The sequence below is a fragment of the Molossus molossus genome, unplaced genomic scaffold, assembly GCF_014108415.1.
Source record: "Molossus molossus isolate mMolMol1 unplaced genomic scaffold, mMolMol1.p scaffold_m16_p_1, whole genome shotgun sequence".
Taxonomy (NCBI): domain Eukaryota; kingdom Metazoa; phylum Chordata; class Mammalia; order Chiroptera; family Molossidae; genus Molossus; species Molossus molossus.
Window position 1 is genome coordinate 206,689,011 of NW_023425344.1, and position 124,922 is coordinate 206,813,932.

Genomic DNA, 124,922 nt, shown 5'->3' on the forward strand with positions numbered 1-124,922 from the left:
TGTATCTTTGATCTGCCATGAGTACCATAGCTTCATTTGTTTCAGGAATAGTCTAAAAATAGTCTGTACATAGTAGGTGCCTAATTAAAATTTATTCAATAAAAATGCCAGTTCTGCCCTGGCTGGTTTGGCTCAGCAGTTAGAGCGGCAGCCTGGGGACCAGTCTCAGGTTCAATTCCAGTCAGGGGCACGTACCTCTCTCGCTCCCTCCCACTCTATCTGAAGATAAATGGGGAAAAAGTATGCTCGGATAAGGATTTAAAAAAAAAAAAAAAAGCCAGTTCTGGCACTAGGAGAGGCCTGTAGTGTGCTATTCACTCCCTGGTATCCATTTCCCAGTTCAGTCCAAATAATGTTCAGAAATGAAAAGAATAGGTGCTTTATACAGTACCTATTGGGACATTGGTCTAAAAAATCCTGCAAGTCAGGTGTAAATTCACAGGAAAAAGATACTTTCTCCCTGTTTGTACTCAATGATCATGAAAGTAGTGTAAATTATTCATTGAGGAATGACTTCTATCACATACTGTAGACACCAATTTAAACAAACACAGTCCTTTCCTCAGGCATTAATTCCAGAGAGGAAGACAGAAAAATGATTAGAATACAGTTTTACAATTCTTAATACAAGCAAGTACAAAGTGTGGTATTCTTTTACATTATTTGCATTTTGGAGTTATATATGGAAAAGCCAACAATTTAAAATTTTTCTTCAAATTGTCTGCAGTTTGGTTCCATTCCTCTTTTAATATCAAGTATACCGACCTTGATAAAAGCAGATTGCATGTGTGTAAATCTAATGTGAGTGCACAGGCACACTCACTGCATTCTTTCAAGTTGGGAAGACAAGATCTAGCTTTTAGTGTAATGTGAATCAGCCCTGGCCGGGTTGCTCAGTTGGTCACATCATCCTGTACACCAAAAGGTTGCGGGTTTGATTCCCAGTCATGGCATATACATAGGTTGTAGGTTTGATTTTCCGGTTGTACTGGAGGCAACCGGTGTCTCTCTCTCTCCCTTCCTCTGAAAATTAGTAAAAACATACCTGGGGGGTGAGGAATAAAAACACTCACCAAAACTGCCAGACTATCTTTCAAAGTGTTGAACTATTTTCTATTTCTACGAGCAATGTGCAAACACTGGTTTCTTTAGTCTCACAGGTTTGTCCTGATTTCATTTTAGCCATTTTGGTAGGTGTATAAAGTATTGCATTGTTGAATTTGAATTTCTAAGATAACCAAGAAAGATGAAATCATATTTATTGACTACTCGAATGTTAGTTACCTTCTGTGGAGTGCCTGTTCAAAATGTGGCCATTTTTCTATTGGGTTGTTTTCCTTTTCCCTAAGTTCTCTTTATCTTCTGGGTAACTCTTTTGCGGATATATGCAATGCAAGACTTCCATTCTGCAGCTTATTTTCTCATTCTTGTAAAGGTGTCCTTAAATGAACAGAGCATGTTAATTTCAATTAAGTCCATCTTACCAACCTTTTCTTTTTTTTTTTTTTTATCCTCACCTGAGGACATTTTTGCATTTTTTGTTCAGACAGAGCGGGAGGGAGAGAGAGAAACATCGATGTGAAGGGACACATCGAGTGGTTGCCACCCACACGACCAACCAGGGCCGGGGACAAACTGCAACCGAGGTACGTGCCCTTAGCAGGAACCAAACCCGGGTCTCTCTGTACCGCAGGCCAACGCTCTAACCGCTGAGCCAAACCGGCCAGGGCCCAACCTTTTCTTTTATCATCAAAGGCTTAATTTTCTATTTAGGAAATCTTTGCTTACACCAACTTCATGAAGATGTTCTTTTTAAAAGCTTTATAGTTTTATATATTTTAGATTTACAATCTATTGGGTATTTATATTTGTGTGAGGTAGTAGGTAAGATTCATTTGATTTTCTATTATTTTCAATAAAATGTATTGAAGACATTCTTTTCCTTCATCTAGTGCAGTGTATGTCATATATAAGAATGTGGGTCTGTTTCAGGACTCTGGATTGTATTTGTGTTAATGGCACACTATCTTAAGCGCTGTAGCAGTTTTATCGTAACTCTTGAAATCTGGTGGCCTAAGACTCCCAAGTTTTCTCTTAAAGTTGCCTTGCTATTCCTGGCCCTGAACATTTTATATGATTTTAGAATCAAGTTACCAATTTCCATAAAATATCTGCTGGGATCACACTGAATCTTTAAATCAACTGACATCTTTATAATACTAAATCTTCAAACTAATTGACATGGCATAATTTGACATTAAGTCTTCTTTAGTTTCTTTTAGTGATGTCTTGTAGTTTAAATGTACAGATTTTGCATTTCACTTTCTTAGGTAGTTGATGGTTTTCTATATTGTAAATGGTATATTTACATTTTCTTATTAGTTATATGTATTTATAATTTTTATGTTGACTGTGCATCCAGCTGCTTTTCCAAATCCACTTATACTTTCTAATAGTTTATTTGCAAATAATGGTATTTTTATTTCTTTCCAAATCTTCAATCTTTTTTCTTAGTTTTCTTGAACTGACTTGAACCTCCAGTACAATGAATAACAATGGTGAGACTGAGGTTAGACTCATTCCTTTGGTCTGCAGGCTGATGTTCTACTCACTGAACCAAACCAGCCAAGGCTGTTTAATCATTAATAGCATAGGACTAAAAGACTAACAGTAAGCTCTGGATGCATGGGGTGGTGAGGGCTTGTCAACTGTGATGTTCACTGTAGAATTATCTAGCTGCGTAGTTTAGCCGGGAAACCTCTGATACCAGGATCTATGTAGGTCTTTCCACTTGCAGTGGCCGGATCGCACAGAGAAGAATCTTCCAATATTGTTAGGATGGGAATATCTGGCTGCCAGGATTCAGTGAAAAGAAGGTTACTGGTCTTTGTATCCAGTATGTAAATATTTCCTGTTTTGAATATGGTCCCCTGCCCATCTATTATATCTATCCTGTGTCCTTCAGTCCAGAGGCCCCATTTAACATACCCCAAATAAATAGCCACACACATTTACTGAAATCACACATGCATTTTTAAAGGACAATACTTTATTTGCGTAACATTTTATTGTTTGCATATTGCATAGTGAAAAGAACAGAGTCACAAGACTCATGGTCGGGCTCAACCACTAAAATGCTGTGTGAATTGGGTCTATTAACCTTGCTAACCTTGTATTTCCTCATCTGAAAAATAGAGATAATAATATCTATTTTACAGAATTGCTAAAGACCAAATGAGATAGTTCTACTGTTTTCCTCTCAATCGTTCAAAATAAAGCTACAGTTTACTACTGCTGACTCCTTGTTCATCATCTCAATGCTAACTGCCTTCAATAAATGGATTAAGATACCAGGTACCCATGTAACACTTTAATTTCAAATACTAATAATAACCAAAGAGAAGTAAACTCAAAAATGGCATTATTTCCTATTTTTAGAATATTGGTTTTTATAATACTTATTTGTACTATTCCATTAGGAATTCAATTTCACTTAAAAAGTTTTTTCTTAAACCTACTCAAAATGAATGCCTACATATGTGAAAAACCCAAGATTACATGTGTAGTTGCTTTACAGTTTCCCCTCTGGTATAGTATATGTAAATTATATATCATGGACAGTTAAATACTCCCCCCCCCACACACACATTAGGGAATGATAATATATATGAAGATTAATTTCTTATGCATTATTCCTAATTTTAAAAAAATCACAGGTATATTATACTGCTTGTCAAGAATACATACACATGGTAGTCACATCTACATACACACCTCTTCTAACAATATTTCAACCATCATCAAGATCTTCTATACGATCCCTTATAGCTATTTGTAGTTGAAAACACAAAACTTCTTTGAATGGCAATTCTGGATAATATTGCTTCATAAAATACTTCTGTTAAAAAAAATTGCATGGATGTATGAAACCTCCAAACACACTATCTTTAACCCCTCTTACTACTCTTAATAGGTAAACAAAATTTTTATACATTATAAAAAATTTAAGCTGCTCTGCAACCCTCCTTTGCTAAAAGTTAGATACATTACACCACTCCAGCAAGAGATTAATAAATAAAGATTAAATATTCTATTTTACAAAAACATACAGAATGGCCAATGTAAAAGTGAAAGGCTTATTTGATAATTTGTTTATAAAATTATGTTCATTAAGAAGGAATAAAACATGGTATAAAATGAGTAAATTGTCACTAAATTTATCATTTTGAAGATAAATCACATGAGTTGTTATCTAAAAATACCATGGCACCCTTGTTACAAACGTTATTTTTTAAAAAAAAGACTGGGCTTCCTGGAACTATAGGACTATTTATCTCATAGCTTTTATTAAGCAAACTTGATATAACCACCACACAGTGGCAAGAGATAAAACAGCTGTTTCCAGCTACAGAAAGTATTGAATTCTACCTTAAAGTACAGATCATTTGAGATATAACCCATAACAGTTAAAGCAAATCATAGTGCAGTTTGTACTGAATTTCCTCAAGATATTTTTGCTTTCAGTGGAATATATTCATTTTCCTGTCATTTGAGATCAGTTTTTGTTGCTTAGTAACTATTTTCATGTCCAGCCAAGATGTAAAGATTGCTGTGTGCAGTAGGATTTTCTGTTGGCCTACTTTCCAAGACGACAACCCTGCAATTAAACCAAAACAAAAGGTTTGTGTAAGAGTAAAGAAAGAAATTCCATGCTTCAAATACTAACATCAAACCAGGAAAGAATATCATTGTTTACATTCTCATAAGATTGCATAAAGATCATAGATGTACAGTTAAGTTCAGCTTTACATTTTATAACTTAAAAGCAAAACTGATTAAGAATTGATGAATTTATGAGTATAAAATATTGAAAACATTTCAGGACAGTCTCATTCTCTTATTCCAACTAAAAACAAATTAGCTGATTCATATGCCAATGAAAGGTATTAAATAGCTTTAGAAAATACACTAAGAAGAGGGTGGAAGAAGGACTGACAGAATAAAACAGGGTTCTAAGAGACATCTATTCAAACTGTTCTTCAAGGTATTTGAAAAAAATAAGTTGCCCTGGCAGGTGGTGCTCAGTGGTTAGACCATCAGCCCACACACGGAAGAGTCTTGGGTTTGATTCCCAGTAAAGGGCATGTACCACAGTTGCGGTTTGATCCCCAGCCCTGGTCAGGGTTGTGTGGGAGGCAACCAATCAATGTGTCCCTCCCATATCAATGTTTCTTCCTCCCTCCCTCCCTCCCTCCCTCCCTCCCTCCCTCCCTCCTCCCTCCCTCCCTCCCTCCCACTCTATCTGAAAATCAATGAAAAAATATCCTCAGGTGAGGATTAAATAATAATAATGATGATGATGATGATGATGATGATGCACCCATGCAGAGAAAAAAGTCTTGGAGGGAAAACTGCATAAACACTTCTTATTTTTCTAATGTATGAGTTTTTTACAACTAGCATATTATTATTTTGTAATGAAAACAATAAAAAATAAATATATACCTTATTTTATGTATTACAGAAAAGTAGAAGGGGAAAATAAAATTATCTATAATCCAACTACCCAGTTAACCTTAATATTTCGACATACTTAGAGCTTTTTTTCTAGACACAAATATCTATATTTAAACAATACAATTTTAAAAACCACTTTAAAAATTTGAGAAAATACAAGAATATATATCTTAAGATCAAAAAGATGCCCAAGGAAGATAATGAGGACAAGGCAATGATCTAAAAAAAAAAAATAGCTTTTTAGGGCAAATTATGACAGAATGGAGAAAGACAAAACAGCTGAAAGAGGGAAGGAAGGAAACAAGTAACTAAGAGAAATGGCTTATGATGACTACCTTCTCTTAAGCAGAATTCTCTTACTATGTCTTGTTAAAATGCTATTTGCGCCAGGATCATTGGATGATCCACAATTCTTTAGTCAGCCCTTCTTGGAGAAGCGAAGGACCTCTCATTTCAGTCTTTAACCAGGTGGTCCTCACAGTCTTTCTTTGGTTTTTGTAGAACTAATTACTAAGCTGCCATGTTCTGTAGGTTTATCTTTTCTACTCACTGGTTACCATTTTTCAAAAAAATCTTTTTTCTCCTTACAGAAGTCTCCTAAAAATTTTTATGGGGTCATACCTTTTCCCCCTTAAGTGTCTAATATTTAAGCAATTATTTTGTGACTACACTACACTTGAAGACCAGAAGTTCTCAATCTTTGTCTTAGGACTAATGCATACTACTATTCAATTTCGCTGTAGTAACAATTTTTGGTGAGAAAATAGAAAGGAATGGGTGTTTTATTAGTTGTAGAAGTAGATAATATAGACTTAGGGGAACAAAAACTACTAAATTTTTTCATGAGATGGCAAAGTTTTGGAATTCGTCTTTCATTTTGATCACAGAGACCACATAATTCCTAATTTAGACTGACTTCAGAAACTGAGTCGAATAGTTTCTGATACAAAAGCAAGTGACAGGGGGTACATATTCTGTTGGATTTACATAGTAATAGTTAATAGAAGGTAACAGGAAGAAATGATGAAAACAAAGGAGCCTGAAATATGTCATGGTACTAGGAACATAAACACCTGTATTTTTTTTTTTTAATCCTCACCCGAGGATATTTTTCCACTTACGTTCAGATACAGTGGGAGGGAGAGAGAGAGAGAAACATTAATGTGAGAGGGACACATCAACTGGTTGCCTCCCGCAGGACCCCGACCAGAGCCAGGGATGAACCACAACTGAGGTATAGGCCCTTGGCCGGAATTGAACCTGCAACTCACTAGTCCATGGGCCGATGCTCTATCGCTGAGCCAAACCGGCCAGGGCTAAATACCTGTATTAACACATTTGGTCTTGGTTGAGTATAACTTTCTCTAGAATCAAGATCCTCACACAGCCCTGGCCGGTTTGGCTCAGTGGTTAGAGCGTTGGCCTATGGTCCTGAGAGACCCGGGTTCGGTTCCCGCTAAGGGCATGTACCTCAGTTGCAGTTTGTCCCAGGCCCTGGTTGGGTCGTGCGGGTGGCAACTACTCGATGTGTCCCTTTCACATCGATGTTTCTCTCTCTCTCTCTCTCTCTCTCTCTCTCTCTCTCTCCCCCCTCCCACTCTATCTGAACAAAATATCAAAAAATGTCTTCGGGTGAGTAAAAAAAAAAAAGAAGATCCTCACACTGACAAAAGACAGCTTAATCAACTAATTAAAATACTATTCTCTCTTTCAATAAAGTTGCTGAAAAATCCTAAGAGTTTTGTCTGACTATGTAATTAAGAACACAACCACCAAACTCTTTTGATAATTAAAATAACCACATTATTTACCTGTCTGATCCTAATAAGCGGAAAACTCTTGTTTCATCTGAAATCTCCTGGGTAACCTATGAGAGAAAATACCTGTTAGTAATAAATACCTTGGTTCACATATTATTTAAATAATTTAAAAATCATTTAAATAGAGCAATTATTAAACAATCATAATTTCTGATAGACAATTCCTTAAATAAAATAAATTTCAAGAAGTATTTTTTGACACTAGTAGTAGAAATAAAACAACATTTTTGAAATATCTGTTATGAATCAGGCACTTTCCCTAGAATAACTTTTTGTGTTATAATTCCCATATTACTGGGGGAAAAAAACGAAAACTTGAAGAGGTTAAGTAACTTGCTTAAGGTTATGTAACGTAGACCTAAGATTTGAACACAGGTGTGCTGGACTGCAGAGCCCCAGTGGACACTTCCCATGGCTAGTGTCTTACACCAACATACCTGTGGTCCTCTGCTCTGTCTTCTCCAAAGCTGTAGAAGGCAGTCAAACAAGCACAGGTACTATATCAAAATGTGGGGAGTTTATACCCCCAAGGGCAACCCTTAACCAAGAGGGATAGCATTTGGTTTATAAAGGCACCACATTCCCCACCTTCAAATAAGTTAATTCTGAGGTGCATTCTACACTGTTCCTCAGTGGTCGGTATGGGATTAAGCCCTGGTTACTCATAGTGGGAACCAGTTTATTATTATACTCTTTATTGGCTTTTTGCCCCTTTTTATTTTACATTTCTCACTCCATCACTCGTTTTTTGGGATCTACTCCCAAATAAACTACCAGCACTTGAGTTCTTGTCTTAAGGTCAGCTTTTGGAGGAACCCAAACTACAACAATGCGGATAGAAAATAAGTATAAAAATAGTCTGTTATCAATGAGTTTGTAGTCTAGCTAGGAAGACAGAATTAATTAAACTTGAATCAGAAAATAAATTAGGTGCTATATTAGATGGAGCTCATTTTCAGATATTAAGTTCAGAAATGTTCTAATCATTATGGACTGAAATGGATAAATATTACTTTACTAATATTATAGCAAGGCCCAAACTGAAGTGTGAGAACATAAGCAGAAAGAAAGGTCAGCAAGATGAGTTAAAAATAGGAAATAAAGGACTATGAGGTATCACCTCACACCTGTCAGAATGGCCGCCATCAACAAATCATCAAACAAGTGCTGGCGACGGTGTGGAGAAAAGGGGACTCTAGTGCACTGCTGGTGGGAATGCAGACTGGTGCAGCCACTATGGAAAACAATATGGTGTTTCCTCAAAAAATTAAAAACTGAACTGCCATTTGACCCAGTGATCCCATTTCTAGAACTATACCCTAAGAAGCCTGAAACACCAATCAGAAAGAATATATGTACCCCTATGTTCATAGCAGCACTATTTACAATTACTAAGATCTGGAAACAGTCCAAGTGTTCATCAATAGATGAGTGGACAAAAAAGCTGTGGTACATATACACAACGGAATACTATGCAGCTGTAAGAAAGAAAGATCTCTCATCCTTCGAGACGACATGGAAGGAACCTGAAGAGTATTATGCTAAGCAAAATAAGCCAGTCAGGGAAAGACAAATATCATATGATCTCCCTTATTTGTGGAATATAATAAACAATACAAGCTGATGAACAAAACAGACCCAGAGACATAGAAGTAGGGTACAGACTGACAAAACTCGGAAGAGGGGGATGAGGGAAGGAAAGAGATAAACCACAGAACTTATATGCGTGTATGCATAACCAATGGACATACACGACAATGCTGGGGAGGGGGAAGGGATAGGAAGGAGGCTGTCAATGGGGGGGAAAGGAGAAACATCTGTAACAAAAATAAATTAAAAAAAAAAATTAAAGGAAATAAAATTTGTACTTGATATGGTGAAAAACAGTTATCTTCTATAGATTCCTAACTAAATAGATACAATGAAAGTAGCATCTAAGAACAATTAATCTTATGGCAGTAAATAAGGCTATAGGCTTCATTAATGCAGGGACCCGGTGACATTTAGTGACATGGATCAGTAACTAGATAAACTGACATATTCAAAGACAGCAAATTTATGTCATTTTTCTCTTAGAAGCATTCTAATTGCTCATTCATATAAGAGGTGAAAATACTCAATTACATATTGAATAAGAGTATGGATAAAACTATATAGGTCATTCAAATAAAAGACTTTAAGCTTTAAAATAAGTCCACATATTTGTGAGGCCATGGTATACAAGAATTACACAGGTACTCACACAAATGAAAAATGTCTCTGTTAGTACTGTCTCAACTATTAGGATTTATCTCTCAATGTGGGAGCCCAAGTTCCCTGTCACTTACATGAAATTTATCCTGATTATCTCAGCTAAAGTGATTTTTGGAGACCCTTCAACTTCAGGCTATGTAAATCTAGGCAAGTTACTTAACCACTCTGTGCCTGTAAAAACTGGAATATGAATAGTACCTAACCCCACTGAATTATAAACCTTAAATAGCTAATGTTTGTAAAGTGCCTATATCATAGATGTTAAAAGTTTGAAATTATTTATAATTATACTTTCCCATGCCTCACAGTGCCATAATAATAGCATCTTGTATGTAGTTGGTACTCAATAAATATTTACTAAATGAGTTAATTTTCTTAGTCCTGTGAAGAAATACATATCAACTTAGAATTTTAAAAATAACATTAAAAAAGAAGCTATACACTTCTAGATTATGGAAAAGGCTTATTAAATTTAGAAATGCTTAGCAAGCTTAATAACCATATTTAAAAATTACAAAGTAACAGACTGAAATGTGGCCACTGAGAATTTTATGATACAAAACTGAACATTTGAAGGAATAATACTGGCAATTTTGCTCTGCTAGTTCACAGCATTAAAGGGACTATACATAGCCTTAGCCAGTTTGGCTTAGTTGGGTGGGCATTGTCCCATGCACCAAAAGGTCGCCAGTTAGATTCCTGGTCAGGGCACATGCCCAGGTTTCGAGCTTGATCCCCTGTAGGGGGCAGCAGATTAATGTTTCGCTCTCTCTCTCAAATCAATTAAAAAAAAATAAAGGCACTAAACATAGTAATGTGGGTTCAGAAAGAAATGTATAAAATGAACATTTTAATATTTAAAATCTTGAGTGGAAATCACTGGAGGTAATCTGAGAAACTTTACCTCATCTGACTTGAAGCTTTTACCCTGCATTCCATGTTTCCAGAAAGCCAACACACTGTCTTGAAGGCATACTAAAAAAGATAAGAGAGAACTGAAACTGAAATACAGCACAAGTAATTCATTATACATTTTCCTTAACTGTTTTTAATAAGTGATAATGTAAGGCTATCCAAGTGCTTGGTGCAAAATTCCACTGTTTAGGCCATCAATTCCAATATTTTTGTGGCTAGGCCATGCCTAAACTCAAATAATTTATTGAGTTTATATATAACCAGGCATTTGTTTAAACATAGGTTAACTTTTTAAAAAAAATTTATTTTTCAATTACAGTTGACATACAATATTATATTAGCTTCAGTTGTATAACACAGTGATTAGACATTGATATAACTTTCGAAGAAACATGAGTTGATTATCAGTATATTAATTTTTCTTTAATATACTATCTTTTTTCTTAGGTGAATAAAATAATACCATAACTGTTTTTGAATTAAAAACATCATTATTTAAACACCATCATATAATTAGAAGTAGCTATTAATGAAGCAAGCATCTTTTATTTATGTTCACATTTTCCCTATTACAACATTACTTAAAAAAAAACAAACCTGTTTCACAATCCAAAATTTAACTACACACTAAATATTTATGATCTTTGTGCCACTTCCTATTTAAAGGGGCTCTCAGTTACAACTCTCACTGTTGTGGTCTCAGCTCCAGCCTCCTCAGGCCTCTGGAGCATCCTGCGTCTTTGCTCTGGCCTTGCAGGCCCCAAAGCCCACCTGTGGGTTCACAGATTTGAGCCAAGCTTGCCAGCCTTCTTGATGGCTTTGTATTCAGGAGGGATCCTGACCCCACTGCACCATCCTACCCCCCCCCACCCATCTCTCATGCCCGAAGGTCTCAGAGGGAAACCTATTCTTGCTAGGGCCATGCCCATCTCTGTGTCTTGCATGGTGCCAACCACAGGCCTGGGCCAATGAGGCCCCCATGTGGGGTCACTTAGTAGTTCAGAAACAGAGTGAGCAGGTCCCCCAATTGGAGGAGGCAGTGGAGTCTCTGGGCCCTTCCTGGCAGGGGGCTGGAGTCATTAAGGTGCATCGGAGGAGGGAAAAATACTGAGGAAGAGAATCCATTTGAGCTATATGTCCTACACTAGTAAAGGTGATGGGAAAAATTGACTGAAACTTACTATTTTTTTATTAGAATAATGACTCTGTAAAAAGTTAACGTAAGGCCCTGGCCAGTTTGGCTCAGCGGTTAGAGCGTTGGCCTGCGGTCCGGAGAGACCCGGGTTCGGTTCCCGCTAAAGACATGTACCTTGGTTGCAGTTTGTCCCCGGCCCTGGTTGGTCGTGCGGGTGGCAGCCACTCGATGTGTCCCTTTCACATCGATGTTTCTCTCTCTCTCTCTCTCTTCCTCTCTCTCCCTCCCACTCTATCTGTACAAAAAATGGAAAAATGTCCTCGGGTGAGGATAAAAAAAAAAAAAAAAGTTAACGTAAGAATGTCTTGGAGAGGACTTCCAGTCAAGATAGCGGTGTAGGTAAACGCGGTATCGCGTCCTCCCACAACCACATCAAAGTTACAACTAAACTACAGAACCATCATTCAAAACCGCCTGAAATCAAGCTGAATGGAAGTCCTACAACTACGGAATTTAAAAAAGCAGCTACATCCAGACTGGTAGGAGGGGCGGCGGCGGCGCGAGGGGTGGCGGCGGCGGCAGCACGGCGGCGAGAAGGGCTGGTCCCACACCCAAGTGTGGCAGATAAAAATCAGGAGGCTCCCACGGCTGGGAAGGTCCTTCCTGAGGACTGAGGGGTCCCCGTCCCACACCAGGTGTCCCGCTCAGGGTTCCAGTGCCAGGAAGAAAAATCCCCATAACTTCTGGCTGGAAAAACCAGCGGAAACTGAGGCTCAGGGAAGCTGAAGCGGCTGGAGCCCCAGGCAGCTCCCTAAAAGGCTCGCGCACGGACTTATCGGACACTCTCCCTCTAAGTTTGGAGGGGAGGCAGCTTGAGGGGCACCAGAGACATACAGGGAAGAACTGAGCTGTTTGGCACTGGAGCGAGGGCTGGAGAGGGGGCTTTCTCAGGGACAAACGTGCTGTAAGAGGCCTTTCTTCCTTTGGTGAGCCCTTCCCGGGGCGGCAGACAGAAGCCTATCTGGGACTCCAGCAACCTGGCTCACACTGGTAGCCCCGCCCTGGTGACTCCCAGAGGTCCCGCCCCGCTGACTCCCGGAGGCCCCGCCCCGCCCCGCCCCGCCCCACACAACTTTCAAGCCCACCCAAGCTGTTGCCACTTGCTTAACCATAGGATTGGCAGGTCTTGGATCCTGCTTCAGGTTTTCCCTAAATTCTTTCAAACGAGCAGCATCTGGTCTCAGCTAGCCCCATACCTCTCATTAAGTAATACACAGAAACAAACAGAGGGAGGCAGCCAAAATGAGGAGACAAAGAAACAGGTCCCAAATGAAAGAACAGAACAAAACCCCAATAAAAGAACTAAGCGAAAGGGAGATAAGCAATCTAACAGATACTGAGTTCAAAATACTGCTTATAAGGATGCTCAATGAACTTAGTGAGAACCTCAGTGAACTTAAGGAGGGCCTCAAGAGCATAAAAAAGGACCAGTTAGAAATCATGGATACACAGTTAGAATTGAAGGAGGCATTAACTGAAATAAAGAATTTACACAGCTTCAATAATAGAGTATGTAAATCCAAGGAGCAAACCATCGATTTGGAATATAAGGAAGCAAAAAATGCCCAATCAGAACAGCAAAAAGAAAAAAGAATCCAAAAAAAATGAGGATAGTGTAAGGAGCCTCTGGGACAACTTCAAGCGTGCCAACATTCACATCTTGGGGGTGCTGGAAGGAGAAGAGAGAGAACAAGAAATCGAAAACCTGTTTGAAACAATAATGGCAGAAAACTTTCCTAACTTGGTGAAGGAAACAGACATACAAGTCCAGGAAGCACAGAGAGCCTCAAACAAGATGAACCCCAAGAGGCCCACACCAAGACACATCATCATCAAAATGCAAAAGGTTCAAGACAAAGACAGAATCTTAAAAGCAGCAAGAGAAAGGCAGCTAGTTACCTACAAGGGAGTTCCCATTAGGCTGTCAGCTGATTTCTCAAAAGAAACTTTGCAGGCCAGAAGGGAGTGGCAAGAAATATTCAGAGTGATGAAAAGCAAGAACCTACAACCAAGATTACTCTATCCTGCAAAGCTGTCATTTAGAATCGATGGACATATAAAAACTTTCTTAGACAAGAAAAAGTTAAAGGAGTTCATCACTACCAAACCGTTATTATATGAAATGATGAAGGGTCTTTTTGAAGAAAAAGATAAAATGTATGAACAAACAAAATGGCAATGAATACATATCTACCAACAATGGAATCTACAAACAAAATGAACAGGAAGAACAAAAACATTCTCATAGATATAGAGAACATTTTGTTGGTTGCCAGTTGGGAAGGGGGTTGGGGGAATGGGTGAAAAAGGTGAAGGGATTAAAAAGCACAAATTCATTGCTAGACTGACAAACCTCAAAGGGAAAGGGGTTGGTGGGGTGGGAAGAAATAAACCAAAGAACTTATATACATAACCAATGGACACAGACAATAGTGTGGAAAAAGGTGGGAGGGGGGCGGGAGTGGGGAGGAGGGGGTCAATGGGGGAAAAATGTGAAACATCTGTAATACATTTTACATCCAACAATAAAGATTTAAAAAAAATAATAATAAAAATAAAACATGAATGTTGACAATTCAAAAAAAAAAAAAAGAATGTCTTGGAAACATAATTGTGCTCAATAAAAATACAACTATTTTACAATTACAAATCACACAAGTTGTAATGAATATGAAACCCAGTTACTGGCTTATTTTAAAAAAGATTTAAAGGGACTGTTTTTACCCAGGAGGACCCCTGAAATTATCCTAAGGTTCACTAGCAGGGAGAGATGGTAGCCTATGAGGAACAAACTTTTTTGTAACAATTAAAGTTCCCTAAAAAATTTGGCACATAGCCCTGGCTGGTTTGGCTCAGCAGTTAGAGTGTTGACCTGCGGTCCAGAGAGACCCGGGTTTGGTTCCCACTAAGGGCACGTATCTCGGATGCAGTTTGTTCCCAGCCCTGGTTGGGTCGTGCAGGAGGCAGCCACTCGACGTGTCCCTTTCACGTCTATGTTTCTCTTTCTTTCTCTCTTTTCCTCTTTCTCCCTCCCACTCTATCTGAACAAAAAAATGGAAAAATGCCCTCAGGTGAGGATTAAAAAAAAATTTAGCACATATAAAAAAGATGAGGTACCAGTGTGTTTCAGATAACATGAAGATCCTGTCAGGATCTCTACTGAAAACACTAACTCTTAGAAACTGGCATGCAATATCCAGGACATAAAGAAGTAAAGGAAGAAACTAGTTCCAAGATTTCTTTTGTCCTGATATCTACAGAAAGTTTAGGCTTTCTGCTTCAATAGATTAGATTTTTCAATCATAAGCAAATTATACTTATGTAAGATATTTACACAGAGGGATGAACATACTTTGCGACATGGCAAAACTCCAGTTAAGAAACCATTAACATATTCTTTTTTAAAAAACCTTTTTAAATAATGAGAAACACATTTTTAAAAGTATATATACATGTAACTATAAAATACATATGTTTTTCAAGGCCCAAATGAAAATTGCCAACTTTGTTTTAACTATTTTTGACTTATGGTAGAATTATATCATAAATTGTTCAGTGTTTCCAGCCACAGTATTTTTTTTTCATAAATTCTATCATCCCTGGGGAAAATATTTACTGACATATAATCAACACTCACTGACAAGGAAGCAAATTAAAATGGCATATTAGTTTCCAAGTCCTGTGGGGAAGTAGTTATTTATATAGAAAATACACCTAAAAGGACTAACAGCACACACCAAGCAGAATCTTACACGACAAAGAATTACAGCATATCTAATACCATTAATCATATCACACAAATACCTTCATGATTTGGAAAGAATTGGGAGAAGTATAATTCACTTGATGTAAAGGGAACAAACAAAAATTAAAAAATGATTTCAAGTTTTAAATATTTAGGAAAAAAACCAACATTATTTATTATCGTTTATACCCACATCGTTCAGTACAATAGCTATCAGCCATATGTGACTATTTACATTAAAATTTAAATTAATTAAAATTAAAACGAATTAATTAAAAAATTAAAATGTGGCACTAGCTGTGTTTCAAGTACTCAACAGGTATGGTTAATGACTATACTACATTTAAGAGCACAGAGAACATTTCTGTATCACAGAAACTTCTATGAAACAGTGCTGGTCTAGACAACCCTAGAAACAGATTGAAGGAAAAAAACCCAAGTATTCTAATAGCATTATTTAAAAAAAAAAAGAAAAAGACTTACCTACAGATTCAATGCGAAAATCAAAAGTTAACTCAGAGGCCAGTTTCTTACTTGATTTTAGTTTTCCTTGTAGATTTACAATTTTTACAAATTCTTTAAAAAAGAAAAAACAAGACTGAAAATCCAAATCTGTTAAAATAAACTTAACTTGATATGTGGATTTTACATGGATACAGAACAATATTTTTAATGAGGTTCAACTATTTTTCTTGATTCAAGCATGCCCACTGAAAAATTGTCATTAATATGTTTTATAATGTAACTATAAGAGTACCTCCTTTGGTAAATGAAAATTCCACTACTTTTTCTTTAGATGGTATATATATATTGAACACTTATACTCTCATTTTTTAAAAAAGTACAATGTTTCTTTTAAAGTGGCTGCCTTGATGCCTATGTATTTAGAAATAAGAATTGATTTTTTGCCCCTTACAAATTACAAAATATATGATAAGTATATCTGTAGTCATTATTTTAGTACCCAGCACTACTGTAACAAAGGGGCTACAAGTAGTATTCTCGAGGGTCACAATTTCTTTATAAGAAAACTATGTGGTGGGCACTATACATAATTTTATTTCACTTTCATCTATAGTTTTTTAATTTTTAACCATCTCAGCTCTACTTGGAAGACACCTTTCTCGGTATTGCATTCTTATCTGCCTAACATGATTTGTGATTTCAGGCCTATCTCCACTGGTGCTTACTAAAACGGATTTATACTGCATAGCTGATACTTAATTTTTGAAGCCTTACACTGCTCCTTAAAAAAAAAAATCTCAAGAAAGTCAACATTCCATTTACCTTGAATAACTGGAAAATGGAAGGCTTAATCAAAGGTTTAAAAAAATTATTTTTAAATACATAAATCAACAAAATGAAACTAAGCATAACTTATGTTCCTTGGATGTCTCACAAGGTATTAGAGATTTAACATTAAAGGTTCAATATTATTATAATTACATTCTAATCAGAATGGTTAATTAATACAGAACTCTCTACTTGTTTAGGTAAAAAAAATTTATCAAATAGACTTAAAGGAAATTGAATAATACTCCAATCTTATCAGTATTCAAAGAATGAAAAGTACTTAAAAAAGAAATGATGGGTGAATGAAACACTTTGAGTTTTGGGTTATTTATCTCTAATATCAGGCGATCTTTATGAATCTATAAGGTAAATCCACAAGGGAACTCTTCAGAGAATAGAAATTAGGACAGAAACATTGGCAAATTCTGCAGTACAAAAATTTAAAAAATAACCCTGAACACCCATGGGCAGATTCAGTAATTTAAATAATAATGAAATGGATCAAATATAGCAAATATACCAAGTTTCAAATATATTTCCAAGTCTAGGTGAATTTCACCTTGCAGGATTTACCACATAAAAATAAGGTGGGTTTGTCTGCAATACTAAATACCTGTTGTTAAAAGTTTTTCTGTTTCTCTGATTACATTTCTATCAATAACTCTTACATCAAAAGAATCACAACTAGGAGATGAAGATGTCAAATCTATCTGTTTATTAAAATCTCACTGACACAACTCCAAGTCATGTTACATGACTATAAGTGACCATAGTTATGCACATATATGATGGTGGTTTTATAAGATTATAACGGAGCTTAAAATTTTCCATTTCCTAGAGATGCAGCCATTGTAGTACAACACATTCATTACTCACATGTTTGTGGTGATGGTATTGCAAATAAACCTATTGCACTGCCAGTCATATAACAGTGTAGCACATACAATTATGTACAGTACATAATGCTTGATAATGATAATAAATGGCTATGTTACTGGTTTATATATTTACTGTTCTATACTTTTTACTGTTATTTTAGTGTAAGCTTTCTACTTACAGAAAAAAACATTTTCTGTAAAACAGTACACTGTGTTATGCTGGCAGCAGCCACATATATCTAAAGTTTACAGAGTCTGTTGATTACATAATTTTCTCTTGTGCTTGATTTAATCTCATGCTGTACAGTACACACTGTACAGGTTTGTAGCCTAGGAGCAGTAGGCTGGCTATACTATATAACCTAGGTATTGTAGGAGGCTATATCATCTAGGTTTGTGTAAGTGCACTCTTACGATATTCCCACAATAACAAAAAAAATCACCTAACAATGCATTTCTTAGAAATGAGTATCCCCGTTAAGTGGCACATGACTATATACTTTCTATTTTTTCATTAATTATAAGGTATGAAAAACACTCTCAGAATAGTTTTACAAAGAATTTTATAGATTAGTTTTATATAGAATTTTACCCCAAAGTTATGGCAAACTGTTCTGTTTCCAAGTATGCCAAACAAAGAAAAAAGTCAATGAATAGTAACGACAAACAGATCAATTAATTACTGTTTACCATATCTGTAGCCAATTTAGGTTTTGTATCAATAGAACAAGGTCATTTAAGTTGAAAAAAGTGAAAATCTTGATTATAGTTTAATAGAATCACTTTCATGAAATGATTTGTTATATCAAGTAGTATACTCAGAGTAAACTTTAAAATAATACTTACTATCTAAACACACTAAGACGGTATCTCTTTCCAACTGTGTTACATGAATGGAATCTAACTGTTGGCTGCCTTGGAGGGAAAAAAACAATGTTACAGTTATACAACATACTGTAAAAACTAGAGCGTAGAAAAGAACACAAATTCTGACTTTTTCTGTGACTTAAAACTAGTCTTGGAAATGTAACACAAATTGTTTTGTAATGATATGTTCTTTATTTTTTTGTTAATTCTCACCCAAGGATATTTTTTCCATTGATTTTTTGAGAGAGTAGAAGGGAGGGAAGGAGAAAGAGAGAGAGAAATATTGATGTGAGAGAGACACATCAATTGGTTGCCTCCCGCACGACCCTGGCTGGGGCCAGGGATAGAACTGCAACCCAGGTACCTTCCCTTAACCAGGAATTGAAGCCATGACCCTTTGGTTCTAGGGCCGACGCTCTAACCACTGAGCCATATCAGCCAGGGTATATGTTATTTTCTTTAAAAATGTATGTAGGTCGCCCTGGCCGGTTTGGCTCAGCAGTTAGAGCATCAATCAGCCTGTGGACCAGAGAGTCCCAGATTCGGTTCCTGCTGGGGGCACGTACCTCAGTTGCAGTTTGTCCCCGGCCCCAGTTGGGGTCGTGTGGGTGGCAACCACTCGATGTGTCTCTGTCACATCAATATTGCTCTCTCTTGCTTCCCCATCTCTCCCTCCCACTCTATCTGAAGATAACTGCAAAAAAATATATATGTAGGTCAACTTAGGAGAACAAAATTTAAGTCCTAAGCATGGCTAAGTGAGTTGAGAAAAGCTCGATATAACAGTTAATTAACACCTCAGCTAGTTCTAGAAAGATAAGTTACAAAAATAAAATGAAGCAAAGGGTAATACAGATAAGAAAGTAAGGTGCATGCTATACAATGACTAGGTTTTGCTCTGCATTTTATAGTAACTAATGGGAAGATGGAAACAAGATCAGTTAAGGTGAATCACACAGCATCGCTGAGATAAAAACCAGCCAGTAATTCAGAAAAAGCAAAAAAAAAAAAAAAAAAAATTAAAAGTATAATCAGACATTTTCCTACTGTGGGTGTGTGTGTGAGAGTTCCTTTTTGAAGAGGACACTGAGTAATATAATGAACAATTCTGTCAACAATATCTTTGCAGGATGCAATTTTCATCACTTTGCTGACATTCGCAGGGCTGCTGCTTTTAACATCTGCTGATAGAGGTGACAGCATTTTGGTGTGTGTGAGCATTTTTGTAAAACATTTTCGGTAAGACAATTCATTTTAGGCACTCAGAATGCCTGAATGGTCTAGCTAAATCTAAGTTTAGAGCAGTCATTCTTAACTGCATTCCTTTGGGAAGCCCATGGAACTATCTCCTTTAAAAACTGCACATCTAAATGTAAACACTAAGTTTTATATATTATTTTTGGGGTGTTTTCAGACCTTCTAAAGCTCATATGTAGAGGAGAATTCAGGTTGACAGAACTGATAAACTGCTGGTCCCTTGGGAAACATTCCAAAAATAGTTTTTCTCAGTAATCTATGTTTATGCATTTATTCAACAAATATTTATGGAGTGCTGACAATATGCTTGGAACAGAAGTTCATTTTAACTGTTACAACTGTTGCCCACTCAAGGCAGTGGAGGTGCTCAACAATTAGAGTAGATGGGAGATGGATTAACAAACATTTGTGAAAATGAAGAAGCTTAGTAAGGACAACCTCCACTTGAGGGTGACTGGATGATTACTCTCAAAGTCTTGGCTCTCCTCAGGAAGTAATTTTGGTTCAAAAAACACGAGGGGCCCTGGCCTGTTTGGCTCAGCGGTTAGAGCATCGGCCCACAGACCTGAGAGTCCCGGGTTCAGTTTCCGCTAGGGGCACGTACCTCGGTTGCAGTTTGTCCCCAGCCCCAGTTGGGGTCATGTGGGTGGCAGCCAATCGATATGTCTCTCTCACATTGATGTTTCTCTATCTCTTTTCCTCCTTTAAAAACAAAACAAGCCCTGGCTGGTTTGGCTCAGAGGTTAGAGCGTCCGCCTGCGGTCCGGAGAGACCCGGGTTCGGTTCCCGCTAAGGGCATGTACCTCGGTTGCAGTTTGTCCCCGGCCCTGATTGGTCGTGCGGGTGGCAGCCACTCGATGTGTCCCTTTCACGTCGATGTTTCCCTCTCTCTCTCTTCCTCTCTCTCCCTCCCACTCTGTCTGTGCAAAAAATGGAAAAATGTCCTCGGGTGAGGATTAAAAAAAAAAAAAAAAAAAAAAAAAAAAAAACACAAGGGTCCAGGCTGGTGTGGCTAAGATGGTTGGGCATCGTCCCATGCACTGAAAGGTTGAGGGTTCGATTCCTGGTCAGCACACATGCCCGGGGTTGCAGGTTCAATCCCCAGTAGGGGGTATACAGGAGGCAGCCGATCAATGTATCACTCTCACATTGATGTTTCTCTCTCTCTCTAAAAATCAATTAAAAAAAAAGGATTCAATTTCTAGTCTTGAGCAATGTAACCTAATATATCATAGAGAAGAAAGTTGTATGCACATATTAGATAACTGTATAAAATGACTTGCTCTATATTACTATTACATACTAACCAATAAAAACAAGTTGGGGCTACCTGCCAAAAAATAATTTTGGTTTTTAAATAAACTGATCTATATATAAGCCTTCTTTTTGGCAGTAACTACATAATAGGAATATATTTCTATTTGGGCTGCTTATATTTCATGATACTAACACAATGTCATTTGTACCTTTCTGTTAGCTATGCTAGGAGGGTATGCATCTAACTCAACCAAATATATTAAATATAAATTCAAAAGAAATGTGGGGTACAGGTGAAGGTGGGAGGGTATAGAATACATTCCTATTTTATTCCACTGGAAATTATGACTTGGTCCATAAAGAGACTGATAAAGTCCAGTGCATGCTGTAACTAGCTTATACTGGGTTGTTCAATTTTCAGAAATTTTGTGAGCCAGATGACATCAGGTTGGTAGTTTGAAACTGGCCATGGTGGACTTATACCACAGAAATAGGTAACTGCTATTCCGGCTAGTGTGGCTCAGTGGTTGAGTGCTGACCCATGCACCAAGAGGTTGCCGGTTCGATTCCCAGTCAAGACACATGCCCAGGTTGTGGGTCCAATCTCCAGTAGGGGGCATGCAGGAGGCGGCCAGTCAATGTTAACTCTCATTGATATTTCTATCTCTCTCTCCCTCTCACTTCCTCTCTCTCTCTCTAAAGTCAATAAAGGGGAAAAAAAAAAATAGGCAACTGCTACAAATCAGGATTCTCTGCATCCCAAGAGCCTGTTGTTAAATTTTACCAGTATATACCACTAGTTCACACTGATTCTTATGCTGAAAGTGACATTAGTGGTTCCACATTAACTTCAATAGCTGAATTGTATACACAGTTCTTGTACTTCAGCCTATAAATAATCATAAGCTGAAGATATTTAATAAGAAACATCAAACTTAGATATTTATAACGAACTTCTTTACAAGATGAGTCAGTAATGAAACAGCTATAACTAAAGCTTGCTTTACTTATGTAAAAATGCCTTCATAAACCTGGGGTTACAAACGATCAAATCATACACTAGCGCAACAAACAGTAAATGGGCAAAATGAAGACCCCCTTCATTTCACTTACTATGTAGATTTCAAGAACAAATCGATTGATTTGTTCCAATTTTAAAGTTTTAATATAAACTTCCCAACCTTTTCTGAACTTTCAACCAAGACATGTTAGATAAAATCCTAAGCTAATGAACAAATGCAAGAGATATGTCCCTGTATCTTTAAATGGTCAAGTTTGGAGGCCACACACGAAAAACACTTGAACTCAATGATTCTAAGAAGTGTTGAGGGAAAAACTGATAGGGAAAAAAAAAAAGTAAATCTCTTTGCTTGAGAAACTGATAAACTTTTGGCAAAAGCACGTTTACAGTTGTTCGTATGAAAAAATACAAATTAATAAATAATATACAAGAATAAACACTGTTTTACATATTCACAACTGTAAACCTACTTTTCCCCACCTTTGTATCTTAGAAAACTTAAACCATTAAACTTTTTCCTTGGTAAAATAATTTGTATCAAACTGCCTCAGGCAAACAGATCATAAACTGTAAGTATATGATCCTCTGGGCTTACTTGGGAAACTATGATCTGAGGGTTGGTTTATTTGACTGAGCCCATATTTGTTGAAACCATTCTGCTTCTTTCACATTCAAAATCATCAATATTTTAACATGAGGTAAAAAAAACACTTACCAGCACCAATTTCTGTAAACCATGAAGATGCAGAATTCAAATTGATTGTCTCAAACTGAACTACCTGATTTGATTCGGTGCCCTTGCTAATAGCTACACAGACCATAGGATATTCCTGTTCTGGTATTACCAGCATTTCAAAAACATTCAATGGACTTGGTAGAGGAAAATCAAAGTGCTGTAAAAATAAACAAGAAAACTATAATTTAGAAACAATCTCTATTTATACTGCTGCTGAATAAATTCAATGGAAAAGCTTTCATTTTCTTAATTGATGTAATTCTAAAAATAATCATGATAAGGATAATAAAAAACTATAAAATATATTTCAGAGAATTGGCCACATTCATCTTTATGGCTGTGATATCTCTGAAAGTTTATTAACATAAGTTAAAGAAAAAATCATAAGAACAAAAGACCCCTAAACCAAATAAAGACCTATATAAATAACTATAAACATGCCAACCCTACATAGTAGCAATGGAATCTTAAGATTTTAACTTCAGTTGCAGACTAGTGTTTTCTGAAGAAGAAAAATGTAAACAAAGTAATATATACCTTTATCAACATGAATTTCTGCATTGGCTCATACCACTGAAGTAAAACAATTCCAGACTGTAAAGCTCCACAGAGGTATTTATGTCCTGTGTAAGGGTTTCTGACTGGAAAGAAGCAAAACAGACATATCTAAAATACTGAATACCTTTATATGAAAACATAATTGTCTATGTCTAACCACTAAACTATACACCTGAATCTAATACAAAATAATATTGAATGTGAACTGCAAATAAAAAATAAATAAAAATATTAAAAAATAATAATTAGTTTAACTAGACTCACCTAAAAGCTAATTCATCTTTCTTTATAAAGGCAATGGTAATATGCATGGGGAACAAACAAGGAAATGTGGTCTTCCATGGAAGGAAGAACTATTTGAAGCAATTATTTAGCTGATAAAGGAAAATTATTGTACCTGTTCACTAGGATAATAAAAGTGGGTTGAAAGTAAAGATGTCCTTTTTTTTTTTTTTTGGCTTTGTTTCGCTTTCTTTTTCACTTTCTTATTTAATTTTAAAATTATATACATTTACTTCTCAACATCTTTAATAGACTGTGTCCTTGAGCATAGGAACTTTTTACAAGAACAGTATTTTAAGCACTAAAACACCTAAACTAGTATGCAAGAGCTGCTTCTTAAGTAAATTGACCAAAAGACAGAATTCAGACAAGAAGGTCTAGGAGGCAGCTGAAATCTATAGTTTTATTTTTGGTATAGTTCATAGCTGTGAAAATAACTATTTTACATCTTACTAATGATGTAACTTCCTTGACTCAAATCTACAAAAACTTACTGGTTTTTCCTTCTCTGCCATTTGACTCCCTTCAATAATGATTATAAAAGTAGTTATTTGCAATAAGCTCTAAATATATTTATGAGTTTATATCTTAGATTGTAAGCTTCTAGACCTTTCTTGAGTCATAGATCTGATAACAGATATAAACCTGAATCGCCCCTAGAAAAATGCTCACAAAATTTGCTTACAACTAGAAAGTATGCTGTGGAACCAGGCTCACTGATTAAACAACAAGAATAAACAGGAAGTCAGGAACTCTGGATCTGAAGTCACGGACTGGGTATGATTCCAGGTTCTGTTACTTAATTGGTAACATAACAAGAATCACAGGATGGTTTTAGGGTTAAGTGAGATAAGTATATAGTACAGAATTTAACCTTCCCCCAAAAGAGGTCTGCATTTTGTTGTTCTTTATTTGCCTGGGACCATGGGTTACTGGATAGTCTAACAATATGATTTAGAGTGGGGGCTGGCAACACTGGAGAGTTTAGGGGAAACTGCTCATCCTAGAAAGACCAATGACATGATTTAAGATAGGGACTTTGAGTCATACAGTATCAGTTGACCCCCAGAGGGGCTGGACAATGAGATCAGCCTTATGACAATCAATCATGCCTATGTGATGGAGCCCTAATAAAAGCTCTGGACAATGAGGTTTGAGTAAGCTTCCCTGGTTGGCAATGTTCTATGTGTATTGTCACACATCACTGCCAGGAAAGTAATGCTGTCCATAACTCCATAGGGAAAGGTGAACAGAAGCTCTACATTTAATGCTTTTCCTAGACTCTGCCCTATATACTTCCTTCCTTCAGCTGATTTTAATTCATATCCTTTCCCTGTAATAAACCATAACCATGAGTATAACCACTTTCAGTGAGTTCTGTGAGTCCTAGAGAATTTTTGAGCATGACAGTAATTTGGGGAAGCCCCCAAATTTGTGATTAGAATCAGAAGTGAAGGTGTGTGTGTGGGGGGGCTGTTTTCTCTGACTTCATAGTTGGCTCATCTCCAGCAATAATAATGTTCATAAAGCACTAAGCAGTAGCTGTTAAATAAATAAAAGTATTAATAAAAGTAGAGATATAGCAACAGGGACCAGCGTTAGAAAACTCTAGGAACACTATGCTCTGAGAAAGCATTAGGACTATTATCTCCATTTTTATGCCATGTCCCACTGTACATTCTTGTGCATCAGTGACCCCTTAATTCCTCATTCAAACAAATATAAAGCCTAACTTCCCTTCTCTTTGCTATTATAAATCTCTTCAGATAACTTTAAAGATGTTAAAAGTTCTAACCATCAGTTTGAGGAATGGCACTTACTCACCTATGCAACATTTGTGGCAGCCTTTTGTATCAGGAATCTTTGTAGTTAAAGCAAACTTTCTGAAAACGTAAGACAATATAAATGTCCTCTATTGTAATGGTTTCCAAACAGTGATCTGTGAATCAGTTTGCATGAGAACCAATCAAGGAGCTTTAAATAAAACTGACTTGGACTCTGACCCCAAAGTATGATTTTATAAGACTGAGACAGGGCCTGGGAATCTGTATTATAAAACGTCTATAGAAACAGACTCAGAGACACAGAGAGCATACTGGTGGTTACCAGAAGGGAACGGGGGTTGGGAGACTGAATAAAAGAGGTGAAGAGATTAAGATGTACAAATTATTAGTTACAAAATAGTCATGGGTTTGTAAAGTACAGCTTAGGAAATATAGTCAACAATATTGCCATAACTATGTATGGTGCCAGGTGGATAGTGACAATATCGGGGGAAACACTTTATAAAGTATATGACTGTCTAACCAGTATGCTGTATACCTGAAACCAATATAAAAATAATATTAAAAGTAAACTGTAATTGAAAAATTAAAATAATAATAAGCACTAAAAAACTCATATAGGGTGATTCTCATGGAAACAGTGATTTTTCAAATTTTAGATCACATATACTTTAGTGTAAACTACCTTTCAACATTAAGACAAAAAAAGTTCTTTAGTGGGCAAAGAATAATGGTTATTTAAAAAATAAACACTAATTTCCTTCTCTTCCAGAAGAATCAAAATATTTTGTACCTTGGGAGTATGCGGTCTGGAAACCTATGAGTTTGAATATGAGCAGCTAATCCTGGTTTTTTGGCTTGTTCAAACAAAGCTATAAGATTATGAGAATAGAGCTGAAAGCTTTTTCCTATAAAAAAAAAACATGTTATTTTTGTTAGAATCATTTACAGAAGAAAAAATATAATTTTCAAGCAAAAGAAAACATAATTACCTTCTAAAATGAGGAGTCCAGAAATGTTCAAAAAGCCAAGCAATATAGGAAAACACATACAAACAAACAAATAAAAAACCCAGTTAATACTATTTTGAAAGATAATAGGTAAAATGAGTTTTAAGAAAGTAGACAATTGTGTTTCTTAATACACAAAGTAGGTATATTCTGACTAATAGGTGATCTGTGTAGAATATACAAAAACCTTAATGAAGCCAGCATGGAAAGAGTAATCGTTCAACACTGCTGTACAATGGATTGAGTTACAATGATGTGTGATTATTTTAGTATAACATGGAAAATTCTAGCCCTGGCCGGTTTGGCTCAGCGGTTAGAGCATCAGCCTGCAGTCCGGAGAGACCCGGGTTCGGTTCCCGCTAAGGGCATGTACTTCGGTTGCAGTTTGTCCCCGGCCCTGGTTGGTCGTGCGGGTGGCAGCCACTCAATGTGTCCCTTTCATGTCGATGTTTCTCTCTCTCTCTCTTCCTCTCTCTCCCTCCCACTCTGTCTGTACAAAAAATGGAAAAATGTCCTTGGGTGAGGATAAAAAAAACAACAAAAAAAAACCCATGGAAAATTCTATAAAACTATATTACATTATTTTTTGGGATAGAGCTATTTATTAATAATTTATCAAAATACCTTGGATTGGCCCTGGCCAGTTTGGCTCGGCAGTTAGAGCATTGGCCCATGAATGGAAGGGTCTTGGGTTCAATTCCCAGCCCCGGTCGAGTTGTGTGGGAGGGCAACCAGTCGATGTGTCTCTCTCATATCAGTGTTTCTCTCTCTTCCTTTCTCTCTTCCACTCTTTCTAAAAATCAATGGAAAAATATCCTTGGGAGAGGATTAACAAAAAATAAAATAAATAAATAATAGCTCTGGCCGGTTTGGCTCAGCAGTTAGAGCGTCAGCCCAAGGACCAATGAGTCATCACAGGTTCCATTCCAGTCAAGGGCACATACCTGGGTTGTGGTTTGTCCCCAGCCCTGGTCAGAGTTGTGTGGGAGGCAACCAGTAGATGTGGCACTATCACATCGATGTTTCTCTCTCTCTCTCTCTCTCTCTCTCTCTCTCTCTCTCTCTCTCTCTCCCCCCCTCCCTTCCTCCCTCCCATTCTATCTGATATTAAGTAGAAAAATATCCTTAGGTGAAGAGTAAAAAATAAAAATAATAAATATTAACAGCCCTGGCCAGTTTGGCTCAGTGGTTAGAATGCTGGCCCTTGGACCAGAGTCGCAGGTTTGATTCCAGACAAGGGCATGTACCTCAGTTGCAGTTTGGTCCCCAGACCTGGCTGGGGTCGTTTAGGAGGCAACCAATCGATGTGTCTCTCTTATGTCAATGTTTCTCTTTCTCTCTCTTTCCCTCTGCACCCCTTCCCACTCTTTCTGAAGATGAATGAAAAAATATCCTTGGGTAAGGATTAAAAAAATATATATATTTTGGATTAAAACTGATTGTGAATGACATCTTTATAACAGATTGAAATACTAAAAAAAGTAAAGCATACTAATATTATATGCCATAAAACAAAGATAACAGCAAGTACTACATGAAAATAATAGGAAATAATAGGATTAGTTCCATATAATCAAAACCATAGCTGTGTTAAGGACGGGGGCATATGGTAAACAGCTTCTCATTCCTTGTTATATATGGCATGGTACTATAACAATACAAAACAGTATTTATCATTTTAGTATTTAGTGTGTGTATTTATACATACACACACACACACTGGGGCAAAAATAGGTTTACAGCTGTGAGTACATAACAGTTTATTCTTGTATCAGCATTTATTAATTATTGTATTATTTTCCATACTAACAACTGAAAATCTACTTTTGCCCCACCCTGTGTGTGTGTGTGTGTGTGTGGAGAGGGGGAGGGAGCGCGCGCATGCGCACATCAGTCTTAGCCTCAACAAAATTCTCAATGTTTTTCAAACATTCCTCTCTCCATTACCCCTATACACATAACTAGCTATGTAGTTAGCTACGCAGCTAAACACAGAAGTGCATGTATGTGTGCACATCCACACAAAGGCAGACCTTTAAGCAGAACAATATTTTCTCCTATTAATTCATTCAGTTTTATGAATCATTTTAACTGGAGTATGCAAAGTACCAATTTATAGGCTAACTTTTCCCTATTTTCCATAGTTATTTTATAAATATGTAAGTTGTACTCTGTATGGTTTTTAAGCTTATTTCCAGAGAGAGGTATGAGTAGATATAAAAGCAGTAAGTGTTAGAGGAAAGTGATCTTATATGTACATAATTCATAATCATTAACAGAATTGGGTTTAAGTTTATTTTTGTAATACTACTACTACTACTACCACTAAATACTTTGTTAAATAAAATTAATTTAAATAAAAGCGATTAAATACTCTTTTGAGGAATCCAGCTTCTTAGAAGTCATTTGTGCAGAAATAATATGTCTTTGTAAATACTGTCATTAGCTCAAATATATAAATTCGTGAAGAATCTCTAATCAGGTGATGGTTAGTGGAAGAGTTAAAGTTATACACACACACTTAAAATTATAAAAATAACATTTCTTAAATTAGGCTACAATTCATATAGATCTACTATCAACATGTAAGAAGGTATATTAGCACTGATGCTTTAAAGCATAAGTTGCTGAAAGGTACACTTAATACTGACAAGCCTGACAGTACAGCAAATAGAGCAGAGATATAATCCTTACATGACTTACTGAGATACAGAGCACGACAGAGTATTAAACAAAAAGAATTAAAAAATATTTTAAAAACACTATAATTGTTAAATTATTCAAAGTAGAGAAAGGGGTGGGTGCTATTTTAATAGTTAATAGTATTAGGATTAAATTAAAAACAGAGACAATGAGATGATATCCAGGGGTTGAGGAGGACGGTATCAAGGGGGGAGAAACGAGGAAACATCTGTTATACTTTCAACAATAAAGATAAATGAAAAACAAAAAACAAAAAACTGGCCTCTGAAATAAAATAGCATCATGAGATAAAAAAAAGAAAAAAAAAAGAAAACTAAGGCCGAGAGAGACTTGCTTAAGAACGAAAGCAGCCAGATCATCTCCATTCTCAATGGAAGACAGGTATAATAGTGACAGTGGAGGCAGATAAGTGGAAGGACATGGACTCAGGTGACTATCACTGTGATATTCCTCAGGTACTGAGATCCTGGGCAGATTTTGGAAATGCTAACTTAACTGAAGTCAGGGTCCCTTCTCAAAGTTTCTGCCCATGCTAAATTGGTAAAAAATATGTTCAAGTCTTAAAGTTACTATACTAAGACTATAATTACCCAGAATAACAAATACAATTTTAAAATAATGCATATTAAAATTATCTTTCTCTGCTTGTCTATGATTTATTTTTCACAATATGTTCATCATATACATACCTGATAAAGACATTAAAGTATTATTGATAACATAAAGCCAAGTACATTTTCTTGGAAATAACTATAAAGAAAAAGAAAGGAAGATAATTAAAACTCTCCAATTTTCATCTCTTTACCTCTTAATCTTGAAATTCCAACAGTCTGAAATAGTATAAAAATAACTATTTTCTATTTTTCAATAATTACCAAAAAAACCTTACAGAAAAAGTTTTCAATATGAACATGTAAAATGTACAATTTCACTTCTTTAAATATTTAAATCATAAAAATTAAAACTGAGGCTCATATATATTGATTTAAAATTAAGACAGTTCTTTTACTCAATTTGCCCAAATTACTTTCTTGAATTAAAACTCTTGAATTACCTGTTCCATCGTTGCCTCATGCAGCTCATTGAGATTCAATGTGTAAATACCATCTTCAGTTCCAAAGATAATGTACTGATCTAATACAGTTGAGAAAAACCACCACAATTTACTATCATTTTCTGAAATCACTCATTAAAGTAATGACTCTATTCTTTAACAGATAGACAGTCACCCACCCAGCCAAAGAAAAAGTATTTTTTTAAATCCATGCAACCTTCCTTAACTCTTTCCCCAACTCTTTTCTTATTTTTAAAAGCAGATGTATTATCTTTTACTCTCACCCTGGATTTATCTTACTATTAATAATCCTTCCTTTCAATATAATAATTTTCATATCTTAAGATTTTTATTATAGGTATATATTTTTTACCTGATATCTCATATACTCTTTGAACAAGGAAACTATAAATTAAACAGAAATTAGAAATTATGACACCCCAGAAATTATGAGTACACCCAGTATACAGACCTTGATTTCTAAGTATAAGTTTCCACTACAAAAAAACAAAAACAACTGGGCTTCTTGGAGGAAAGACGGATTCTAATTCTGGGGCAAGAAAAGTACAAGATTTCTAGTCTAGAAATCTTGCTGTGCCAGAAAGTAAGAAAGTGCTCAAAAAGTGATGAGGAGATATCAAACAAAAGAACATAGGTGCTGACTTCCGGTAAAGATAGCGGTGTAGGTAAACGCGGTATCGCGTCCTCCCACAACCACATCAAAGTTACAACTAAACTACAAAACAACCATCATTCAAAACCGCCTGAAATCAAGCTGAATGGAAGTCCTACAACCACGGAATTAAAGCAGCAGCCACATCCAGACTGGTAGGAGGGGCGGAATGGCGGAGACGGGAGGGCCGGTGGCGAGACTGGCTGGTCCCACACCCACGTGTGGCGGATAAAAATCAGGAGGATACCTCGGCTGGGAAGGTCCTTCCTAAGGACTGAGGGATCCCTGTCCCACACCAGGGGCCCCGCTCAGGGTTCCAGTGCCAGGAAGAGAAGTCCTCATAACTTCTGGCTGGAAAAACCAGCGGGAACTGAGGCTCAGGGAAGCTGAAGCGGCTGGAGACCCAGGCAGCTCCTTAAAGGGCCCGCACACGGAATTACCGGACTCTCTCCCTCTAAGTTTGGAGGGGAGGCAGCTCGAGGGGCGCCAGAGACATACAGGGAAGAACTGAGCTGTTTGGCACTGGAGCAAGGGCTGGAGAGGGGGCTTTCTCCAGGATGAACGTGCTGTCAGAGGCCTTTGTTCCTTTGGTGAGCCCTCCCCTGGGGCGGCAGACAGCCACCATATCTGGGACTCCAGCAACCTGGCTCACACTGGTAGCCCCGCCCTGGTGACTCCCTGAGGCCCTGCCCCACCCAACTTTCAAGCCCACCCAAGCTGTTGCCACTTGCTTAACCATAGGATTGGCTTGTCTTGGATCCTGCTTCAGGTTTTTCCTAAATTCTTTAAAAGGAGCAGCATCTGGTCTCAGCTAGCCCCATACCTCTCATTAAGTAATACACAGAAACAAACACAGGGAGGCAGCCAAAATGAGGAGATAAAGAAACAGGTCCCAAATGAAAGAACAGAACAAAACCCCAAGAAAAGAACTAAGCGAAATGGAGATAAGCAACCTAACAGATGCTGAGTTCAAAATACTGCTTATAAGGATGCTCAATGAACTTAGTGAGGGCCTCAAGAGCATTAAAAAGGACCAGTCAGAAATTATGGATGCACAGTCAGAATTAAAGGAGGCATTAACTGAAATAAAGAATAATTTACACAGATTCAATAGTAGAGTACGTAAATATAAGAAGCAAACCATCGATTTGGAATATAAGGAAGCAAAAAATGCCCAATCAGAACAGCAAAAAGAAAAAAGAATCCAAAAAAATGAGGATAGTGTATGGAGCCTCTGGGACAACTTCAAGCGTGCCAACATTCACATCTTGGCGGTGCCAGAAGGAGAAGAGCGAGAACAAGAAATTGAAAACCTGTTTGAAACAATAATGGCAGAAAACTTTCCTAACTTGGTGAAGGAAACAGACATACAAGTCCAGGAAGCACAGAGAGCCTCAAACAAGAGGAACCCCAAGAGGCCCACACCAAGACACATCATCATCAAAATGCAAAAGGTTCAAGACAAAGAGAGAATCTTAAAAGCAGCAAGAGAAAGGCAGCTAGTTACCTACAATGGAGTTCCCATAAGGCTGTCAGCTGATTTCTCAAAAGAAACTTTGCAGGCCAGAAGAGAGTGGCAAGAAATATTCAGAGTGATGAAAAGCAAGAACCTACAACCCAGATTACTCTATCCTGCAAAGCTGTCATTTAGAATCGATGGCCATATAAAGAGTTTCCCAGACAAGGAAAAGCTAAAGGAGTTCATCACCACCAAACCATTATATGAAATGTTGAAGGGTCTTCTTGAAGAAAAAGATAAAATATACGAACAAACAAAATGGCAATGAATACATATCTGTCAACAATGGAATCTACAAACAAAATGAACAGGTAGAACAGAAACATTCTCATAGATACAGAGAACATTTTGTTGGTTGCCAGATGGAAGTGGGGTTGGGGGAATGGGTGAAAAAGGTGAAGAGATTAAGAAGTACAAATTCATTGCTAGACTGACAAACCTCAAAGGGAAAGGGGTTGGGGGGGGGGTGGGAAGAAATAAACCAAAGAACTTATATGCATAACCAATGGTCAAAGACAATAGTGTAGGAAAAGGCGGGAGGGGGGCGGGTGGGGGGAGGAGGGGGTCAATGGTGGAAAAATGTGGAACATATGTAATACATTTTACATTCAACAATAAAGATTTTTTAAAAAGAAGAAGAACATAGGTGCTCCCCTTGCTCAAAAATTATAATTTAAGTGTTAAAATAAATATTGAGTGATAGATCATATCTCACTGAATAAAAAAATAATTCTTAAGCAAATAATGGGAAAGAAGGAAATTATTGTGTAAACAGACATCAATGGATTGTCGCCAATGGATGTTAAAACTAACTGGTGAAAGTCTGATGAGCAAGAGGGTATTTATATAGTTTTAATGTATCTCCATACTTATAATTTATCAATTAGTTTGGGAAATTAATGAATTACTTATTAATTACAAAGAGAAAAAAACAGTAACTTGACAGTCAGAAAGCTGGAGAACACTGCCTTAAACAACTGGTCAATATTAATATTACAAGAATATTCTGTGATATTCTTGCCAAAAATGCATAACCTGATCTAAGCATGAAGATTCATCATGCTTAGGGATATGAATTAAGGGATATTCTACAAAATAAGTAGCTTCAAAATGTCAAGATCAAGAGAGAGATGGAAAGGTTAATAAACTATTCCAGACTAACAGAGACTAAAGAGATATGGTAGCTAAATGTTACATGTGGCCTTGAATTTTGAACTAGGGGAAAAAAGAGAGGAGAAATAATAAAAGATATTATGGGATAAATAACAAAATTTAAAGATGGTCTGTGGATTAAAATACAGTATTATATTGCCCTCGCTGGTGTGGCTCAGTTGGTTGAGCGTCATTCCATGCACCAGGAGGTTGCTGGTTCGATTTACACTCAAGGGCACTAACCTGGGTTGTGGGCTGGAACCCTGGTAGGAGCCATGCAGGAGGCAGCCAATCGATGTTGTGCTCTCACATCAATGTTGCTCTCTTTCTCTCCTTCTCCCTTTCTCTCTCAAAATCAATAAACTATTAAAAAACAGTATTATATTACTGACAAATTTCCTGATCTTTACAATTGTATTGTGGTTATGGAAGAGATGATTCTTGATCCTAGGAAATACAAATTGAAGTATTAGGGGAAGAGGAGCATAATGTCTTCAATTCATTCTCAAGTGATGTAGAAGAGAAAAAATGCACATATAGAGTATAGTAAAACAAATGTAGCAAAATTGAAACAATAAATGATTCTGAGTTTCTTGCGCTATTTTTCTAACTTTCTGTAAGTTTAAAATTGCATCAAAATGATGCCCGGCTAGTGTGGCTCAGTGGATTGAGCACTGTCCCATGGACTGAGAGGTCCCCGTTCAATTCCTGGTCAGGGCACATGCCCGGGTTGTGGGCTCAATCCCCAATAGGGGGCATGCAGGAGGCAGCCAAACGACATTTCTCTTACATCAATGTTTCCATCTCTCTCTCCCTTCCTCTCTCTCTAAAAAAAAAAAATCGATAAAAACATATTTTCAAAAATTTATATCTAAATAAAAATTAACAAAATATATTTCCTTACTGTTAAAAATATTTCCTTCTGTTATACTTTGTAATAGTGGCATTTAAAGCAGATAATTATATAAGACCTATCTTTATTACTGTATTGAAGTGGAAACACTTCCTGAATACCCTCTACTGCCTAACTTCTGTTTCCTAATTGCCAGATACCAAGGTAAGCTCTTTGCTTCCTTGCAACAAGGTGAGTGGTATTAAGAGTTTTTTGTTATAATAAGAACCACATGATCATATCAATAGATGCTGAAAAGCATTCGACAAAATCCAGCATCCATTTCTGATAAAAATGCTCAGCAATGTGAGAAGAGGGATCATATCTCGACATAATAAAGGCCATATATGAAAGACCTACAGTCAACATCATACTTAATGGGCAGAAACTAAAAGCATTTCCCTTAAGAACAAAAACAAGACAGGGATGCCCACTTTTGCCACTCTTATAGTACTGGAACTCTTAGCCACAGCAATCAGACAGGAAGGAAAAATAAAAGGGATCCAAATTGGAAAGGAGGAATTGAAACTGTCATTATTTGCAGATGACATGATATTATACACAGAAAACCCTAAAGACTCCATCAAAAATCTACTAGACTTAATGAATGAATTTGGCAAAGTAGCAGGATACAAAATTAATGTCAAGAAATTGACAGCATTCTTATACACCAATGATGAACTCACAGAAAGAGAAACTGAAAAAACAATCCCATTTACCATTGCGGCAAAAAAATTAAGATACCTACGAATAAACTTAACCAAAGAAGTAAAGGACCTATTTGCAGGAAACTACAGGACACTGAAAAAAGAAATAGAGGAAGATATAAAAAAGTGGAAGCACAAACCTGTTCATGGATTGGAAGAATTAACATCATTAAAATGTCCGTATTACCCAAAGCAATCTATAGGTTCAATGCAATCCCCATCAAAATACCAACGACATATTTCACAGAACTAGAAAAAATACTTCAAAAGTTCATATGGAACCAAAAAAGACCCCGAATAGCCACAGCAATCTTCAAAAAGAAGGAGAAAGTAGGTGGGATCACAATACCAGATATCAGGTTATACTACAAAGCGACTGTAATCAAAATAGCCTGGTACTGGCACAAGAACAGGCATATAGACCAGTGGAACAGAAGAGAGAACCCAGAAATGGACCCAAGACATTATGCTCAACTAATATTTGACAAAGGAGGCAAGAGCATACAATGGGGTAAAGACAGCCTGTTTAATAAATGGTGTTGGGAAAATTGGAAAACTACATGCAAAAAAATGAAACTAGACCATCATACATAAAAATAAACTCAAAATGGATAAAAGACTTAAATGTGATCCGTGAATCCATAAAAATTCTAGAAGAAAATATAGGCAACAAAATTTCGGACATCATACGCAGCAGAATTTTCACTGATACATCACCTAAGGCAACAGAAACAAAGAAAAAAAATGAACACATGGGACTACATGAAACTAGAAAGCTTCTGCACAGCAAAAAAAATACAACCATCAAAATGGAAAGGCAACCCACTCACTGTATGGGAGAACATCATTGCCAATGATACATCAGATAAGGGGTTAATTTCCAAAATATATAGAGTACTCATACAACTCAACAAAAGGAGGACAAAGAACCCAATTAAAAAATGGGCAGAGGAGCTGAATAGACACCTCTCCAAACAGTACATACAAATGGCCAAGAGACACATGAAGAAATGCTCAACATCACTAATCATCAGAGAGATGCAAATTAAAACAACAATAAGGTTATCACCTCACACCTGTCAGAATGGCCACCATCAACAAATCATCAAACAACAAGTGTTGGTGAAGGTGTGGAGAAAAGGGGACTCTAGTACACTGCTGGTGGGAATGCAGACTGGTGCAGCCACTATGTAAAACAATATGGTGTTACCTCAAAAAATTAAAAATTGAACTGCCATTTGACCCAGTGATCCCATTTCTAGGAATCTACCCTAAGAAGCCTGAAACACAAATCAGAAAGAATATGTGTACCCCCATGTTCATAGCAGCACTATTTACAAAAGCTAAGATCTGGAAACAGCCCAAATGTCCATCAGTAGACGAATGGATAAAAAAGCTGTGGTACATATACAGAATGGAGTACTATGCAGCTGTAAGAAGGAAAGATCTCTTATCCTTTGAGACGACATGGAGGGACCTGGAAAGTATTATCCTAAGTGAAACAAGCCAAGCAGTAAAAGACAAATACCACATGATCTCACTTATTTGTGGAATATAATGAACATAACAGTCTGAGGAATAGGGTAGACCCAGAGACATGGAAGTAGGGTACAGACTGACAACCCTCAGAAGACAAGGTGGTGGGGGGAGGGAAGAGATAAACCACAGAATGTATATGCATGTAGGCATAATTAATGGACATGATCAACAGAGCCGGGGACGGGGTGGGGGGGATGAGGAGGAGGGTGCCAATGGGGTAAAAAAGGAGAAACATCTGTAACAAAAATAAAATTTAAAAAATTAAAAGAGTTTTCTATTATAAATGACATTGAGAACCAAAGGTGTTAAGTATCTTTCTCAAGTTATACAGTAGTGACAGAGCAGCAATGCAAACCCAGATCTGTTTGATTTCAAATTTTTGCCTGTACGTATTATGCTTTCTCACTTTAAAAATATAGTCTAAATTTTTTTTTTATTATCTTCACCCAAGGACATTTTTCCAATTTTTGTTCAGATAGAGTGGGAGGGAGAGAGAAGAAGAGAGAGACAGAGAGAAAAACATTGATGTGAAAGGGACACATTGAGTGGAACTGCACAACCCAACCAGGGCCGGGGACAAACTGCAACCAAGGTATTTGACCTTAGCGGGAACTGAACCCAGGTCTCTCTGGACTGCAGGCCGACATTCTAACCGCTGAGCCAAACCGGCCAGGGTTAGTGTAAATTTTTTTAAATAAATTTTATTTGCCATTATTTCACACTTGCAGAAAAGTTGTAATAGTATAAAGAATTCCTGAATATCCTTCACACAGATCCCACATTTGTTAACATTTACTACTTTGGCTTTATCCTTCTCTCTCTCCATACAAACATTGTTTTGCTGAACTTTTTTGTTTTTCTGTATCAGATAAATTACAAACACAATGCCCTTTTGCTCCTAAATACTTTGGTGTGCATTTCTTAAAGAAAAAAAAACTTATATAACTACAGCACAATGATCACAATCAGGAAATTAACACTGAAATGATGCTATTATCTAATCCATTGACTTTATTTATTGAGATTATCAATTGTCCCAATACTGTTGTTTTACATAAAAGAAAATCCCACAGTTGTGATGTCTCTTTGGTCTCCTTTGATCAGGTACAGATTCTGTGTACTCTTAAATTGTATTTTATATTCTAATGCTTTAAACCAAAACCCTATTTATTATCTACTTAGGTTGTTGTAGATACCTACACTATTTAGTATCTAAGTCATATTTTTTTTTTTTTATGAATTTTTATTTATTTTTTTGTTACAGATATTTTACCTTTTTACCCCATTGGCACCCCCCACACCCCCCTCCACCCTGTCCCCGGCTTAGTTGTCCATGTCCATTGGTCATGCATACATGCATATAAGTTCTGTGGTTTATCTCCTCCCACCCCCCCACCCCCCATCGCCTCTTCTGAGGGATGTCAGTCTGTGCCCTACTTCCATGTGTCTGGGTCTACTGTATTCCTCAGACTGTTATGTTCATTATATTCCGTATATAAGTGAGATCATGTGGTATTTGTCTTTTTCTGCTTGGCTTCTTTCACTTAGGATAATACTTTCCAGGTCCCTCTATGTCATCTCAAAGGATAAGAGATCTTTCTTTCTTACCGCTGCATAGTACTCCATTGTGTATATGTACCACAGCTTTTTTATCCATTCGTCTCTAAGTCATATTTTTAAAGTAAACAACCTCAGTTCACTGATCATAAAGATTCTTTCCCATAACAAATATTTTATTGGCGATATATATGAAAGTTCAGAAACTTTACCTTTTGTATCAGGATGTATCCAAGACGTTGCACAATTAATTTTCAACGGGCAGCCATCAAAAACTTTGGAAAAACATGCTCCCATCTTATTTAAAGAAAAAAAATGTTGATTTACTTAATTAAATAATTTTATATATTCTTAGAAAATAGCTACGATTATTATGAAATGTTAAACTGATTTTATTTACATATACTTATGGCTTCATTATAAAACAAATTCAATTTCAATATAATTTAACCCTTCTACCAACAGATCCTCATATTCTTTCCTTGTATAATCCATATTTTAGGGCGCAAATATAAAAGTTATCAAAATATCTACTTATGTCAATGATATTCTAGAAATTTTAAGCTTTGCTTATCTTTAGAACTAACGTTTAATAATGTGAAATAGATGATTTTACTGATTAACACTATCATGGTTAAAATGGTAGTGATAACAGACAAAAAGACTAATATTTATACTATAGGTTAGACTTCTACTGAATAAAAAGTACAACTTATAAAGCATCCTATTCATATGATTGGCTATACCACCTTACAGATAGGTTCTACTGATGGGCCCAAGAACAAGCGTTAACAGAAGCTTCCCTGTTCCTTTTCATTGTGTATAGTTCAGTGTGAAATGGCTTCAAATATAGAAAACTATTTAGCCCATATAATGAAGACGACACAGTACCATTAATATCATCCCATTAAAATTAAACTGGCCTTTGTAGGCTAATCTGAGAACCTAATTGCTGGTATTTACAAAAAGTTAAACCCTCCAAATTCTATCCAACCCACTCAAATCAGGGTATATTCTATATCCAAATGCATTTAATGCCTTTGTATTTTATAAACCTTTCCAATCAATGGCTCAAGATACTTGATAGCACATAAAGCATCTTCTGCTGCTGCTAAAGAGATAAAAATTGGTGAGTCCCATAAAAATATTCCTTACCAGCACTTTAGGGGTGGGTGGGAGGCCATTGATGACTGGTTTCTGTGGGAAAAATAATTATTAATACTGAAAGACCTCTTAAACCTTAAAAAAAATTTATACATTTAGAAATTCAGTTATTCAATTTAACAGACTATGCTTCTTATATGACAAATACAGCATTAGATACAACTAATAACCAAGTGCCTATTATACCTACAGGAAAATCTCGCTTGTCCTTTTTTCGTGGCAACTGTGGTGCTTGTGCTGATCCTTCTGTATTTTCGCTAATCAGTTTTGAAATACCATCACCATTTCCTAAAGAGAATCATGGTTAAAAGTTGAATAACCATACAAATAAGTACTTTCCTTGAAAAACAACTTTTCCTTTTCCCCAGTACTTTTCCACTTGGGTAATCTTTTTTTAAAATTTTATTTTTCAGTTACAGTTTACATTCAGGTGGACGGCATAGTGGTTAAACAATTATATACTTTACAAAGTGACCCCCCCCCATATCTCAAGTACCCCGACACCAAACTTAGTTATTACAGTATTACTGACTATATTCGCTAGGCTATACTTTACATCCCCATGACTATTTTGTAACTACCAATCGGCACTTCTCAATCCCTTCACCTTTTTCACTCAGCCTCCCAACTCCCTTGCCCTCTGGCAAGCATCAGTCTGTTCTCGGTACCTATGAGTCTGTTTCTATTGTGTTTGTTCATTTGTTTTGTTCTTTAGATTACACATGTAAGTGAAATAAAGATATTTGTCTTTTTCTGACTTATTTCACTTAGCATATTGGGTAATACTTAATTAGGAAATATTCTCTGTCAGACGAGTTAAAGTATCTTTCATGACTTTCTCTGGATTCTACAGAGATAGCATTGCATCTTTAGCAGTGGTCTCAATGCATGAAAACAACAAATGTCTTTTCATATTGTGAGAAAAATGAAATCTGCCCTGTTGATGTTGATATTCAAGGCCTTTCATAAATGAACTTCAATCTATCCTATTTCCCAGTATATACACTTTATAAGCTCATACTTTTACCATACTAGACTGTATTTCCAACACATTCAAATTTTCCTGCTTCAGCATACTTATTCTTTCTTGTTCTCCAAGAATGCCTGTCAGCACTGGCTCCACTTACTGAAGGCTCATCAAGCCCTGAAATACTTTGCAAGAGCCCATCTCCTCTCTCTTCCCTATCCTTATTGCTCTCAAATATCTCTTGTCCTCTATTACATATAGTTAATTACTGCAGGAGACACTTATACAAACTGTCTTGTCTAATGTTATGTGTACATGGATATAACTTCTGCTACAGACCCTGAACTTCTGGAGGGCAGAACATTCATTCATCTTTCTAGATCCTACAATATTTAGTAAGGGTTCAAATTAGGGTTGAATTGAACTGAATCTATTTATAGCCCACCCATGTGGAATTTTAAAGACATTTTACAAAGATTTAAACATGAATAAAACTGAGTAAAGAAAAAAGACATTCTTTAAAACATGAACAAAATGGCCTTCTTTACATTTTTCACTTTCATTTATTTACCCAGATCACAGTATCTAGCTGTATGTACTCCAGAGCTGCTAATACTGCAAGCCATACCGATAGAGGAAGTCTCAGCTACAGGAACACAACTTGGGCTACTCTGTCTTCTGAGAACTTGGGGAGCTCTGTTCTCTGGATCAGGGCAACGTTTTATAGTTGATGATTTTTCTTCATCCAGGAGGTTGTCTTCAGGGTAACTGTTTATCCTTGGCTAGTGATAAAAGACACAAAAGTACTTTAATAAATCTGAATATAAAACAGTAACACTTCATTATCATTATGCATCAAAGACTTTAGGGGGAGAAGGATATGACTTTTTTCTTCTATAGAGTTCATTCAATTCTCTAGGCTAAGTAATAAGCAAAGTAAGCAGAGTTGAGTTACTGTCCCAACAAAGCCATAAATTTGCCATGTGATTTTTAATCAGGTGCAACCTAAAACTGATAAAATTTTTATAACCAATAAAATTATGTAAATAAATCATAAAATATTAATACCTACAAATAAGCAAGAAAATGACTTAATAAAGTATCACTCTATTGAAATGTCAAATTACAGTAATGTAGCAGGATTGTAAATATAAACTCTTTATCACCTCTCCATGCAAACACGTATTTTCTCAAATGAGTGTTAACCTATTTTTGCCTTTTTCTAATAGCTATTAAAATATTACAATTCTTATAAAATCTTTAATATATTTTTACATCTCCATAATCCCCTCTCAAACAAAACTGTATCTAAAATGTAGTTAGCCCTGGCCGGTTTGGCTCAGCAGTTAGAGCATTGGCCTGCAGACCAGAGAGTCCCGGGTTCGATTCCAGCCAAGGGCACGTATGGCAGTTGCAGTTCATCCTCAGTCCCGGTTGGGGTCGTGCAGGTGGCAACCAATCGATGTCTCTCTCTCACATCGATGTTTCTCTCTCTCTCTCCCTCCCACTCTGTCTGAAGATAAATGTAAAAATAGCCTTGGGTGAGAATTAAAAAAAATACACACACATATTTAAAAGAGTTTTGAACAAATTCAGTAACATTATTTTAAAATTTTATTTTATTATTTAAACAAGGATTTATTGTTTAAAATCTATCAATAGCTCACCTTAGGAGGAAGTGGAGGTGGTATTGCTCGTTTTGAGGTTGATCTAATAATACAAAAAGAAAAATGCAATTTAGATGGTGATACACTATTAAATGTGCATGGTACACAGTACTTTAAAAATCTACAGAAAAACCTAAGACCTTTATTCTGTCAAACTGTATAGTGTAACTATAATATAGTGATTTTTATACACTGAATAAAAGGCTTTTTAATTGTATGGTTACGCTCTGCAACATTTAATATATAATAAAAACTGAAATAAACTTAGTAAAACACAGAGTCAGAATTTTAGAGTTGGAAGCCACAGTGAATCACAGGTTCAAATGGCCACATCACCCAGTCCTTTGTTGCTCTAAGTGGGGTTCACAGATCAGCAACATTGGCATCACCTGAAAAGTTTTATAAATGCACCTTCTAGACCCACTGAATCATAATCTGCATTTTAAGATCTCCAGGTGAGCATCGAGGCACATCAAAGATTGAGAATCACTGATCTAACCCATTGGTTCTATACACTTATCCACAGTCACTGCAATCAATTGGAGACCTTTTAGGATTCTTAGATTCCAGTCCCAAAGACTATATTCTATAGAAGGAGTTGGTAAACATTTTCTGTAAAGGGCCAGATAGTAAATACTATAGGCTTTCCAAACCATACAGTGGTCACAACTACTTGACTCTTTTGTTGTATTGTGAAAGCAGCTATAGATAAAATATAAACTAATGAGCATGGTTATGTTCCAATAAACGTTCATCTATGGACACTGAAATTTAAACTTCACATAATTTCCAAGTATAACAAAATATCACTGTTCTTTTATCTTTTTCAATCATTAAACTATGTTTATACCACTCTAGTTTGTGGGCTGTACAAAAAATTAGGCAGTGGGTCAGATGTGGATTATAAGCCAGTTTACCAACCCTATATCCATAGGCCTAATGTGGGGGCCCAGGAATCTGTATTTCCAAAAAGCTTTGTAGGTACTGCAATGCACAAACAGGTTTGGAACAATTCATCTAGGCTATCCCTGTCAACTGCAAGAGAAGACAGGTCTAGAATATGAAGTAACTATACTGCAAAAATGAAACTGAGATTTTTTTGACACCCACTGTAGTATTTTTTTCCCATGACAGAGTGTGGCTCATCTTTCCGTATATTAACATTACACATACTATATTCTAATTTAAAGAACAAAACCCAAAAATCTTAAGGATCAATACATATGCATTTTGGGAATAAAAATAAGAGTCAAACTTTACAATTACAATAAGCATAGCACAAATTTTTAAAGAATGAAAATGAAAGCTTACTAGGTTAAATCACAGTGCTCCCCATATTGCTCTTATATAATCAAGTAAAACAAAGTTTTTATATTAGGAAACAACTCACTTTCCAGTATTTGCACCGTCAACAAAAGGATTCCACTGTAATACAAAGTTTGTGTCTGACGATACTCCCTGTGAAGGTAAAAAAATAGACTTAAAAATATTACCTTAAAACATATTCATCATTTTATTTATTTATTTTTTAATCCTCACCTGAGGACACTTTTTGCATTCATAGAGTGAGAGGGAGACAGGGAGGAAGAGAGAGAGAGAAAAACATTGATGTAACATTGACTGGCTGCCACCCACACAACCCCAGCTGGGGCCAGGGACAAACTGCAACTGAGATACGTGCCCTTAGCGGGAACTGAACCCAGGTCTCTCTGGACTGTAGACTGACACTCTAACCGCTGAGCCAAACCAACCAGGGCTTAATCATTTTATTTAAAGATTCAAAAAAATGTTCAGTGTCATGATTGTTAATGGCTTTCAATTTTTTTTTTATCCTCACTCGACATTTTTTCATTTTTTGTTCTGACAGCGTGGGAAGGAGGGAGGGAGGGAGTGAGGGAGAGAGGGAGAGAGGGAGAGAGAGAGAGAGTGTGAGAGAGAGAGAGAAACACTGACGTGAAAGGAACACGAGTGGCTGCCACTCGCATGACCCAACCAGGGCTGGGAACAAACTGCAACCAAGGCACGTGTCCCCAGTGGGAACCGAACCCAGGTCTCTCTGGACCGCAGGCTGATGCTCTAACTGCTGAGCCAAACCAGCCATGGCTAATGGCTTTCATTTTTTTAATCTCCAGCTAGATTAGCTGTCATTTGACATATTTAGGTCAATGACTCATCAGTTGACTAAAATTTAAGACATTCCATAAACATATTATATATAGCTTCAAGTGTAACACACCCTCTTTACCAGTAAGCTAATATATTCCAAAGTAAAACAGACAAACCTAACTTTGAATTATCTGCATCACTACTCCATTAGCATGGAGAACTACACATCATATTATCATTAATTTATTGGTGTTATTTTTTTCCTACTATTATAGACATTGAGTTTATTTTATGGGGAAAAAGTTGGTTTACAGTTGTTCATATGGAAAATAATAATTAAGAAACAATAATACAAAAATAAACAGTTTCAAGTACTCACAACTGTAAATCTACTTTTGCCACATCTTGTATAAAGTAAGAAGAGCACCACTTCCAAAGGTTAAGATGAAGAGATTCATTAACAGAAGAGAATTACTCTAGAAACTATACTTTTACTAATATAAAGTAGGTTAAGATAGCATCTAGGCTGACTCTAATAATATCTTGTTCTATCTCTTCTTTCCTTTCAGATAAGGAAAGGGGTAACTAAATAGTAATTGCAGAATAACACAGTGGTTTAAAAAGAACCTCTAATGCCCTGGCTGGTTTGGCTCAGCAGTTAGATTGTTGGCCCTTGGACCAAAGGGTGGAGGGTTTGATTCCTAGTCAAGGGCACATACCTGGAAAGCAGGTTTGATCCCCAGCCTGGGTCAGGGTTGTGCGGGAGGCAACCCATCAATGTGTCTCTCATACGTTGATGTTTCTCTCTCACCCTCCCTCCTTCCCACTCTCTCTAAAAATCCATGGAAAAATATCTTTGGGTGAGGATCAACAACAACAAAGAACCGATATTAATAAATAACTATTAAATATAGTAAGGCAATGCAACTATGTGCTACAAACCAAAAAGTATCAAGAAGAAAAAAGATGCTAAGCATCAAAATCCATATACACGCCCTGGCTGGTTTGGCTCAGCGGTTGGAGCGTCGGCCTGCGGTCCGGAGAGACCCGGGTTTGGTTCCCGCTGGGGACGCGTGCCTTGGTTGCAGTTTGTCCCTGGCCCTGGTTGGGTCATGTGGGTGGCAACCACTCGATGTGTCGCTCTCGCGTCAATGTTTCTCTCTCTCTCTCCCTCTCACTCTATCTGAACAACAACAAAAAAATCCTTATACACTACTTAATAACTTCATGTAAGTTCTTCAAAAGTCTCAGAAGGGTCAAAATAAATGGTTAAAATGGCATATTACACACTTTACCCTAGAAAAAATATACCCAACTGTAGATTATTTCAAATTTTAATGTGTGAAATATATTATCAAAATTAACGCTGTAGAGTATATTGCTTTGTTTCCCAGCCAGAGTACACGACCTCACTATAAGTTTTCTCAAATTTTAATGTGTAAAATACTTTAAAGTCATAATTCCTACCATTTCATCCCGTGCTTCCGTTTCTTTTCTCAGAGGAGGTTCAAACTGTAATTTGTCAACTGCAAAATATATAACAGATATTCACAAACTCTATATATCTCACAGGGTTAATCTCAGAAATGTAATAAGAAACGTGTGTACTGGGGTAGGGGGAAGTAGGAGAGGAATTGAGAGAAAAAAAAGACAAAATCTCATTTTTTTACTATAAGAGTACCCCCCCCCTTTTTTTTTGGTACATGCCCCTAGCAGGAACTGAACCCAGGACTCTCTCGTCCGCAGGCCAATGCTCCAACTGCTGAGCCAAACCGGCCAGGGCAGTACTCCTTTCTTAATGCTTACCAAAGGAAAGTAACAATTTGGTATCTTCCTAACAACTCTACTTAATTCTTGGTTCGAGTCTGGAAATTAATAGCATTTTTTATATATAAGAGACTTTAAAAGCTAAAAGTAGATGACTTAAAGGATTTTAAAGAATTTAAAAGCAGGTTAAGGATTTTCTCTAGGCTGCAGACTGTTCTGAGACTAATTTAAGCTATAATTTCATGGCAGGAATGCACCCCCTTCCCCCAAATTACTTATAATTATCTTTAAAAAATGATACCTATAAAATTAAATGTTACAATAGCTTTCAGGAATTTAATATTATATTTTGCTAAACGTGTATTTTATTTGGCTTAGTCAGACTAATTTTAGAATTGTTACAAATTTTCAAAGAGTACTTCTTTTATATGAAATGTTTTAAAACAGCAAAAAGGATGGCTTATTATCTACTCATCAAGTATGCAGAATTTTAAAACTCTTAAATCTAATGTGACTAAAAGACAAAAAAACAAAAAACAAAAACAAAAATGAAAATAAACTTGTATCATAGAGATGAAGATTCCTAAATACAATCTTGGCAAACAAAATACATTAAGAAAGTACTTTAAAAAAGGATCCAGTTGTCCTTACCTCTAAAAAGATTTGTAAAGCAATACAAAGTATGTACATAATTCATTACATTAAACAAAAATGTCATAAAATTTATAATAAAAGACTAGAAGACATTCCATTACATACAGTATCTACTTTTCAAAAATAACCGAGAATAAAAGGCCCTGTACATTAATGACTTATTTCTTAACACAATTAAAAAACATCTTTATTCAAGAACCACTACTATAATTCACAAAGGACCACTTCACTCATTTGAGACAGAGATGAGCTAAAGTTTTATGTGCGTTTTTGTCACAACTAGAAATACTGACAAACAGGTCTAGAGTTGAATTATAAATATGGAAAAATAAGAAAATACAATTTTTTTCTTAAAAAGAGTAATTATCGCCCTGGCCGGTTTTGCTCAGTGGTTAGAGCGTCGGCCTGCGGTCCAGAGGTCCAGAGAGAACCAGGTTCGGTTCCTGCTAAGGGCACGTACCTCGGTTGCAGTTTGTCCCTGGCCCTTGTTTGGTTGTGCGGGTGGCAACCACTCGACGTGTCCCTTTCAAGTCGATGTTTCTCTCTCTCTCCCTCCCACTCTATCTGAACAGAAAATAGAAAAATGTCCTCAGGTGAGGATAAAAAAAAAAGGAATTATCTCCTATCTCTCCCTTCCTTTCTCTCTAAAATCAATAAAGGGGGAGGGTTCTCTCTCTATAGCAAATTTCAAGACAAAAAAGTTCCTAGAGAAAATTAGTTTCATAAATTTGGATTAAAGATATAGTAAAATATCAAATGCATCCCAATACCAATTTCAGTGACTAAAAATAAAACAAGATTTCATTTATAATAGCAAATATTTAAGATGTTTAATTTTAACATGTAATAAAAATATTCCTTAAAGAAATAAAATTCTTGGGATCAGTTGATGTACTCCCCATTTCTGTCTACGAGCTGCTTCCTTCCTCCCTCCGCTTGGGAAATATGTGGAATAGAAAATGAAAGTCTCGAGGGACTTCTGGTCAAGATGATGGCGTAGGTAATCACAGTATCATCTCCTCCCACAACCACATAAAAATCACACCTAAACTACAATACAACCATCATTCAGAACTGCCTGAAATCGAGCTGGAGGTTCTACAGCTACGAAATTAAAATAGCCACGACACCAAGTTTGGTAAAAGGGGCAGAGGTGCAGACTGGCTGGTCCCACACACATGTGTGGCAAATAAAAATCAGGAGGACACCTTGGCTAGGAAGGTCCCCCCTAAGGAGTGAGGGGTCCCCGTCCCACAACAGGTGTTCAGCTCAGGGTTCCAGTGCCAGGAAGAGAAGTCCCCATAACTTCTGGCTGTAAAAACCAGCGGTAACTGAGGCAGAGGGAGACTTTGGCTGCAGGACAGGCAGTTTTTTTTTTTTTTTATCTTCACCTGAGGACATTTTTTGCATTTACCTTCAGATAGAGCGGGAAGGAGAGAGGGAAAAGAGAGCGAGAGAAACATCTATGTGAGAGAGACACATTGACTGGTTGCCACCCACATAACTCCAACTGGGGCCAGGAACAAACTGCAACGGATATACATGCCCTTAGTGGGAACAGAACCCAGGACTCTCTGGTCCACGGGCAAACGTTCTAACTGCTGAGCAAACCGGCCAGGGCCCAAGCACGGACTTACTGGGACTTGCTCCCTCTAAGCTCCAAGGGGAGGCAGCTTGAGGGGTTCTAGAGACATACAGGGAAGAACTGAATTGTTTGGTCTCGGGATGTGAGCTGGAGAGGCGGTTTTCTCCTGGACAGACTGCTGGTGGAGACTGATATTGCTTTGGTGAGCACTTCCCTGGGGCAGCAGACTGCAGCCATATCTGGGACTCGAGCAACCTGGCTCTCACTGTTTGCCCCACCCTTGGTGATTCCCTGAGGCCCTGCCCTACCCAACTTTCGGGCCCACCCAAGCTGTTTCCAAAGGCTTTACCATAGGATTGGCCTGTCTTGGATTCTGCTTTAGAATTTCCTAAAATCTCTCAAACAAGCAGCATCTGGTCTCAGCAAGCCCCATACCTCTTGTTAAGTGGCCCCAGGCCTGGCACTAGAAGTAGCTTGCCTTGCTTCACAAGATGGCGTTTCCTGGGCACCTCCAAGCCCAGCACAAGCAGCAGCCGTGGGCAGATCACTTTGTAGCTTATGCTGGGTGGCCCCAGATAGAACACAGGCAGTGGCTGACCTAGTTCCAGGGCCAGCACACCCAGTGGACAGCTTCAGACCACATCAAAACACCACCACCCAACCACCTCCACGAGTGACACACTCAAGGAGTGGACTCAGAGGGTACCAGAGCCCTGCTGAACTAAGTCTTGCTCATTGTGTTGGTCCCTTATACCGCTGATCCTCCAAGGAAGTCAGAGGCCAGTGGTCAGTGGGCCCAGCCAGTCCTTGCAGCTGATCAGCCTGAGTAAATCCCTCCCACTGACTTCAAGACTCAATTACAACAGAAAGATGTACAATCCACACTAGGGGTGCACCTCGAGGGCCCAGCTGGGGTGATCAGGAAGGCTGTACCTCTGGATCCTACAGGACACCTACAACAATAGACCACCCTATGAAGCCTAGGAGACATAGCAACTCTACCTAATATATAGAAACAATCACAGGAAAGTAGCCAAAATGAGGAGACAAAGAAACATGTCCCAAATGAAAGAAAACAACAAAACTCCAGGAAAAGAATTAAACAAAATGGAGATAAACAATCAGATGCAGAGTTCAAAACACAGGTTATAAAGTTGGTCAAAAAACTTGGTGAGACATTCAAGGAACTTAGTGGACTCCAAGGAACTCAGTGAGAACATCAACAACATAAAAAAAGACCAGTCAGAAATGAAGGATGCACTAACTCAGTGAGAACATCAACAACATAAAAAAGGACCAGTCAGAAATGAAGGATGCACTAACTGAAATAAAGAATAATTTACACAGATTCAATAGTAGAGTAGGTAAAACCAAGAAGCAAACCATCGATTTGGAATATAAGGAAGCAAAAAACACCCAATCAGAACAGCAAAAAGAAAAAAGAATCCAAAAAAAGGAGGATAGTGTAAGGTGCCTCCTGGACAACTTCAAGAGTGACAACATTCACATCATAGGGGTGCCAGAAGGAGAAGAGAAAGAACAAGAAATTGAAAACCTATTTGAAATAATAATGACAGAAAAATTCCTTAACTTGGTGAAGGAAACAGACATACAAGTCCAGGAAGCACAGAGAGTCCTAAACAAGATGGACCCAAAGAGGTCCACACCAAGACACATCATCAAAATGCCAAAGGTTAAATACAAAGAGAGAATCTTAAAAGCAGCAAGAGAAAGGCATTTTGTAACCTACAAAGGAGCTGCCATTAAGACTGTCAACTGATTTCTCAAAAGAAACTTTGCAGGCCAGAAAGGAGTGGCAAGTGATATTCAAGATGATGAAAAGCAACAACCTACAACGAAGATTACTCTGTCCTGCAAAGCTATCATTTAGAATCAATGGACATACCAAGAGTTTCCCAGACAAGAAAAAGCTAAAGGAGTTCATCACCACCAAACCGTTATTATATGAAATGTTGAAGGGTCTTCTTGAAGACGAACAAAAATATGAACAATAAAGTGGCAATTAATATATATCTATCAACAATTGAATCTATAAACAAAATGAGCAAGCAGAACAAAAACAGACAAGTTTTACAGAGAACTAGATACAGAGAACTTTTTGTTGCTTCCCAGATGGGTGGGGGCTTGGGGTATGGGTGAAAAAGATGAAGGAATTAAGAAGTACAAACTGGTCTTTAGACTGATGAACCTCAAAGGGAAGGGGAGAGAGGGCGGGATGAGATAAACCAAAAAACTTCTATGCATATATGCATACCCAGTGGACACTGACAATAGTGTGGGGAAGGCAGGAGGGGGGGTGGGATTGGGGAGAAGGGGGGGAATCTGTAACACATTCAACAATAAAGATGAGTTATAAATAAATAAATGAATAAATAAATAAATAAATAAAATTCTTTCTGACTAGCCTAACATTACTGCAGCTATGATTTATGGCACAGAATGCCATAATATCATTGTTCTGTGATGGACCCCAAGTTGTTTAGTTTTATTTTAAAGAAACTCCTGGCAGAACCTTTGGATGCATCTTTGGCCTAAGAAAATACAAAGGTGAGAGATTTTCTATTATAGTTCCTCATTTATCTCCAAAAGATAATGCAGTCTTCAGCCATAATGAAGTAACAGGAATTGGACTTACCCTTCTGCTAGAAACAACTAGATACATATAACACAAATTTATGTGTGTGTACAAAATATATGAAGCAACTATTTGAGGCAAAGGATAACTGATACCACAAGGTTTAAGAGAAGGGAACTACATGATGGTAAGATCCACATTCACCCTTTCTGCCTGAAGGCATTTTCCAAACTAGGGCACAAGACAGTGGAACCCAAAGAGAGAGTAAGCCTCACTGGGTGCAGGAAACAAAGACTGGAGTTTGGAGCTGCTTAGACAGTGGGAATTTGAAGGATAGAGTACCAGAAATGAGAATGCTGCATAAGAAGGAGATCTAGAAATATGCCAAAAGGTCTCTTAAGGATTTAGCTGAATACTAAATTGCCCACAAGCAAAGCAAGATTATGCAAGGTATGTCAGAAAAGAGCTAACAGAATGTGGTGAGCTAAATGTAAATCCTGGTGATCAAACAGTAGCAGGAAAGATATCTGAGTTTCTAGTACAGGAAAGACCTCTAGTGAAATCTGGCACAAGCCTTGAAAAGACCAAGGTGACCTACCAATTAATTAACTCTGTAAATACTCTTTAAAATAAAGGGGACAGCCCAGCCGTTGTGGCTCAGTGGTTGAGCGTGGACCCATTCACCAAGAGGTCACTGGTTTGATTCCCAGTCAGGGCACATGCCCAGGTTGTGGGTCAGATCCCCAGTAGGAGGCATGCTGGAGGCGGCCAATCGATGTTCTCTCTCATCAATGTTTCTATCTCTCTCCCCCTCTCCCTTCCCCTCTCAATAAAAGTCAATAAAGGAAAAAAAAATTTTTTTTAAATAAAAAGGACAAAATCTAGGACACTCAATGTTGTACCACAACATCCAAGATACAATATAAAACAACTAGAGAAGAAAACAGGAATCATAACCAGTTGTAAAATAGAAATAGATTTAGAGATGACACGGATGTTGAAATTAGTACACAAGGACTTTAAAACAGCCATTATATGTTCAAGAATTTAAAAGATGTACACAATAAGTGAGTAAATAAAAATTCTCAGAAAAATAGAAACCACACACACACATATATATACACACACATACATACATCAATGGAAATCTAGATTTGAAAAACACAATATCTGAAATAAAATGGGCTTAAAGAGGAGACAACACCACAGAAGAAACATCACAGAACTTGACAGAACAATAGAAACAAAACTGAAGTATAGAGAACAAAAACAACACATGGAGGTATGTGAGGGACAGAGAGAACAGAGTCTCAGTAACCCGAGAAACATCAAATGGTCTAACAGTTAACTGGAGTTCCAAAAGGAGAAGAGAGAACCTGGAGTAGAAATTTTGAAGAAATATTGACCCCAAAATTTTCAAATTTGATGAAAAAAAACCCCACAAAAAAACAAATTCATAGACCTAAGCTCAATAACCCCAAATAACACAAACAAAAATTACACCTAGGCACATGACAAATTGCTAACAAAACAAACAAACCAAAATCTGACAAAAGTTTCATGGTAAGTACCCTATTAAGGATCCAAGAGATGCACCTGGATATTTTCTATTTTGTGTCTTTAAAATTTTTTTTTGATTAATGTCTTCGATTGGGTAGCAATATGCAGTTTAAAAATACTGATGTAGAGGGACACATGGGTATGTCATATCTCCGATAATTTTTCATAAATAGTTTTTCTGTTAACAAAGCCTTTATTTTGGGTTATCATTATGTTTATTTCTAAGATGGATCAAAGGTTGTTTAAAAGTCTCAACTTTAACAATGGCAAAGAAAAGTTGCTGTAGTTTTTTGTTTCCTACCTGGGAAAACTCTTACCTCTTCAGTGATGTAAACACTTTCCTAGAACTGTTACTAAGAAGCTTTGTACGACAATACATTTTACTCAAAATCTTCACTGCCTTTGTGCTCAGGTAAGATAAAAGAGACAAATGGAATTTTCAAACTGAAGTTGGGCCAACTTTTAGAAATTATTAGACTTCCTCAGCCTAAAATGTTTGTTTTGACTTGAATGACAGTGAGGTTGATTCCTTCAGGAGTTCATTAACTCTCCCAATGTACCAAAAAGTGAACATCTTATACATCTGGGAGTACTGCCCCCAACTCTAGTTTCTACATTACAGACTAATATAGCTGAGACTTGTACCTACACACAGTTTTATATTCAAACATGTCCAAAAAGCATTTCCTCTGAAACAACCTTTTAATGATTAAAACTCAGATTGCCTTATAGAAAACTGCCCTCTAACCTCAAGAAATAGAATCTTGCCAGGTACTGTTAACAACTAACACAATGGTAAAACAGAATTATGATCCTTGTATTCCAGTCTCTCAATTTTAGATTGGCAAAGGCCAATCTTAAATTGATGCAAGTTCTCTCAGCAGGACACCTCAAACTTGAGATGACAAAGAATCTTCAGAAACTGCAAAACGATGAGTTTCCACACTAGTCAGTTGGATCAAGCTGATGATGACATGAAATGGATTATTTGCCCAAGACACATGGAACAAGATGACTGGAGACACTACATACTACAGTTCTTTATTTTCTTTCCTCTTTTTTCTCTATATTTTTTCCACTTTGCCAGCTGAAGATTTTGGATTGTTGATAGACACTGTTTATCTCTTTAAAATGATACCTGTAGAGTCTCTATTCTTAATATTGCTCTTTGCAACCCTAGTCAGTTCTTTGTATGAGTTCAATACCTGGCTAAAACTCACTTGTGAATCAGCTAAAAACCATACAATGTTTTAAACTGACTGCGGGGCTTGCATTCCTTGTGGATTATTCTCACCTTTCTTTGGTGCTAATTCCTTGTAATTACTTGGTTTCCTAAGTAACTGGACTAAAACTACTAGGTGACTTTTCAGATGACAAAACAATTTTTAAAAATAGGTAATTTGCCTTGGCCAGTTTGGCTCAGCGGTTGGAGCATCAGCTCTCGACCAAAGAGCTGCGGGTTCGATTCTCTGGTCAAGGGCACGTGCCTTGGTTGCGGTACAGTCCCCAGCCCTGGTTGGGTCTTGTGGGAGGCAACCAGTCGATGTGTCTTTCACACATCAATGTTTCTCTCTCTCTCCCTCTCTCCTACTCTATCTGAAGATAAACGGAAAAATATCCTCAGGTGGGGATTAAAAAAAATAGGTAATTTAGCTAATACACCCATACATAAAGTAATCTGCCTTGCCATTCATAAGGCAGGGAGAACAGACACAAATCCAAATGCAAAGTCACTAAGAAACAATGTTTTTCCTAAGGATGTCCTGCATACATCAAGTATCACATGATGATCCCCTCCCTGAATTACTACTGCTTTCTTACTGAGAAATACCATTCTCTGAAATCACAGACTGTCAGAGATTTTGCTGTATGAAATCATATTCATTAGAGTGAATCATTCTGTTCTTGCCTGGAAGATCTAAGTCACTGACAAAGAGAAGACGCCTCAATATCTAACCTAGATATGGAGTTTCAAATAAAAGAGTTTCAGAATACAACATTCCAAGTTTCCAACGAAACAGACCTCTAGGTCTATTTTTGTAGTATAAACTTAACATTCACCCTTTCATACACATTGCTACTTCTTGTAGTCACTTAAATTTCACTTGACCTCCACTTTTCCAGAACCCTCTACACTTATTTTCCTTTGTTTGATGAGATGTGTCATGGTTCCTCTGGTTTGTGTTCTTCCTTACTGCAAGGCCAGAACCATAATAATTATTTATGGCTGCTCAAAATACATAGTAAGAATGCTTACAGTAGTCACAATAGGCAAAAACTAGAAACAAATCAAACACCCATAAACTGAAGAATGGATACATTTTGGTATAATCATACTATGAAATATAACATTACAATGAAAACAGTGAACCAATGCTACATGACATGAATGACTCACAGACATAATGTTGAGCAAAAGAAACTAAGTACATCTAGTATGATCCCATTTATTTAAAGATCAAGATCAGGTAAAAACCAATCTATGGTGATAGATCAGATTAATGACTAGCCTGGGCAGGGGGAGGGCAGGGAAATATAGGAAGATGGAAGGGTGCTGATTGTAAAGGAGCACTGAGGGAGCCTTCAGAGAGTCTGTTAATATTCTGTATCTTGATCTGGGCGGTAGTTTCATTTTAAAAAACTGAATTTCAATTAAAAAAACTAAAACAAAAGACTATGTATAAAATCAATTAAACAAACAAAAAGCTATAAAACACTCCAGAATAATAATACTGGAGAAAGTTTAAAAATACATCACTAATAAAATGAATTTTAATTCCACCATTTGTCTAGTACTTGAAGCACAAAGAGCTCACTCGATGAAGATAGTAATACACTGGGCACTCATGAAAGAACTGAATTTTGAACTTATCTCTGAAAAGGCCTATTTTGGTTAAGAAGATGAAATGTCATAAGGATGTCAACTCTCCTGGAGTTAATATATAAATTTATGAGACCTCAGTAAAAACACCAACAGTTTTCAAAACTAGTTAAACTGATTCTTTTTTTTTAATCCTCACCCAAGGACATTTTTCCATTTTTTATTCAGGTAGAGGGGGAGGGAGGGAGGGAGGAAGGGAGGGAGACAGAGAGAGAGAGAGACAGAGAGAGAAACATTGATGTGAAAGGGACACATTGAGTGGCTGCCACCTGCACGACCAATCAGGGCCAGGGACAAACTGCAACCGAGATACGTGCCCTTAGCGGGAACTGAACCCGGGTCTCTCGGGACTGCAGGCCGACGCTCTAACCACTGAGCAAACCCGGCCAGGGCTAGTTAAACTGATTCTTAAGTTCATGCTGGGAAAATACAATAGCCAAATATCATTAATAAAAAAGAACAGCAACTAGGTATGTATGTGTGTGGGGAGGTTGGGGGGAAGTAGGAGAAGGATTAGTCCTAACAGATTTTAATAGGTATTATAAAGACATAATAATCAAAAGTATGCTACTGGCACATGACTAGATATATTAATGCAACAGAACAGAATTTCTGGAATGAGGCTTAAAATGCATGTGGTAATTTAGTACATAATAAAGGTGGCATAATTAGACCCATTAATGAAAATGTAAAGTTTTTAATAAACAGCAATGAGACAAATAGGTAGTCATTTGAAAAGAAACTGAACTTGAATCAGTATTTCATACCTTCTACCAAATAAATTAATATCTTAAAGATTTAAATATTAAAAAATGAAACTGTAAAAATATAAAAAGAGCCTGGTTGGTGTGGCTCAGTGGATTGAGCATCATCCTATGGACTGAGAAGTCCCAGTTCAATTCCTGGTCAGGGCACATGGCCAGGTTGCAGGCTCCATCCCCGGTGAGGGGCATGCAAGAGACAGCTGATCAACGTTTCTCTCTCTCTCTCCCTTCCTCTCTCTCTAAAATATCAATAAAAACATATTTTAAAAAAATACAAGGAGAAATAATAGGAAAATTATAACTTTAACATCAGGAAGGCCTTGGTAAACATAACAAAAACCCAAAAGTTATACAAGATGGATAAATTAGATTACATTAATTGAATACTATACAGCTGCATAAAAGAGAGAGCTTTATAATGGAATATCAACTTTGCTACTTTTCTGTCTAGTATTTGAAACCCAGAGATTTCACTTGGGATTATGTAAAAAGATAGCATAAGAACATTAGCAATCTGGGACTAACAAAGAGATAAAATCTTGAATTACTGGTTTAACTATAAATAGACATGATTGAAACAACTGATAGGAAAGGATATCTCTAACTCTCCATTGACCTACATTTCCGATGCTGTATCCAGAAAGCTAGAAATATTTGGGCTCAAGAAAACTCAGACTTAAAATATTCATTTGCAATGATTCTAATTAGCCTAAATATTTAATAAATTATCTTCTTCCATTATAGTTTATAATTTTTATTTATATCTTATTTTACTGTAAACTACTTTAAATCTCTTTGAAACAAGTATAAATTGAAATCAATATACACATACTTAAAACTTCTTGCAAATCTATCCTTCTAAATTACTAAGGCTAAAATGACAAATATTGGATAAAACTTTTATCTGTCAATGATTAATTTAGTAAATAAAAGTCAATTTCCCTTTTAAAATATGTATTTTAGAAAAGACTCATCTTAGCTGACTAAAAAAACTAAAACCAACCCAAATGTCCAACAATAAGAAACTGTTCAACTATAACATATCAGCTCAATGAATAGGAAGCAACCATCAAACATAATGATTACAAACGCTAGGTTAATATGTAGAAAATACCTAAGTAAAATTTAATGTAAATTATAAATATAGCCATCAAAAAATATACATGGAAAAGCATGAAGGAAATTCAACAAAATAGTATTTGTGTGTTGGCACTGTGTGATGTGATTGTAGGCAATGTTGATTTTCTAGTTTTTTCCTCTTGCAAATTTTCTGCAATGGACATATATTTATTGTAATTAGAAAATAAAAAAAACTATTTTATTGTAAACCAAGGGAATTCCATTATAAACTAGAAAAACAACCTCTATTTTAGAGGTATTCTGATGTTAAAGAACAGAGCCTCAGTTAGTTTGAGATTTTATTATTCCATAAACTAGAAGAACACCTAGGTCAACCCTCCAAAACCACCAATTGAAAATGTATACCAAACACATACAATTTATTTCTGAAGCTGTGCGTTCAGCTCTGGCATTCCTGTTTGTAGATCTAATGGTATGACGAATGATTGCATGGGGCTGTGGATATAAGCATAACATACACAGTTAAAAGTTTTTTATTTTATTTTATTTTTCAATTAGTTTACATTCAATATTATTTTGTATTAGGTGTACAATATAGTGGTTAGACAATCATATACTGTACAAAGTGGTCCCCCCCAATATCTCAAATACCACCTGGCACCATATGATTTTACTGACTATATTCCCTATGCTGTATTTGACATCTTCAGGACTATTTTGTCACTACTAATTTGTAGTACTTAATCCCTTGATCTTTTTTAAAAAAAATTTCAAGGATAAAGTTAAAAATTCAAAGTTTCTTTTTTCTTTCTTTTTTAAATTCTTTTCTTTATTGATTTTAGAGAGAGGAAGGGAGAGAGAGAGAGAAACATCAATGAGAGAGAACATCGATTGGCCACCTCCTGCATGCCTAGCACTGGGGATTTGGCCCACAACCTGGGCACGTGCCCTGACCAGAAATCGAACTGGCAACCTCTTGGTGCATGGGTCGATAATCAACCAGTGGACCACAATGACTGGGCAAAGTTTCTCTTTTTCAATTAAATGTTCACTTACTGACAAACATGACTACATCTTAATAAATTATAGTAGAAAAATTAAAAAATACAATGAACACTAAGGTACTTTAAAAGTTTATTCACTTAGCCCTGGATGAGTAGCTTAGTTGGTTAGAGTATCATTCTGATATGCCAAGGATGCGGGTTTGATCCCGGTCAGGGCACATACAAGAAGCAACAAATGAATGCATAAATAAGTGGAACAACAAATTGATGTTTCTCTCTCTTTCCCTTATTCCATGTCTATACTATATAAAATATTTAACAGATTCAAAGCAAGCCAGAGATCTTCAAAGAGCTTACAGTCTAGGAAGATAAGGCACAAAATATTTGTAAGATTAGAAAACGGTAAATGCCACTCATTAAGAAGATTACTATTAATGCCCAGAGGAAAGAGAAATGACTTCCACCTGAAGGAGTACAGTCGGCCCTCACTTATCGCGGTTAATCAGTTCCAGACTCTACCGCGATAAATGAATTTCCGTTAAGTGGGATTCTTTATTTCTATACAGTTGTCCCTCGGCCACTTCTCGCTTCGATGCTATTGTGAAGCCGCAAATGTTGAAGCGAGAAGTGGCTGAGGGACGACTGTATTAGATCAGAAATACTCCTTACCTCAAAGTCATCGTCATCTCCTTCAGTGTAATGTGCATGGTTGTCCGGATTGTTCACTTTGTCCAAGAGTTCAACTGCCAGGGCCCTAGAGAGACCTGGCTGCCCTACAAAAGTATGCTAAGTGAAAACAAAACAAAACAATTTCATGAGTATGCTTTTATATCTATGGCTTATAAAAATGTTATTTGTACTTTTCTATTCAGTAAATATCAAAGACTAGCATATGGGAACCTACTAATACAAATAAACTAGAGAATGTATTAGCAAAAATATTAATCAGGGAATCCATAACTATATGTTAATAAAACTAAAGAATCTTTGGGGGGTAAGTTTATAACATGAATATATTAGATTGTAAAATTGAAACCTTGGCTTTGACAATGACATTTATTACTCTTCGCATTATACTGATAAAATTGTTAATATACCAAGACATACGGTAAAATGATTACATTCAAATAAAGTTTTCATAGACAGCTATAATTATTGATTTTTTGTACTATAAAAGTATTTAACAAACACATATACACACATGGTATTCTATAAACTTATAGAAAAAATCTAGAAAAGCAATTAATTTTAGATGACAGCAACATTTTTGACAGTTTTCTCTAAGGCAGGGGTTGGCAAACTACATACAGCCTGTCCGCAAAACTGGTGCACTGTCTCTTTTTGTAAATAAAATTTAATTGGGTATTAAAGCCACACCCATTTGTGTGTACTATCTATGGCTGCTTTTGTGTTACAAGAACAAAACTGAGTAGTTGCAACAGATGCTATATGGCCCACAAAGCCTAAAATATTTACTATCTGGCTCTTTACAGAAAGTTTGCTGACCCCTGCTGTAAGAGATCACTAACATTTTTATATTAAAAAACCTAAATACTTTTGTTCTAGTGATATGCCTAATTAAGGCAAGCCTACAGAAAATTCCCCTGTAATTTCAATGACTTACAGTCAGAAGTCTTTCAGCAGTTGGTCTTTTTTTGGGGTTTTTGGTTAGTGCTATTTTGACAAAATTATGGAATGTTGATGACCTTCAAACAGAAAGAGACATGTACAAAAATATTTCACTAATATTAGTTTTTTGGTGTTACTAAATTAACTTACAAGTAGTTAGAAAGTCTGAAACACATGATTTTTTTCTTATGTCCCTTAGCTCTATATAAGCCAAAAAACTAAACCCAAAACACAGTATATTCCTTGAAAACATGTGTTGATTCCATCTCTTAAGTAAAATTCAGTTAGTTAACAGAATAGTAATATATATGAGCTCTAAAAAATACATTAAAAAGTAGAAATGCATAGGTCTATCATTTATAGGATTCATTATCTTGTGTTTCAGGAATTAAACTTAGGAATCAAAATGACCCTTTCTTATTGCCTAATTTACATAGCATATACATGTTTTGCTATACCTAAAGAGTTGAATGACATGGAAATAAGGTGGGTAATATAAAAGATCATTTAAAGCCCCTAAAAGGTTACTGAATTTCTTAGGAATGAGGGCAAGAATGAGTGATTTTAGCAACCAGAACAGTTTTCTTGACACCTGCATTGATGAAGTGGGAAAAAGAAAAAGACAAATTAAAGGAGTCGTGTTTGGATTATTAATTAATAGCAAAGAGAGATATCTGCACCATAGCCAAAATTCCACTGGAGGAGAAACTGGGCAAGGACCAAAGAGAATAACCTTAGTCATTACCAATGACAGCAAACACACAGCAGTTCTCGTCAAGAGAAATCACATCACTGCACTACATTTGGTGACTTGTGAAAGAGATAACATGGAGTTACACAGTACCTGAGACTGGCAAAGGTACTCCAATGGTAATGACTGCTCAGGAATCTGCCTGAATTCAGTGGTTACAACTAATAGTCATTCATTCCTGAATGAATATTCAGTCCCTTCCTGCCATAAAGCCCTCCAGTTTCAGTTGCTTAGGAACTTGGGGTAACAAGGCATAGGAAGAAACCCATGTCAATAAAAAAGAATACAACTGGCAGAATATAAACTCCTTTATTTCCGAAGTATGATTTGCCTTCCACTCCTGGCATCATTCGCAGAATGGCCTGGCTTCTAAGTAATTCTATGCATAGACAGGCTAATAAAAAAATAAAATAGTAGTTTAGAACCTGTTTTGGGAATGGGACTCTTAGAATCTGAAAAAAGATATGAACTGTCTCACGAGAAAAATGAATATACATACAGAGAGAAGTTTGGGGACCCAAAGAGAACTTGGAAACTTATTTGCATAGTTTTTAAAAAATTAAATGTATGGAAAGACATTACCAGAAAAACAATTTTCAATTTTTATCATCCAACTGAAGATGTCCTTATCAACTACAAGAATATTCAAATTACTTTACTTTGTACAAGAAAGAAGAGATTAGAATGAAAATAAGTAATAACATTTTTTAATATTAGGGAAGGAAGGTAGAGGAAAGTCATTAAAGATTAATTTTAAGTGTTACGGTATCTGGGAAAACTTTTCATATCATCTCCCATAGAAGTCAAGATGTAATTAATGAAAGTAAAGTACAGAGTAAAAATATAAATCTTCAAACTCTTAATGTATTTATTTCAAATCCTTTCCTCACCACATCTCTTACCCAAACTGCCAGACCATAAAAATATGATCGGAGTTTTTAAAGAGAGCAGTACATTATAAAGGAACACTGATCAGAAAAACCTACATCTTTGCAATACTCTGCAAGTAAACTAGATGTGTAACTTCAAGTTAACTGTTTTTTTAATGCCTCTGGGCTTCAGTTTCATCATCCACAAAATAAGTGAACTAAACCTGTGTCCCTTTCATTGTAAAATTCTATAAATCTATGTATATTTAACTTACCATTTTGTTTTGTCCTTTAGTTTCGGGGGCTGAAAATTACTTTTTGACATTAAGAAGAGGGCCCTGAAATAAAAACTTCAGTTAAAGAGCAATACCAAAATACTTTTATTACTACATCTACTAATCAGAATGAATATTCTGTAATAAATTTATACAAGATTACTATATATGTAGGCACTGATGAAAACTGGTCTGAAATATGAAAATTAAATTTTTTATATTTTAGAGAGTCTATGGAAAGTTTCACCTGGCCAGAGAAAGGCTCTTTAATTTCAAACAAGCTCTTATTCATGGCAAAGCTACCAAATGTTAGAGAAGAGTTTTGATACCATACTGTTACATATATAACTAGTACTGTATCTTAGGTACAAGTCTATATAATTGTACATTATTCTGTAATACACACCTAATATTAGGTTGTATGTTTAACTAAAGATTTGCCTCTTATTTTGGGTGTATAGTGAAATCATATTCACTTCGTAGTCTGTTTCCCTTTTTGGACAATAATTTTCCACATTCTCTTAATATGAACGATACGAAAGTCAATCTACAAGAGGACTTTCTCTATGTATCTACCTTTGACTCATTTTCTACGAACTATAGGGGTAGAAGAATGAAAGATTCAAGAAGAAAGCTCTAAAATGCTTTATTTCACTATTTCCTACAAAATCCCTTCCAGGTTTCTATAAACAAACTCTTTAGTCTTTTTTAAAAATACCAAATATAGTTTCTCATTTTAAAAATTAAATGGAAAATTGAAAAAAGTCTATATTCCTACAACCCTAAGACATTATTTGAAATTTTCTGCTCTTCTTTTTAGTCTTTATCTTAATAATAACCAATTACTACATCATTGTATTAGGTAATATTATATTCTTTTTTTTTTTTTTTACTAATAAGCAATTTTCCATGTTGCTTTAGTTTATACGCATGTAATAGCTGCCCTTACCTGCTAAATAATTTGCTTAACAATTCACTAACTATTGGACATTTAGATTTTTCCTGTTACCCTGAAATAAATAATTCTTAGCTTTTTTTACCCCTTGAATTTATTTACTAAGCATAATTTTCCAAGTAGTGAAAAATCAGAAACATTTGAATGACCCATAACAAATGTCTAAATTATTTTCCTAAAAGCTTGTACTTTTTGGCATTCCACCTAAATGTAGATCTCGTTTAACTATAACTTTAGTTACTTGTGAGGTCAAATAGCTTTCCATGTTTCTTTAGTATTTGGTCCTTGATCATAAACACTCTATATTTTACCTATAAAGTCTTTGAACGAAGTCCTTATGTAATACTACTATTCTGTCTATCGTGTTAGGAAAACAAGTTCCCCATTCTGTTGATTTTCTTTTTAACTTCATACTATTTACTTTAAAAGTTTAAATTTTAGTCCAATTTATCTTTTTCTTCAAAATAGTAAAAACCTTTTCAAAGGTCCTCAAATTTATTTTTTCTGAGACATTTTACACCTAAAATGCAAATGATAATTATACTAAGTATACGTCTTTATCCCTAAACAAAGTAAAAACAAAAAAAAAAAACAATGAAATGAGAATAGAAAAAAGTCTTATCTGTATTCTATCATTTGTTTATAATTCTACTTAAGACAAAAAAAGAAACAGGTTCAATTGACGGAAGAATGAATGTAGTGACTTAAAAAAGACTTCAGACGGTACAGACTATTTGCTCCCTATTGTTTTAGAAATAGCAACATAAGAGAGGTTTTAGATGAGATTATCCCTAAGTGCCTTATAACACCTATACCATTTTAACATACTTGAAAATGAGCTTGGAATATCCAATTATCAGTATCTCACTCTCCCAGAAGACCTATTAATAACTGCATAATTGTAAATAGTGAGAACACCTCATTGGATGAAGATCAAACATAGGTGGCTGAAGTTCTCCAAGTTCAATTGCTGTTATTCCTACTGCCCAGATATCACAGAGTTGGTTGTAGCCACCATTCTTTTCTACTGCTGCAACTTCTGGGGCCATCCTAGAAGGAATCAATGAATGTATCACTTTTATTTTTTTTAAATTATATGAAATCTGCTACTTTTGTCATATTCACTAGACTTCTTGGAGGAAAAGCAGCTGAGAGGCATTTGCTAAGAAGAAACTTTACTAAAAAAGACAAAGACTTGATACATACACAGACACACATGATCTTTAAATTCATTATTTAAAAATCTTGAATCTTCTCTGAATACTAGTGCTCTGAGGAAAAATCATGCTGTCTTACTTTAGTTTCTGTTTTGTGAACCTTGTTATATAATATGCGAAAAGAAAAAGAACACCTAAATCCCTGTGAAGGTTAGAGAAAAGTTCCCAAAAGAGGTTACCAAATCATTTAAAAAATGAATTAGCAGGGCCCTATAGGTGTGGCTCAGTGAACTGAATAGTCCCATGGACTGAGAGATCCTGGTTCAATTCCTGGTCAGGGCACATGCCCGGGTTACGGGCTCGATCCTCAGCAGGGGGAGTGCAGGAGGCAGCTGATCTATGTATCATTCTCACACTGATGTTTCTCTCTCTCTCACCCCCCCCCCCCACCAAATCAATGAAAACATATTTTTAAAAATTCTTAAAAAAATAAATGAAATAGCAGGGAGCTAAGAGGAGTGGGGAGTAGGGACATTTTAATCAGAGGAAACAAGTGTGAATGAAGGGAGACAGGGAGGGCATGAAATACCTGGAGAAGTGATAGAACAGTGCTGCTACTCAATGTATGATCTACATACTGATGGGACATAAATTGCTTGTTATGAGTCTGTGATAAGCAGAGAAATTGAGAGTAAGCATTTACTCTAGTACAATACAGGATCATTTTTTAGTATTTCATTTTTAATTTACTTTACTAAAAGGGCATTCATCACAGATATTTTGAGAGGGTCAATAAAGTATTTGAAAAATGAACATCAGAGGTGATGTTAGATGGACAATGAATGGCCTACTGATTATATAAGAAAGTCTAGATTTCACCATGAAAATAAAAGATTAATTATGGAGGTAAACTTGATCTAAAATTCATGGCAACATGAAAGATAGTGTGAGAGGACATGAAACCAGCATTAGGCAGATGAGTTAAAATATTTAAAAAATACAAGGGAAAAAGCAAAGGATTTTTCGAAGGCAGTGGTAAAGGGGACAGAATAAAAGGGGCTGACAAAAGAGACTCATGTGAGCATAAAATGTTTGTGTGTATCCAAGTAGAGCTATTATCAAACAATTGTTGAATATATACAGGATTGAAGGTCAACTGAGTAGCTGAGTTGGAGTTATCTATTTGGGAGTCGGTGGTGTATAATGATGGCATCTGAAGTTATAAAGCACAGATGATACTGCTCAGGGGAAATATTGCTATTTTTTAAAATGTTTACTATTTATATTAATTAATTAATTTATATTGATATTGATATTGAATACCCACAAGGTAAAAGTTACTTTTATATGCACTTAGGTTACAAAAATTATATATAATAAAATGTCTCTCGACCTAAGTGTGGGTAAGAATATAAAAATACATATACTAAAAGTGCCAACATGTACATCTACATGCTATCTGTAAGTATACATACATAATAATAGGTATAGAAACAGAAAGGAGCCCTGGCCAGTTTGGCTCAGCGGTTGAGCGTCGGCCTGCGGACCAGAGAGTCCCAGGTTCAGTTCCTGCTAGGGGCACGTACCACAAAAAAAGAAACAGAAAGGAGAAAATGATCATCATGGAGCAAGGTGATTAAAGGCAAATTTCAGAGAGAAAGAAGCTGAGCTGGAACCCAGAGAAAGCACATTGGTTTCATCTCCTCTGCCCATTACAGTCAGTCAGTTAGTAGTGGCTAACTGCAGCACCACGCTAACCAGGACTGTTGCATTTCCTGGTTCAGTGGAAAACAGAGATATGACCAATCAGTCTGCCACTGGTGAAGTAAGGCAGAGTGTGTGCCACTTTTTAGACAGAACAGGACTTAAGATAAACACAGAAGACACATATATAGGGAGCTAGTAACCAATATCTGGAATAGTCAGGGTACCAAAAACTGACCATTTTGACTAAAGAAGACAGGGAAGGACAGTCACAGTAAAGAGACTGAAAAGGGAAATTGGCATGTGATGAATGAAATTTTATAGGTAATCTAACTCACCTATTTTTTAAAAATTTTATTTAAATGATATTTATTGAGGTTTTTTATTCTGTTGTTAAAAGTGGTATGTGTTGACTGAAGAGAATTTGGAAGACATGAAAAAATATGGAAGAAAACAAGTTAAAGAAAAACACTGTTGCACATATTTTCATCCACAAATTTAAAACACACACATATCTTCTATAAAAATGGTATTATATTGCATATGCTACTTTTAATATTCCTTTGTTTTAACATTATATTATAAGCCTGTCCACAGATCATTCATATTTTACAACAGGATTTTTAATATCAACAATTTATTCTATTGGTTTGAATGAATATACATAATTTCTTTAACTAATTACTATTGGATATGCATATATTCCATTTTTCATTACTAAAGTATTTGATAAAGCTCTTAATATGTATGTCTCTTTAATAAAGTAATACAAGCAGAATTGAGACTAGAACATAAACATTACTTAAGATTTTTGAAAAACACTGCTACCAAATCATCTTTCAAAACTGTTCTACCAATTTCTACTTTCATTGTCAAATATTTAGTGATAGTGATAGGTATTATCCATGATTCCTAATATCTTCCAATTTCACAGAAAAGAATGTTACTGTTTATTTAATTTGCATATTGGTCATCAATGGGGGAAATATTATTCATATTTTATGACATCTTATATGTATGATTTTAATAACTACTTCTAAGGACACACTCTTTTTATTCATTTATTAAGGACTTACATATTAAAGATATTAAAATCTAGTTTGTTATATTTTAGCCACTACTTCCTGGTTGTTATTTGCCTTTCCCTTTTAGGCTGGTGGACATATAACAGTTTTATATTTTCGTGTAGTTAAATCTATCAATTTTTCCCTTTAACATTTTATGCTTTTAGGTCAAAAAAGGCTTACTCAACTCTTAAAGCAGATAGCCACTGATATTTCTTTAGGATTTACTTTTATAAATTAGACTGTTTCCATATGTAATTTATTTTATATTAGTATGAGGTATGAAGCTACTTTAAATTTCTTTCCAAATGATAAATTATCCAAATAATAAAAAATCCAATGTTTCATCAAACTTTAAATGGCACCATTTCACCCTGGCCAGTTTTGCTCAGTGGTTAGAGCGTTGGCCTGTGTACCAAAGGGTCATGGGTTCAATTCTGGTCAAGTGCACATTCCTGGGTTACAGATTCGATCCCCAGCCCTGGTAGGGGTTATGCAGGAGGCAACCAATCGATGTGTCTCTCTCACACTGATGTTTTTCTCTCTCTCCCTCCCTTCCTTCCAATCTATCTAAAAATCAATGAAAAAATATCCTCAGGTGAGGATTAACAACAACAACAAAAAATAATACTAATAAAAAAAAATAAATGACACCATTTATAATATTCATTAAATGACTTTACATATTGAAATTTATTACTAGGCTTTCTATTATATTTCGAGTGTCTTCATTAATGAAAACAGTGTTTAATTTATTTTTTTAATGTGTTTTTATTGATTTCAGAGAGCAAGAAACATGATATGAGAGAGAAACATTAATTGGTTCAGTTGCCTCCTGCATGCACCCCCACCAGGGAAAGAACCCCCAACCTGGCTATGTGCCCTGACGTGGAATTGAGCCAGCAACCTTTCAGGTTCACACGACAATGCTCAACCAACTGAGGTATATCGGCCAGGGCTGAAAGCAGTGTTTTAGAAAGATTACTTTGTCAGTAATTGGTAGAATGTACTAGGAGTAGGGTGGCTGGTGAAGACTAATGGTAGGGTAGGATGCATAAGTTTTTTGTTGTTGTTAATTCTCACCCAAGGATATCCTTCCATTGATTTTTAGATAGAGTGGGAGGGAGGGAAAGAGAGAAACATTGATGTGAAAGAGACACATCAGCCCTGGCCGGCTAGGCTCAGCGGTTAGAGCGTCGGCCCGTGGACCAGAGAGTCCCGAGTTTGGTTCCTGCTAAGGGCATGTGCCTTGGTTGCAGTTTGTCCCCGGCCCCGGTTGGGGTTGTGTGCGTGGCAACCAGTCAGTGTGTCTCTCTCACATTGATGTTTCTCTCTCTCTCTTCCTCCTTTCCTCCCTCTCACTCTATCTGAAGATAAATGCAAAAGATGTCCTTGGTGAGGATAAAAAAAAAGAGACACACATCAATTGGTTGCCTCCTGCACAACCCCAACTGGGGCAGGGGATCAAACCTGCAACCCAGGTACATGTCCTTGATTTGGAATCGAACCTGTGACCCTTTGGTCCAAGGGCTAACACTCTAACCACTGAGCAAAACTGGCCAGGGCTGGATGCATAAGTTTTAACAACCAGATAGCAAAGTCCTAAATTAAAACAGAACCAATACCAAAAGAAAGGGTAACAAAATGACAAGAGGTTGTAATATGAGTCTTTCTTTTGAAACTCTCATACATAAGAGTGCTCTTAATAAAAGATCCCAGAGACAGCAGGAATTTTTAGCACTTTAACACAAGGAAATCTGAGCAATGCAAATGAATATCAAAGTTTCCCAACCCAATTAGAACTGTGATAGTATCAAGGAGCATGCAAGCCTTCAGACTTCCTAAAGAAATGAAAATGCACAAATTCAATCATAATATAAATCTGTCTTACCAATAAGGGGTGCCAATGAAAGATTTTCTCTTTGCAATGGTAGCTGTTATTTTTGCTGCTACACCAAAGTCGGCTGTTGGAGGAAAAATAAAACAGAAAATTTTAGTTCTTTTCAATAAAAGCATTTCTAAGTTTCACCCTTAGGCATGACATTATTAATAATCAGGTAGTAATGCTAGGGAAATGTATAAAAATTCAATACTTAAATCCCTTCTTGTTTGGTTTATAGAACAAAGTTAATAAAATATTTTTATTGCAAGCACATTAAAGTTCATTTAAGAAAAAGAAAAGAGCAAAATATAAAACACCCACCTGAATTCCTTTTATTCTAACACAACCAGGTTAGTATTTTGGTGCTGTTATAAAAATGTTTTTTGTTTTTTTGTTTTTTTTAAGTGCACCCCAGTGAGAAGGAGATGGGTGGGCTTTGGCTAGGCAAAAAAGTTCTTTTTTTATGTATAAACTTTGTTATTGTTGTTGCTGAATATGATTGTAAAAAACTAAATACAAAATAGTTCATTTTTGTTACATAACAGACCAGGGGATTTTACTCTTACTCTTCTTAACAATTTTTTTTTTAATCCTCACCTGAGGATATGCTTTTAATGATTTTAGAGAAAGAGAAAGGGAGCTAGAGAGGGAAGGAAGGAGGGAAGCAATGATGTGAGAGAGAATCATTGACTGGTTGCCTCCCACACTCGCCCTGACCAGGAATCAAACCTGCAACTGCGAGTTTCCGGTGCATGGGACAACACTCCAACCAACTGAACCACCCAGCCAGGGCTTAACTATTAACTTTGATGACTGAATAATGTTCCTTAAGTGGATTTATCACAACTTAACAGTTTTTCTATTGCTAGAAATATGTTCTCACTTTTTTCTTTACTTTTATTTTTTATTCCTCACCCAAGGATACTTTTCTATTTATCGTCAGATAGAGTGGGAGGGAGGGAGAGAGAAAAACATCAATATGATAGAGCCACATCTACGGTTACCTCCCGCATGACCTGACCAGGGCCAGGGATGAACCGTAAAGGAGGTACATGCCCTTGGCCAGAATCGAACCTGCGACTCATTGGTCTGTGGGCCAACGCTTTAACCGCTGAGCCAAACCGGCCAGGGCTCACTTTTTTCTATTATATAAAATGTTATGACTAACACTTCTGTGAATATGGATTTTTTTTATCTTTAGGATTAATCTCCTTAAACTGAGTCTCAGGAGTAATATTGCTGGGTCAAAAGATGAACATTATTATGGCTCTTGGTATGAATATTAAACTTGTATAATATTAAAATTTATTCAAATTTGGAAAAAAAATGTTAGAAAATTGAAATAACATACCTAATTTTACATCACCATGATCTGTCAATAAAATATTTGCACCCTAAAACAAAAATACAAATACGATTTAATTAGTATCAAAAAATTCACTCCAATAAAATTATCAATATAAACATATTAAATAAACTTACTTTGATATCTCTATGCATTTTGCCTTTAGTATGCAAGTAGGCAAGACCCTAAAGTTAAAAAAAAAAATGGTAACATTAGGAAAACTGCAAACTTGCCACCTAAATTTCCTACTTGAATTCTTATTGAATAAGAAAAATGAGAATGTCTTTTTTTTGGCGGGAGAAACCCTAGATGAGATTCTTTTTACTAGTCAGTGTTTACTCTAGTTTAAGATTTCAAGTTTATTTTCTGATAAAAATCAGAAATATTGTACTATAACACCATCACCACAATGAAGCAAAACGAACATATCCAACACTCCCAAAAGTTGCTCCCACACACAAACACTAATCTTTCTTTTGTTTTTACTATAGAAAACTTCACATATAAAGGCTGAATAACAATACAATGAATCCCTATGTACCCATCTCCTAGACCCAACAACTATGAAATCATGGCCAATCTTGTTTAATCTAGGCCCTCACACACCAAACTCCCACTCTACCACCACATTATTCTGAAGTCTTAGATTTCATATTTCATTCACTAAGAAGTGACTTTTAAAAAGAACACAAAACCACAATGATATCATTATGCCCTCATAATTAACAATTGTTTAATAATATCAAATATCCAGCGTTCACAATTGTTTAAAGTGGGATCCAAACACTGCAACTTGTTGACATGACTCCTACTTTTCTTTTAATCTGTGGGATCCTCTGCCATATCTTATTACTTTTTCCTTTTAAGTTTTTATTAAAGAAAGTGTTGTTTATCCTATGCAGTCTCTCAGGATTTGGATTTTGCTAGTTACATCCCAATGATGCCATTTTACATGTTCCTTTGACCCCTGTATAAACAGTAAATAAGCACTTAAATCTAGGGTCTTGATGAGATTCAAGATTTAGTTATTTGGGTAAAATTACTTCATGGTGGTGCTATATAGTGAGTCCAGTCAGAAGACTGAAAACATCTAAGTTATGGAACAAAAAGAGCACTAAAGTATTACAGCAGCAGCAACTGCAGGAAGCTGCTACCAAAACTCTATGACCTGGGGGAGCAGGAGAGAGAAAAGGCTGTAATTATTATTTATAAGCCTGGTAAAAGAGTTCTGTGGAAATGAAATTCAGACCTCTGAGAAGGATGCTCTGTTTAGTTGGTGCTGGGGTCCATTAGGAATTACACAATGTCTGGTTGTCTTTTAGTGATATTAACAGCTATTGATGCTGATCTGATTTCTGTCACTACAGGTCACTTCTGAATTTTTAAAAGTTTTATGTAAAATAAATCATACAGTATATTCTTTTTTATCTGGGTCTTTCACAATAATTAATGTGACATTCCTTGTTAATTTCACTCACATTGTAATTTGTTATCAATAGTTCATTCTTCTTTATTACCAAGTAACAGTCCATTGCACAGATATACCAAAATTTCTTTATCCACTCACCTATTAACAGACATTTGGGTTGTTTCCAGTTTTTGGCTATTATAAAGTTGCTATGAAGAAGATCCATGTACAGTCATTGCATGATTTTTTTTTCCTCTCGGCTAAATACCTAGCAGTGCAACAGCTGGATCATATGGTGGTACAAGATAAACTTCTGGTGACTGCCAAACTGTTTTCCAAAGCAACTGGACCATTTTACATTAAAACCAGCATTGTATGAGAGTTCCCATTCATCTACATCCTCACCAACCTTCTTAAATCATTTTTTTTATTTTTATTTTAGCCATTCTAATTAGTGTGTAGTGGTATCTCACTGTGGTTTTAATACACACTTTTCTAATAACTAATGATCTTGAGCATCTTTTCTACCCATACATCTTCTTTTGTGAAAGGTCTGGTTAAATCTTTTGTCCATTTGCGTAATGGGTTGTTATTTTCTTATCATTGAGTTTTGAGAGTTCTTTATATACTGTGGATACAAGTCCCCAATCAGATATGTATTTGCAAATTTCTACATTTAGTCTGCAGCTTTTCCTTACAAATGGCAAAAGACCACTATGTATACCAGCACTGCCTCTTGAAGAGGAGAGTTTTGGTTTTCATGAAGACTAATTTAACAAGTATTTATTTTATAGAGAATTTAATTCAACACTGGAAAATTTTCTCCTCTGTTCTTTTCTAGAATTTGTAGTTTTAGATTTTATATTTATGTCTATGAGATTTTTATATACGGTGTGAAGTACGGTTTGAGGTTCATTTGTTTGCCTATGGATGTCAGAAGTCTTTGCTCTGAAGTCGACTTTGTAATATGGCCACTCTGGCTTTGTTTTAAACGATTAGTATGGTATATCTGTTTTTCTTTTCCTTTTACTTTCGACCTATCTGTCTTTATGAAAGTATTTTCTTGTAGGCAGCATCTAGTTGGGTTTTGCTTTTTTCCATTCTGACCATTTCTGTCCTTTAAAAAATTTTATTTAATAAAATTAAATATATATATTTTTGAGGTGTACAACATGATTCTTTGAAATACATATACAATGAAATGATTATTTGAATCAAAGTAGTTAAACAAAATTATAAATGAAATGGTTAATTATTAATTGCTAATTTTTTCAATGAGTAGTCTTTTAGGACACTAAAAAGATAAATATATTGGGAGAAGTGCTGCATAATCTATATTCCTATGAAAGATTCACAACCTACTTTAAGATACTAAAAGTGCTCACACATCTGAAATAAAGAAACTTTCACTAAAGAGAATGTTTACCAAACTAAAAAGAAAAAAAGATTCTGCTCTCAATGACTTTTAATATCACACAGAACTAGGTTTTCCAGATACCATTATGAGTAATTGCGAGGCTAATTTATTTTCGTTTGGGGAGAAATGGCAAAAGACCACTATGTATACCAGCATCAGCTTAAATGAACTCCTGTCAATCATTCATGAAAGAAATAACCAGGCTTACAGATTACAATATAAGAAGTTAACAGAAAACTTTAGTTTTCATTTTTTTGTACAGATCGCCATTTCATAGTTTTCAATTGCGAAACGAGACCTGTTTTTTTAGCTATATAAGTAAATATAGTACCTGTAAAGTTTCTCTGCATACATATGCTATCTGCAATTCTGATAATGGTCCAGTAACTAGAAAGAAAAAAAAGAGACCATGTTGTAAAACACTTGAATACAACAGATTAAAAACAGTCTATTTTTTGTTGTTGTTAATCCTCACCCGAGGATATTTTTCCACTGATTTTTAGAAAGAGTGGAAGGGAGAGGGTGGGCCGGGGGGGGGGGGGGGGGGTGAAAGAGACACATGCCTCCCGCATGCGCCCTGACCAGGCCAGAGATCAAACCTGCAACCCAAGTACATGCCCTTGACTGGGAATCAAACCCTTGACCCCTCAGTGCGTGGGCAGACACTCTAACCACTGAGACACACCAGCCAGGGCAAAACATAATTCTTCATAAAATCATAGAGAAGACATTTTTTAGCTTTTGTTTTTATTGATTTTTAGAGAAAGGGAGGAAGAGAGGAAGGGAGGGGAGAGAGAAAGAGACAGACAGATATCAATTTGTTGTTCCATTTATTTATGCATTCATTAGTTGATTCTTGTATGTGCCCTGACCAGGGATCAAACCCACAACTTTGGCCTAACGGGGTGACACTTTAACCAACTGTGCTACCTGGCCAGTGCCACAGAAAAGACTTTTGTTGTTGTTGTTAACTCTCACCCTAGAATATTTTTCCATTGATTTTTCTAGAAAGAGTGGAAGGGAGGGAGGGAGAGGGAGAGTAGGATAGGAAAGAAGAAAGAGGAAGGGGGGAGGAGAGAAGAAGAAAAGGGGGTAGAGAGGGGGAGGGAGGGAGAGAAAGACAGAGAGACATGGATGTGAGAGAGACACAATGATTGGTTGCCTCCCACACACACCCCAATTGAGGCTAGGGATCGAACCTGCAACCACATATGTGCCCCGTTATAGGGAATTGAGCCTGCAACCCTTCGGTGATGGGCCAACCCTCTAATTACTGAGCAACCTTGGCCAGGGCCACAGAAAAGACTTTCAAATCAAGTGGCATAGAGCTAGTTTCTACCAAGAAGTCTTTATTTATTTATTTATTTATTTATTTATTTAATCCTCACCTGAGGATATTTTTCCAGTTTTCTTCAGATAGAGGTAGGAGAGAGGGAGAGAGAGAGAAAGGGAGAGAGAGAAAAACATCGATGTGAGAGGGACACATTGACTGGTTGTGTTGTGCATGACCTTAAACAGGGCCAGGGACAAACTGCAACGAAGGTACGTGCCACCTTGACTGGAATCAAACTCATGGGTCTGTAGGCTTACACTCTAACCACTGAGAAAAACTGGCCAGGGCTAAAAAATTATACATTTTTAGCCCTTGCTGGTTTGGCTCAGTGGTCAGAGCGTCGGCCTGCAGTCCGGAAAGAACAGGGGTTCGGTTCCCGCTAAGGGCATGTACCTCAGTTGCAGTTTGTCCCCGGCCCTGGTTGGGTCGTGCGGGTAGCAACCACTCGATATGTCCCTTTCACCTCTAGGTTTCTCTCTCTCTCTCCTTCCCACTGTATCTGAACAAAAAACAAACAAAAAAATGTCCCCCGGTAAGGATTAGAAAAAAAAATTATACATTTTTAATATAAAAATATTCCAGCACCTTGGCTGGTTGCTCAGTGGTTAGAGCATCAGACCACAGACCAATGAGTCACAGGTTCGATTCTGGTCAAGGGCATATACCTTGGTTGGGTCCTGCAGGAGGCAACCAGTCGATGTGTTCCTTTCACATCGATGTTTCTCTTTCTTCCTCTCTCTTTCTCCCTCCTACTCTAACTGATGATAAATAGAAAAATATCCTCAGGTAAGGATTAAAAATAAAATAAAATAAAATAAAAATATTATAGCAACAACTAATTTGTTTTCCTAGATAGCAGGTTAAATTATTAGGAGAGATAAATAGTTTTCCTTAATGAGAGAGTCACCCTTTGCATTTAAATTCTTATTTATAAGGAAGTTTAGGCGATTTCACTGGTAGATAAAATACTTTCCTGAAGGACTACATCTAAAAAGTGAAATTTGGATTGTTCAAGTACTCTTGAATTTCTCAATCCAGGCTCCAACAAATTTAACTGAATAACAAAAAATTTAAATTTAGATTTCTTTTATGCAATATTTCAGGAACAGAACAGAAGAATGTAAAACAGTAAATATACCTGTTAATATCCCTGGTTAACTAGACATTTCAAACAACAATCATTAAAGCCAGAGTCAGTCTTAAAATATAAAGACAAATTAATAGTACCATGGTAAATATCTTGAAGTGATCCGCCACCACAGTATTCCATACAAATCCACAGTTTTTCTCGACTAATATGAAAGAGAAAGAAAAGTACATTAACTAGTAATTCTCAACCACTGACATACTATGAAGGCTTTCACTCTTCAGCACACCAAGATTTAGGATGAACTACGGAGTGTAACAGGCAATTACCCTGGCAGTCTTTCATTTTCATTTTTATTTATCCTTTTTATTGAATGTATTGGGGTATGTCAGTCTCTCTTCAAGGTACAGAAAAATATAGTGACTTCAGCTTTGTTCCCACCTTACACTTTAAAATATGATCACTTTCATAAGCTAAACCACTTATTTGTAATCATTCATAGTATTTCATTAAGATTCCCAGATAAGGTATAATTGCGTAAGTGGAGGTGTCACTATTAAGGTAATGGGAAACATTAAGAAAAACCTAAGAAATTTTATAACTTCAGACAACATAATTTTTTAAAAATATGTTTTTTATTGATTTTTTTAGAGAGAGGAAGGGAGAAAGAAACATCAACTGGTTGCTTCCTGCATGCCCCCTACTGGGTTATCAAGCCCGCAACCCAGGCATGTGCCCTGACCAGGACCTCTCAGTCCATGGGACGATCGATGCTCAATCCAGAGATACACTGGCCAGGTGGCAATTTTAAAAATTTATATATATAATACCAATGACATAAAAGGGACGGAGAGTGATAGCAAAGAAATATAAAATAACAAAGAGAGAGAAAACTTTTATTTTTACCTGAGATAGCTCCCAAAGTAGGCAACGATGTTGCAATGTTTACATTCTTTAACCATAAATATTTCTTGTTGAATCAAAGAAAAATCATCTCCTGAAAAAACAAAATGATAATAACTTGGTTATCATGTTGGATTTTCAGTTTCTATAAATGGGGAGAAGGAAGGAAAACTTCACAACAAATATCAGAGACAAGGAATTAGACAATCTTAATACCTCAATGGGAATATAAACTGGTTCTTTCTATAAAACTAGAAGCCTTAAAAATATACAAAATTTTTGAGCTCATAATTTCACTTCAAAAATTTTTTTCTCAAGACTAATGCAGAGATGAATGTTCTTTATAGTGTGACTTAATAATGAAAGAATGGTTAAATAACATATGGTATAGATAGTACAATACAGGTAAAACAGGTTTTGATATGAAAATATGTTCATGATATATGAAGTGAAAGGATATTTTATATAATTATCTGAGTACATATGTACATTGAAAAATGTCTCAAAAACATACACCATGTTTATGTCCGGGTGGTAAAATTAAAAGTAATTTTACTTTCTTCTTTTTTTGATTTGCATTTTCCAATTTGTCTATCACAAACCTCTTTTTAGTTGTTTAACAAGAAGAAGTTATATTAAAATGAAATATTATTTATGGGAATTTTATGATTATCATGACAATACTGCCTAGAATGATACTGTAACCATCAAACTTCATTTTGCATAGAAATGATGTTTATTTCAGTAAAAGAAGTTTGTGTTGATAAAATGATTGCATGTGTATCATGTAAAGGCAATATAATGTAGAAATTAAGATTTCTAATTCTTACATTAGAAACACCTGGAAACCTGGATGCAAATCCTGATTCAGCCATTCACTCTCAATGTAACCTCGGACACTTAACCCTTGTGAACCACAGCTGAATCTGTTCAGTAGCACCAAGATTCATTTCACATATCTACCATTTTCTTAAACATTCCCTAATATTAGAAATACCAAGTTGCTGACCATTTTTTAAAACACATTCTTATGCCCCCATATTTGTTTATGAGATACTCTCAATTGAGAATGTTGTACAAAATCTATGAGATGCAGTGAAAGCAGTTCAGAGAGGGAAGTTCATAGTACTACAGGCCTACCTCAAAAAACAAGAAAAATCTCTAATAGACTCTCTAACCTCACAACTTAAAGAAGTAGAAAGCAAACAAAAAGAAAACCCCAGAGCTAGTAGAAGGAAGGAAATAGTAAAGATTAGAGGAGAAATAAATGACATATAGACCAAAAAAGAATTCAAAGGATCAATGAAACAAAGAGCTGGTTTTTCAAAAAGATAAACAAGATTGATGGACCCTTGGCTAGACTCACCAAGAAACAGAGAGAACCCAAATACACAAAATCAGAAATGAAAGAGAAGTAACGACTAACACCACAAAAATACAGAGGATCATTAACAAATAATAGGAACAATAATATGGCAACAAATTCAACAATCTAAGGGAAATAGACAAATTTCTAAAAACACATAGTCTCCCAAAACTGGACCGGGAAGAGATAAAAAACTTTAACAGACCAATAAAAACTAAGGAAATTGAAGATGTAATCAAGACTCTCCCAGCAAACAAAAGCCCAGGCCCGGATGGCTTCAGGGAAGTTTTACCGAACATTCAAAGAACTAACATCCATTCTCCTCAAACTATTTCAAAAAATTAAAAAAGAAGAAACACTTTCAAACTCGATTTCTGAGGCCAGCATAATTCTAATTCCAAAACCAGAAAAAGACTACAAAGAAAGAAAACTACAGGCCAATATTCCTGATGAACATAGATGCCAAAATCCTTAATAAAATACGAGCAAATCGGATCCAGCAATACACCAAAAAAATTATTCACCATGACCAAGTGGGATTCATCCCAGGGATGCAAGGCTGGTACAATATTGGCAAATCAATAAATCTGATACACCACATAAATAAAATGAAGAATAAAAAACACATGATCATATCAACAGATGCCGAAAAAGCATTTGACAAAATCCAGCATCCATTTTTTTTTTTTAATCCTCGCCCGAGGACATTTTTGCATTTTTTTGTTCAGATAGAGAGGGAGGGAGAGAGAGGAAGAGAGAGAGAGAGAAACATCGATGTGAAAGGGACACATCGAGTGGCTGCCACCCGCTCAACCAACCAGGGCTGGGGACAAACTACAACCAAGATATATGCCCTTAGCGGGAACCGAACCCGGGTCTCTCTGGACCGCAGGCTGACTCTCTAACCGCTGAGCCAAACCGGCCAGGGCCAGCATCCATTTCTGATGAAAACGCTCAGCAATGTGGGAATAGAGGGATCATATCTCAACATAATAAAGGCCATATATGAAAGACCTACAGCCAACATCATACTCAATGGGCAAAAACTAAAAGCATTTCCCTTATGAACAGGAACAAGACAGGGATGCCCACTTTTGCCACTCTTATTTAACATAGTACTGGAAGTCTTAGCCATGGCAATCAGACATGAAGAAAAAATAAAAGGGATCCAAAGTGGAAAGGAGGAAGTGAAACTGTCATTATTCGCAGATAACATGATACTATACGTAGAAAACCCCAAAGACTCCATCAAAAATTTACTAGATTTAATAAATGAATTTGACAAAGTAGCAGGATACGAAATTAACATCAGGAAATCGATAGCATTCTTACACACCAATGATGAACTCACAGAAAGAGAAACTAAGAAAACAATCCCATTTACCCCTGCGGCAAAAATTTTAAGATACCTAGGAATAAACTTAACCAAATAAATAAAGGATCTATTCGCAGAAAACTACAGGTCATTGAAAAAAGAAATAGAGAAAGATATAAAAAAGTGGAAGCACAAACCTTGTTCATGGATTGGAAGAATTAAGATAATTAAAATGTCCATACTACCCAAAGCAATCTATAGATTCAATGCAATCCCCATCAAAATACCAATGGCATACTTCACAGAATTAGAACAAGTACTTCAAAAATTCATATGGAACCAAAAAAGACCTCAAATAGCCACAGCAATCTTGAAAAAGAAGAACAAAGTTGGAGGGATCACATTACCAGATTTCAGGTTATACTACAAAGCCACTGTACTCAAAACAGCCTGGTACTGGCACAAGAACAGGCATATAGACCAGTGGAACAGGACAGAGAACCCAGAAATGGACCCAAGGCAATATGCTCAATTAATATTTGACAAAGGGGGGCAAGAGCATACAGTGGAGTAAAGACAGCCTCTTCATTAAATGGTGTTGGGAAAATTAAACAGCTACATGCCAAAAAATGAAACTAGACCCTCAACTTACACCATACACAAGAATAAACTCAAAATGGATAAGAGACTTAAATGTGACTCATGAATCCATAAAAATCCTAGAAGAAAATGTAGGCAAAAAATTTTAGACATCATACACAGCAGAATATTCACTGATACATCATCTAAGGCAACAGAAACAAAGGAGAAAATGAACACATGAGACTATATCAAACTCAAAAGCTTCTGCACAGCAAAAGAAACAACCATCAAAATGGAAAGGAAACCCACTGTATGGGAGAGCATCACTGCCAATGATATATCAGATAAGGGGTTAATTTCTAAAATATATATAGTGCTCATACAACTCAACAAAAGGAAGACAAAGAACCCAATTAAAAAATGGGCAGAGGAACTAAATAGACACCTCTCCAAACAGGACATACAAATGGCCAAGAGACATATAAGAAATGCTCAACATCACTAATCATCAGAGAAATGCAAATTAAAACAACAATGAGGTATCACCTCACATCTGTCAGAATGGCCACCATCAACAAATCATCAAACAACGAGTATTGACAAAGGTGTGGAGAAAAGGGGACTCTAGTACACTGCTGGTGGGAATGCAGACTGGTGCAGTCACTATGGAAAACACTATTGTGTTACCTCAAAAAATTAAAAATTGAATTGCCATTTGAAAATATCTGGAAGAAAGCAGAAAAAAAATAGTTACCTCCGTGAGTGAGAATAAGGACATGTGTTTAGGAGAACTTTCTTTTGTTTTCTTTTTTTTTGTTAATCCTCACTCAAGGATATTTTTCCATTGACTTTTAAAGAGTGAGAGAGAGAGAAACATCAATGTGAGAGAGACAGAGAGACATTGATTGGTTGCCTCCTGCACACCCCAACCAGAGCCGAGGATCAAATCTACAACCCAGGTGCATGCCCTTGAATGGAATTGATCCCAAGACCCTCAGTCCGCAGGCCAATGCTCTAAATGTTGAAGCAAACATGCCAGAGAAGGAGAACTTACTTTCCACTTCAAACTACTCTGTGTTGGTTTGATTAAACAAAAAAAAATAAACAAAAACCCCACCATGAACATTAACAAAACATAGTAATCTAATCTGATCATTTAAAAAAATTAAGTTATTTAAATGTTTTACTTTTCTAGTAATTATTAAAATACTTGGCCCTGGAGGGTTTGGCTCAGTGGTTGGAGCATCAGCCTGCAAACCAGAGAGCATCGGGTTCAGTTTCCACTGTGCCCGGGGCAGCTAGGGACATGTACCAAAAACAAAACAAACAAACAAACAAAAAAACACCTGAGTATTTATATACCTCTTATTTTGTGATTTTTATTGGTTCCACCTTTTCTATGCTATTTTGTCCTTTCTTACTTTCTTCTTCATTGAGTTTCTGCTTTTTGTTTGTTTGTTTCTCCACTATGTTTGGAAATGATGCTCTCCATTTCTATTCTTTAGAAGTTACCCTAGAAAGTTTAATGTGCATACTTTCCTTAGTAAAGACTACAATAAATTATCTTCATTCTCCCCTCAAATAATAAACTCAGAATGCTTTAATTTCATAACCTCTTCCCAACTCACATGCTAAAATGTTAGTTCTTTTCTAGAACCTCACACAACACCATCTTTATTATCATTACTATTTCATACAGGTATAATTTTTCTTTTTTAAAAGACTGACTCGTATTTATCACTTTCTTTGCACTTCCTTACTTTCTGCATCTCAGCCTTACCATCTGGGATTTCTTCTGCTTGATGTTCATCTTTTAAATTTTCTTTAGTGAGGGTCTATTGGTGCAAAACATTATTAGTTTCTGTGTGAAAATGCCTTTATTTTGTTTTCATTATTGAAAAATATTTACTTTGCTAGTCCTTTTCTTTCAGCTCTTACAGTCTTCTTCCTTCATTGTTTTTGGTAAGTCCCTATGAGTCTTAACACACAGTCTTTCCACCATAGCTAATGTCTTTCTGTAGTTGATTTAAAGATCTTTTGTCTTAAGTATTCTGCAGTTTCACCATTATATATGCACATGTGCATTTGTTATTTATTTATTCTTGTTGGAATTCTTAAATATTTGGTGTTTTCTCTGAATTCTGACAAAATTTTCAACATAAATGTTTCAAATGTCTGCCAAATTGTATCCCTACTCTAATTAGAACTAAGTTAGATCTTTTCACTCTATCTTCCACTTATTTTATATTCGTTCATATTTTCATCTTTTTGCTTCTCTGAGCTATATTTTGCATAGTTTCTATCTATATCTAACTTGTTACACCTATTGGTGCAAAATATTGAAATATTTTTCATTTCTAGAACATCAATTTCGTTATTTTTCAAGTCTGTCTGTCTTTTTTTTTTTTTTTTTTTTAACAATTTATTCCTTTTTACTCAGTTTCAAATCATTTTAATCTATCCAATCATATCACGTGTAGAGTATATAATTCCAAAATCTGATGTCTTCATTGGTCTATTCTGTTGTTGTTTCTGTAGGCTCTTGCTCAAGGCACCTTAATTCCTTGTATCTTCTGTTGAGTTTTTACTCTGAGCTTTTATTTCTTGTAACTTTTATGTGTGGAAATTCTTTCAAGCTTGAATTAAAGGCGAGAGACTACATTAGCTTCTTCTGTGTGGCAAGGTTTTTAAAGCAACACACATAATGTGATTTCCAGTTCAAGACAGCAATATTTATTGCCATTGTTTGCAGATGACATAGTTCTATTATAAAGAACTCTAAAGATTCCACAAAAAACTACTGGAACTAATAAATGAATTTGGTAAGGTAGCAGGGATGCAAAATTAATAAAGAAATGGATTGTATTTTTACATACCAATAACAATCATAAAAAGAAATTAAGATAACAATTCCATATACAATGACAATGAAATTAATAAATTACCTAGGAATAAATTTAACCAAGGAAATAAAAGACTTGTACTCAGAAAACTCTAAGACACTGAAGGAAAAAACTGAAGGCAACACAAATAAATAGAAGAATACACCCCAAACAGTCAAAGCAATGTTGAAAAAGAACGATTTTTTTCCAACTGAGCAAAATGAATGTAGACTGGAAAGAAATAGTACAGTCAATTCTAACAAAACATTTTCTTTGGACTGCCTATCTTAGATTATGAAAATTCACCTAAAGAGAAAAACCCTATGTTTTAAATTCACTAATTTAGAACCTAGCATTGTAGTTCACTTTTTTATTATGTAGTAACAAAAAATATTTACATTTTAATTTTATCTTGTGTTCAAAAGCAAATTGGGACCTAACTGAAAAAGAGAACCCTAGAATTAAAAATGAGTTTTACCTATTAAATAGCAGAAAATACCTATTTAGCCATATTTGTTTTCTGTATCTATTATTTAAAATCAATAAAAGAACATATTTGGTGGGCATTTGTGACCTCAAATTAACATTTTCCACCAATTCAGGCGTAAACTTTCCAAATAGTGATAGGGTACCAATATTTTACTTTACAGATTATTTTTAAAAATCAATATTATTAGATTTAAAAATAAAAGGAAATACTGAACAGCAAAAACACAGCACTTAACTAGAAGAGCTGACATTTGTCCTATTTGGCCAAAGCCCCTACTCTGGAATTTCTTTAAAGAACATTAACAAGGCAAACTAGCGGCTGTTTAAACCTTTATAGACTTCTTGACTTTTTAAAAATGTGTTCTTTCTGTGCTTATACTTCCAGGAAACAAGGCAAAATTGAGAAAAGTTTTAAACATCTATTCAAAGATATTTAAAGATTCTTACCTATTCTGAAAATTGTCTGCACTAATGAAATATATTTAAATTGTTACTTTATATAAACATACTGAACTATTTCATGAGTATTTCAATTTAGCATTTAAAATAACAAGCAAGGAAGCAAACAAAAGTATACTGCATTAATCATTCTGGTGATAATTTTATTAAATTCCATCCCTGTAAGCAAAACTCAGTTTTCAACAAATTATAATTTGCGTAACTTTAAAATATTATCATATAGTTTCACCATAAAAGAATAACTGGAAGACAGAGGAGAGAGGATGGGAAAATGAAGTTCTGATGATTAACTTCCCCAAGAATCCTGCTCCTGTTCTCAATGTCAGCTGCCACTAGCTACAGACTTGTTTGAGCAAATGAACATCTGTAAATTGAGTTAGAGGGCAAGCTGAAATTCAGACATGGACAGGAAAACATGGCGACAAACATTATCATACCTGCCTGCTTTTCTAGGGTAGTTCTGATGCCTGGCCAAAGAGATAGAAAATGGAACTAAAAATCAAAATGGTACTACTAATATATATTGTTTATTTTCAACACTAATCACTGGTATGTCAAACTTTTTATAAGATGGTACCTATATTTAATAAGCATCTACTATTAAAATGAGATATAGAAATGGTTAAATCATTCTTAGAAATAATCATTTGTCTGTGTATAAAAATAATAACAAAATCATAGGGACATAAGAAAGAATACTGACTTGTTATCTTTGTATTTTTGTGGCTAATTTAAAAAGCAATTCTTTGTGCTAATCTATTTTTATTGTTAACTCTAATGTTCCCTTTAGAATATTTATGAGTATTAGGAAAAGCCTAAAAAGAAATTTTTCAGGAAAATTTTAAATATAATATAAATTTAAACTGCCAGGGGTAAGTCAGTAAATCAGTAATAAAATTCAAGACTAAAATTACTATAAACTTCAATTATTTTTAACTAGGGTAAAAAGTATTAGTTTACATCTGCAATTTCATTTACTTAAAAAAAGTCTTGTTTATGTTTTATCAGACATAAGGCTTTTTTGTGAGTCATACTGGCAAATAATTATCTTTTCATGTGTAAAAACAATTCTACACCAGCTCATCTGTTAAATCAATACAAGGAAGCACTTTTGTAACATACTGGCTTTAGTGCAATTTTTTAAAAAGCTGAGTACAGTTAAGAATTCATTTCTGAAATACAGCTGTCTCCAGAATTATTTGAAGTATCTGAACTGAATGTTGGGAAAATTCTTTAGCATACCACCAAATTTTTTACCTAAACATCCCCTTAAGTCTGTTCTGAAAATATGAAAAACACCTACTCATTCATTACTGAAAATGCTAAAACACCATGCTTTAAAACTCTATGGTAATAAAGAAAACTTTTTTTTTTTTTTAAGGCAAGAAACAAAAGAAAAAAATTCCACAAATAAAATGTAATAAAATAACCCACATGAATAAAATCACAATTACAAACAGAAGATCAATTCCTCAATTCTAAAGCACAGAAGATAAAAATAAATAAAACTTTTCTAAAAACAAAAGTACATATATATAAAGTATAAGAAAAACTTATTTATCAGGTGACTAATTTTATAGTTATTTACTAATTTTTTTTGGTGTGGCGGGGTGGTGGTGTATTTACTAATTTTTAAAACTACAATTACTACTGACAATCCCCAGAAGAGGGAGAGATAAACCACAGAACTTATATGCATGTGTGCATGAACAATGGACATGGACAACAAAGCTGGGGACAGGGTGGGGAGGGAAGGGGAGAGGGGAATAGTGGGGGGAAAAGGAGAAACATCTGTAACAAAAATAAATTAATTAAAAAAAATAAAAATAAAACTACAATTACTATTAACCATGAATGAAAATCTCAAGATATGATACATATTAAGGCCTCATTTTCTGGACATCATAGCTTAGAGAAGATATGCAGCATTTGATGCCACAATCAGGCAGAGCAGTAAGTCACCTATAAGAGGAAAAATATCAGGCTGGCCTTACAATTTTTCTCTAACAATATTCATGGGAGAAAATATTTACAGATTTTTTGATGGTGAGAAAAGAATGTGTGATGCAATAATTATACACCTAGTCGACTGGTCATTCTTATTCAAAGGCAACAGAACGACAATTATACAGTCGTCCCTCGCCACTTCGTGCTTCGACTTTCGTGGTTTCCCTCTTTTTTCAAATATTACATATACATATATATGTTTGTTTGTTTTTTATCCTCACCCGAAGACATTTTTCCACTTTTTGTTCAGATAGAGTGGGAGGGAGGGAGGGAGGGAGGGAGAGAAACATCAACGTGAAAGGGACACATCGAGTGGTTGCTGCCCACATGACCCAACCAGGGCCAGTGACAAACTACAACTGAGGTACATGCCCTTAGCGGGAACCGAATCCAGGTTTCTCTGGATCGCAGGCTGATGCTCTAACTGCTGAGCCAAACTGGCCAGGGCTATACTATATGTGAAAAAACCGCGATAGAGTGAAGCCGCGATAAGTCGAAGCACAAAGTAGCGAGGGACAACTGTATATAAATAAAGAATCCTACTTTGCAGAAATTCATTTATTGTGGTAGAGTCTGGAACTGATTAACCATGATAAACAAGGGTTGACTGTAATATTCATATGTACAAAGAATATTTATTGAGTGCCTACTATGCACCTATACTGTTCCAGGTATTGAAATATGACGGTGAAGATAGATCACTATTCTCATGGATCTTACATTCTAGGACCTTAAACAAACAAATATATATAAATAAATATCAAGTAGTCACATGTCCTATGCAGAGAACCAGGGCCTGGGTGTCTACTTTAAATTAGGTAGTCAGAAATGGGCCTCTCAGAGGTCTTGACATTTAAGTTGAGATCTGAATGACCAGGAGTCTACTGAGCAAAGATCACGAAAAGTAGTACTTCAAGTAGACTAGAAGAGCTAGTTTAATCTTGGACTGTTTTTTGGTTTTTGTTGTTTTATTTTATTTTATTTTATCCTCACCCAAGGACATTTTTGCATTCATCTTTTAGATAAAGCGAGAGGGAGAGGGGGGGGGAGAGAGAGAGAAACATCAATGCGAGAAAGACACATCGACTGGCTGCCACCCACACGACCCCAATCGGGGCCGGGGACAAACTGCAACTGAGGTAAGTGCCCTTAGAGGGAACCAAACCCAGGACTCTAGATTGCAGGCCAATGCTCTAACCACTGAGAAACCGGTCAGGGCTGTTTGTTTTTTTTAAAATCCGTACCCAAGGATATGTTATCATTGATTTTTTTTTTAGAGTGAGAGGAAGGGAGAGAGAAAGAGAAAGAAACACTGATGTGAGAGAGAAACATCCACTGGTTGCCTCAACTGGGGATGGAACCTGCAACCTTTTGGTTTATGGGATAATGCTCTAACCAAGTGAGCCACCTGGCCAGGGCGATCTTGGACTGTTTAAATAAGAAAAAAACAGTCCTGGCCAATCTCAGGTTCAATTTCTGATCAAGGGCGCATACCTGGGTTGCAGGTTTGAGTCCCAACCCCAGTCAGGGTCATGTAAGAGGGTAACCAATCAATGCCTCTCACACTGGTGTTTTTATATATATATATTTTTTTTATCCTCACCCGAGGACTTTTTCCATTTTTTGTACAGATAGAGTGGGAGGGAGAGAGAGAGGAAGAGAGAGAGAGAGAGAAACATCGATGCGAAAGGGACACATCGAGTGGCTGCCACCCGCACGACCATCCAGGGCCGGGGACAAACTGCAACCGAGGTACATGCCCTTAGCGGGAACCGAACCCGGGTCTCTCTGGACCGCAGGCGGACGCTCTAACCGCTGAGCCAAACCGGCCAGGGCTCACACTGGTGTTTTGCCCCCTCTTACTCCCTTCCACTCTATCTAAAACTCAGTGGAAAAATATCCTCCAGTGAGGAATAGCAAAAAACAGAAAACAGAGACAAAGTAGGGAAGGGGGAAAGATACATGATGAGCTCAGAGTAGTAGACCGGGCAGCTTATATAGGGTTTTATTTTATAAGCAAGGTTGAAAGTCTTAATATTATTCTAAGTGGATTTAGAAACTCCACAGATATTTTAAGCAGGAGAGCACTAAAATTTGTGTTTTAAAAAGATCACTGGTAGTTTTGTGGAAACCAGATGATGGGAGTGTGGGAGAGGAAACAGGAAGACCAGGCGGGTGAAGGTGGCAATAAAAAGTAGTTGGATTCAGGATATGTTTTGGAGGTGGAGTTGAAGGAATTTGCTGACAGATTGATTCTGGAGAGCAAATAAAAGAGAGAAATCAAGGCAATGCCTACATTTTTGGCTTGGCTAACTGCTTGGCAAAATGAGGAAGACTGACCACGGAAAGAGCAGGTTTGGAAAGAACAATCAATTTGTGAACAAACAATTCAAATTACATTAGTACTAACTAACACTTTATGATCCATCCTAACAATAGCTAATATAAAATAAGACAGTCAGAATGGCAAGGACATGGAATGAAAAGATCAATAGCGGGCACTGAATTTATTTAAATATAAAACTAAGTCTAAATAACTTGTATATTGTAATTCTTAAAAGATATGAAGACTGCCCTGGTCCATGTGACTCTGTTAGTTGAGTGCTGTCCTGGACACCAACAGGTTGCCAGTTCAATTCCCAGCCAGGGCACATGCTCAGGTCACCAGATGGGAGGCAACCAATCAATGTTTCTCTTTAAATAGATGTTTCTCCCTCTCTCTCTCCCCCTCTCACTTCCCCTCTCTCAAAACAATAAAAAAAATATATATAGAAAAGATATGCAGACTAATACACACATACACTCAAGCCCCAGAATTATCAAAAAGTTCTGATAAACTAGCAAATGCCTGAATACTGAGAGATAAAGTGGCAGGAATATAAATATGCAAAGTTCAACTTTTTTTTTTTTAATCCTCACCTGAGGACATTTTTCTATTTTTTGTTCAGATAGAGTGTGTGTGTGTGTGGAGAGAGAGAGAGAGAGAGAGAGAGAGAAAGAAAGAAACATCGACGCGAAAGGGACATATCAAGTGGCTGCCACCCGCACGACTAACCAGGGCCGGGGACAAACTACAACCGAGGTACGTTCCCTTAGAGGGAATCGAACCCGGGTGTCTCTGAACCACAGGCCCATGCTCTAACCACTGAGCAAAACTGGCAAGGGCAAGTTCAACATTTTTAAACCCAGAAAGTCAATGCCTGTTTCATTTAAGCTGATAAATAAATTTAAAATTTTAAGTATATTATTCAAAGTCTTATAAGCCACCCTCTGATAAAAGTATTGACTGTGTTCTTTTAAATTATCAGCAGGAAAAATAAACCTCTATCCATAATTTTTTAAAGCTTTAAAAAACAAAAAACCATACCAACAAAAGATCAAACATGTCACTAAACAATACAGTGATAGACTCAACTATTAAAGAAAGAAAGACTGGCCCTGGCCAGTTTTGCGCAGTGGTTAGAGCATCAGCCCACAAACCGGAGGGTCGTGAATTTGATTCACAGTCAAGCGCACGTACCTGGGTTGCAGGTTTGATCCCAGGCCCCAACTCCTGTGAAAGACAACCAATCAGTGTGTCTCTCTCTCACAGTGATGTTTCTCTCTCTCTCACCCTCCCTCCCTTCCACTCTATCTAAAAATCAATGGAAAAAATATCCTTGACAGACTGGGTTATAAAGTAAAACTCAAATACGATTTCTTATAAGAAAAACACCTAAAAACCAATGACCCAGAAAAGATTAAAGTAAAATGATAGACCCAAGTACAGCAACTCTATCCATTTGCTATATTACATAAATATTTTTTTTAAAAAGGGGGGAGGGGGTTGGCAATATTAATGTTTGACAAAGTTATATTCAAGGCAAAAAAGGGCACCAAAGAACACTAAAAATCACAATTCTATCAGAAAAACTATGAAAAATCATTAGAAAAGAATATGAATTCTGTAAAACTGCTGGAGAGAAAATAAATCCAATAAAATCAATGATTTACATAAATACCAACAGTAACCAACTAGAAAGTATCAGTGGGAAAAAAATGCCATTCATAATATCAAGAAATACCATAAATATGAAAATTTAGCCCGGCCGGTGTGGCTCAGTGGTTCAGCATTGACCCATGCACCAAGAGGTTGCCAGTTCGATTCCTGGTCAGGGCACATGCCCAGATTGTGGGCTAAATCCCCAGTAGGGGGCATGCAGGAGATAGCCAATTGATATTCTCTCTCATCTATGTTTCTATGTCTTTCTCCCTCTCCCTTCCTCTCTCTATAAAAATCTGTAAGAAAAAAAAGTTTAAAAAATATGAAAATTTATGTGGCAAAAGGTACAGTTTCCTGTAGACTTGAATAAGAAACAATCCTAACTATTATAAAAAGTGCCAGGTCTCACAAACACTATTTTTCTTTGATAAAAATGATTTTAAAGTTCTCCTAGAAAAAACTATGAAAACAGAAAGAAAATAACTGAAAAAGAAAAGCAATGAAGATTATAAAATGCAATGAAAAGTTAGAATAATCAAAAACAGGATAGTACTGAACTACAAATTGGGGGGGGGTCACTGAAACAGAATAAAACCCATGCTTACATGGAAATTCAGTTATGACAACTGAAGCATTTTGAACCTATGAATAAAAAAACAGTTTGTAGTAAACCGTTTTGGAAAACTCTCTAGCCATTTGAAAAGATCAGACCTAGAACTCTCCTTCACCCCTTGAACAAAATTGTTCCTGATAGAACAAATACTTAAATGTTGGAAGAAAAGAAAGGGAAGAAACTAGAAGTAATTACAGTTTAAACAGTTTTAGAATTTCCTAGCAGAAAAGGTTTAAGTATGAGAAAGAGGTAAATAGAGAAAGGAAGACCAACAAATTTATCTAAGAAGAAAAATAATACTTCCACACAGAAAAGTATCATAAGCAGAGTACAAAGATAAAAGACAAACCAGAAAACTTTTAAAACATATGCAAAGTCACTATTCTCAAAGTGCATATGGCATCTAAAATTCAATAATATAAAAGACAATCTATGTGCCCAACCGGTGTGGCTCAGTGGATTGAGCGTGGTCCCATGGACTGAGAGGTCAGATTCCGGGTCAGGGCACATGCCTGGATTTCGGGCTCGACCCCCAATAGAAAATGTGCAGGAGGCAGCCGATCAATATTTCTCTTTCACAACGATATTTCTATCTCTCTCTCCAAGAAAAAAAAAAGACAACCTATACCAAGCACATATATAGGCAATTAACAGAATATATAAATGGTCAAACACTAAAATCACATCAAGCATTTACTAAGCTTGTTATTCTTTTTTGGGGAAAGATTGTAAAGATTAATTAATCTTTCTGTAGGAATGAACTCTAACATAAAGACAGCAGCTTTTACAAGCAAGGCAGTGAGAAAGTCTAACCTTTCAAAGAATCTTGATTAATGGTTCCAGCAATTTAATCCTTATGTGTTAAACATCATATACTGATATAGTTTTCTTTTTTGTGGCTTACTGAGAAGTTAGAATTTAAAAAACATACTCATTAATTCATTATATGAACTATAATCAGAAGTAAGCCATACATGCCCTCAAGTCAAATAAATGAAACTATGCTCTCACAAGAACATTGTACTCACTGAAGGCAGAAAAGGGATAAACATTTTTGTTTCCCCTGTGCACCCAGTCCATTCATTTCCTGGACTGAAACTGACCCTTGAATACAACTTGACTAAATATTCAAGTGACTCCTCCAGGAGAGGCAAATGCTTGTATGGTTGTGTTATATTATCTTCTTTTGTGTTATTGACATTTTGGAGATCATTCTATGGGGGAAATACAAACAAAAACTACAATGAGAGATCCTTGTGTAGTTCATAAGCGTGATGATTAGGTGTTCATGTTCTTGTGTGAGATTTGCCTCCCTCAAACTTTGTTATGACATAGGCACATTACTCGTCTGATGTAAACAAGCAAAACTACAATGAGATACCACCCTCCCAGACATTAGTATGAATGCTGTAACAAAACAAAACTTGTTGGTAAGGATGTGGAGAAACTGAAACACTGAGTACTGTTGGTAGGAATTATAAAATTATTAGGTGAAAATAAGAGGGCTCAAAAAGTCTTATTACAATAATTTCTATTATCCAGGAAAAAAGGATACTATGCCATATCTGAAAGCTTCAAGTGTTGCAGTATATGTTACCTCAGTAAAATCTCTCTAATCATACATATAATGATCAAAATACTGTACTTGAAATGCGAAACCATTTTAACTGCTGAAATTAAAAAACTGGCATAATTATTGGTCACACAATTACTCGACATGTCTAAGTTTATGAAGCAGCAAAAAAACAGATCATCAACTATTTATCTACCAGGTCAAAAATTACTACTCCTCATCTCAATGACATTTTTTGCAGAACTAGAAAAACCCATCCTAAAACTCATATGGAATCTCATAGGACCCCCCAAATAGCCAAAATAATCTTGTAAAAGAAGAACAAAAGTGGATGACTTGCACTTTCTGAATTCAAAACTTACTACAAAGCTACAGTATCAAAATAGTTTGATAGTGGCATAAAGACAAACATATAGACCAATGGGATAGAGAGCCCAGAAATAATGGTTAAATAATTAAAAAAAATTTTTTTTCTTTATTGATTTTAGAGAGAAAGGAAGGGAGAGGGAGAGAGAGACAGAAACATCGATGAGAGAGAACATCGACTGGCTGCCTCCGGCATGCCCCTCACTGGGATGGGGCCTACAACCTGGTCATATGCCCTGACTGGGAATTGAACCAGCAACCTCCTAGTGCATAGGTCAATGCTCAACTACTGAGCCACACTGGCCAGGTAAGGTTAAATAATTTTTTATAAGGATGCTAAGACCATTCAAAGTGAGAAAGAACAGTCTTTTCAACAAATGGTCGAAAACTGGATATCCATAAGCAAAACTATTCATACAAAAATTAAATCAAACTGGATCAAAGACTTAAATATAAGACCTTAAAACTATAAAACTCTTAGAAGAAAATATAGGGCAAAAGCTTCATGACATTAAATTTAACAATAATTTCTTGGGCATGACACCAAAGGCACAACAACAGAAGAATAAATAAAAACTGGACCTCATGAAAAGTTAAAAATTGCGTGCATCAGAAGACACTATTAAGCCCTGGCTGGTTTGGCTCAGTGGTTGCAGCGTCAGCCCTCAGACCAAACAGTTGTGGGTTCAATTCCAGTCAAGGGCATGTACTTCAGCTGTGGTTTGTCCCCAGCCCTGGTCAGGGTTGTGCGGGAGGCAACTACTCGATGTGTCTCTCTCACATCAATGTTTCTCTCTCGCTCCTTCCCTCCCTCTCTATCTGAAGATAAATGAAAAAATGTCCTCAGGTGAGGATTAAAAAAAAAAAAAGACACTATAAGCCTGGCCAGTGTGGCTCAGTGGATTGAGCATTGTCCCATAGACTGAGAGGTCCTAGTTCAATTCCTGGTCAGGGCACATGCCAGGGTTTCGGGCTCGATCTCCAGTGGGGGGCTTGCAGGAAGCAGCCCATCGATGTATCTCTTTCACATTGATGTTTCTATCTCTCACTTCCTCTCTAAAAAAATTTTTTTTTAAACATATCTAAAAAACAAAGACATTATCAATACAGTAAAAAGGCAACTGCAATGGGAGAAAATATTTACAAATCATGTATCTGATAAGAGATTAATATCTAGAACATATACAGAACTCCTAAAACTCAACACCACCAAAAAACAAACAACTGGATTAAAGAGTGGACAAAGGACTTGAATATACTTTTCTCCAAAGCAGATATACAAATGGTCAAACACATGAAAAGATATCAACATTACTAATTATTAGGAAATGTAAATAAAATGTACAATGAGATACCAGCTACTTATACCCATTAGGATGACTGCTATAACACAGACCAAAATAGAAAAATAAGTGTCAGCAAGGATGTGGAAAAATTGGAACCCTTTTGCACTGTTGGAAGGAATGCGAAATTGTACAGCCACTATGGAAAATAGTATGGTGGTCCCTCAAAAAAAATTAAAAATAGAATTACTATATGATCTAGCAATTCTATTTGGCAGTATATACTCAAAAGACTGAAAGCAGGGTCTCAAAGAAATATCTGTAGCTTATGTTCACAGCAGCATTATTCATAATAGCTAAAGTGTGGAAGCAATCCAAGTGGTCCAACAAATGGAATGAATAAGTAAAATGTGGCATATATAGACACAGTGGAACATTATTCAGTCTTAAAAAAAAAAGGAAACTGCTCTGGCCAGTATGGCTCAGTGGTAAGAGCATCACCTGGGAACCAAGGAGTCCCGGGTTTGATTCTGGCCAAGGGCACATACCTGGGTTGCAGTTCGTCCCTGGCCCCAGCTGGGGTTGTGTGGGTGACAAGCAATCAATGTGTCTCTTTCACATCGATGTTTCTCTCTCTCTCTTCTCCCTTTCTCTCTCAGCTCTATCTGAAGATTAATGTAAAAAAAAAAAAAAAAAAAAAAATCTCTCTCTCTCCTTGGGTGAGGATTTAAAAAAAGAAAGAAAACTGATGTGACAGCATGGATGAAGCTTGAGGACATTATGTGAAGTGAAATAAACCAGTAACAGAAAAACCAATATTGTATATGAAGTTCCTAAGATAGTCAAAATCAGAGACAGAAAATAGAATGGTAGTTGACAGAAGCTAGGGGAAAGAAGGGAATGGGAAGTTACTGTTTTCCTGGGTATAGAGTTTCAGTTTTACAAGATGAAAAGAGTTCTAGAGTTGGATGGTGGTGATGGTAGCCCATTATCAATGTAATTTATAACCACTAAACTGCATACTTAAAAATGATTTAGATGGTAAGTTTTATGTAATGTATATTTCACCAGAGTAAAAAAAAAACTTGGAGAAAAAAAAAGCTACAGTGCTCATTAGAAACTTTTAATTGTTGACACTACTGATAGACCTTGAGGGCACTATAACAGATCTCCCTTACCTGTGGAATCTAAAAAAAAACCAAAAAACTACCCTGGCTGGTTTGGCTCAGCCCGCAGACCAGAGTCCCAGGTTCGGTTCCCACTAAGGGCACGTACCTCGGTTGCGGTTTGTCCCCGGCCCCCGTTGGGGTTGTGTGGGTGACAGCCACTCGATGTGTCTCTTTCACATTGATGTTTCTCTCTCTCTCTTCCCCTCTCTCTCCCTTCCGCTTTATCTGAAGATAAATGCAGAAGTGTCCTTGGGTGAGGATTAAAAAACAAAACAAACAAAACCCAAGCTCACAGATACAGAGGACAGATAAGAGGTAAAGGGTTGGGAGTTGGGTAAAAGGAGTGAAGGGATACAAAAGGTAGGAAGGTAGGAGCTTCCAAAGATAAAATAAGTCATGGGATTTAATGTACAGTATGGTGACTACAGTTAATAATACTGTATTACATATTTGAAAATTGCTGAGAGTAGATCTTAAAAGTTTTCATCACGAGAAAAAAAAATCTGTAACTATGTATGGTAACAGATATTAACTAGACTTATTATGATCCTTTCAAAATATATACAAATATTGAATCATTATGCTATACATCTGAAACTAATATAATGTTGTATGCCATTTATACCTCATTTATAAAAAAGAATATTTACTGACCTAGAAAATGTCCTTAATGTAATGCTGGTGAGGAACAGCATAAAGTACTAGTAGTATGTGCTAATTCTGTAAAATGTTTACATGTATACATAGGAGGAAAATGAGAGGAAATATACTAAAGGTAATAATAGTTCTGAGTAACAAAATGATAGATTATTTTAATTTTCTTCTTTACACATTTCTGATTTTTTTTTTCTATTTTTTTGCAGTAAACCAGGGCACAATACCAATTGAATACTTTTTTGTTTTGTTTTGTTTTGTCCTCACCCGAGGACATTTTTCCATTATTTGTTCAGACAGAGTGGGAAGGAGAGGGAGGAAGAGAGAAAGAGAAACATCAATAGGAAAGGGACACATCGAGTGGCTGCCTCCTGCACGACCCAACCAGGACCGGGGGCAAACTGCATCCAAGGCACGTGCCCTTAGTGGGAACCGAACCTGGGTCTCTCTGGACCACAGGCCAATGCTCTAACCACTAAGCAAACTGGCCAGGGTCCAACTGAATACTTTTTAAAAAATTCCATTACTGCCCTGGCTGGTTTGGTTCAGCAGTTACAGCGTTGTTGGTCTGCGGACCAGAGTCCCGGGTTTGGTTCCTGCTAAGGGCACGTACCTTGGTTGCAGTTTGTCCCTGACCCCTATTGGGGTCATGTGGGTGGCAACCAGGCAATGTGTCTCCCTCACATCACTATTTCTCTCTCTCTCTTCCTCCCTCTCTATATGAAGATAAATGCAAAAAATGTCTTTGGGTGAGGATAAAAAAAAAAAAAATTAAAAAAATTCCATTACTAAGAAAACTTTGAGGATATCAAAATATTAAAATTGTTTCAAGTTTTATATTTTTGTTTTCAAAGACAATTACTCAGTATGCTTTAAAACAAACAACTTTCTGACAGAAAAAAGTGTTAAAAAAAAAGCATTAGGCTAAGACCAGATTAAACGTAAACCAACCAACCAAACAACAGCTGATATACAAAATATCATTATGCTGAATACTACCAAATATTCCCTCAAAATCAATCAGTCAATACTTTCCTAATCAAATTCTCATAGGAGTTAATATTAAAGGACAATGATTTCACTATAACTTAAAAAAAATTACTCTAATATTGTCAATGTGTCTTCCAATTTTTGAATGTGAACATCTGAAATTTTATTTGGCAACAAAACCATTACATCAAATTTGTCTTTAACTAATAACCTCCAATGCAATTTAATCTAAACATATTTGAGACATCTTATTGCCCTGACAACATATAAACATTTCTTTCGGAAGAAGGGAAACAAAAAAGAAAATATGAAAAATGCTTTTAAGTTCTATACTTATGAACTGCACAACAAAAGTGTTCAAAAATTGCCTTGAGGGTTTTAATACATACCAGGCTCCAATTTGATAATTTTTACTGCAGCCAACTCTCCCGTATGTATATTTCTGGCCTAAAATGAAAATGAACATAAAATGTTTTAAAAATTTGTTAACTATATAAAAGTTACTTGAAATTATGTTAATTTGTTGCTTATCAATCATGCTTTTAACAAAGCTAAAAAAACAAAATTTATAAAATGAGTATACTTTATTTTTCCACTAAAAAAAATATACAAAATATCACGTTAGTCCCACCACTTAAAAACAGCTACTGTTTAAAATATTGTACTTCCTCCAAGTCTTTTCTTTATACTGAGTTAATATTTTTCTTACTTAAAAAAATACTCATGATGAAACTAGACTTTGGGTGGTAAGCATACAATAGAGTATACAGATGATGAATGATAATGTTGCACACCTGAAATTTACATATTGTTATTAAGCAATATGAGACAGCATAGGGACCTGGGCCAAAGGACACCAGACCAAAACAAAAAAAATCAACATAGCTGGCATTACCCCGTGGCCCCTCGCTGGGATCCTAAGACTGCCTGAAGACCAGAAAAAAATATAGATAGGCCCACTATAAGAATGCAACCACTCCTCCACTCCCTATGAAAAAGGTCTATCTCCCCCTTTTAACCTCTTGCTTCTCATACCCTGACATAGAAAATCCCCAAGCCTGCCCTTTAAAAAAAAAAAAAAAAAAAAAAGCCTGCCTTTTCACACAAGTCTGCTATCCCCAGCCCTGGCCAGTTTGGTTAGAGCATCCAAAGGTTTGACTCCCAACCCTGGTTGGGGTTGTGCAGGAGCAATCTGTGTGTCTTTCACACATCAGTCTGTCTCTGTCTCTATCTTTCCCCTCCCCACACACTCTTTCTAAAAATGAATGGAAAAATATCCTCAGGTGGAAATTAACAAAAAAAAAATAATAATAAAATAAAATAAAAACCACCAAGCAGTTCTGGCTGGGTGACACTGTTGGCTGAGTGTCATCCCATGCACTAAAAGGTTCAAGGGGCATGCAGGAGGCACCAGATGGGATCATTTGTCCCTCATATCACTGCTTCTCTCCCCCACCTACCACATCTCAGAAGGAAGGGGGAGGAGAATGGGAAGAGATTAACCAAAGAACTTATATATGTATAAGCAGGGTAGAGGAGTGGGGGTGGGGGGATATCTATAATACTATCAACAATAAAGATAATTTTTTAAAAATATTAAAAACAAATAAACAAACAACAAAAAATCAACCAAGCAGAGCCAGCTCCTCAGCCAGTTCAGAGCACCTTTCTTTCCTCTATGCTGGCTCTCTTGTGCTCCAGCATAAGCTTAATAAAATCTGTCTGGAAATTTCTCGGGCTTCTTCTCCATTTCTATCTTGGGGAACTCAAGAACCTCAATGCCAGTAACAAATGTTACTTCAATAAATTTAACTTACACAAAGGAAAAATGCCCTGGCCGGTTTGGTTGAGGGGTTAGGGCAGTGGTTCTCAACCTTCCTAATGCTGGGACAGTTCCTCATGTATGTGGGCGGATCCGCCTGGAGACTGATAGAGGAGCGGTATCTCGGTTCCTAACACCATCGGAAATACATGTTTTCCAATGGTCTTAGGTGACCATCGTTCAACCCTCAAGGGGCTCTGACCCACAGGTTAACTGCTTCGGCCCATGGACCAATGAGTTGCATGTTCAATTCTGGTCAAGGGCACATACCTCGGTTTCAGTTTGTCCCCAGCCCTGGTCAGGGGTCATGTGGGAGGCAACCAGTCGATGTTTCTTTCTTTCTCTCCCTCCCTCCCTCCTTCCCTCCCACTCTATCTGAAGATAAATGGAAAAATATCCTCGGGTGAGGATTAAAAAAGAAAAAAAAAGCAAGAAAAAATACTCATGGTTGTTATATATTTGATAAATATAGTCATAGGTCAATAAAAATAAATAAATAAATAAATAAATAAATAAATAAATAAATAAATAAATAAATAAATATCTATCTATCCCTGGCCGGGGGAGCATTGTCTTGTGCACCAAAAGGTTGCAGACTCGATTCCTGGTCAGGGCACATACCTAGGTTGCCAGTTTGATCCCTGGTCAGGGTGCATATGGGAGGCGACTGATAGATGTTTGTTTCTCTTTCTCTCTCTCTCAAATCAATAAAAACATATCCTCAGTTAAAGATTACAAAATTAATTAATTAAAAAAAATAAATCATCTGTATCTTACATCTCAGAGGAAAAAAGTTAACTGTTAGTGTATTTTTTTTCTGGCATGTATGTACATGCATGTGTGCATTAGAGTATGTATGTATTGTAGAAGAGGAAAATGCCATCACAATCTTCTACAACATGTTCCAATGCTGCCTAATTTTCCATTGATGGAATATATGATTTATTTAATGCATGAGTGTATATGTGTTGTAGAAGAGGATGATGCCATCAGTCTACAACACGATTTGCAATGCTGTCTAATTTTCCACTGATGAAATATACAATTTATTTAATAACCTGTTATTGTTAGACATTTAGGGTTTTAATATATGTTGTAATTATAAATAGAGGGATAAATATATCTTAAATTTCTATCTATTCACAGCTTTATTTCCTTCAGATAAATTCCTAGAAGAAAAACTATTTACCACTTCAAACATTAGAGACAGACTTAACTATAATTAGTGCTGCAATGATTATCAGTGCGAATATGTTAGTACATATTAATTTATCAGTACAAGAATAATTGTTAGGTCAAAAGGCATGTGGATTTAAAATGGATACTTTGTCGCCCTGGCTGGTTTGGCTCAGCAGTTAGAGCATCAGCCTGCGGACCAAAGAGTCACAGGTTTGATTCCGGTCAAGGGTGTGTACCTTAGTTGTGGTTCAGTCTCCAGCCCTGGTCGGGGTCATGCGTGAGGCAATCGGTCGATGTGTTTCTCTCACATTGATGTTTCTCTCTCTCTCCTTCTCTCTCTTTTACCCTCCCTCCCTCCCATTCCATCTGAAGATAAATGAAAAAATATACTCAGGTGAAGATTTAACAAACAAATAAAATGGATATTTTTCCATATAGCTCTAAAATAATTTATGTGAATTTATATTTTCACCAACCTTGAATGTTAAATCTATATCTGTCAAATTCTATTGTAGGTACAAATTTTTATTGTTTTTAAAGTTATGTACTTTCTCCATGCTATATATAATTTTAAATAGCTATATAATAGTCCATATAATCATGCCTCTTTACTGCTAGACATTAAGGATGTCACACATAGTCTTTTCATTTTTTAAGACTATTTCTTTCATCCCTGGCCAGTTTTGCTCAGCGGTTAGAGCATCAGCCTGCAGCCAATGAGTTGCGGGTTTGATTCTGGTCAAGGGCACATACCCCCCTGGTGGGGGTCCTGTGGGAGGCAGCCACTGGATGTGTCCCTTTCACTCTATTTCTCTCTCTCCCTCCCACTTTATCTGAACAAAAATGGAAAAATGTCCTCAGGTGAGGGGAAAAAAAAGATTATTTCTTTCAAATAGATTTTAAAGTATGAAATTACTAGGTCAAAGGGTATAAACATGAACATAAAAGACCATTAACACATACTGCCCGAAAAGCTTAAAAAGGTTGTACTATTATACTGTCTTCACTAATATGGGTGGTCATTTTCACTGCATCCTGGACACCCCATACATGAAAATGCAATTTAATAATTTATGATGTCTTTCACTTTTTATATTAGATTTGAATGTGAACTTTCATACTTGGCATTAAAAGTAAGGAGTGCATGTTAAAACAGGAAAGTATGATTACTAATTTACTGGACTAAATGTCATCTTACTAGAGGAAATAGAAAAATAAAAAGGAAAAGGAAAAGAATGACAAAGAATGTGGGGAAGGCAGCCTTACAAGGGATACTTTTAGAAATGACATACTTAGGGTGAGAAAAAGAACAGAAAGGGGGAGAGAACTACAGAGGTACAGTCACAAACAGGAAGAAGAAAAAAAAAGGATTGTTCTACAGCAGAAGACTCAAATATTTTGTGACTCAATGTTCACATTTTGCTCATTTATTGTGGTAAATAGGGTAAGGAGAGGTCTTAAGAAGAGAGAACAGACATCTTAATTAGCTGCACCCATTCCCTCCCCCAATCACTAACACATATAGAGAAATTGAATTGGTCAGCCAAAATCTCACAGCATTCCCACCCTCTCTTCTTTCTTGCCCTTGGACAAAATAATTGTCTGTTAGTATTGGGTATTATCCCACTACTTAAAATTTTTCAGCATTTCAATCTCTATTAGGTTATAGAAAGTTATGGGCATACAGATTTAGGCTGCCCACTGCTTAACAGTTCACATGCCAATGAGATTCAGGTACAAAAAACATGACTAGAAGTTACAGAATAAGTAATGATAATTAACCTCCTGGGGATTTTGTTCAGGGGTAATAAGGTGTGAATTCTGTAACGATGATGGCAGTTATATTTGTAAAGCTTTGTAGTTTGGGGGAACTTTCATATTCATTACTTAATTATATCTATTTAAAAGCATAAAGTCTTAGCTTAGTAAAGTTAAGCGACTTTACCAAGGCCATCCTGCTGACTGGGGCTAGAGTCACAGTTAGAACCCAAGAACAGTATTCTGATGTCAAGGTTTCACTGCTCCTTTCAATATATTAGAACTCTCTTCTCCTTTTTTAAATGCAATCATGTGGACATGAGCTAGTTGAAGACTTATTCAAGTTACAATATGCAATCAGTCTGCAAATTCTGTTATCACATCTCCTAAACATCTCTTGAATCCATCTCCTCTACTCCTCCATTCCTAGTTTTAGTAAAGTTTCAACAAAAATACAGCCGGTACTAAAGAAAAGTATTAAACAGATCTCAGGGGTGACTTTTGTTGAATAATTTACCAAGTAATGTACTAATCATCTTTTACATTAAACCAAGTTATTTTCTATAATGATTTTCAATGTAACAGAATGTGAACTCTTACACAATTAAAGTCTTAAAGAAATAATTTCAGAGTTGAACATATCCACATCTATCCCTAAATGTCATTACATATCCTGCTTTTTCCTCTTTCCTCATCCCCCTAAAAGTGATTAATTTAAAAAATTTCACTGGAAGCCTAAAAACAAAAAAACAAAAAACGAAAAATATCTATGGACATATAATGGAAATTTACTGAGAAGAAAGATTTAAGTTTAAGAGACGTAGATGGCCCAAGAAAGTAACATATATGAACATTCACAAATAGTGACAGTTGAACCATTCAAGATTCTAAAATTCAGGTAAGAAATGCAATGTTTAACTCATGAGACAGTAATAGCTGCTGACACATCTCCAAAAGCAAAATATCTTCAGCTTATTTATTACTTCAGTTTTCCAAGCAAAACAGGCATTTGTGCAATGCACTCTGCCAGTCACTGGAAAAGAAATCATGAGTCTATACTTTTCAATTACAGATGATCAAACAAGTGCCAACAACATGAAAAGATCTAATATGCTTCCCTAAGAGTTTGGAACAATTAATTCCAGTTTCAGTCAGATTAATCAGAAGCAAATTACTTGGTCTCTAGTTTGAAAACACTGTCCTCATTCTGGTATATTCATCTTCCCCTACCTTTCTCCCTGCCCCCTTCATCCAGTTAATCTATATCATCCTTCAGAATGCAATTTGGGTATCACCTCTTCAAGGGAGTTTTGCCTAATATCCAAAGCTAGATTAAGTGTGTTATCTTCTTAGCTCTGGGCATGATTCTTTGAATGTCAGTGAGGTAGATGCTCTATAAATTTGAGGAGTGAACAATTATGACTGTAGGAAGATTATTACTCGCTTTACTTAAAAAAATAAGAATAAAATATTAAGTTCCTCTACAACTCAGAGTGCTATGAAAATGATAATATACTGTTTTTAAATGGTCTACTAGTTTTCATTTATGTTGATTCATTTTCTATTTTTATTACTAAGAGTTAAATAAAGCATTTAAAAAAAATTTATTTGCAAAAAATTACAAAACATTGTTTTTAAAAATGCAAATATAAGTAAAAGATAACAGTCCCTCACCCTCCTAATCTCATCCCCAAGGTAACTCCTGTGAATAATTTAGAATATATCCTTCCAAAATTAAATTAGATTAATCTAAAGATCACAAATACTGACAGTTTCACAGCTTCTTATAAAGCTAGTCTTACCATATGATGCAGAAATTCCCCACTTCTAGGCATTTACCCCATTAAGTTAAAAACCTATGTCCACAAAAACCTGCACAAGGATGTTTATAGCATGCTTTATTAATAATCACCAAAACTGAAGCAATCAAGATGTCCTTCAATAGGTAAATGGATAAACTGTACATCTATACATTGAAATATGATTCAGTGATAAAAATAAATGAATCATTAAGCCATGAAAAGATATGGAGGGACCCTAAATGCATATTGTTAGGTGAAAGAAGCCAGTCTGAAAAGCTATATACTATGATTCCAACTATATGACATTCTAGAAAAGGCAAAACTCTAAAAAGAGTAAAAAGAACAATGGTTTGAGTAGAAAGAGATGAATAGGTGAAGCACAGGAAATTTTAGTGTGGTGAAACTATTCTGTATGAAACTGTAATGGCAGATACATGTCACTATGTATCTATCAAACCCATAGAACTGGACAAACACAAAGAGTGAATGAACCTTAATGTAAACTATGGACTACAATAATATATTGATAATAATTCAATAATTATAATAAATGTACCACTCATACAAGATGTTAACAAAAAGAGAAACTGTGGGTTGGGGGGAGGTGTGGATGAATATAATTTTACATACTGTTTGCTTAATTATTCTATAAATCTAATACTGTACTAAAAATTAAATCTATTATTTTTAAAAGAACAAACATTGCCCAGCTGGTGTGGCTCAGTGGATTGAGCATCCTCTCATGGACTGAGAGGTCCTGGTTCGATTCCTGGTCAGGGCCTGGGTTGCGGGCTCAATCCCCAGTAGGGGGTGTGCAGGGGGCAGCCAATCGATGTTTCCATCTCAGGTCGATGTAACATGTTTCTCTCTCTCTCTCCCCCTTCCTCTCTAAAAAAAAAAATCAATACAAATATATTTTAAAATGAAATAAAAGAACACACATTAATTTAAGTACATACTTTCAGACATATCTGAGTCCATTTTTATGATTAGAATCAACACAAACACACTGTTTTAATATAATACAACCAAAATGACCCAAAGACACCTTGATTTTTTTTTAGACATTATGAGGGATTCAGAAAAAAATATATCATTAGAGGAATTGAACAACAATCACAGACCACATAAAATAAAGATGGTATTTTAAGATTCAGCTACACCATGCGGAGGTTTTCAAAATACATGTAGTTAAGTAAAAAGTAAAGAAAATACTGTAAGCTCTAACTCCCACTGATAGAATAAATACGTAAATGTCAGGCTCCATTTTGAAGACATATTTCTGTTCTTTCCAAATGAAGATGGGCAAATGTTCTTACTCTGTAATTTTCCAGCTGGATTTTTAAAACAGAAAGCAGTACCAGGCTCTTTTATAATGAAAGGCAAAGAGGCTTTCAGAAAAAAAGATGTTCTAAACAGAGACTTTATAGATTCAATGTACTAAAGAGATCTTTCAGCTATTTAACTGTACAATTTCATACTAAAATCCAAAGCAGTCATATGTACCACTGGTTTTTGAAACCCAACATTTCCCTACAACACATTAAATGTGATATTCTCAAGTATTTTTGTTTTTAACTTTAACACATAATAATCTGAAGACCCTATGTTATGTCTGCAGAAGGAACAAATAGAAGTACTTACTATAGCACTTCTACAAAAAGGATCTAAATATATTTCTGATTCCTATTCATTTTAGTAGATTACCGGTATACATTAATATTGGGCTTAAGAGTATACTCTTAAACACCCAGAAATCTAATAAAATATTTTACTACAGTAAATCTCTTCTTTAACTCTTATTAATCAGGAATTAAAATTGAGTGGAAAAAGATTAACTAATGGGATCAATATCATCATAAATTTTTTAAAAAACAGCCTTTCCAGCTAATTAAGTTTCTATTCTCATTGCCAATTTAGGTCTCTTTAACACCCTTATTAATATTCATATTTTCAAGTCAATTTTCTACTGGAGAAGCGTTTTAATTTAAACTTTCCTGTCTTGGATTTTTTAAAATTCCCAGTAAAAAGTTACTAACCTTAGATTTCCACTGGCACCAAGGAAAAAAAATTAAAGATGCTTATCTTTCTAAGACATTTCTATTTCAATATTATCCTGTAGCCGTTTTACCATCCATGAACTTTTCTACATGCTGAGCAATTTTTAATGAGACAAATAATTAAAGGAAAAGTTTTGTCTATACATTTTAACTACAAATTTCCACAAAGAATAAGACATGACTTAACGCACAGTATATCTCAGTAGCCATGAAATCAGAAGATAATTTTTTAAAAATGTTTTTATTGATTTTTAGAGAGAGAGAGGAAGGGAGAGGGAGTGAGAAACATCAATCAGCTGCCTCCTGCACACCCCCTACCAATGACAGCCCACAACCAGGGCATGTGCCCCAGGAAATGAACCTGTGACCTTTTGGTGCATGGGATGACGCCAACCAACTAAACCACACTGGCCAGGGCAATTTTTTAAAACTAGGGTAAAAAACGGAAATTGGCAAACACTGGCTCGTGTTACTCAGTGGTTAGAGCATCAGCCCTCACACCAAAGGGTCACAGGTTCAATTCCCAGCCAAGGGCACGTGCTGGGTTGCAGATTTGACACCCCAGAACTGGGTTGGGGTAAGGGGTGGGGTAATGTGTCTCTCTTACATCCATGTTTCTCTCTCCCTCCCTCCCTCCACTCTAAAAATCAATGGGAAAAAATATCCTCAGGTGAGGATTAACCAAAAGGAAAAAAACAGGGCGAGAGTGGCTCTGTTGGTTGTGTGTCATCCTGCGCACTGAAAGGTAGCTGGTTCTATTCCCGGTCAGGGCACATACAGAAGTCAACATATGGCTGTTTCTATCTCATATTGATGTCTCTCCCTGTCTCTCTCTCTTCTCTATCTCTTCCTCTCTTATATTCCACTTTACTGTTCTTCACATTAGGCCCCTCATCCTATCCCTATCCCATCTCGTTAACTTCCTCCCAGCATATTTTTAGGGTCACAAAACTTTTCCAGGAAGCCAACTGGGAACATCAGTTTTAAATATGCACCCTTCCTGAAAGCCAACTGAGGGCATCAGTTTTCAATATTCCCTCTTCCACCAAAAATATTCTTTAACATAACAAGAGAAAAATCCAGATGTCTCAATATTTAACAAGCAATCGCTAGTAGCCAGTGACTACTACTCAGAGTCAGGATTATGCATCCCAGATTAAAGAACATGAACTTCAATCCAAAAGTGGCAACACAGAACCTGTAGGGTTTGAAGGAATGCAAAGTAGCTGGTTTGTCCACAAAAGAAGTAAACAATTATTTCACAGGCAATAAAACCTCTATACCTAATTTCTTTTTTTTTAATTTGTTTTTATTGATTTTTTTTTTTTTTTAGAGAGAGAAGGGAGAGAGAGATAGAAACATCGATGTGAGAGAGACATCAATCGGCTGCCTCCTGCACACTCCTTACTGGGGATGGAGCCTGCAATTTGGACATGTGCCCTGACTGGGAATCAAACCAGTACCTCTCAGTCCATGGGACGATGCTCAATCCATTGAGCCACATCAGCCAGGCCTATACCTGATTTATTTATGGAACACTGTTTTTGACTGGTTTATTTATTCAACTAATATTACTGAATACTTACTATGTGCCAAGCATTGCTGTTGATACTGGGCATGTAATGAAATAAAACAGTTCTTGTCTTCAGGGACCTTTTATCAGTTGGAGACAGAGAAGTGAATGTAAATATAATACAGTGTGAGAAATGCTCCTAAGGTGATACAAGAAAACCTAGCAGGATTCTGAGCCCAGTCAAAGTTGATTACAGAAAGCTTCCATGAAGAAGTAAATCTAAGTTGAGACTTAATAAGACTTTCTTGGAAGGAGTTGGGGGGTAAAGGATACGGCAAAATCGCAGGCAAAGGTATAAAGAAAGGAGAAAACATGGGCATTTCAAAGAAGCAAAATTATCTTGTATTAGAAAACATAAGAATATAAAGAGGGTATGGTAAGAGATAAGATTCCTTTGAAGTGCAGCATAGACTATCATCTACTAACTTCTTGGTCAGGCTCCTTGTTCATGTTAAGACTTTATGGCCCTGGCTCAGAGTCCTCCTCTCCACCCGTCTCTTGCCACCATTCTTAGAGCATCCAGATCTCCTCTCTGACTTCTCATTCCTTGTCGTCCTATCTGAATCTTGATTTCAAACACTGTACTTCCTGATCATAACCTTCTGTCTTTTCAGCTCACTTACTCTAGTCCTCCCATTCCAGTGATTCTTCTACCTCATGAACCCAGTGCATTCTCCTATGACTACCAATTACCTCTCAATTCCTCACATTCTCTCTTAACTTGTAAGGGGTTCTGTGATCCATCATGCTGTTTATAATCACTCTCCTGAAACATCCTTAACTTCCTTACCCTTCTTTCCCTCTATCATATTAGCCTGACAAAACCCTAATATGATTAAACCCTATTACCCACTAATTCCATACTGGTATCGAATAGCTAAGTGTTAAAGGAAAAATATTACAAAATCATGCTAACTGGTCTTAATTTTCAATCATACCACAAATCGCAAACTATAGCTTCTCCGCTAGTTTGATTTTTCCATTCTTCATCTCTTCATAAGGATTATTTTGTTCCTCAGTCTTCAAACCTTCAATAATGTCTCAGCCTCTTTTTTACTCCCTCCCCCTCTTACCTGTCCTGACTAATAATGGAATTTCACCTTTTGTTTATCTAACATTCTCCTTTAACAACCATCTCCAGGATGAGTCTCATCAGTGAGCTCCAAATTCCTAAATACATGGAAATCTGACAGGCATCTCAATCTTAACATGTCTAACATAGAACACTAGATGACACCTGCTCCATAAACCCATTCATCCCCACACCTTCCCAATCTAAATATAATTTATGGCATCCACCCAGTTGCTTAAGTCCAAAACCCAAGGTCATTCTTCATTTCTTTCCTTCATATTCTTTGCACCTGATATATGATCAACAAATTCTGATGACTTGAACATATAAACCAAATCCATTTACTTCCCTCTACCTCCTCTGCTATGCTCTAGTCCAACCTTGTCTCCATTACTAATTGGTAAACCATTTAATGTGAAGTGCAAAGAAATAGCAAGTCAAAGATAACCCCCAATTTTGGCTTGTACAACTGATTAGATAGTGTGGTCCCATTCATTAAGATGATAATCATAGGAAGATGAACAAAATTTATGGGGGAGGGCAGTGAAGGGGCACAGACAACAGGCTCATATTTGGACACATTTAAATTTTAGATTCCTATGGAAAAGTAACTAGTGATATCGTATTTAACAGACAGCTCTTGAAGCTCAAGAGCTAACTTGGACTGAATAAAGATTTGAGCATCATTAACATTACCGAATCCAGGCAGGTAAATGAGATTGCTTAGGAAAGGTATATAGTGTTATAAAAAAAGAGTCAAGAACAAAATCTTAAAATATTACTCACATTTAAGGGATAATAAAAATAGACAAAACCAAAACTACTCAAAAGACACTGTTCTGTAAGAATTCCAGTTTGGAGGAACTTTTGGAAATCATCTAATTCAATCTCCTTTCTAAAAAGCAATTCTCTTCTACTTAGTCTACAGAGATCATTTGGTCAACCTGATACATATTCATTATTTGGATAACTTTAGTTGTATAAAGACTTTGTTATGATAAGTAAAATCTACTTTCCTATAATTTTTCCTCATTAGTCCCCGTTTTGGTTTGTGAGAAAATACTGATTCAGTCTATTCCTCCCACTATGACAAATGAGTTCCTATGGTAGCCTGGGGGCCTAGGTTCTAATTTTAGTCATGTTAAAATCAAAATACAAAAGCCCTCTTCTACCTACGAATTAAACATGCTAATTTCTTCAACATGCTACATACAGATTCCAGACTCTTCCTACCATTCTAGTTACTATTTATTTACTTTGACTATGTGCTCAAAGTCTGCTGTTCAACAAAAATGATAAGACATTAGATTCATGACATTACAGGAGACTTTTCATTTTTCATATTCTATAAAGTTATGATTCATATTTTTAAAATTTTTAAATATTGAAACTGTTATATTCAAACAGAATATAATACTTTATCCTTCAACAAGAGCAAAGTGCTTCATTTTGCTTCTATGTAAATGCTTTTGGGGAAAAGGGAGTTTATAAACACTATACATATTATATACCACATAAGTTGTTATGCAAATTTCAAGGAAACCACTTCCAATAAGATTACCAAATTTAGGCAAACAAAGTATAATAATGGGGGAGCCACTTATAGCATATCCTCCACGTGAAACATTTTAAATGAAGCCTAGAAATTTGTTATTTTAACATTTATTCATTGAATACCTTTTATGCATCAGAAACTTCAGGTATATGAGTAGTACTGGTGGGATAACAGCAAAGATATACCTGCCCTGTTTCAATGGGACAAATTTTCAATGGGACAGATTTTAGATCAATATAGGAAAGTTTAAAATAAAACCAACTGCTTCTAAACATAGTATGTCCTTATTATTTAAATATGTTAAATGACCATTTGTCAAGGATAGGGCAGGAGATAAATGCATGTGTGAGAGCAAGTTATTTCCAAGATATCCTCCACACAGTTACAGAGGTCTGCAGAGGTGCTCCTTCTTCCATGACAAGAGGACATATTACAAGGTTTCCTCCACTACCAGGCAGACATATTTGGAGCCTGAAGCCTGCCCATTAGAGTGACTCCAAATATGGCCACATGACTGCTATCTCAGGACACACTAAATAAAGCCTTAGTCTGTTAGGACAGTTGTCTCCGAAAAGGGTTTTTCTAACACTGTCCTAATACAGATTAATTTTTGTTGAAAAATGAGATCCTTCCAGAAGATTACTTAAATTAGATTTATTATCTGGAGGTTTTAATGGTGAAGAAAAGGAAGGAAAGAGTTTAAGAGTAAAAGAGGTAGGGAAGATGTGGACTCTCAATCACTGTTGGTGGGTACAGATTTGGTAGGGAGAATAATCGGTGAAATCACTAAAACAAACAATAAAAAATTAACTCTAAAAATTTACTTAAAGAAATAATTAAGGCCCTGGCCTGTGTGGCTCAGGTGGTTGGGCATCATCCCCTGCAACAAAAGGTTGCTGGTTTGATTCCTGGTCAGGGTACATGCCTGGCTTGGGGGCTTGATTCCTGTTAGCGGGCATGCAGGAGGCAGCCAATGATGTTACTCTCTCACATCAATGTTCCTCTCTTCTCCCTTCCTCTCTGTCTAAAAATCAATAAACCCGGCTGGTGTGATTCAGTGGTTGAATGTCAGGGCACATGCCTGGGTTGTGGGCTAGATCCCCAGCCGGGGTGTGCAGGAGGCAGCCCGTTGATGTTTCTATCTCTCTCTCCCTCTCCTTTTCCCTCTTTCTAAAACTCAAAACTTTTTTAAAATAAAAATTAATAAGCTATTCTTTTTTTTTTTTAAAGAGAAAGAATTAAGGATGTGTGAAAAGAATTTGTTCAAGGATACTGATCACAGTATTGCTTATAATAAGGAAGTACTAGAAACAATCTATTCGACAATAACAAATTAAAAATTGTACAACAATACAAGAAAATAATATAAAAATATTAAATGTGTATATTTACTGACACGAAAAGTGGTTTGTGATGTACTATTAAACAAAAACTACATTATCAAATATATATATTACAGAATAAAAATTGCATATATGCTTATATATAATGTATGACATATATATTGGCTTAATATGAGTTTTTAAAAGTTTAAAAAGATATACACAACATTCTTATATTATGGCAAAGGAGAGGTAATTTTTCTTTTATTCCCATATCAAATTTTCCTAAAATGAACACATATTACTTAGAAGGCTACCTATGCTGCCCGGCTGGTGTGGCTCAGTGGTTGAGCATCAACCCATGCACCAAGAGGTCACCGGTTCAATTCCCGGTCAGGGCACATGCCCAGGTTGTGGACCTGATCCCCAGTGGGGGCATGCAGGAGGTGGTTAATCAATGTTCTCTCTCATCGATGTTTCTCTCTCTCTCTCTCTCTCTCTCTCTCTCTCTCTCTCTCTCTCTCTCCCTCCCTCTCCTTTCCTCTCTCTCTAAAATCAATAAAGGAAAAAAAAATCAAAAGAGTTAAAAAGAAGGCTACCTAGGCTGAGGCAAGGACAAAAAAAGGCAAAATAGGAAGTCAAGGCCTATCCATGTATCTATGTTACTGCAGAAAGAATAACAGAAAATTATTCCTGGCGTTGGGGGAAATGGTAAAGGACCCAAGCATCTCCACTGTCTATTACAATTAGGATAGGAGCTAAAAGCTTAAAGTGCAAAAGTTGTTACCAATTGATTAAAAGTTATATCTGTTAAAATATATTGGCTCCTCTTGATACTGGTAAGAAGAAAGGTTAAAAAAAAGGGGCAAGAAGGCAAAAGGCACCTAAAAAAGGGGGTTCATGTGTGAGAAGTAATACATTGATTCAACTTTTTTCTCTTTCCCTATCTTTAAATCATCTTCTAACACATCATACAACTTATGTTTATTGCTTATTGTCTCTCTCCTCCCAGGGTCTTGATGGCAAGAATCTTTCTCTACTTTGTTCACTAATGTATCCCAAGGACCTAGAACAGTATCTAACACATAAGAAGCTCTCTATAAATATTGTATTTAACAGTTAAATGTTAAATACATCTTTTCACCCTGTCACCCACCCTGCTCCATCCCAGCTCCCCTTTCATCAATATGCCTCATCCTAACCAAACTCATAGGGGAATAACTGGGGCTGGAAATCAATGGAGGCTCTATATCAGAGAGTAAGAGAAGGAAAGAGGGAGGGAGAGAGGGAGAAAGAAAGGGAAGAACGAAGGCTTTACATTTATCCCCTACCTTGGTTCCTAACAATCCCATCCTAAGTTCTTGCCTTTAATCTCCTTTCTAAATTCCCAATTCTTCCCAAATTCTATCTGATTTCCTTCTGTAAATTCCGCAACACTCTTGGTCACTTAGGTGATAAAACAAACTTAAAGAATAACTGAAAGCTGTAATCAGTTTCAATGAAAGGAAAAAAAAAAAACCAGCAACTGTGGAAAAAGAAACATTTGTATGTCTCATTTCTTTTTCCTTCATAGCTAAACTGCTTCAAGGAGTGATCTGCATTCCCTCTAGTTCCTTATTTACCATTCACACCTCAACTCTTTTGCTCTTAATGAACCCTTTCAACTTCTTACTTACATAACCACTCTGTTGCTCACTTCTTCAGAACATTTACTGAACACATACTATGTACTAGGCACTATGCCAGGCTAGCTGATTCAGTGGTAAATACAAGATCCCTGTTCTCATTCACTTTGAGCAGAGCAGGAAGACTGACAGCAACAATTATGAGTGACAAATGATGAGTATTATGGTAAGAAATCATACAGCAGATAGATGTGATGATGACTTCCAAACCTGTATCCCCAGTCTAGATCTCTGAAAGCCAGAGCTGCATTTCCTACCAGTTATTAGACATATCCACCAATACTGCATTTCCTACCATTTATTAGACATATCCACCAATACAATGCTCTATGTCCAAAACCAAACACAAGATCCAGACCCCACAAATCTGGTACTTCCTAATTCTGTTGATGGCACCAATGTAGACACCCAAGCCAGAAATTCTAAATGTCATTGATGACCTATTTTTCCACCATCAATCACCAGGGAATTTTGACCTTCTAAACATGACTCAAATCCATCCTTTCCTTTCATCTCCAGTACCAGTGCCTAAATTTATACTTGCATAAATTTTCATCTGGATTATTCAGTAACTAGCCTTATACTTCCAGCAACTTTGTCTAATCCATCCTCTATATTATGAAAGATTCCCTCTCAAAGTGTTTCTTCAGTTTACAGGAAGAAGTCCAAATTCTTTGACATGACACCCAAGGTCCATTATCTGGTCCTTTTGTGCCAGAAAACAGCCTGTGTTCTCCATCTATGAAATCTCTGCCAAGTTTGGTCACATAAACTTGGAATGCAGATGCAGATCCCTCAAAATGCATAATGGTTTCTCAAGCCGCCAAGTCTTTTGCACACTACTTCCATAGCCAGGTCTTTGCACACTACTCCCTATCTTACTAACTCTGTACACCTGGAAATCCCCCTGCATTCTTTTAACATCCAGTTAATGCTCCTTCCTCTGTTAATCCTCCCTGGTTCACATTATAGTTCTCTCTCCTCTCCTCCCTTCTCCTGCCCCCAATAAAGACAGATTGGACAACTCTTCTACTTCTCTTCTACTATGGCACTTACCAAATTATGACTGTTTACCTGGCTAAATTACATATTCCTTGTCGACAGTGTACTTTCTCATGTTTGTATCCCCATACCTTAACACAGAGTTGACACTAAATAAATTTTTTTTTGAAAATTTTTAAGAATTTATTTTAAATAATTCTTAAATAAAGGAATGCTTCCAGAAGTGTTGTGATGTATCAAGCTTTGTCTTTATAGAATGGAATCTTGGAATATACTTCAAAGTGCCTAAAGCCATTCAAGAATTGTGAGTTCTGCTTTGGGGGAGAGAAAGGAATATGTAAAAGAGGGATTCACTACAGTGGACCCAGTTTATAGAGCATCCAGAGGAACCCACATAAGACTACACAACAGAAATTTCTGTAACATTATTTATAATTGCAAAAAAATGTTTAAACTGGAAGCAACAAATATGAAACTTAGAATGACTAAATGAGGGCTTGTTCAATGGATCTTTTTAAAATGGTTGTTTTTGTTTGTTTGTTTTTGTTAATCCTCACATGAGGATATTTTTCCATTGATCTTTTAGAGATCCGAAGGAGGGAAGGAGGGAAAGGGGGAGGGAGGAGAGAGAGAGATAGCAACATTGATGTGAGAGAGACACATTGGTTGGTTGGTTGCCTCCCACACAACCCTGAACAGGGCTGGGGATAGAACCTGTAACCCAGGTACATGCCCTTGACCAGAATCAAACCCGAGACCCTTCAGTCCTCGGGCCAATGCTCTAACGGCTGAGTCAAACCAGCCAGGGATAAAAATGGTATTTTTGAAGAATATTTAATAACCAGGGAAAATGCTGTTCATTCCAATCAACTAGAAGAAAAAGAGGTACATCATGATCCCAAATTATAAAAGCCATTTTTAGAATTAGTTTAAAAACATTTAGGAAAAAAGCCCGAAATAAACTATATTAAATCATTAACAGTGTTTATCTCTGGGCAATTAAAAAAAAATTTTTTTTCTTTTATTGATTTTAGAGAGAGAGGAAGAGAGAGGGGGAGAGAGAGAGACAGAAATATCGATGAGAGAGAACATCGTTTGGCTGCCTCCTACATGCCCCCCACTGGGGATTTGACCCACAACCTGGACATGTGCCCAGGCTGGGAATTAAACCAGTGAGTGACCTCTTGGTGCATGGGTTGATGCTCAATCACTGAGCTAATATTTTATCCATCTTCAACTAATGTCATCCAACAAATATTTATTGAGCATCTATCTAGCTGCTATTGTACAGTGATAAGCAAGGAATATCTGTTCCTGTCCTCCTAGAGCTAAACATAGTATACTTTTATAATCAGTCAGAAAAAGCAAAACAAGTTAGGATAAAAAAATAGATGGGATTGCCCACTCTACATTTATATTCCACATAAGGTAAAAATGATTCCTAGAACTTCTTTGGAATCTAAGATGGGTATAATTTTGATACAAATATTTGGATAAAGACCACCCAATATCTTATACTGCGATTATAAACTATATTAGGATATTATAATTGTCTAGAACACTGTGGACAGAAGGTAATAAACACACTAAATCTCCAGACTTCCTCTTCCTGTTAGCAGATTTAAAAATTAGCAGTGCCCTGGTGGGTCTGGCTCAGTGGTTAGAGCGTCGGCCTGGGAACGAATGAGTTGCAGGTTCCATTCGGGTCAAGGGTACGTACCTTGGCTGCAGTTTGTCCTGGCCCTGGTCAGGGTTGTGCGGGAGGCAACTGGTCAATATGTCCCTCTCACATCTCTCTCTCTCTCTCTTTCCCTCCCACTCTATCTGATGATAAATAGAAAAACATATATATATTCTTGGGTGAGGATTAAAAAATAACACAAAAAATACAAATCAGTCATTTTTAAATCCGCTAAAATTTCCTCAGTTGAAATTTAATATTTTATCCATCTTCAACTATATTTCTTTTCTCTTTAGTTTCTTTCCCCTCCACCATTTCTTGTTCTCACCCTCAATGATTTATCCCACCTATCTAAATGAAGCTTTATATTCCTCTTCTTTCAACCAGGGAATAGTCAGTTTAAGATTGAGCTCTCCCACCTTGGGGATTCTCAGGAAAGATGAGCACGTCAGAGGGGATCTGTGGTTTGAAGAACATAAAAATAATTCACAAAGAATCTCAAAATTGTGGTCCTTTTAAAGCTCCTGCTTTATAAGGTATCTCAGGTGTAAAAAAAAAAAAGTAGAAATAATATCTGATTGGAACAGTGCCTAATTCACCTTCATTATTCTTCACTATAATTATGTTACTAGTTTATATCACTGATTGGAAATACTTATAAAACTTTCTATCATTTTCAGCTCATCAGAAACAGCGATAAATTGCAAAATTACTCTAACTGTTCTGAAGCTGAATGGTACATGTTTTTAGGCATATTAAAAGAGTAAATAGCCCTGGATGGTTTTGCTCAGCAGTTAGAGCGTCAGCCTGCGGTCCAGAGAGACCTAGGTTCGGTTCCCGCTAAGGGCGCGTACCTGGGTTGCAGTTTGTCCCCAGCCCTGGTTGGTCGTGCGGGTGGCAGCCACTCAATGTGTCCCTTTCACGTCGATGTTTTTCTCTCTCTCTTCTTCCCACTCTATCTGAACAAAAAATGGAAAGATGTCCTCGGGTGAGGATAAAAAAAAAAAGAGTAAATATAAACTGACAAAATTCTGTAGGACTTAGAGCACTGAAAATGGATATGCTATGAAATAGTTTCCAGAAATACTTCTTCCTAGAGAACTCAGTAATTGAAATTTGTAATGAAAGCACATATGCAGGACATCACAATAGGCATTACAGGAATACAGAGTATTAAATGCCAACTTAGTGTTGTTTGTCAAAAGTATATGCCCACGGAACTAGGTAATAGAATTACTGATATTTATCCATTCATTCAACAGATTTTTAGAAAGCACTTACTCTGTTCCTAGTCATAATCCTAGGTGCTGTTAGACATAGAGTAGTGAACAAAAAATATAAAACTCCTGCACTCATGGAATATGATAGTGGATTGAGATACATAATAAAAAGAAAAAAATAAGCAAAACATTATGCATAATGGTGATAAGTGCAAATGAAAAAATAAAGTAGGAAAAAAGATGAAGAGGGTGTAAAGCAAGTGGGGAAGGGAGCAAGCCATGTGGTTCTCTGAGGAAAGACATTCTGAACAAAGGAAATAGCAAGAACAAAGGCCCAAAGTTGGGAATATGGTTATCGTGTTTAAGGATGAGCAAGCAGGCCAGTGTGTCTAGAACAGAATGAAGGAAAGAGAGAGCTATAGATGAGACTGGAGAGAAGGGGTGGTGGTGATGCTGCCTGAAGTTCCTGGAGGAGCATTTCAGTAAGGCTTTTGATGGACAAGTAGGATGGCAACAGGTTGAAATGAGGGTGGTCGGTGATTCCAGATAATTAGAATAAAAGGAAACAGAAGACTAGGAACCAGAGTTGAAGATATTTATGAATCAGAGGCTGGCTTAGCGTATGAGTATGAGTATGAGTATGAGTGTGTGTGTGTGTGTGTGTGTGTGTGTATAAAGGCAAGGGAGCATGAATGTGAGAGAAGGGAATCGTGGGGGAGGAGTGGTGATGAAGGTGGTATATGACATTCAGTCTTTGATCCTCTGTTTAGAAACTGTGGAAGGGACATATAGGGTACCTGGGTGGAAGGCAAGTATTTGCTGCCCCTTTAATATAACCCTTTGATTTCTCTGGCAAGAATAAAATCCTGCTCCAGAGTTGCTTTGGTTGTTATATTTATAAAGAAAAAAAGTAGAGGTCTTCAGATTTTTGTGAGGAAAACACTTATACACATGCTGAATCATAAGACAAAGATGACTAAAAAGTAAGACTGGGAAAGCAAGTAGGAATTTCAAATTTTCAACGAGCATTCCACAAAATGACTAATCCATGGATAAACAGCTGAGTTAATTACCTATTAATTCTACATAAAGCAAAAGAGGATTCTGTTATACTTATCCACTTTGAATTCAAAGGTATACAAGGGACCTACCTCACAATTCAACACCCATACCTACCACAGTGCCTAGTACAGAAGATTCAAATAACAGAAAGTCTACACTTTAGAGTTCATCCTAGTAGAATCAAATAGCACTAGAGCTGTCATAACATCACCTTAAGTTGTTAGTATTAATAGGGAGCATATTAAACAAAAGCATTAAAAGTAGGAAGTCTGTTTTCTTTCCATATCGCCACCTGTGCAAAACAACAACATACCCCAGAGGAGCCTCGTGATTAATTATCCATATGACATACAAGGCCCTTTCAGCTACATGCAGGAGTGTTGTTTGGAATAATAGGATAGACAGCACAATTAAGTCCAATAAACAAAGCTGTTGCAAAATCAAAGGAAATATCCCTTAATATACCCATATGAGTTGCATTAATGCTCCCTTTTTTGGAACAGAGAACACAAAGCATGAGGCAATCTGAAACAATGTCCTTCTTGATCCTTGAAGAACTCAGTGGATTTAGGGAACTGGGATTGTTTCTCTGTTTTCTTAAATCCCAAACTAAGAGTAACTCACCCTCATTTGTCTCAAATAATGCAAAAAAGCACAATGAAAAATACAGCGGCTCTTATCCACTCTTGGTCATGAGACGCTATAAACCCCAGAAAGTAGGGGGGAAAAAAAATCATCCAAGCAGATAACAAATGATGCAACTTCTACCAGGAAAAGCATCTTTCTACATAGGATAATGTTCGTGCTCACGTCATTTTTATCCAGTATTAGACTGTACAGTTATAATCGAGAGACAGCTTTTCATATGACTTTTAAATTAAGCTCACCCGTTTTAAAGTTTTTGTGTGTGTCCGCCAATGTCGGAATGGCAATATTCTTTTCTGTCTAGTGCCTTCCATGAAGCACTTTTCCATGCTAGGACTAGAACATCCTCAAGTGCAACTCCACAAGCAGATTCGAACTCACTTCAATACCATAAATAAACCTTTACACCACAAAAAAAGTACAATAGTGGTTTGCAAAGGTGTGGTTAGTTCTGCGTCTTGGTAGCGATTTGAGCAAGCAATGTATCTAGGGTGCTCTGAACGGAGTAAACGGGACCCGGCCGTTTCATCTCTGAGATGCAGCAATAAAAGCATCCTCTCCAGTCCTCAGGCTGCACCCAAAAACCCTCTTCCCGGGAGCCCGCGACGGCACAAGAAGAGCCGGGCTCGGGGCCGGGGCCGGCCTGCCTCACCTTATAGACGTCCCCGTAGGTGCCGCTGCCGACCCTCTGGACAAGCTCGTAGTCCTGCTGCGGGTTCCGCCTCAGGATGTCCGCGGCAGGCCGCAGCGGGGCCTCCATCTTCGCTTAGCGCCCGGCCCCCGCCGGCTCTGCCCGCGGCGCCCCGATTCCCGCTAATGAGGACGAGCAGCGCCGCTTCCCAACATGGAGCCTCTGCCCGCAGCTCCGCCTGCACGAGGGACAAGCAAAGGCGGGTCGGCGCTGCAGGCTACGACCCCGAACGGCCCAGCCCCCTTCCTTTCCGCCCCGCCGGGGGCCGTGAAGAAGCGAACCAGGAAGAGTCCCGGGCGCCCCGCAGCTGCGTTCCGGCCGCAGCCCTTCTCCTCCGCGGCCGCCGGCGAACTGTCCAGCCCGGCCTCCCCGCCCGCCGGGGCCCGGGGCCGGCTGGGTACCTGAGGGGGGCGGCCCCGCTTTGTTGAGCGCCGCGCCCGGGACCTACTTCCTCGCCGGCGCCTGCGTCCTACGTGCCGGTGCCGGCGCCTGCGTCCTGCTTCCCAGCGCCCGCCCGCCCGCCGCTCCAAATGTTGCGCCGCCGCCGCCCGTTGCACCGCACGTCGTCTCGCACGCGGCGGAGGAGCGTACGGTCGCCGCTGCCGCCGCACCACGTTCGCCACCCGGGGCTGCGTCACCGGGAGACACGTTCCCGGCCAGCTCGTGTCGGCGCCCAGCGGCCCGCCCGAGCGCGCTGGCCGCGGGACCAGAGTGCCGCCCTGAGGCCTGGTCGGGACACGACAGCCTCCCTGGCGCGCCCCTGGCTGGGCGCGTCTTTTCAGGGCCCGGCCTCTGTTACCCACTCGCAGAGATTAGGGACGCCCTGGCGGGCATTCATTCGTGGGCCGACGGGCCTCCGCTAAACTGTCCCCAGTTTCGTCAGGTAAACTTAGTGACGGGTAGAGGGAGAAGGGTGGGCACGAGGGCGATGGGAACGCAGCCCTCCCGGTTCAGGGAAAAAGGACGTTGAGTGCACTGGGCCAGAAGTATCCTGGCATTGGGGCGCTGGGAAGGAGGTGGGGGAGTGCCAGGTTAGCTAAGGCGCGGCACACCCTACTGCACCTTCCTGTTTCGCAAACTGTTCCCAGTGGTACCAGTTTAAGGCTGCACTGCACACCTGCACAACCTGTCTTCTGCGGAGTTTTCCCGAGACATTTCTGAAAACTTGATTTCCTAGGAAGTCCCAGTGCCTTTATTCCTGTTGGACACGCGCGCTGTCTCACCGCGGGGACTGCCCTTTTGTTCGATTGGATCAGCAGTTCTGCGGAAGCTAAAACAAAGGCAGGGACCCCAACCTGGTTCTGGTTCTGCCACTTCTCAGGACGTGATCTGGGACGAGACGTTGTGTTTGGCAATATCTCACTATTCTTATCTGTAGCTTGAAAGGGGTAAAGTTTTGCATCTGACATCCAAGAGAGTGTTTGTAAAGCCTTTTACAGGATTATGAAGAAGGTCATCAAATATAAGAGGTTTAAAAATACTTAATAATGCACAGAATATCAAACAGGAGTTCGGGGAAGTAATTTAGTTGATATTTCACAAGCTGTTTTGCAGTTTCAATTCCAGTCTTGTTACAAGGTAGAAATAAATTTGCTGGACTTATGTACACTGGAAAAGTTATTTCTAGAGCCCAGTAGAAGTTTTGAACAGAAAAGCCAAATAACACACAACCAACACATTTGGTGACTGAAAAATCACAAAAGAGCAAGTTGCAGACCTTGGCTTGTGGTTTTGAACATCCAGTTCAGTTCTGTTCTTGGGCAATATGCTGCTTGTTGATCATTGTAATCAATTGTATAATGTAGAAATTAAATTCACACCTTAACAGGACAGGGAATATATGTATTTTCTTGTGCTCCATGCACAAAGGGCACTTATTTAGGGAACATAAGTAAGCTCAGACTTACATGTTCTATGGACAAAGCCTGTGTGTTTGCTGTTTTGAAAAAAAAAAATTGTTGAACAGTTCCTTCTTTCAGAGCTTTTTGGCACTTGTTTTGGTGCACACATACTTTTGGCTTCAATGACTCAAAATCTTTTCAAATGTTGGTATCCTAGTACTTGTTTACTGTCATAGATTCTTTTTTCTCTTCTGACCCTATAAGCATTGATCCTTTCTCTAGTCTGAAATTTATTTATTCTTATTTGCATTATTCTACAGAGAACTTGAAGCATCATACAGAAAATACAACACAAAACAAAAGTAAGTAAATAAGGCAATAGGTATGATGTTAAAGAGAGGGAAAATAGGATAGCGAAACAGTATAACAAATGAGCCAGAACAGAGGGTTTTATAGTGTTTTTGAGATTACAATCAAGGGAGAAGTATATTTTTTTCCTGACATTAAGACTTCAGAAAAATTTACCCCAGGAGCCTTCATAAAATGGAAAAACTGAATTCCCAGTTTGAAACAAGAACAATTTCCTTCTGATAATTCTTCAAGCACGTTTTTCTTGAAACACAATGTTTGATATGAATTAAGCAATAGAAAATTTGAGTTCAGAGGTTTCAACGAGACCCTGGAGCAAAGATATTTTATGTTGCCAGTAATGGCAGATCCATATGCTTTGACCATCAACTCAGAGGTGGATAGCATGGAAAAAGTCAATGTTCTACGTGGTGGTTAAAAAAAAAATGTGTCTGCTATATTCATTATTTTACCACAATTGATGCAAAGAGGAAAGCATTTGCTTTATACTAACTCCAAAAGAATTTTAAGGATTTTAAAATACTGGTTGAGTTAATTTTAATAAGATCGATGAAGTCATAGCTAGTGGTTAAATGTTACATAGTTGGTAAAGAAATTCAAATTCAGTTTCCATAAAATAAACATACAGTGAATTAATTTTATATACTAAACAATTAAGCACATAGTTTTAAGGTTATGAAATAAGAATAAATATGGCTTAATAGGTCCCTCATCACAACCTAATTATCTTATTTTCTTAGTCTTCATAATACCTGATATGTAACTATATTCCAGCTTTTACTCTAATCTATATAACAACCCATAATGGTTTGTTCTATGCTTTGTAGTGTTTTTCACTCCTTTCAAATTTTTTAAATAAAATGCTAATTGTAATGTGTGGCCTCTGGTTTCAACTTTAACTAAGACTGAATTTTTAAAAATTGGAGACATAGCCCTGGCCGGTTTGGCTCAGCAGTTAGAGCGTCAGCCTGCGGTCCAGAGAGACCTGGGTTCAGTTCCCACTAAGGGCACGTATCTCGGTTGCAGTTTGTCCCTGTTCCTGGTTGGGTTGTGCGGGTGGCAGCCACTAGATGTGTATGTTTCACGTTGATGTTTCTCTCTCTCTCTCTCTCTCTCTCTTCCTCTTTCTTCCACTCTAAACAAAAAATGGAAAAATGTCCTTGGGTGAGGATAAAAAAAAAAATTGGAGACATTTAAATTGTTTAAGTTCTTATAGGTAAGATTCACAATTTACTATGCAAGATAGGATGGCTAATTAAAACCCTCAAGTGTGCCCTAGCCGGTTTGGCAGACCCAAGAGTCGTGGGCTCGATTCCAGCCAAGGGTACATACCTCAGTTATGCTTCTTCCCCAGCCCTGGTTGGGGTCATGCGGGAGGCAACCAATCGATGTGTCTCTCTCACATCAATGTTTCTCTCTCCCTCTCTCTCTCCCACTCTATCTGAAGATAAATGGAAAAATACCCTTAGGTGAGGAGTAACAAAAATTAAAATAAAACCCTCAAGTGTGACAGAACAAAGCATAAGGACAATATTTTAGTCTATGGAGCATATAGGTTTAAGCAATATAATCTTCTGATGAATCTTCCAACATAAACTAGTAGCATAGTGTAACTGTATGTGATTGAGTTCATTGCTCTATAGGTTTGTTAAATATAAATTAGTTAAATGTTGGAAGACATCTGTCATAATTATGATTTGGATTTTCAAATAGTCAATTCTAAACTATTATTTCTTGGTCCTGGCCGGGTAGCTCAGTTGGTTAGAGTGTCGTCCTGATACACCAAGGTTGCGGGTTCAATCCTGGTCAGGGCACATACAAGAATTAACCTATGAATGCATAAATACGTCAAACAACAAATAGGTGTTTCTCCCTTTCTCTTTCTAAAATCAATACATTTTTTTTATAAACTATTATATCTCTTACTAATTATGGCCAATTTTCTGTGAAGCAAAAACCATGTTCTCAAACTACATATAGGAAAATTCTATTTTGTTCTAGATAGCAGTAGAACATGTATCTCATTCAGAGTCAGTATCATCAGGTCATTAGGATGGGAGTTTTAAAAAGAAGAGTTGAGCCTGGCTGGAGTGGCTCAGTTGGTTGAGTGTTGTCCTATGCACCAAAAGGTTGCGGGTTCAGTTCTTGATCTGGGTACATCCTGGGTTTTGGGTTTGGTCTAGTTCAGGGGCAGATGTTCCCCACCTCTGCAGGGAAGGAATCTGAGATTTAGGGCAATGGGAATGTTGGACTTGCTTTATTATATGCATCCTATTTAATTATGTTCTATCCATACTATCCCTAAGAGGGCCCATAAAATTTACTTTTATCAGTGCATTGAGTGAGGAGCCAGAGATATCCTTGAAAAATTCTTTGGTGGCTGTTCTCAGTTGGAGATGATGATGGGGGTGGCACAATGAAATTGGGATCCATGATTCAGTGGGAATATTGAGATCGGGGTTAAACCCAAGTGGGGAATTCTTAACTGTCAAAGTCATGTTCAACACAATTATGATAACCCTATGGAAGAAGTATTAATCAGGGTGTTTGACTACAGGGATCTTTGGTAGTGGTCTAAGATCAAGTCTCTAGGAGAATGAAACCAGCAGCCTACTTAAGTGCCGCTTGACATACTAAGCAGAAAAATTCTAGATCTGATGAGCAGAAACTTAACTAAATTCACTGTAATAGAGATTCAGGACATCACCGGATTCCTAGACTAAAGCCAGTTCACAAACCAGGAGTTCCTTAGTTGAGAGAGAGAAGCCAGTTCACAAACCAGGAGTTCCTTAGTTGAGAGAGAGAGAGAGGCCAGGTTCCTTTGAGGAAGGATTCTGCAGTGCAGCCAGGTATAAACAGTGAATCTCCCCTGGGGCAATGCCAGAAAGACTGACCTTTACCAGGTGATTGTGAACTGAATGGGGCATTTCCACACCTTCTAGGGATTAATAAATATTAATCATAGGACCCCAACCAGGGCCGGGGATCAAACCTGCAACCCAGGTACGTGCCCTTGACCAGAAGCGAACCTGCGACCCTTTGGTCCATGGGCCGATGCTCTAACTGCTGACCCAAACCAGCCAGGGCCTATAATTTTATCTTTAAAATGGGCTTGGTGGATCTGAAGGCCTTAGTGTCCAAGGCACAGAAACTCTTTCCAGATAACACAGTCATAGTTAAATTAAAAAAGAAGCTTAGCCCTGGCCGGTTTGGCTCAGTGGTTAGAGTGTCGGCCTGTGGACCATGGAGTCCTGGGTTCGATTTCCGCTAAGGGCACATACCTCAGTTGCAGTTCGACCCCAGCCCCGGTTGGGGTTGTGCGGGTGGCAACCAGTCAATGCGTTTCTTTCGCATCGATGTTTCTCTCTCTCATCCCCCCCCCCCCCCCCGCTCTAGCTGAAGATAAATGCAAAAATATCCTCAGGTGAGGATAAAAAAAAACAACAGTCCTCTCTCTTCTTTCCTCTCTATTCAGAACCACAGTTTTGTTTACCTTTTCTGAGTGGCTATGCCCATGAGAGGAGACTGAAACATTCCCTAATCCTAGGGGATAAATCTTAATAGGCCTACCCTCATTCCTCTTGTTAAAGGAATGATTTAGGCTTAGATAATTCTGGACAACAATACATGAGGAAAAGTATGCTGGAGTGTTTCTAGGAAGGTTACCCACTTTTAACAAGGTACAGAAGACACAGATATGTCTCTCTCTCTCTTTTTTTTTTTTTTTTTTGGTGTCTAGGCATGACTATCTGCCTCTGATGACTGAAATGGCAGATGCCATTTTGGAGGCATGAGAAAAGCCCTCATTAAAAGATAAGCCAACACACTGAGGATGGTAGAGTGCAACCTTGGTCCTGGTGGCAAAGTCTGCTAGTATTCTCCACTATTTATTTCCCTTTTTTAGTATTAGACCCCCTAAATTTTAGTTGGATACATGGTATATTTATCAACTGGATGAGACATGTACTGGTCATTAGTATTTGAATTGAGGTGATATGCGCAACTCCTGGATTGTACTCTTAGAATGGATATATATACTTCTTCCTTTCTATCTGGCTGGAATGAGGATGTGAATGCCCAAGCAGACATCTTCTTGTATTATACGATGAAAGTCCCAAGTTGAGGATGGAAAAAGGTATATACAACTTGGGTTCCTTGGTATTTTGGAGCTATCCTATTAGCCCTGGATGGCTTATCGCTCAAATTATTTCATGAGAGAAATATCTGTTTTAAGCCACTGTAATTTTTTTTACAACAGCCAAATCTAAATCCTAAATAATTTAGTACGTAATGATGTTGAGATGATGAAATAGCCACCATAGAACCAACCTATCTTAAAAAAAAAAAATGTAACAGCAAATGTCCTTTTTGTTTAAGTCATTTTGAGTTCTAGCTGAAAGCATTCTGATGGAAACATTTGTTTCAAGATTGCTTGCAGTGATTCTCAACCTTCCTAATGCCAAGACCCTTTAATACAGTTCCTCATGTTGTGGTGACCCCCAACCATAAGATTATTTTTGTTGCTACTTCATAACTGTAATTTTGCTACTGTTATATCTTATGCGACCCCTGTGAAAGGGTTGTTCGACCCCCAAAGGGGTCGTGACCCACAGGTTGAGAACTGCTGCTAGAGGGAAGAGAAAGCATTGATTGAGAGAGCCCTTGTCTTATGATGGGGGAAATGAGCAGGGTGAAGAAACCAATTAAAGAAAAAATAGTTGAGGATACAGGAAGGAGGGAATAATTTATGGAGTAACATCCCAGAGGAGACAGGAAAAGAGAAGGTCTAGGGTACTAAAGTACAAATGGAGGACTAGCTTTCCTTTTTCCTTTTTTTCTGATTTAAAATAAACTTACCCGGCCAGTGTGGCTCAGTGGTTGAACATCAACCCTTGCACCAAGAGGTCGCCGGTTCAATTCCCGGTCAGGACACATGCCCAGGTTGTGGGCCCAATCCCCAGTAGGGGGCATGCAGGAGGCGGCCAATCAGTGTTCTCTATCATAGATGTTTCTATCTCTCTCCCCCTCTCCCTTCCTGTTTCTAAAATCAGCAAAGAAAAATAAATAAATAAATAAATAAATAAATAAATAAATA

General features: G+C 36.8%; 1 protein-coding gene and 1 non-coding gene across 12 annotated transcripts; one reads left to right on the forward strand and one right to left on the reverse strand.

Annotated features, from left to right (window-relative positions):
* Positions 1 to 1,299: 1,299 nt before the first annotated feature.
* On the reverse strand, positions 1,300 to 117,714 carry MAP4K5 (mitogen-activated protein kinase kinase kinase kinase 5). 11 transcript variants are annotated; one of them, XM_036265671.1, is made up of 34 exons: positions 117,579 to 117,704; positions 95,878 to 95,935; positions 75,762 to 75,852; positions 74,996 to 75,060; positions 72,767 to 72,822; positions 69,748 to 69,795; positions 69,617 to 69,659; positions 68,275 to 68,347; positions 63,377 to 63,508; positions 61,504 to 61,566; positions 59,604 to 59,685; positions 58,649 to 58,765; positions 57,392 to 57,470; positions 45,556 to 45,614; positions 43,373 to 43,440; positions 41,983 to 42,025; positions 40,944 to 41,097; positions 39,539 to 39,636; positions 39,340 to 39,381; positions 38,397 to 38,481; positions 30,146 to 30,225; positions 29,781 to 29,841; positions 26,371 to 26,373; positions 26,172 to 26,286; positions 25,419 to 25,477; positions 23,292 to 23,395; positions 22,734 to 22,911; positions 18,463 to 18,531; positions 15,929 to 16,021; positions 10,495 to 10,565; positions 7,329 to 7,384; positions 4,641 to 4,657; positions 3,775 to 3,898; positions 1,300 to 1,440 (listed from the first exon to the last, which is right to left on the reverse strand). In XM_036265671.1, exons 1-33 carry the CDS (start codon positions 117,684 to 117,686, stop codon positions 3,801 to 3,803), a joined length of 2,568 nt encoding a protein of 855 aa, XP_036121564.1. In that variant the 5' UTR covers positions 117,687 to 117,704; the 3' UTR covers positions 1,300 to 1,440; positions 3,775 to 3,800. The 11 variants fall into 11 exon arrangements, 10 of the variants coding, with proteins under 10 accessions (XP_036121564.1, XP_036121602.1, XP_036121619.1 ...); XM_036265667.1 differs by lacking the exon at positions 1,300 to 1,440 and having other exon boundaries at positions 3,081 to 3,898; XM_036265717.1 differs by lacking the exons at positions 1,300 to 1,440; positions 117,579 to 117,704 and adding an exon at positions 90,482 to 90,667 and having other exon boundaries at positions 3,081 to 3,898; positions 95,878 to 95,913.
* LOC118622706 lies at positions 90,704 to 90,807 on the forward strand. The gene has a single exon (XR_004958115.1). It is a non-coding gene; the product is annotated as a small nucleolar RNA U13 (small nucleolar RNA).
* Positions 117,715 to 124,922: the final 7,208 nt, after the last annotated feature.

Coding starts and splice junctions, on each gene's coding strand:
- MAP4K5 (XM_036265671.1), bottom strand. CDS start 117,686: ATGGAGGCCCCGCTGCGGCCTGCCGCGGACATCCTGAGGCGGAACCCG. Junction 68,348..69,616: donor TCATGGTGATGTAAAATTAG/GTATGTTATTTC, acceptor TTCCTCCAACAG/CCGACTTTGGTGTAGCAGCA. Junction 22,912..23,291: donor AGAAATTCATGTTGATAAAG/GTATATATTACT, acceptor TTATTTTTACAG/CACTTTGATTTTCCTCTACC.